This window comes from Muntiacus reevesi, chromosome 8 (assembly GCF_963930625.1).
Source record: "Muntiacus reevesi chromosome 8, mMunRee1.1, whole genome shotgun sequence".
NCBI lineage: Eukaryota > Metazoa > Chordata > Mammalia > Artiodactyla > Cervidae > Muntiacus > Muntiacus reevesi.
Genome location: NC_089256.1, coordinates 23,657,326 through 23,784,924, shown reverse-complemented (window position 1 = coordinate 23,784,924; position 127,599 = coordinate 23,657,326). Strand labels below are relative to the sequence as shown.

The 127,599-nt window shown below is 50.9% G+C and overlaps 1 protein-coding gene across 4 annotated transcripts; it reads right to left on the bottom strand.

Annotated features, from left to right (window-relative positions):
* Positions 1 to 9,316: 9,316 nt before the first annotated feature.
* On the bottom strand, positions 9,317 to 96,103 carry AGPAT3 (1-acylglycerol-3-phosphate O-acyltransferase 3). Of its 4 annotated transcripts, XM_065943640.1 has the most exons (11): positions 95,957 to 96,103; positions 73,364 to 73,425; positions 42,290 to 42,367; positions 28,754 to 28,980; positions 22,943 to 23,112; positions 22,198 to 22,359; positions 21,262 to 21,415; positions 20,681 to 20,783; positions 18,068 to 18,143; positions 12,182 to 12,380; positions 9,317 to 11,582 (listed from the first exon to the last, which is right to left on the bottom strand). In XM_065943640.1, the coding sequence occupies exons 4-11, from the start codon at positions 28,929 to 28,931 to the stop codon at positions 11,494 to 11,496; spliced, it is 1,131 nt and encodes a 376-aa protein (XP_065799712.1). In that variant the 5' UTR covers positions 28,932 to 28,980; positions 42,290 to 42,367; positions 73,364 to 73,425; positions 95,957 to 96,103; the 3' UTR covers positions 9,317 to 11,493. The 4 variants fall into 4 exon arrangements, with proteins under 4 accessions (XP_065799712.1, XP_065799711.1, XP_065799715.1 ...); XM_065943639.1 differs by lacking the exon at positions 42,290 to 42,367; XM_065943643.1 differs by lacking the exons at positions 42,290 to 42,367; positions 73,364 to 73,425 and having other exon boundaries at positions 95,957 to 96,100.
* Between the last annotated feature and the right edge of the window lie 31,496 nt (positions 96,104 to 127,599).

The window sequence follows — 127,599 nt, the reverse complement described above, 5'->3', positions numbered from 1 at the left end:
TGGCCAGGGTGGGTGGTTTCAGTTCCTAACAATCCCAATCCTTCCATCTCTTCATATCTAGAAAAGCACTAAATCACTTCTTGGTGTCATCAGCTCCTCGTGACTAGCAGAGAACCTTTTGTAAAGTAAGTGCTTGATTGCGCTGAACTCTCCCTTCACCAGAATCTTACATACTGACCTTCCCCCCTACCTCTTTATATTGACCTTCCCCACTGCTCTTTGAAGCAGTGTCTTAGAGCTCTCTGAGGTGCTGTCTCCCAGGCTGCAGTCCTCATTTTGCCCCAAGTAAAACTCCACTCTCAAGTCTCATGTGGTACATTTTCTGGATGACAGTTGCTTTGTTGGTGGTGCTCTGTTTTCACTTCAGCTTTTTTTCCCTCGGAGAGTTCATCTTGGGGCTTCCTTTCCAAACAGCCCCATCCCTCCCTCACCACCCATCCCCATTGCCTCCAGGTCTCAGAGAGAAGAACCCAGGGGTGAGTGACAGTTCTGATCAAGTGCTGCCTGGAGACTTCCAGTGTTACCACCGGACTCCCCTTGGAAATTCCCCGCCCCACCACCATTCGGCCTTGACCTTCCTAAGTTCCTTCCAGCAGTTTCTGTGCAGGTCAGCTTTCCTTTGCTCTCCAGTTCTCATGACCCCTGCTGCAGGAACTCCAGGCCCCTCCAGGCCACACCAGGGGAGAGCCAGCATAATGGCTAGGGGATGGGGGCAGGGAGGTTGGCCCTTGTCCCCCAGCTCCTTCTGCAGGGTGCTGAGAACCATCCAGACCTTTCACTGAGGCTGATCTGATTCTGGCAGCTGCTGACAGCTCAGGGCCCTGCCCTTAGACAAAGTTGAAAGTTGAAAGTGTTAGTCACTCAGTTATGTCTGACTCTATGTGACCCCATTGACTGTAGCCCGCCAGGCTCCACCATCCATGGGATTTTCCAGGCAAGAATACTGGAGTGGGTTGCCAGTTCCTTCTCCAGAGGCTCTTCCCGACTCAGGGATCTTCCTGACCCTGGGATCAAACCTGTGTCTCCCACATTACAGGCAGATGCTTTATCATCTGAGCTACCAAGGAAGAGCAATAACCCCACCTTAAAATGCTCAGCTCTGCTGGGAGAAAGACCCCTGCCAGTTCCAGCTCCACCTGGTGCTAGACAGGTGACCCCTGGAGCCCCCTCAGGGCAGTTTGCTTAGGCAAATCCTCCTCCACCCTTACACAGAAACCTCTCCTGCTCAAAAGACCAGGGAGCAAATGTTCAATGAGCCTCTCCATTCTCCCTACCCTGTACCCAGGGGAGGTCAGGGCCTACCACAGTGAAATGAAATATTTTCCTGCCATATCAGTAAACGAGGATGTCACAGCCATCAGTGAGTTCAGGTCTCCAAATGTGAATTTCTGAGCCCAGAGGGTGCCCAAATGGGAAGACAATGCCTGCGATCCAGCAGCTATCAGCTGCCGCCACTCCCTTCAGTGAACCGACTGGTGAACCAGAAATGAAGTTGTTGTTCCGTTAAGTTGTGTCTGATTTTTTGCAATCCCATGGACTGTATCCTGCCAGGCTTCTCTGTCCATGGGGTTCTTCAGCCAAGAATACTGGAGTGGGTTGCCATTTCCTCCTCCAAGGGATCTTCCTGGACCAGGGGTGGAAGCTGGATCTCCTGCATTACAGGCAGACTGTTAAGTCTGAGTCGCCAGGGAAGTAGGAACAAGGAGCTAAGGAAGTACTAAAATCAACAAACAGGATGCTGGTCCCAGATAGATGAGGTATATAAGAAACACATGATTTCAGTAAGCCCAAATGCTTGCAAAGATAGCCTCAATAAAGGACAGAAATGGTATGGACCTAACAGAAGCAGAAGATACTAAGAAGAGGTGGCAAGAATACACAGAAAAACTATACAAAAAAGATTTTCACGACCCAGATAGTCATGATAGTATGATCACTCACCTAGAGTCAGACATCCTGAAATGTGAAGTCAGGTGGGCCTTAGGAAGCAGCACTACAAACAAAGCTAGTGGAAATGATGGAATTCCAGTTGAGCTATTTCAAGTCCTAAAAGATGATGCTGTGAGAGTGCTGCAGCAAATCAATATGTCAGCAAATCTGGAAAACTCAGCAGTGGCCTCAGGACTGGAAAAGGTTAGATTTCAATCCAATCCCAAAGAAACATAATGCCAAAGAATGCTCAAACTACCACACAATTGCACTCATCTCACACACTAGTAAAGTAATGCTCAAAATTCTCCAAGCCAGGCTTCAGCAATACGTGAGCCGTGAACTTCCAGATGTTCAAGTTGGATTGAGAAAAGGCAAAGAAATCAGAGATCTAATTGCCAACATCTGTTGGATTATTTAAAAAGCAAGAGAACTTCAGAAAAACATCTATTTCTGCTTTATTGACTATGCCAAAACCTTTGACTGTGTGGATCACCACAAACTGTAGAAAATTCTTCAAGACATGGGAATACCAGACCACCTGACCTGCCTCTTGAGAAATCTGTACACAGGTCAGGAAGCAAGAGTTAGAACTGGACATGGAACAATAGACTGGTTCAAATCAGGAAAGGGGTACATCAAGGCAGTATACTGTCACCTGCTTATTTAACTTATATATAGAGTACATCATGAGAAATGGCAGGCTGGATGAAACATAAGCTGGAATTAAGACTGCAGGGAGAAATATCAATAACCTCAGATATTCAGATGACACCACCCTTATGGCAGAAAGTGAAGAACTAAAGAGCCTCTTGATGAATGTGAAAGAGGAGAGTGAAAAAGTTGGCCTAAAGCTCAGAAAACTAACATCATGGCATCCGTTCCCATCACTTCATGACAGATAGATGGGGAAATAGTGGAAACAGTGACAGACTTTATTTTTGGGGGCCCCAAAATCACTGCAGATATTGACTGCAGCTGTGAAATTAAAAGACACTTGTTCCTTGAAAGAAAAGTTATGACCAATTAGACAGCATATTAAAAAGCAGAGACTACTTTGCCAACAAAGGTCCACCTAGTCAAAGCTATGGTTTTTTCCAGTAGTCATGTATGGATGTGAGAGTTGGACTATAAAGAAAGCTGAGTGCTGAAGAATTGATGCTTTCGAACTGTGGTACTGGAGAAGACTCTTGAGAGTCCCTTGGACTGCAAGAAGATCCAAGGAAATCAGTCGTGGATATTCATTGGAAGGACTGATGTTGAAGCTGAAACTCCAATACTTTGGCCACCTGATGCGAAAAACTGACTCATTAGAAAAGCCCCTGATGCTGGGAAAGATTGAAGACAGGAGGAGAAGGGGATGACAGAGGATGAGATGGTTGGATGGCATCACCAGTTCAATGCACGAGTTTGAGCAAACTCCAGGAGCTGGTGATAGACAGGAAGGCCTGGCATGCTGCAGTCCACGGGGTCGCAAAGAGTCAGACACAACTGAGCTACTGAACTGAACTGAGCTGAGATGCTTGCATCTTCCAATACACAGAAAAGCTCTACTAAATTCCTTAACTTGACGTACCTGGTTTTCTTTAACTGAAATAGCCTCTTATGTTCAGATTACCTGCCTCCCTTTGTTGCAATCTTCTGTATAACCTGACTCTTTCCTCTGCCTCCTCGGAGCAGTTTCTTGGGACTACTTGACACCTGTCTCCCATGTTTGAAGCCCTAAACATCCCCATAAATAAAACATAACTCAAGTTTTCTGGCTGTGACTTTTTTAGTCGATACCTCTGGGCCCCTCGCTCCAATGTCCACACCACCTCCTGTCCTCGGGGGGCCTTGGCACGTCCAGTTAGCTCACCCGGGTGGCCCGGCCCATGGCCTGCACCCCTGCCCTGCGGCCTTCCTTCAGGGTACCCAGCCTTCCAGAGCCCCTGCCTTGGCATGGGGATTAGGGCTTAAACTTCCCTGGCTCTCTTCCCTCCTACAGCAGGAAAACCTGCCTTTGACTGGTGACCAGCCATTATTTACCCTTCCTAACTGGGTGTGCCAGCCTCTTTCTCTCCCTCTGGGAGGGAGCTTGGCAGGTGAGCCCAGTGCAAGGTCAGCTCTCTTGCTTCTCGGGGCACTGGTGGGCAAGGGGAGGGGTGGCCAGCTGAGTTCAGCAGACTGGGGGACCTGGAAACCATTTGTTGGCTGAGACCCCAGGTTCACCTTCCAGTTCCCCACCTCCCGTAACTCTGGAGACCTGGCTGTCCCAGCCGAGAAGCATCCGCTCTGCTGGCTGCTGTCCTGTGTTGAGGGATGGCATCCTTCGATCTTCAGACTGCCCACCTGGGTATTCTGGGTGCTCAGTCTGGGCTGAGCGACAAGCAGGAGGAAGGCCCAGTGATGCCTCATGGGTCACATATCTACTAGTGGGAGGAGTCTTCTGGGGGTCTCCTGAGGAGATTCTACATGCTGACCTGTTAACACGTGGTTGTCACAACAGACCCAGTGCTCAGGACTCTGAGCTCTGACAGCCGAGGGCCTGGGTTCAATCCAAGCTCGGGGAACTAAGATCCCACAGCCAAGCAGTGCGGGGGAAAAAAAATTCAAAGTGGAAACAGCATTCAGAATAGTAAAATGAGTTTCCCCTCATTGGGGACAGGACACGGGAATAATGCAAAGGGTGGCTCAGCTCCAGCAGCCACGCTGGGCTCTGCGGCCCGCCTGCCGCGTGGCCTGGCGGGAAGGTTGCACACGTGTGCCTTCACCTCCCACCCGCAGCAGCCCTGCGCTTATCAGATGCTGGGGTGTGTGCAGGAAACTGAGCTGCCAGGAAGAAACAGTTCTTGCCAGTGCGTAGCTCACAGCTGTCCTGAGTCAGCACAGTGAGCCCTCACCCTTGTGCCGAGGACACCACAGATGCGCCAGGCTGTCCCCAGGAGACAGGCCAGCGAGGCCGAGGAAGGGTGTCTGGACTACGTACCTCCCACACCGGGAGGTGGGGCCTCTCCAACCCCCTGACCTCAGGAGCGGCTCCATGCAGGGCACACTCCCCCAAACCTTGAGCCTCACCAGGGCGCACAGCACCCACCGCCCTCTGCACCAAGTCTCTCTCTGAAGAAGGGCAAAAGGCAGGTTGGGCTCCAGCCTCTGTTCTGGTTGGAAGCCACAGCAAAGGGGTTGAGCAGGAGGAGGGGCCGACAACTCCTACCTGCCCGGCTGCCTTTGGGCACTGAAGGGCCATCCTGAGACAGTTGCACAGCTCCATGAGGCATCCAGAAGGCAGGGGCCTGAGGTGGCAGCTCCCGCCCTGCCACTCATAGGGTTGACAGCACATCCACGGCTGTGGGTTGGCCCAGTGGGTCAGGTTTTCTTACACAGTCCTGGGCAGGAGGGACCGACTGTTCAATCAGAGATGTCACTGAAGTCCTTTACCAGTAAGTGCTAACATTTTAGCACAGTCTAAGGGGCCTATGATCCAGAGCTTCCTAGTCCCGAGTGGTGACCCAGATCCCAGGGAAGGTGGAGAGCCCTCAGTCCCGAGTGGTGACCCAGACCCCGGGGGAGGAGGAACGCCCTTGGTCCTGAGTGGTGACTCAGACCCCGGGGGAGATGGAGAGCCCTCAGTCCCGAGGGGTGACCCAGACCCCGGGGGAGGAGGAATGCCCTCAGTCCCGAGTGGTGACCCAGACCCCAGGGGAGATGGAGAGCCCTCAGTCCCGAGTGGTGACCCAGACCCCGGGGGAGATGGAGAGCCCTCAAGGGAGGTGTGCTGTGCCTTCGCAGACAGCGTTCCCCTGCCCAGGGCTCTCAGACCCCCATCTCCCAGAGTCCCTCCAAGTCTCCAAGCCCTGGATGCCTGGATCCTATGAGTGGACCACCCTCCCAGTTGGTGGAACTGGAGCCCAGAGACCGCCCGTCCTCGCCCCCTTCCTCCGAGCTACCACCAGACACTTCCAACACCCCACTGAGGTTTCAGCCTCCGGGGAGCACTTTCATACCCACTCCTGTGTGACTGCCTGGACCAGGCTGTGCTCAGGCTCCATGCAGGGAGGAGACAGGGGGCAGGGGACCCCCCAGGGCAGGCTTGGGGTTTCATCCCATTTCCTAACCGGGCTGTTCCTACATGAGCACCTCAAGCTCTCCCCTTGTTGTCTGGGGTATGTGCGTACCTGTGTGTGTGTGCGCGCACACCAGTACACATGTGTATGGGGGGCCTGCAGGCATGCGCTGGTCCACGCATGCTCTGAGTTCAGGATACACTTGCAAAGTCAAGTCATGGGTAGATACGTGTGGGTCAGGAGAGCCTATCGGAGCCTGGCTTTCCCAGGTCACGGGGCAGATGACCCACTGCTGGCACCAGCCCCAGAGCAGAGAGGCATGTCTTCAGGGCCCTTGCCCAGAGCATAAGTGACACCATGAGTCTTTTAGCTCGATTTATTTTCACCAGACAGACAAATCAGACCCTGGAATAGCTCTTGGTTCTGACAAGAGTTTTTTTCTTTATAAAGAAGGGTTCCTGGGTTTTCTCCACAGAGTGAATTTGCTTTTACAAAAAAATAGTTTTTGATATATACATGCCTACTTTGGAAACCCTTTTGTCCTAGATGGCTTTTCAGACTGGTTTTTAGGCAGAGGGGTCAGTGAGCATGCTTTAGGCACCAGCTGATCTTTCTGTCTTGCTTTCGCCTGACCATCGCTCTGCTTGAGTTCCCTTCCGAAAGCAACTTTCACAAGATGGGGAGGCTCAGAGAGTGTCATCACAGGACGGTCTCGAGAAACAGTCCAAGCCTCAGGGTGCCTGCAGGCGGGGAACCCAAGGGCCAGGAAGTGCCCAGGGAAAACCCTCCGCGGGCCAGCAGCACAGGGCCAGGAGGAGGCAGGCAGTCACTGTCTCATAGTGTGGATATTTTATCCCTCTCTTTCACAGCAGCAATTTTAATAAACAAGTATGATGCCCACAGCATTCTATCTAGAAAATACCGCCACTCAGGCAGGCTGGAGCACACCCGAGTACAAAGCGACCTTTCCAGCACACGGCAAGTGCAGCCAGTTTTCGCGGGATACAGGCGTTTAGAGTCCAAGTCAGCTCCCACCCCCACCCCCCACCCCCAACAGGCTCCCAGAGACCAAAAATACCGCTCTCCTCCACTACACAAAGCTGTAGCAAAATTGTAAAAACAAGTGTACAAAAGGAAGCATCCATATAATACATTTGCACCCTGTATACAATTTATCACCCTTTGAAGCTGGCCAGCGGTCAGGTACGGCAGAGGATCAATAATGGAAAAAAGAACGCCGACATCTGTCCCACACATTTCGGTCGATGGTTTGTGTTGTTTTCCAAAGAGAGAAATTTTCATTTACAGTTACAGTACTTGCTGACGATCCTGATGATTCAGAAGCCAGTTGAATTTCCTGGTATGTAGGCAAGGAACATTTGATTGTCACCACATACAATTCTGAGACAATAAATACAAGTAGATCAGATGCATTTCTTCATGGCATCAAGTAACTCCAGTTTAATACAATTTAGTGCATTTCAGTATCTCATTCACAGTTCAACTTCTGTCCAAAATAATTTGCAAACAAAAAGTTAAGAAACTGAAAAGTTTATAGGAAAAGAAAACTCCAAGTGAACCTGTCATCACAAAACTTCAAATTTTCAAGCAATTCAATTGTCTTTGAAAGGAGGGTGTGGCTGCCGCCAGCCTGACTGGAGTCAACTGCCCTGAGTTCCTGGGTTCCCCCGAGGGCTCTTATTTCCTCCCCAGGCGTTTGTGGGAATACCTCCATTGCACTGAGTCAGCTCGTGGCCAGTGCTGGGGGTGAACTCAATTCATGCATGTCCACCCCTGCATCAAGCAGAATGCAGTGTGACATCACCTACCCAAAAAAGATTCCAGCGTATTTGTGTCCTGGCCCTGACATGCAAGGATGCGGAACCCACAGAAAAGTCTGCCTGCCTGCAGCACCACTCACAGCCCAGGACATCTGGGGGTGTCAGGGGTGTGGCTGGCCCCAGTGGCACTGGGGAGAGGCTTGCCTTTGCCTGGGAGCTAACTTGCTAGAGAGGGGCAGGCACATGAAGGGGGGACATGCTGTCTTCAGAGGGAAGCAGGTGGGCACGTTGGGCTGACAGTTTTAACCCCTAAGCCTGGTTACACTGCCAGGGGTTGGAAACCGCAGCCACTGCCTGCCATGTTGCGTGCCAGGGTTGCATGCAGCTGTGGTGAGAAATTCACAGCACACGTCACACAAGGGTCAGTCAGCTCGGCTGAAAATTGGTCGGGCTCCGAAGATTTATGTGGCTTGTCTCTAGGTATCTCAGGCAGAGACAAAGCAACGTGCAGAGAGGGACTTGTTCTTCACTTCACATCTGACACGAATAGGGGTCACATGGGTGTGGACCGCTTGGAGACAGCTCCTGACCTGCACATAACTGCATGCACCACGCTTCTGGAGGTGGATGTCGGTGCTCAGCAACTGAGTTAGAGTGAGAAAGAGCTCGTGCCATGGCGCACACAGGGGTTGGGGGTGACCAGGCGAACAAGGCGGAGATTCCAAACGGCCCCGGCAGGCGGACATGCCTGCGTCACCTTTACAGGCATGTACTACTCATGTCGCTGATCCAAGTCATTACTGAGCAGTTCATACAGAGACCATCTCTTCAATCTGACTCTGCTTCTCGGGGTGGGGGTGGAGGGGGCTGTGGCTCAGACAGGGCTGTGCATCCAGCATGCTGTCACCAAGGAGCCGAGGACCAGGGTCACTTCTTTGGGGTTAAAAACCCTGTCAGTGGTCTCCCCTGAGCAGGTAAGCCTTTCCCTGGCATCTGCTCACCTGTTCCAGGGCTGTCACAGGGCCACACTGGCGCAGGCACCTAGAAGCCCCTGGAACCCCGCAGAGGGACTGCTGGACATGAAAGGAGGGCCCAGGACCCAGACTCTACTTGCCAGGTGGCACCAGCACACGTGTGTCAGCGACAGAACATACAGCACCGGGGCCTGAGCTGAGAAATACACTATCCAGCAGCCTGGACTCAGGACTCAGCCTTCATCCGGCACCCGTGGGAGGGACCCAAGGCCTGGAGCTGCTGCCTTTTGTATTTCCAGTGGGAGTGGGGCTGGCTCTGGAAGCTGCTGCAGCAACAAAGCTACATCCCCAGAGGCTTAGCAGACCCCTTCCCTGCAGAGAGGCTCAGCAAACCCCTCCCCTGGCAGAGTGGTCAGCCAACACCATGGATTCCTGGTCCCACCCAGCCCGACCTGGGGCCTAGTGTGTTGAATCTAGAGTGCACCCTCCCTGGTGGTGACCAGGAGGACTGTCGCAACACTCAGCCTGATTTTGGACAATGACAACATCAGTAACAAAGGGGGTAAAGGAAAAGAAATAAGAAAAGCACTGTTCTGAGATTTATTAATTTAAAAAAACTAAAGGAGCCTCTCCCTTTTCCCTCTGAAGTGGATGAAAAGCAGGATCCACCACTCCAAAAAAGGAAAAAAAAAAAAAGCAAACATTTATAGTGTAATTTTTATTGCTCTCAAAGGGCTTGGTATTCAAATGCACAAGCTAATCTTCATTAAATCAGAAAGAAGTCACTGAGATTTAAAATCTACATGTGGTCTCAATCTCCATTCACCCAGGAGTCTTCACAGCTGGTTACTGACTCAGTATGGAATTTACATATCGTGTATCAATTTCAAGAGGAGGGAACTTAGATGGGAAGCAAGAGTTATTAATTAAATGGTGAAAGATCTAAATTTGCACTTTCCAGGTAATGTACCTTCACAGTAGTGCCCTTCAACCTTCCTTTAAGCTCTTCAGGGATGAGTGGATTAGCAAATGACACACACACAAACACACACAGGTGAGCAGCATGTTGTGTGAAGAAAACAAGACGTAAGGGAGCCGCTCACCCCAGTGGAAGTGGCCCTACTGCGTGCCAGGCTCCACGCCTGCAGGGAAGTGGGAGGCGAGCTTTGTGGCAGAGGGCAGCTGGCCTCCACACAGACTCAGCGCCCAGCCTTGAGAGGACGTGCGTGCCTTTACAGTCACTGCAAACGAGCAGAGCTGCGGGTCCTGTCCCTGCGACCTTGGGGCCCTCACCAAGGTCACCAACGCAGAATTCAGTAGTGTCACTGTAAAGGCAATCTGTTTCCACAGGTCTCCCCAAAATTCAGACTTAGGGCCAATGCATAATTATTTTTTCCAATTTGGTTTATAATTTTGCCCATTCCTCTTTCATTTTTTCCCCCCTAGAAAATTCAACCTGCCTCTATTCTGAATGCTGGTTACAGGACAGCAGAGATAACACCCATTATTTTTCTTTCCTTTGCTAAAAAAGATGAGGGGAGTGTGACTTTAAAAAAGCAAGTTGAAAGTTTAAGAAGATAGTCGGATGCAGGCTTGTGGCCGAAATGACGTGGCTGAGCTGGAGCTGCGGCCCAGGCCCACCCTGCTGGGCAACCCCAAGGCTTCCAGCCCGGCCAGGCCAAAAGGCCTGAGAGTGCACGAAACACCTCCCCGTGGCTGCAGGCTGGAGGGGATGCTGCCCGGACACTAGGGACTCCGCTGCCTCCCCCAGAGGCCAGTATCCTCCAGGACGCACGCACTGCTTGGAAGGGAGGTGGCTGAGTGGGGAAGGCTCCCCACCTCTGGCTTCCATCAGGTCAACTGTGAAAACAAAACCTCTGAAAAGCTCCATATTAACAGCCTCCAACCACCTTTAAAAGACAGGGTGATGGTGACACCACCTTTTCAAAGCATCTGCCAGCCCTGCGGCGGAGGTCTCCCCAGCGCATAGCGCCCCTGGCGCACCGGCCCTGCTGGGACTGGGGGGCCGGCCCCCTGCAGCCCTGCCCCCGGCGGGATGAAAGGCCGCTGTCTGCCAGGAGCGAGGGGGACAGAGGAGCTAAGCTCCGGGCAAGGGCAGAATTCGACATCCCGCCGCGTTTTCCCTGGCTCCACTCGCTTTAAAACGGATTCGAGGTGTCAGCAGGCAGGCTTAGGGAGGCGCTCCGGGGGAGGGGGCGTGTCCCGCCGCAGCCCCGCCCAGTGTGCTTTTCGCCAGGCCACCTTCCCTCCCGCCCGGAGGCCGGGTGCGGGCTGGTAGCGGCCAGTAGGTGCGCTGGGGGGCTGGGAACCCAGGCACACAGTTCTCAGCGGGAGCAGGGTAGAGAGTCCGCAGGGGGTGCAGGGGACCTGGCGAGGGGCAGGGGAAATTCCCAAGAAAATTGATAAAAACCGAAAACGGGATCTAAGCGCGAGAAGAGAACGTTTCCAAAGCCGCCCTCGGGCCGGGTACGCCCCCATATTCCGGAGGCGGGAGCGGCCGCCCCCCAGGGCAGGCACCCAGCCCGGCTCTCCTGTGCAGGGGCGAGGCTGGCGTCTCCATCTGCAGGTCTGCTGACCGCTTTACTCTTGGCTCAAGTTTTATTGGTCAATATTAGTCACCAGTTAATAAGAAAAATAGTTTCTAAGTGTCTTTTTTCCCCCGCTCTAGGTGTGTTGTTCTGTTTTTAATTGAGTTAATTGGATACCACCGTCAGGTTATGTGTGTTCAATCACAGCCATTAATTATTCCTTTTTCTTAAATTCTTGGTTTCCATAGCTGGAGCCTTTTTCTATTTCAGTCACTCCTATTAGTCGGCGGACTCCAAAGGAAGCTTTAAAACAGGAAAAAGGCTAGGTTAGCTGATCGCCTTGCCATCAAGCCGGGAAAGTCATTATGGGGGGGCCTGCCTTTGACCTCAGACTTTCCTGGGGGCGAGGGGCGGGTCCTCTGAGCGTCTCCCACCCAGTCAGCCTGGGGGTTGGGTAGTGGGGAGCAGCGGGAGTGTGGGCCCATTGAGGGCTGCAGTTCTCAGCCAGGGCTGCGGGGCTGCAGTGCCCGACACTTAGTGTCCGTGCGTCTGCTACAGCGCGAGCAACGGCAGTGTCCTGGGGAACCTTGGCCCAGCATGCCAGCCCATGCCCCCAACCGCCCACGTGCAGACCCAGAGGCCAGGACCCTCCTCCCCACGCAGCTCTCCGCCCGAGATGCCAGGCAGGCGGCAGGCCGGCTGGCCAGCTTTCTGGAGAGATGGCCCTGGAATCTGGTGGACGTCGTCACGGCCCCGTGGCTCAGTGGTCAGTGCTGCTGTCTGAGGCTGGCAAAGCTCGGGCCTGATCCCGGCTGCTGGGTGACTGGCTCCAGGCCTGGGCGTGGCCACCAGCACACGGAAGGCTCCCACCCTTGAGTCGCGCCATCATTCCCCTTCATTACCTGCCCCGACAAACCCCAGGAACGTCAGGATCAGGAGGGGGGATCCACTGGCAAAGACGCCCAAGACAAAACTGAAGAGAGGAGACAAGAGGAGCGTGGCCCAGAAGAGGAAGTTGAGGAGCGTCCATGGCCGCCGGGTGGGTTTGAACTGCTGCCCCGGGAACACGCCCTTCTGGTTATATGTCTCCTGCAGCGCATCCTGAAAGAGTCAACCGGAACAGTGGCCTTCATGTGCTGTTGTCATAACCGTAAAGCAAGAAATGACTCGACCTATACATAAAGTGGATGGACCACATGACATGGGCCACGGGATGAAGCTGACATGACCTTCATCTGTGGTTGGCTTATATCAAAAACTTGAAAAACATAAACCCTTCGATCAGGCAAGTTTCCTCCTAGGGAAATGATCAGCCAGTGCCTGGCGCACAAAAGGCATCTCCAAGCCCCAGGATTACAGCATCTGCCGGGCCCCGCACCATCTCTGGCGACACCTCCAGAGCAAGGGTGGCAGCCACCGCTGCTAGGAGTCCATGGCCTGCCAGCTGGGTCACCCACAGCCTGCCAGCTGGTTAACCTCTCCTTCTGCCGTGTCCTGGTGGCTAATGATGGCAGGACAGAGGAGCAGGTGAGGATGTGAAAGCATCCTCAACAGGGAAACAGGGCCACACTAAACACCCAGAGTGGCAGCTGCCTGACTGAGCAGCCGAGATGCTGAGATAGACTTCTCTGTAGCTATGACAGGCCACGTACCAGCAAGGAGATACACTCACAATAGTCTGAGTTTTCTCAAGAACCTAAGTGCCATACAATTCCATATAAATAAAAATATGTATGACGAGGCGTGTGTCTGGGACCAAGTCTAGAAAGGCTTGGGTCTCACCTCTTCTCATCTTTTTCTGTTTTATTTTCTGCATTTAGCTTCTTTAGCTGTGTTTGGCATAACATGAAAAACACGGCAGGGGTCTTGACAAATATGCAGTGTCACAGCCTCTTCCAATGTGTCGTCAGATACCAGCTGCCCCTGCCAACCCAGGGGGCATGGGGCGGGTGCCAGAGGCCTGAGAGCTCAGGAGCAGCTGCGACCCTTACATCTATGAGGATACCTCAGGGTGCCCACACGTGCCCCCCCACCCCGAGGGCCCTTCCCCGTGGGGTTCTAGAACGTTTTCAAGGCCATTGGTTCAGCCCGCTTCACTCTGCCTGCCTGCCCCCTAAGCAGATGATGCAGACGGAGGCAGTCTGTGTCCCGACCTGTCAGCCATTCCTCACACACCCAAAGGCCAGTGTGGTCTCCTTCCCCAGGAGGTTTACGCCTACACCCCGTGCACGGGCACCTCTAGGACAATGTCTAGGACCACTCCTGCACTGTCTGCTTTTCTGTGAGTAGCATCACAACATACACCTACCACAGTCTGCTTTTCATACACCTACTTTCTTTTTTTTTAATTTATTTTTTTATGGACCTTTTTTATTTATTTTTCTTTCTTTCTTTATTTTTTTATTAGTTGGAGGCTAATTACTTCTCAACATTGCAGTGGGTTTTGTCATACATTGACATGAATCAGCCATAGAGTTACACGTATTCCCCATCCCGATCCCCCCTCCCACCTCCCTCTCCACTCGACTCCTCAGGGTCCTCCCAGTGCACCAGGCCCGAGCACTTGTCTCATGCATCCCACCTGGGCTGGTGATCTGTTTCACCCTAGATAATATACATGCTGTTCTTTTGAAACATCCCACCCTCCCCTTCTCCCACAGAGTTCAAAAGTCTGTTCTGTACTTCTGTGTCTCTTTTTCTGTTTTGCATATAGGGTTATCCTTACCATCTTTCTAAATTCCATATATATGTGTTAGTATACTGTAATGTTCTTTATCCTTCTGGCTTACTTCACTCTGTATAATGGGCTCCAGTTTCATCCATCTCATTAGAACTGATTCAAATGAATTCTTTTTAACGGCTGAGTAATATTCCATGGTGTATATGTACCACAGTTTCCTTATCCATTCATCTGCTGATGGGCATCTAGGTTGCTTCCATGTCCTGGCTATTATAAACAGTGCTTCGATGAACACTGGGGTGCACATGTCTCTTTCAGATCTGGTTTCCTCAGTGTGTATGCCCAGTAGTGGGATTGCTGGGTCATATGGCAGTTCTATTTCCAGTTTTTTAAGAAATCTCCACACTGTTTTCCATAGTGGCTGTACTAGTTTGCATTCCCACCAACAGTGTAAGAGGGTTCCCTTTTCTCCACACCCTCTGTAGCATTTATTGCTTGTAGACTTTTGGATAGCAGCCATCCTGACTGGCGCATACACCTACTTTCTTAAGATTCAGTGAGACCGAGAATATGCATGCAGTTCATTCAACTGAATTCCAGCAAATGGATAAATATACATCATGTATCTATTTTCTAATAATGCACTTTTAGGTTATTTCCCACTTCCTGCTAAATAAGCAAATAGTGTTGCTGGGAGATGTCACTCTTTGTAAGAGGTTCCAACTTTTAAAAACTAAACCTGATCCAGAGACACACTCTCCTTTGCATCCTCGTGCACACGTCTTTCTGCCCATCCACCACGGGATGCACACACACCATATTCCTTCTCTCTTTTAATTGGTCAGCCTTGCCCAAGGTTTTCCACTTTATTAATATGTTTAAAGAAAATCTTTTGGTGCACTAGATTCCTCTTTTGTAGCTTTGTTTTCTGCTTAAATAATTTATGCTGTTATTATTTTCTTTGTTCTCTGTTTATTCTATTTCGTGTATGTTTCTGTAATGTATGTTTGTGTGCATGTGTACACATATGTATGTACATACATTCTTTTTATCTAGCCCATCCCTGACTTGTGTTTCTTGAACCTGATGAAACCCGTGTTCTTCAACTCTGGAAGTTTTATGGTTATCCCTGACAACTGCTCTTCATCATTCTTCCCGCCTTATCCTCTGGATCGTCTAATTGCTACATTCTGGACATCTATTTAGCCTCTGGATCTTTTAACTTTCCTTTCATGTTTTCACTTCCTCTGTGCTACATACTGAGTAATTTCCTCAAAACCTTTGTTGTTGTTTAGTTGCTAGGTTGTATTCAACTCTTTGGGACCTCACGGACTGCAGCATACCAAGTTTCTCTGTCCTTCACTATCTCCTGGAGTTTCCTCTCATGTCCATTGAGTCGGTAGTACTATCTAGCCATCTCATCCTCTGCCACCCTCTTCTCCTTTTGTCTTCAGTCTTTCCCAGCATCAGGGTCTTTTCCAATGAGCTGGCTCTTCGCATCAGGTGGCCAAAGTATGGGAGTTTCAGCTTCAGCATCAGTCCTTCCAATGAATAGTCAGGATTGATTTCCTTTAGGATTGATTGGTTTGATCTCCTTGCAGTCCAAGGAATTCTTCAAGGGTCTTCTGCAGCACCACAACTCGAAAGTATCAATTCTTCAGTGCTCAGCCTTCTTTATGGTCCGAGTTTCACATCCTTGCATGACTACTGGAAAAACCGTAGCTTTGACTATATGGACCTTTGTCAGCCAAGTAATGTCTCTGAACTGTCTAGGTTTATCATAGCCTTCTTTTCAAGGAGCAAGCATCTTTTAATTTCATGGCTGCAGTCACCATCCACAGTGATTTGGGAGCCCAAGAAAATAAAATCTGTCACTGCTTCCACTTTTCCCCCTTCTATATGCTATGAACTGATGGGACCAAATGCCATGATCTTAATTTTTTGAAAGTTGAATTTCAAGCCATTTTCACTCTCCTCTTTCACTTTCATCAAGAGGCTCTTTAAGTCCCTTTTAACTTTCTGCCATGAGGGTGGTGTTATCTGCATATCTGGGTTGTTGATAATTCTCCTAGCAGTCTTGATTCCAGGTTCTAATTCTCTCTTCAGCTCTATCAAATCTTCTATCTAATCTGTTAACTAAGATTTTACTGTCAATTACTAGATTTGTCATGCCTGTATATCTTACTTGGTTTTTCTTCAAATCTGTTCCATTTTTAACAGGTCTCATTCTTTTGTTTTCAATGTCTTCTTCTTTAAAAAAAATATTTGTTAATTTTTATTTTTGACTGTGCTGGGTCTTTGCTGTTGGACATGGTCTTTCTCTAGTTGTGGTGAGTGGGGGCAACTCTCTGGTTGTGGTGTGCTGGCTTCTCATTGCGGTGGCTTCTCTCGTTGCAGAACACGGGCTCTAGGGTGCACAGGCTTCAGCAGTTGTGGCACATGAGCTCAGCAGTGGCACATGGGCATAGTGGCTCCAAGGCATGTGGAATCTTCTCGGGCCAGGGATTGAACTCATGACTCCTTCATTGGCAGGCAGATTCATACCCGCTGGACCCCCAGGGAAGTTGTCAATCCCCCTTTTTTTTTTTTTGCTTAGTCATTTCAAGCAAACAGCTTTGAGTCTCTGCCTAGTAGTAGTTCCACAGCTGAAGTTTCGGGAGGGTTTAATTTTCTGTCTGCTTGTCGTGCTCGCCCATGGCGGGTCTCGGTTACGAGCGCGTCTCCAGCTGAAGTCTCAGCAGCTGAGTCTGGAGTCATGCTCTTCTAGTTTTACATGTGCTTCTTTCAGGGACTCTACAGAGATTCACCTGGAACCACTTTTTTATGCTGATATTTTGATTTTGTTCTTGAACTATGTTGTTAGTATAACGTCAACCCCCCACCTGTTTAAGGACAGTGCTGTGATTATGAATCACCAGGGAGATGTTTCAAGACTCAGAGGGGAAAGGTAAGCTTCAAAGTCACTCCCTGTGCTGGCAGGTACATTTTCCAGTTTAGCCTCCATGAGGATGAAAGTCCAACAGGGTCCCAGCTTCATTAGGGTCTTCAGTTCTAACTTCCAGCCCCGAGTGAGGTCAAGTCCATGTCTTTAGTTTGCATGTAGGCACCAAAACTCAAGACCACAGGGTGGGACGACTAACAGACTCCACGAGCTTCCACTCACAGCCTTCCCAGCTGACTCCCAGTCCCACCTCCTCTTTTGCTCCTGAGAGAGGTCCCTTACTTTTTTTTTAGCACTTGTCAGTGTTTAAAAGGATATGCATTTTATTTCTTTAATTTTAGAAGTTTGCTTGAATTCCTCTTAAGATTTATACGCTACACATTACTTGGTTGTTGCTGCCCGTGTGCTCAGTCTGGTCTGACTCTTTGCGACACCATGAACCCACCAGGCTGCTCTGTCCATGGGATTCTCCAGGCAAGAATTCTCCAGAGTGGGCTGCATTTCTCCTACTCCAGGGGATCTTCCCGACCCAGGGATCGAACCTGTGTCCCTTGCATTGGCAGGTGGACTCTTTACACTTGCGCCACCTGGGAAGCTCCTGTCATTTGGTTAAAACCCTTGTAAAAGGGTATGTGTTTTATACTAGAAGGACTTTCTGATTATCTGAGCCTCTCTATTGCTGAAGATGAGACGCCAGTCCCCTGTATGTCTGTGTGTATAAAATAAACCGAAGAGCCAGGAGTGAGACATGTCAGCGGAACGGAGGAGGGACTGGGTGGGGTCACTGAGAAGACTGTCGTGTCATCTATTGTGTGTCTCTTACATATTAAATCATATGTATACACACACACACATATAATGTGTGTTGCATACCTACAATTTCTTTTACACACAAAAAATGAAACAAATGTGATAATATATTATCAGCAACGGTTATACAAGCATTGTGATACCCAGTACACTTTTCTCTAGCTTGTTAATTTCTTGAAAGGAAAAATGAAAGGCGCAGAAAAGAACTGGAAAGAAGAACCCGAGAGGGGCACAGCACTCTGTCTCTAGAGGCGGTCATCATGCTACCTGCCTGTCCTCGTAGCTGCCCCTTGGGGACCTCTGTGAGTCCCCAGGGGTAGGGGTGGAGTGGAGGTCGGGGGGGCTGGGTGCCTTTACCTTCTCCTGGTACAGTTTATGAAGCCACTGAGCTGCTCCCTTCTCATCCATCGGGATCTCTTCCAGAGGAAATCTCCTGTTTCATTAAGATTGAAAGCAAAGTGAATTACCAGATGACATCAAACTGAAACAGGGAAAAATAATTTCTTATGCATCAGGGTTACTTGTCAGTCCTGCCTTTTCTATTCAAGTCTGACTCTCAATTTCTAAGAACACACAAACATCAAAATAACTTTTCCTTGAGCAGTGTCCTGTGCCTCAGAATTATGCAGGGGATCACAGAGGGCCCCGGCAGGTGCTTCAAATGTCCAGGAGTGCTGAAGCATTGCACAGGGACACTTCAGGAGTGTCCCCATGGACAGGAGCAGTTAGCTCCACTGGGAAGGCTGACCGTTCATTAGTCTCAGCAGCAGGTTTGGTCTTTCAGTTCGTCTTTGGATGTGATCATCGCTGAGAGTGTTTTTCATGAAGCAAAAAAAAACTTCATCTTTCACAAATGAAATCTACTTGCCTGAAAAGCTGAAGAGATCTTGAAATTTAATGTCACCTAACAAACTGCTGACTTCAATTGGGACAGTGGCTTATGTATAAACCGTATCACCAGTTGAATTACCAGCCCCAGGACTGGAGGTGTCTACCTGGCAAGACACAGACCTCTTTCCAGGGCCCTGCAATACCTAAGGATCGCCAGCAGGGGCCGCCGAGCGCACGCAGGAGCAAGAGTAACTTAACCAGCCGACCGGGGTCACTGCCTATTTCGGAGAAATTCCCACAGCCAGAAGCAAATCTCCTCTGTTGAAGGAATATCAACCTTTTTTTTCCTCTAAAAGTTGAGAACTTTGGTTTTTGTGGGTTGTACCTATCCATTTTACCATATTCAAAATGAAAACAGGATTTTTACAAGCACACACAATCAGACATCTGACCACACGTCACACAGCCCCCGGGAGACTCTGCTGTGCACTCAGGAGGCCAAGACTGCTACCCCCCTAGTAAACAAAACAGTTTAGCTCTGTGGACCCGGAAGGTGCGGGGCACCTGCAGGAGTCCCCGACCACACGGAGAGGGGTACCACTTGAAGGACTCATCACAGGTACCATCTCGGGAAGGAAAGGAAGTCAGGAGAGGTTTGTCCACAGACAGATGGCTGCCCACAGTGTCAAACTCAAGTGACTGTTCTCCCCTAATTGCACAGACACCACATACAGGTTCTGTTGTATGTCTGCTGTATGAAGCATGAAATATATAGGAATTTTAAATGATGAGATAAATACAAATATGAATACTATCTCCTAGAGTCGACTCAAGCCACTTTGGGGATGCTGGCCCCAACGGCCAGCATGGACACAGGAGAGCCTCAAGCCACCATCCCCATGGCCCTGGCCCTGCCTAACCACAGGCCCCTGGGGCATCTTCTTCAGTAGGGGACAGGAAAGTGAAGGAAAACTCCAACGGGTCATGCGAACCTTGACTTGTTTGATTATAGGTATGTGCTTGAGTCACTGGAATATTGCTTTTGCCCAAAACACCCAAATGGTACATAATACAAAGCAGTAAGTTGAGAAACTTTCCAAAATTCTAAGAATATATCTATTAAGATACTGAATACAGCCCGTTTTCTGCAACAAAGGAGAAGAGCAGATTACAGCACCAATCCTCTCCCACTGCAGCTGAATGTCCACGCGGAGGGCGGTGCAGTCTGGGGGCAGGCGTGAGCACCAGCCTGGAGCTGGCCCAGGTAGGTGCCCCCTCCACCAACCACTTTACCACCTGCCGGCTCTGACCATGGGCATCTGGGACGCCTGGAGCCCCTTACTACCCAGGGGCTAGACCAAGATCTGCCTTGAGGGCTCCCTGAGGGGGACTGGGACCTGCCACGGCCCCAGAAAAATCACCAGCCCCTGGTGGCCACTACTGTGTCAACCACTGCCCCCCCGACCCCTGCCAGACTTTTTGGGTGGTTTATCTTCTCTTCCTGGGGCAGAGAAATGCGGAGGTCAGAGTGTGGCTGTGAGACAGGAATGACCTTGCAACACAACTCAAGTCCCCGACCTTGATCTTTTGTTACAGACATGGATCCCACCATCCCAAGGAGCCCTGTGTTACCCAGTTTGGTGTGCCTCGGTTGGGCTGCCTCTAAGCCAAGGGGGTTCAGAACGGCTAGGATAGAACCTGCCGACTCAGCCTGCGGTCGCCCGGAGAGGGAGGCGGAGGACATGGCCCTGACCCCACCATCACTCCCAGGTGGTCTAGATCTAGGCTGTACACCATGAAAAGGGGACCACATGGGCAGGCCGCTCAGGATGGGACAGCTTGTCCTTCTCTGCCAATGAAAAGCCTACTCACTGCCCAGGCTTTAGCTCTCTAAAGCCTCTTCCCCAACGCCTCTGCTCCCTCCAGCGGGAGGGGTCACGCCTCCCTTGGAGCTCCTGGAACCTTCTGCTGCACCTCTGGCCGCCGCCTCCTTTGCTCTGTACGGCCCCACCGTGTGCGGGTCCCGGAGGGTGGAATGCCCCAGCACCTCCACGTGGGGGCGTCCGGGAGAGCGGAGGAGCCGCGCAGAAGGAGCGCGCGGGCTCGGTCCCGGCCCCGCCCCCGTGGGCAGCAGCTCACCTGACGCACATGTCCGCCTCGTACTTCTTCCCGTAGAGGATCCCCAGCAAAGACGGGTTCTTGTTTCCTCGGAAATTCAGCGTGACGTCGTACACAGCTGCGACTGTAGGGAGGGCGCAGAGGGCGACAGGTGACACCCGGCAGCTTGGCCCGCCGTGGCTCTCCACCTGGTGCCCGTTGTGAGGGTTCCCATCTCTTATTGGGGCATTTAGTCGAGTCACTTGTGTTTAAAGCTACTGTCTGGCTGTTTCCTATCCATCCTGCGCTTTGTCCCTTTCTTTGATTTTGCCGTCCTTTTGGATTAATTGGATATATATTTTTTCCTTTATAAGGTTTTCAGTTATATACTTTTAAAAAATGATCACTTTAGTTGTTTTCCATTAACTAATATTTTATCACCTCAAAAAATGACACAAGAATCTTACAACATGTGAATCCACGAACTCAGATCTCCTTTTAATGCCACTGGCATTCTATATTTTACACAGAACTCAGTGATCTGGTCTCTGGCAAATCACTGATTTCACCTCCCACTTTGCTGGGAGTCTGGGGTGGTGGTGGTCGGGGCGGGCAGCTCTTACCTGTCCCTCGGAGGCACTGGACCGCGGTGGTGAAGCCCTTGGTCCGAGGCAGCAGGTGGTACTTGAGGACGGGCAGCCCCTTGGAGGCGGCCACCTCCATGCTGACGCGGTGCTTCTTCTCTGTGAAGCGTGTGCCCTCACAGTACAGGAGGAACTAGGATGCGGTGGGGGACAAAGGCCAGTTAGAGATGCTGCCGTCACATTCCACACATGACTCACAGATGGCGGCAGCACTGCGCCTATTCCCAGGGGGCGAAAAGACACTTCCTGGAGAGAAGTCAGACTCGGTGTCCTTGGGCGCCAGCCTCGGGACGGCTTGTGGAAAACAAAATCTTCCATCCCTCTGTCTCAACGTGAGTTACAGACACCAAATACATAAACAGCTGGTTCACAAAGAATTGCCGTCAGAGACCAGAAAGAAGAATCAGAAAGAACTGATTTCAAACCGATAGATACTGACATTTCAGATGGCTGTCCATCAAACTCCAACCAAGGGGCTCAGAAAGGACCCCAGGCCCTGCTCTGCCCTTGAAGGGTGGCTACTTTAAGTGCAGTGCAAACCTTCTGGGAATTGAAGTCCACGTTGACCCACAGAACTGTGGCTGACGAGGGCTTGTCCTGACACCTGACTCCACAGAACAGCCTGGGTGCCTGGGCAGACTCTCTGCTAACATTCCAGGGGTGCTCCCAACTCAGCCCAGCAGGATCTCCTCTGTGTGGGCCCAGGTGTGTGGGGCCCACCTGGGGCAGGTGGGAGCAGGTGGCCTAAGAGGGGTTCCCAAGCCTGCAGTTGCATGGGGCAGGCCCGTGGCCCTGCTCAAACAGCCTTCCTGGAGCTCAGAGGCTCTTGTTGGCTTTACAACTAATAATCTGGGCTGCGTTCCTGATGCCTAAGGTAACACAGCTTGTGTGGCCTCGCCCCACCGCCTCACTCACCCACATATATTCGGGGTAGTCGGCCAAGGACTTCAGGCCTTTGATGACGGTGTCCCGGTCTTCCTCCCACTTCCGTTTGCAGAACACAATCTCCAGGAAGTACCACGTCCAGCCGATGAGGGGCACGTAGAGCAGCTCCCTTTTCGCCAGGACTTTGGAACTCTGAAGGGAGGGGGAGCAGCTGGTGCTTCATGGCCATGAAGTCCCCACGGGCAGCACCCTGCAGGCAGCCCTCAGGACTAGCTGTCATTGGGAGACCCTGACACCGAGCATGATGCCACTGGGATGGGCAGGGCCCCAGAGCACGGGTGTCACTAGATGAGAATCCATGGGCAGATCTGGCCCATGCTGGTAGGCGGGCATGCGGGCAGAAGGGGAGCCTAGAGGGTGTACTGGGCCTTCAGGGCTGCTCTAGCTGCCAGGCTGGGGGCTTGCTGAGGATGATGCCAGGGCCACCACCCACTGGGCTTCCCTGCAGGGGACCCCTCAGCCTTTCTCATCTGAGGCAGCTGAGCCGACGGGGGAGGATTGCAAAGGAGGGAGCCCTGGAGCAGCCTGCAGTCCCAGAACCCATGTGGTTAGCCATGCTCACACGCCTAGCTCAGAGGGACCAAGGACTAAACACAGAGCAAATGAAAACCCAGAGCCCTTGGAGACTCCAGACCCTCCAGGGAGCCATGCCAGCCTCTCCTTGAGACCCCATGTCGCTCACCCCACACCCTCCTGGGACCCCTACGTTGCTCACCCCCAGCACGCCGAAGCGCTCACACATGGTCCACCCACAGAGGAAGTCGATTTCAAAGTTGTGGTTGAGGATGATGACTACATGCTCCTTCCCAAAGCTGTCCACCGTGGCCTGGTCGGTGAACAGGGTGCACTCCGTGCACGACCACCACTCCAGCAGCATCACCAGCTCTGCGGACACACGTGGGAATGTCGGCCAGGTGCAGACTGCCACACTCCGACCCGCCCTCCCTCCCTGCTCCCTGACGGGTACGGGGCTTGTACAGTATCAGCCAGATTGGGACTTTCTGCTGGAAATGAGTTGTGAAGGTTTGTGTGTAATACATTAAGTTTTCTAAACGTATAATTACCTCTCTAAGCAAAAGTCAGGGAAGAAGTCAAATGGAAGCAGAAAAAATGGAGGACTTCCCCAGTGGTCGAGTGGTTAAAAATCCACCTTGCAATGCAGAGGACACGGCCCTGGCACACAGCCAACTAGAGGAAGCCCGTGTGCCACAGTGAGGACCCAGTGCGGCCAAAAACAGAAGAAATGGAAGAGGAAACTCATTTTAGGTGAATTTTTTTTTTTTGTAATCAACATATCTAAAGGACTTAATTTAAAATATTTTTTCTTAAAAATCAGATCTTCACTTTTCTTAAAAATCAGATAACCCATCAGATGAGATGGTGAACAAGACATTCACTTATTAAGAGAATACAGCCTCATAATTATATTATTATTTCATTACAAGGTATTGAATATCAACGGTATACCAGGCACCCTGCTTGTAAATGACTCAGATCCTAGCAGACAGCTTGAGTTATTGTTATTATTATTCCCAAAGCTCAGAGAAAAAGTGGTGGAGTTCCAATCTCAGCCCCCCAAAACTAAGTCCAGGGCTCTGTGGAAAGTTTCAGAGGAAGCTCCAAAATATAGAAATAAGTGAATAAAACCAGGGTCCCCCCTCTGGGGGGGGGTCTTTGGTTGACATGTGTTAAGCACTGTTACTCTTATCCACACTACTCTTTACAAAGAGTTCAGGTGGACACCTGTATCGTCACGTAAGACTATGGTCTTCATGCGGGCTCTGGACCCATGGGGCAGCACACATTCTGTCCCCAGACGAGGAGGCTGGGGAGGCGGTGGGCACCCAGCCAAGCCGTGTCACACCCACCATGGCCAGGCGTCCTGAGAAGGGTGGCCTCAGGCCAGGAAGTGCAGCTCCCAGGCTCAGGATGGATTTCAGAGAGCCTGTCCTTTGCGTGCTGGACACCAACCCATCGGTTTTCGGAGGGGACCAGCCCTGGGAAGGCTGACGAGGCAGGACAGCCCAGCACTTAGACAGTGGGCTCCTGGCCTGCTTCCCTGTTGGCAGGAGACAGCTGTGGCTTCCTGAGAGGCTGCTGGGGGACCGGATGGGACTTGGCACAGGGTCTGGCTTCTCCTTCCCAATGAGGATCCCCCCTAGCCCAGACAGAAGTGGGGAGACACACAGCTCCCCCCACGTGCTGGGGTCTCAAATTCCTCTTTTACACAAGGTGTGACAGGATGGAAGGCCAGTTCTGAGACGACACCTGAACACTGTCAAACCATGGAGAGGAGGGGCCATAAAAGGGTCAGCTCCAGGACACACTAGCCACAAGCTCCATCATGGGACCAGGGCCCTGAGGAGATGGAGGCCCATCAACAGGGGCAAACTATGCCCCTGGGATAGCCTGGCCACTTCCATCCAACATTCAAGTTGTGAATAAAGGCCCAAGGAATGGAAAGACAAGAGGTCCTCAACAGACGTTGTTCAAGGATGATTTATAGATGGTCAACATGAGAAGATGCTTGGCATCTCTGGTCATCAGGAAAGTGCAGGCCAAAGCCACAGCCAGGCACTGCATCACACTCACAGGACGGCTGTCATCCAACAGATGGATGACAAATAGCATGTGCCAGTGAGGATCAGAGGGCCTGGGACGCCCAATGCTGCAGGTGGGGCTGTAAAAAGGGCAGTTGCAACTATGCTCCAAACAGAGTAACCAGATGACCCAGCAATTCTACCACCAGGGAGATGACCAGTAGAAATGAGAACAGATGTCGGTATAGAAACTTAAACATGGATGTTCGTGGCAGTGTTATTCACAAAGCCAGAGAGTGGAAACAGCCCAGAAGGGTGACAACTGATGAAGGAACGGGCAGTGGACATCCATACAGGGTAGCATCATTCAGCCAAAGTGGGAACGTGGGCCTGAAACACAGCAGGACACAGATGAACCTGGGAAACACGGAACTCTGAGTGTGGGGAGTCAGACAATGACCACGCAGTGCATGATTCCATCACGTGAACCACGCAGAACAGGCAAAGCCATGCAGACAAGAAGTAGATCAGTGACTGTGGGGCTCGGTAGGGGAGAGATGGCAGGGGGGAACATGGGAAGGACTACTCCACGCTCTAAGTGGGTGAATTTCACCTCCTTATAGCTTTTTAAGATAAAAGAGGCCCAAGGCTAGGCTGACCTGTCCATCTGAAAGCACGGGTGGCTGCTGGGGACTTGCCAACGCCCCCACCCACACCCCCACCCCAGGCGGCAGGGCCCCGGGGCTGGGACAGACCCATGACCACAGCCTGGTGACGGCCTGCTACTGCGTCTCCTCAGCTTCCTTCTGGGAAGCCTCCATGTGTCAGCTGGTCAAGTAAGAGCCGGTGGCTGAGGTTGCTGCCTCTAGAGCAGTTTGCTTGGGAACGAGGAGATATCCTTCCTTATCACGGTAAGGACATTCAACCTGAGGCCTCCTTCTGCACAAATGTCCAAGTGCACAGCGCGGTCCTGTTAACTGCGAGCTCCAGGCCCTAAGCGGGCTCTAGAACTCACTCCTCTTGGGTAACGGACACTGCACACCCATCTGACTGCAGCTTGCCACTTCTCCCCCCCAGCCCTGGCCACCACCGTTTTCTGCTCCGCTTCCCTGAGCTTGGTCATGTGCATCCCTCAGAGGAGGAATCAGGCAGCGTTGGTCCCTCTGTGACTGCCTGGTTTCCCTCCGTGTCAGGCCCTCCAGGTTCATCCATATTGTCACAAACAGCAGGATTTCCTTCCTCTTAAGTAGTACTCCGTTGTCCATGTGGACGGCATTTTGCTTGTCCGTTGGTCTGTTGATGGACATGGACGCCATCTCCACATCCCGGCTACTGTGAACAGAGCCACGGTGAGTGCACACCCTCAGCTGCAGCACTCAGGGCCCAGCACCAGAGGTCTGGCCCAGGTGGGGGCCTGCGAGGAGGAACCAGCTTCAGACAGACAGACACAGGCAGCCCTCTGCAGACGTTCCAAGCCCCCTGGAGAGTGGGTCTAGCAGAGCCACCTGTGGAAAGGCGGCATGTTGAGGATGCTCTGTCCCACCAGTGGCCAGCATGGCCTGAGGGTGGCTTGGACATTTCGAGATATATCGTCTCCCCGCGGATGGCAGATGGCTACATACGCAGACAGGACTGACGACATGATTCTGCTCATGGTCAGTTTGGACAATATTTTATTTTCAGCTGTGCTGTGGGGCTTGCAAAATCTATTTCCTTGACCAGGGATTGAACCTGGGGCACAGTAGTTAAAAGTGCTGAGTCCTTACCATTGAATTTTCCCTTCAGGAAAATTCTTAGCCACCATCTCCTCCAACCGTGCTTCTCCTTATTCACTCCTCAGGGACAGGAATCCAACACCCGTTTCATAGACCTGCATGCTCTCCTTACCTCCTTTAGCTCCTGTTTCATATTCTTCATCTTGTCACTCTACTGGCAGTCGGGGTGAGCTCTTCATATTATTGTCCAGTTCACCCATTTGCTCACTAGCTGTGTCTAATCTGATGTAAGATTCACTAAGTCTTTACTTAAAAAAATTATTATAACTACAATTTTTATGCACAGAAACGCTCCTTGGTTCTTCTTCAAATCTGGGTATTTTGGATAGTCTTTTGTCTAAATCTTCCGTTGTATATTTCTTGTTTTCTGAGTTCATATATGACTTGTTTCAATCTATGTGATTCTACTGAACTAGAGACTAGCTCAGGCCAAGAGCACATTTGTTTCCACATTGTCTGCTGACCCCGTGGGCCCTGCCAGTCTGCTCATTTCAGCAAACTTCCAAGGTCCTGGCTGAGACCCAGCCCGACTCCTGGAGCTGCCAAGGCGGGGCCCTGGGAAGCGGTGCTGATACTCCATCTTAGTGCCCTCTTCTGTGGAGAGGTGGGGGTGTGGCTGAAGGATTTCCTTTATTTACGGCCTTAAAAAGCCAGCTTTACTCAGAACCTAGCTGTGTGGAAGTGCTTTAACTTCAGAACACTACTGCCAGTGGAGGCTGTGATTTTCACAAGTCAGCATTTGCCCTTCAGGCATGCACTCATCTGCCCTGGTGACGTGCGTGAATAACTCACCTGCGTTCTCTACATGGTAGTATTTCTAATTCTCCTCACACACAGGAAGGTGGCCTTTTATTTAGGAAGAAAGCAGCTGGGAACTGAAATTTTTGCATGTGTATGGCTGGAAGCATGAGCGGGGCTGCTGTCCCCTCTTGGGGGCATGCACACCTGGGCTTGGACACCTCACTACCTGCTCAGTTGCCCTCCTACATTGGGGAGGGGGACATCTCGGGGACAGACTCATCACTTCCCATAGGACATAAAATGTGTACCACCTTCTCGTCATTGTTAAAGAAAGGTGTTCTTATGCTAAGTAAATTGCACACAGTATGGAAAAAGTAGCAAGAGTCCCTCCCACCCCCACTCCTGGGACAGCCATATTTTCTGTTCTGCCTTCCACATTTTCTAAGGAGGGACGGCCACACGCCAGTGCAGACACATCACACGTGTCTTTAAAAGTAAATCATAGTAGCACCTCTATACTTTGTTTTTTAGCTTCTGTTTTCACCTAAAAATGTATCTTGAACTTGGTTCTCTATACCAGGAAAGAGAGATCGCCTGCTGGTCTTAGTGGCCATGTGGGCCTCCATCCAGTGGACACACCACAGTTAGGGGGCATTTTGGCTGCTCATTTTTATGTGAGTTAATATAAAACTGGCAAAATGAATATATCTGTGCATATACGTACTTTTATAAATGTCTTTCTAGGTTACCTTCTTATTTGGTGGAATAATTAGGGTCAAAAAATAGAACTGTTTAAGTTGTTGATTGTTACCGGTCCAAAGAAGTGCCTGGGAACCCTAACCCGCACTGTGTTCCCCTGGCCAGCGGTGGGTGTTGTCACCAAGCTTCCTAGTCTCTGACAGGTGAGGGTGACTCTACACACACAAAGGCACGCACATCACAAGTGCACACAGGTAACACCTGTGCATGCCTAAACATTTAATTAAGAGACAGGTAGGTCCCTTTCCTTCAGAGACAGATGCTGAAGTATTTACATGTGATAACAGGCCACTCGAGGGGAGTGCCCAGTGCTGGGATCTGTAGGTCCATGACCGGCCACGTGCCGGCAGGCGTCAGGCCTAGTCACGGTGCACTGATAGTATGACTGCTTGTTTTCAGGTATCCAGAGTACCGTGTGAAACCACATGGAACCACCATCTCTGTGGGTCCAGAGGCTCGGGAATCGGGACACTGCGTGGTTCAGCCCAGTGAAGAGCTCAGGATGAGCACCCCATACATTCCTCACGGCCAGGAGAGGCCCCCAAGTTCCTGGCCGTGGAGCCCCCGGCCATCCTGGCTCATCGTCACAAGCGTTAACCCCCACGGGCCCCTGCGCCGGTTTGTTTGGGGCTGTCCAGCAGAAAGCTGGCTGACCTGATTGTCGCCAGACCCCTCCCCCACTATGCCATGCCCAGTGCACACAGTACTCACGGCTCCAGAGTGAGTAGGCAAGGCGGCAGTTCAGCCGGCGGTACAGCTGCTTGTTCACGGGCCAGAGGACCAGCGTGCAGAGCTGGATGGAGTTGATGACCAGCCCGCTCACCACGAAGACGAAGCCGATGAGGAGGTGCACGACGAACTGGGTCTTCAGGAAGGCGAGCAGGCCCATGGCCACAGCTCAGTAGCGAGTGCAGGGTCCTTCACTGAGAATGGCCGTCCTGCAAAGACAGGGCAGCGGTCAGGAGGGCGCAGGGACCCCAGGGTGAGGGGCGGCGAGTGGAGAAGGGGTCCACAGTGGTCCTGCCGGAGCCCAGATCTGCAGCTCCCACAGCACCCTCAGGCCCTTCCTTCCTGAGAGTGACGGATGGATGTGCGGGGTGGAGGGGGAGCTGATACATGGTTCACACAGGCATCACGCACGCCACATACACACACACCCCAACACCAGGTACGCACACCATGTACACACACACACCATGTACACACACACACCACACACACACCAGGCACATACCACATATACACACACCACATACACACACACCACCTACACACACACCATGTACACATGCACCAACATCAGGTACACACACCACGTACACACACACACACACACCATGCACATACCACATATACACACACCACGTACACACACACTCCAAGTACACACATACCATATACCCACACACCAACACCAGATACATATACCACGTACACACACATACACACCACGTACACACACACACCACACATACACCATGCACATACCACATATACACACATCACGTACACACACACATTCCACATACACACACACCATGTATACACACACACCACACACACACCATGCACATACCACATATACACACACCATGTACACACACATACCATGCACATACACACATACCATGTATACACACAAACACCACGTACACACACACCATGTACACACCCACACACCACACACACCATACACACTACACACACCATACACACTACACACACACACCACACACACACACATCATGTACACACACACACCATGCACATATACACACACCATGTACACACACAAACACCACACACACCATACACCCACACCACACACCACATACACACACACCACACATACCAAATACACACACACCATGTACACACACCAACACCAGGTACACACACCACATACACACACACACACCACGTACACATACACACCACATACACCATGCACATACCACATATACACAAACCATGTACACACACATACCATGTACATATAGACACACACCATGCACATACACACACCATATACACACACACACCACACACCACGTACACACACACCACACATACCAAATACACACACACCATGCACATACACACACCATATACACACACACACCACACATACCAAATACACACACACCATGCACATACACACACCATATACACACACACACCACACACCACGTACACACACACCACACATACCAAATACACACACACCATGCACATACACACACCATATACACACACACACCACACACCACGTACACACACACCACACATACCAAATACACACACACCATGTACACACACACACCATGTACACACCATGTATATACACACCACATACACAAACACCATGCACACAAATATCATGTACACACCACACACACACACCACACACACACACCAAATACACACACACCATCTACACACACACCACACAGATACTATGCACACAGCACACACACACACACACCTCACACACATACCATGCACACACCATATACACATACCACATACATACACGCTATGCACACACCCTCATATATACAAGAAAGAAAGAAAAGACTAGAAAAATGCATACAAATATCAATAGTGATTAGCTTCCCAGGTGGCACTAGTGGTAAGGAACCCGCCTGCCAACACAGGAGATGTAAGAGACATAGGTTCAATCCCTGGGTCAGCAACCCCTGGAGGAGGAAATGGCAACTCACTCCAGTTATTCTTGCCTGGAGAATTCCACGGACAGAGAAGCCTGGCAGGCTACAGTCCATGAGGTCACAAAGCGCTGGACATGGCTGAAACGGCTGAGCACAGCACAGCACGTTATCTCTAGGTAAAGGCATGACGGGTAATTTTTCTTCTCTTGTTTTAGCATCTTATTTAAAAAATCAAAACTACACATGAAATCACTATAAAAGATTCAACTAATGCCTTTTAACTCACAAGCTGCTGTGGCTTTTTTAGCTGAAAAGCTTTCGTTTTGGTCTAAGGTGGAAGGGGTGACCCCCCCAGGGACCCAGTCAGCTTCTCTCCTGCTTCCTGTCAACACCAGTTTGGTTTCTTGGTTTCAAATGTGAAGCCAGAAGCTCACATTTCATGGCTGCACTTGTTCTGTGAGCTGCCCTGAAATCCCCCTGTGGACAGAAACAGAGTTGGGCACATGACAGCCTGGCAGCCGCTGGCCGCCACTCCGGGTCCTCCAGAGAGGTGCCCACACTCCGGGTGAGGGTGGAGCAGGCTCAGGAGGCCTCCAGGGTGGGCCATGCCAGGCTCTCCAGGGCACAAGGGGCCCCACTGCTGTGTGGGAGACCCGGCCACATGACTCTAGAAGGTGCTCTCCGTCTGCCCTTGGGTCCCAAGTGGCTGCGGGGGGCGTGGGGGGGTGAAGTCTGCGGCCATGTGGCAGGACGTTAGGAAGACAAGGAAGGAGCTGAGGCCTGATGCCCCCTTCTCCATCAATGCCCCCTTCCCTGTCAACGCCCTGCCTCCCAGTCAATGCTTCCCCACCCCTGCCAGCACCTCTGGGCATTCAGGCACTGGATCAATCTTCCTTTTCTAAAGGTCCAAATAAAGAGGCTCACGTGGTATCCATCTGTGGGCCCAGCCCGGCTGCCGTCCAGCCTTTGATGGGAGCACCATCTCCAGTTTGTCCGCTCACCTGTGCACCTGTGGACGGCAGCAGGTGTGCAATCTCTGGCCCCACACTTCCCTACAAGCCTCTGTGTGGACACAGCCCTCCACTCAGGAATCCATTTAACACCTCCAGTCCCAGTCCAGCCCCTGAATCTCTGGTCAAGGATGTCCATCCACAGAGGCCCTATGAGCCACACCTTTCTCTTGGACTGGCTGCTGTAAGTGCGCACCCCCGCCTGGAATGGCTGCCCACCCCTGCCTGGGGCTCCTGGTTGCAGTTGACCATCCCCCACTGCGGCTGGCCACTGGCCTAGATTGTCAGTCTGTCCCCAGTGCCTGGATGTGGGCCAGAACCTGTTCTAAGGAGCATCCGCAATTGCAGTTCAGGACCCCCACCTACCCACCCGCCATGAGAGCACACAGTGGTCACAATCTGTTTAGGCATCCCTGCCTCTCGCCCACCACCTCTGGGCCACCCGGGCCTGAATGCTTTAATAACACATCAGTCACACATGCTAACTTAGGGGGCCCTTCGATGACAGTGGGCTTACCAGCCCCGCCCCCTGCAGAAAAAACCCTGCTGTCCATTCAGCTCACACCCTCCCCAGCTCCCCACAAGGCCTGCAGACTTGCAGGGGGGAAAGCATCAACTCAGCAGCCCCCAAGAGCACCAGCTTGTGCCTACCCCTTGAAAATATTTTCACAACGATATATATCACAAGACTTCCCTGGTGATCCGGTGGTTAAGACTTCACCTTCCAATGAAGGGGGTGCAGGTTCAATCCCTGATCAAGGAATTAAGATCCCACATGACTCACGGTTGAAAAACCAAAACATAAGCCAGAAACAATGTTGTAACAAATTCAATAAAGACTTTAAAAATGCTCCACATCAAAAATATCAAACAAAACAAAAAAAATCATGTATCACCAGACCAATTATAAGTTGATTTCTACATTTTTCAACCCAAGTTTAAATATGCAAGTGGTATAAATTCTGGTATATTGTGAAGTTTCACTTTTTAAATATACAGATTTGAACTTCTCTGGTGGTCCAGTGGTTAACAATCCTCCTGCCAGTGCAGGGGACTCAGGCTCGATCCCTGGTCCAGGAAGAGCCTACAAGGCACAGGGCAACTAAGCCCATAGGCCACAACTACTGAAGCCTGTGGGCCTAGAGCCTGTGCTCCACAACAAGAGAAGCCACCACAAAGAGAAGCCTGTGCATCGTAACTAGTGCGGAGGCCCTGCTCGCCACAACTAGAGAAAACCTACAACACAGCAACAAAGACCCAGCTCAGTCAAATGAATAAAGAAGTAAATACACTTAAAGGAAAGCCTAAATATATAGATCTTCCTTAACTTACAACAGGATTACATTTCAGTAAACCCACTATAAGTTGAAAATGTCATTAAGTTGAAATGTGTTTAATACATTGAACTTCCCAAACATCACTGCTGAGCCCCACCCACCTTAACTGTGCTTGGAATACTCACGTTCACCTATAGTGGGCAAAATCACCTATTTTATAATAGACACAAGGCCTATTTTATAACAAAGTGCTGAATATTTCTTGTGATTTACTGAATACTGTACTAAAAGTAAAAAATAGGATGGCCATCTGGGTCCAGCATGGGTTGTTCACCCTCATGATGGTGGGGCTGCTGACAGGGCTGTGGCCACCACTGTCCAGCATCAGAGAAAGGACTTGACTGCATGCCACCAGCCTCAGTTCAGTTCAGTTCAGTCGCTCAGTCATGTCCGATTCTTTGCGACCCCATGAATCGCAGCACGCCAGGCCTCCCTGTCCATCACAAACTCCCAGAGTTTACTCAAACTCATGCCCATCGAGTCAGTGATGCCATCCAGCCATCTCCTCCTCTGTCGTCCCCTTCTCCTCCTGCCCCCAATCCCTCCCAGCATCAGGGTGTTTTCCAATGAGACAACTCTTCGCATGAGGTGGCCAAAGTACTGGAGTTTCAGCTTTAGCATCAGTCCTTCCAATGAATGAACACCCAGATGGTGACTGCAGCCATGAAATTAAAAGACGCTTACTCCTTGGAAGGAAAGTTATAACCAACCTAGATAGCATATTAAAAAGCAGAGACATTACTTTACCAACAAAGGTCCATCTGGTCAAGGCTATGGGTTTTCCAGTGGTCATGTATGGATGTGAGAGTTGGACTGTAAAGAAAGCCAAGCACCGAAAAACGGATGCTTTTGAACTGTGGTGTTGGAGAAGACTCTTGAGAGTCCCTTGGACTGCAAGGAGATCCAACCAGTCCATCCTGAAGGAGATAAGTCCTGAGTGTTCATTGGAAGGATTGATGCTGAAGCTGAAACTCCCTAGGAGAAGGTTAAAATTCACAATTTAAGGTATGGTTTTCACCGAATGTGTATTGGAAAGTTCAAAAATCATGATCTGAATCACCATAAGTCAGGGACTTTTTTGTTTTAAGTGTAGACAGTGGGATCTAAATGCCACCATGACTTGATAGCCACCACCACCATCCTTTTTCAAAATACAAAAAAAGCAAGCTTTTCTTTAAAAGTCAAGAAATGCATTCCATTTTCTCCTTGATTTTGTATTTCCACTATACCTCCTCTACAGAAGCTTATTAGAATATAATTTATTATGATTGAAAGTCTTTTACCAATCACATTAACCTAACATTATATAACAAAAATACATATGAATATTTAAATTTAATTTTTACATTTCATGTTTATGGGCTAAATTTAAAATTTTCTTCTAGAATATTTGATGAAAATGCATTCTGAAACAGTTCAGCCTATGTCTTCTCAGAATCTGGGCATTTGACTGACCATAAAATACCATGATCATATCTGAGAAATTTAACCCCGACATAAGCATATTGTCTAATATCCCATCTGTAGTCCAGTTTCACCCACTGTCCCCAAACCACCTATACCTCTTCTTTCCATCCAGGCCCTGGTTGAGGGGCGGCGTGACATTCGACCACAGGTCCACCCTCGACCCCCTCCACCCCCCCGTTCTCTGACCTAACACCCTTGCCCACCCACTTGAGAGCCCAGGCCAGCTGTCCTGATGTCTACGGGACATCCCTCTACAGGATGTCTGGCTGTTCTCTTATGACCAATTCAGGTTCAGAGTGTCGTTGGGGGCTTCTGGCTGCACCCACTGGGGCAACTGCACCTTGTTCTGCTCCTGCCGCCACCTAGTAAAGGTAGGGCCACTAGGAGTCTGCAGGTGGAAGTACAGCTTGCTGGGCTGAGCCCACCATCTGACGGGAGATGCTGAGTTAATATCCATCTCCAACCGCCTCTGACCCCACAGTTTCAGTCAACGCCTCCTCCTGCCTAGCTCTCACGTCATGGACCAAACTTGTTCTGATCCAGAACCACCCCTCTGTAATGGATGCTGTAGGGACCATGCCTGCCTATGTGATGTGGTTTAGCCTAATGACACAAACGAGATGCTTCAAAACCACAGCAATGCACAGCTCTTTCACTGAGGCTGGTACATGCTTTTAGAAAACACACAGTATGTCCCGGAATAAAAGAATGCATGTAAGGTAGAGATCATGAGGCATAATAGGTATCCATTCATCCCCTACTGCCCCCAGAAAGAAAGAAAGTAAAGTTGCTCAGTTGTGTCTGACTCTTTTTGACCCTATAGACTGTAGCCTACCAGGCTCTCCATGCATGGGATTTTCCAGGGGAGTACTGGAGTGGGTTGCCATTTCCTCCTCCAGGGGATCTTCCTGACCAAGGTAACCACTATTATTTCATAAAGTTTTAAGATAAACTATAGTGGGAGGGAGGTTCAAGAGAGAGGGGACATATGTATACCTATGTATACATCATACACGTTGATGTATGGCAGAGACAAACACAACATTGTAAAGCAATTATCCTCCAATTAAAAATAAAATATACTGGCACCTTTTCATTAATTCTCAGATGCTGTTGCTGAGCTGGAGAAGAAACCTGAGCCTAAGTCCTTCACTGGATAAGGGTTTAGGTTGCTCCAGAAGCCTGGCACCTGCACAGCCCAGTCCTGAGGGGTGTGTCGTCCCGGACAAGCTTCTCAAGGCAGGAGAAGGGCTGCATTCACTCTCCTCAATGGGGAGACACAGGGTGGGACTGCCCCTCACTTCGGGAGAAGAGGCACAGAGCTGAGGTAGCCAGGTGGGGAGGGGGCGGGGCCAGGGGCTCGGCAGGGCTGCACTCACATGGTTCCCGGCAGGTGGATCCCAGAGAGACCCTGACCCCGGCCTCCCAGGAGACGCCGGAGTTCTGATACAGCAGGAAGGGCTGGGAGCCAAACCAGACACTCCTCCCAGCCCCTGCCCCGCCCCAGGCCCCTGGCACACAAGCAGGCCCCTCATGGTTCTGACACCACCCCTCCAGGGTTGTCCCGCTATTTCTGAGCCTGGGGTTCCTCAGGGCTCAGGGTGGTAAGGGTGAGAGTCAGAGCCAGGAGCACCGGGACCAGCTCACCTCCATGCCCAGAAGGGTCCGGCCCGCTGACCACTGCCAGTTCTGACCTTGGCACTCTGTTACAAGTGAACTACATCCCCTCACAAGGGTGTGTTGGGGTCCTAACCGCCCCCAAGCACCCTGGTGAGTGGCTGCGTTTGGAAATATGGTCTCAACAAAGGCAATCAAGTTAAGTGAGGTCACTAGGGTGGGCCCTAATCCAATCTGACCGGCATCCTTATAAGAAGGATGACCACGAGAGGACATGGGGGAGGCGGCCTCCACACGCAGTTTCTCCCTTCATGGTCTCCAACACCCTGGCCTTGGCCTTCCAGCCTCCAGGACGGGAGAGCTGACGATTGCCGTTTAAGCCCCCGGCCTGTGGTGTATGTCACGGCCCTCCAGCAGAGGAACACACCCGTAACAAACATTCAGGCCTCATACTCAGATCCTGCAATGCCCATGCTCTGCTGCCCAAGAGGCCCAGCCTCACCCTGCTCACATCCCCCGCACCGGCCTCAGGCACCACCAGATGCTCATCAGACTGGTATTGGTCCCTTTGTCTCTCTTCCTCACGAACTAACCAGTCAGACAGCGCGGCCTTTCAGATTTCCCTCCCAGGCACCTCCCCCCCACCACCATCTTTCCAACAAACCCTTCCCACAGAAACTGATGTTGAAGTCCAGGGCCTGCTCTCTCCCACACCACCCAGAGAGCTGCTCTGCTCCATGCAGGGAGGTGAATGCCTCTCCGCATGTGGATGACCACTTTTCTACTCACACACAGGGCCCACGCCAGCCCTCCAGCCTCTGCCAATGCAGTCTACTCAGGCAATTGGAAGAGCGGTGCCTGATAGGAAACTGCACCCCCAGCCTCAAACATCCGGTGCCGCCCCACAGGCAGGCGTCTGGCTCTGTGTGGGGGCAGGAACTGGCCACAGCACTGGGGGCACTACTTCAGCTGCCCTGCCGCCCCGTTCCTGATAACAACCCTGGACCAACTACCGCTCAGAGCTGCGGTCAAAGGCTGGCAGCCTCATCCTGCCCTGCTGGGGCAGTCTCTCCTGAGCAGGGCTGACCCTGAGCACAGTGGTCAGTAAAGGGAAAAGACATTAAGCACGCCAAAAGTGCCTCATTTTTGTGGTTCTAGATAGGAAGTCTGGATTACAGGATTAAAAAGAGCTGTTTAGTTATATGCAATCCAAATTCAAAGCCCACGATGAAAGGGAACTAAGGCTATTACCTTCCCTTCTTCCTTCTTTCTCTTCCTCTGTCCCATTCACTCACTTACCATCTACCCACTCACTCACCCATCTATCCATTATCCATCCATTCATTCATCCCTTCATCCATCCATCCACCCATCCATCCACCCACCCAGTCATCCACCCATCCACCTATCCATCTCTCCACCATCCATCCACCCACCCAGCCATTCATCCATCATCCATCTACCCACCCAGCCATCCACCCAGCCACCCACCCATCCATCCACGTATTCATCCATCTACCAATCCATCCACCTACCCACTCATCCACCCATCCATCCATCCACCCACCCACCCACCTATCCATCCATCCATCCATCCACCCACCCACGCATCCACCAATCCATCCACCTACCCACTCACCCACCCATCCATCCATCCACCCACCCACCTATCCATCCATCCATCCATCCACCCACCCATCTACCAATCCATCCACCTACCCACTCATCCACCCATCCATCCACCTACCCACCCACCCACTTATCCATCCATCCATCCATCCACCCACCCACCTATCCATCCATCCATCCATCCATCCACCCATCTACCAATCCATCCACCTACCCACTCATCCACCCATCCATCCATCCACCCACCCACCCACCCACTTATCCATCCATCCATCCATCCACCCACCCACCCACCCACCCATCTATCCATCCATCCATCCATCCATCCATCCACCCACCCATCTACCAATCCATCCACCCACCCACCCATCCACCAATCCATCCACCTACCCACTCATCCACCCATCCATCCATCCACCCACCCACCCACCCACCTATCCATCCATCCATCCACCCACTCATCCATCCACCCACCCATCTACCAATCCATCCACCTACCCACCCATCCACCAATCCATCCACCTACCCACTCATCCACCCATCCATCCATCCACCTACCCACCCATCTATCCATCCATCTATCCATCCACCCACCCATCTACCAATCCATCCACCCACCCACCCATACACCAATCCATCCACCTACCCACTCATCCACCCATCCATCCATCCACCCACCCACCCACCCACCTATCCATCCATCCATCCACCCACTCATCCATCCACCCACCCATCTACCAATCCATCCACCTACCCACTCATCCATCCACCCACCCATCCACCCATTCATCCATCAATCCATCCACTTACCCAGCTATCCACCTACCCACTCATCCATCCATCATCCATCCACCCATCCACCCACCCACTCACCCATCCATTCACCTATCCATTGGTCCTGCATTTGAGTGCCTATATGCACAGCAAGCAGAGCAGACCTGGTCTGCTATGAGGCTGCAGGACAGAAAGGCCGTGCTGGCTGACTGCATGGGGGGTGGGTTATGCTGGGGCAAGCCTTACATTTTTGTTTTGCATGTCAATAGTTCTGTTGTTTCCAGTCAGGAAATACTGAAGGAAAAAGTCTATGAACCAGACCGACTATTCGAAACAGGACAGTAGAGAGACATCATCTCAGGTATTTTTAAGTTATCTTAAGATAATTTAGGTGGCAAATTTGCCAACTAATTTTATATTAATTTGGCAAATAATCTCAATTATTTACTGTTCTGAACACAACCAAAATCAAGAATAAACCCCATTTCTTTCTTTGCAGCTGGCCAGGGTACCAGGGAGGCAGAACCCTCACTCACAACAGATGCCTTAGCTCCTGGATGGGCTCCTCCTCACTCTCGCTTTTAACAAAGCTCGGACACGCAGGACTGGGTGGTCTCCTGGCCCACAGCCAAGCCGAAGTGCCAGATGAGAAAAGGAAGGGCAGGGGGCACTGTGGGCAGGCATCCTGCTGACGGCAGCAAGAGGGCAGAGGCAAGCCCGTGACCTGAGACGGCACACCTCGGAGGGTGTCCGGTGCTGGGCCAGCTCGCAGACCCAGCGGACCCATGGTGACATCATGGATGAGAACATAATGTAGCAACTGTTGTCCACGGTGACCTCGCCCTGGCACCGGGGGCTATGTCACGGTCACCGTGGCACTGAAGGCAGGTGGGGATCAGAGAAGGCATTTTCAGAAGTCCAACAAAAATTTTAGATTAATCCTAGTTTTGAGATTTAATGGGGCTGGTTTCAGTTCTTGGGCAAATCCACTTACAGGGACCACCTTATGTTTCAATAAGGCTGAGAAATTCGACGTATTTCTTTGCCAATAATCGCCTGTTGCTGGTCCAACCCCCATCAGGATATGAAATCACCAAGACACCTAGGAACTGAAAAGGAGGAGTGAAACCAGCAGTGTCTGCAGGTGGAAGGTGTGTGCCGTGTAGACTCGAGAGAAACCACCGTAACCAAAGTGCCGCTGGAACCAATAAGTGTAACAGTCACAATGAAAGGAATAAAACCAATACAATGCCAGAAGTCAATGTGTGACTTAAGAGATTCAGGCCACTGGTCCCAGATGGTCATTTGGGACAATGGAGCAACCTAGGAAGCCATGCACGGAAGATGCAGCCCGACAGCTCCTCCCCCAAGGTCATCTGGGGCCCAGGCAGCCTGGCAGCTCCACCCCTGCAAGGTCATCTGGGGCCCAGGCAGCCTGGCAGCTCCTCCCCCCAAGGTCATCTGGGGCCCAGGCAGCCTGGCAGCTCCACCCCTGCAAGGTCATCTGGGGCCCAGGCAGCCCGACAGCTCCACCCCTGCAAGGTCATCTGGGGCCCAGGCAGCCTGGCAGCTCCACCCCTGCAAGGTCATCTGGGACCAAGGCAGCCTGGCAGCTCCTCCCCCCAAGGTCATCTGGGGCCCAGTGAGCATGGCAGCTCCTCCCCCCAAGGTCATCTGGGGCCCAGGCAGCCTGGCAGCTCCTCCCCTGCAAGGTCATCTGGAGCCCAGGCAGCCTGGCAGCTCCACCCACTGTGGTCATCCAGGGCCCAGGTAGCATGGCAGCTCCACCCAGTGGTCATCTAGGGCTCAGGGAGCCTGGCAGCTCCACCCACTGTGGTCATCTGTGGCCCAGGCTGTTGGGAGCTCTGCCATCTTCAATGCATGTCTCTCTGGGCTGCTCTGTGGTTCCTCTCTAGCAGAAAGGAATAAAATTGGAATTCCAGTACCAGGGATTCCCTCTAAAGCAAGACGGGTGGCAACAAGTGCTCAGTGACCAGAAAGACACAGAGCCCTGTTGTATGTCCAGGCTGCCAGAGAGCACAGCCCAGCGGGCACGCCTCCAGGTGAACACACGAAAGATAGAAGACACAGTGGAGAAGGCCCTGGGTACCTTTGTCATGAAAAAAGATGAAAAAAAAAAAAAAAGATGAAAATACCTACTCGCAAACTTCAGAAGAAATCAACAGAGCTCATACCAGTAAATCTTAGGACCAGAAGGAGACGAAAGCAAAACTAAGCAAATGGGAAGACGCGTGCTGTAGGGGTGACAGTGCCCCCTGTGCTCACACCCCAGTAAACCAGCACTGCTTCCCCATCAAGATGTGGGGGTCTGCTCCCCGGCCCCTGGAGCCTGGGCTGGCTGCAAAGCTCACCCCTAAACAGAATGGGGTGACACCCCAGGGCTCCTGAGCCTGGGCCTTCAGAGGCCCTGCAGCTTCCCCTGCACCCTCCAGGCACCAGGGGAAGAGACTTCATCTAGCCAGCTGGAAGGTGGGCCCACAGGGAGCAAAGATGGACCCATGGCCCCAGGCAGGCTGCCAGCTGACTGCAGCCATATGAGACCCCAGGTGAGACCAGCAGAAAACCGCCCTGCTGAGCATACCCCAAAGCGCTGGCCCACAGAATTGTGAGATAAGAAAATGGTGGTTGTTTTCAATCATGACCTTTTGGGGTGGCTTGTTAGATAGTAACACATAAATACATGTGTAAGCCATGCTTTCTAAGTTAATTTAATAGATGTAGTCGAACCCTAAATAAAATACCAAGAGGTCCTCTGTCCCTCACCCCTGGAACTGGAAATGCTGACTCTATGGCCCACATGGGAAAAGAAACAGGAAAGAAAACCAAACAACCATGAAAAAGAACCTGGAACAGTCGCAAGATACCATCACATATGACGAAGCCTCTGCTGTTAAGGGTGTGTTCCTGGCCTGTGACGAGACATGCAGGCCAATGACACAGACCAACAGTCTGTGGTGGACAGTCGGCTGACAAGGAGGGGGCCTCCTGGAGTCCCTAGGCAGCTGGACCAGGTGACCCTGCAGTTGCCAGGGAGAGACCAGACAGCCGAGTGTCCTGAGTGTTGCTATGACTAAGCAGATGACACAGGACATGTCTCACATGACGCCTCACATGGCAGACTTTCCTTTGCACTTGCCTTTAGGCAAACTTGTATTTCTACTGCGTGCACAATAAAGAGGATGCAAAGTTAACCTAAAACCATCACTGGGCTCATGAGACTCTTGGAATTCTGTATCTCTCAACCAAAAGGGTAAGAAAAGTACCATGAAAGGATATACTGCATGGCTCCTTCAGGGCTCCGTAACAATCCTCCCCCATCCGGGAGAGCTCCGCTGTGGCAGCAGTGCCCATCCTTGGGTCCAGGAGGGGACCCCCAGCCCCAGATCTAAGCCCTAAAGGTAACCTCACCCCCAGTTCGAGCGACTGCTCCAGGGATGGGCATGAGGCTATCTCAGGAGCATGAAGGGATCCATGTGAGAAGGAAGGACCTATGCTGTGGGCAGTGGTTTTTGTGAGCAGCTGAGACTCTGCCAGCAGCCACCATTCCAAGAGGCAGAGGGGACACGAGTCACAAGCATTTCAGTGGGCATTCCTGTTTCCTGTGACCCAAACCCCTGAGGATGCACCCTCACCACGTCCGTTCCTGCTATGCACGCAGGTCTGGCGTACAACACACGGCGCTCCAGCAAGGCTGACTAAGGGACGCCTGTGTTTATTACGTACATGTGTGATGTGTGGCAGCATGACTCCTGAAGCTTGCACCACTCGCATGTCATTACAAGCCGCCTCAGGGAAAGCTTCCTGAAAGAATAACGTTACAGGACAGCCGATGAAGCCCTTCACCAGGCAGTCTCATCGGAGACTTTCCACACCCTGTCACTGGTGAGGGGCTGTGCAGGCTGGAGGGCGAGGGCTTGGGATGGGGAACAAGGGAACTGTCATGTTTGCAGCCCCTGTGGGAGATGTCTGGGGCACCACTGCAGCCGGTGAAGGCTGGACAGACAACTCTGGCTGCCCAGGATGGAGGCAGGTGCCCTGCACAGCCAGCATCCCTCCTGACCACAGGCTGGAGGAGCTACATGGATTAAAGGGTCCCTGTGCCCCTGGGCCACCAGTGAAGGAGGCCAGAAGCTCCCACCAGGCCCTAGAAGAAGGGCCTGCAAACTGCACCCCAAGGACAAGGCGGGGGGTGGGGGGAAGTGCTGTCATGTCCCCAGGGGGCTTCCACTGTGAAAACAGTGCCCCCAGGCAGGAAGCGGGGTGGCTGGCCAAGGAGAGGGGAGGGGCTGGGACAGATACCCAGGGACAGAGGCCTGAGAGGGCCCCCTGGGCCCCCCTACACCCCGCCTACCACACTCTTTGAGCTCCAGAATTGATCGTCTTTCCTAGGGTGTCCTGATGGTCTTACTGGTCTGGGCAGTGGTGACTTTTGGGGCAGGAGGTGGGAGGGAGGTGAAGGGCTCCCAGTTTGATGACTGCACAATAGGCCTGTGACAAACCTCTGGGCCTGAGGACACTGCAGGCATCCCGCGCACCAAGGCAGCTGCCCACCTGCATGCACACACACACACACACACACACACACACACGTGCGTGCGCACGCGCATGTGCACACACGCACATGCACACATGCACACGCACACACAAAACAGGCGAGGCCACCTTGGATGTCACTTTGTGACAATGATTTGCCCTTTATAGTGATGACATTTTACTCTTAGAGAAACAGGTGTTTGCTTTATAATTATTGTGACCCCATGCACTATACAGTCCATGGAATTCTCCAGGCCAGAATACTGGAGTGAATAGCCTTTCCCTTCTTCAGGGGATCTTCCCAACCCAGGGATCAAACCCAGGTCTCCCGTATTGCAGGTGGATTCTTTAGCAGCTGAGCCACAAAGGAAGCCCATTATTCAATGAATTGTTTGTTAAGTCACTTTTCTACATGGACAATATATTTCGTAATTTAAAAAGTTATATGGAGTCTTGGTGTTCCCTTAGGAATGCAGAGAGCTCATCACTCCCACCCTGCCACAAAATAACGCCAGACAAACTGCAAATTCTTGACTTTTCTTGACCCCATCAGAAATGTGAGGTTATAGGACAATCAATTAACAAAACACGTGGAGCAAGGTGGGTGCCTGCCAGGGGCAGGACTGAGACCCAGCCCCCAGAGCAGACATGGGAGGAGTTGGTCAGCAAAGGCTGCTCAGCTGGGAAGTGTGGGAAGGTCTCCCCTCCTGCAGACTTTTTCTCCATGACCCCCAGGGAACACCATGCAGCAAGCCTGGGAAAGCTTCTCCTATACACTCTAGAGTCTGCAGGTCATTAACAAGAGATTTTTTAGTAAGCAGAACACAAACCTCAAAGGATGAACAAGGTCATTTACAAAGATATAAAATCCTGTCACACTTCCCATTAAAGACACATCATGACTCCAACAAGGGGTAAACTCAAGGGTTTCAAATGTCCATCTGGGCCTCTGTCCAGGGCGGTGGAAGAGCCCACTCCCGGGTTCCCGGGCAGCCCAGATCCAGGGTGGCCTTTGGAAAAGGCCAGACTCACCCCAAGTCAGGGGAGGAGGGCCACCTGTCACTCAGCAGCTGCCTCTTACTTGAGTTTCCTGCCTGAACACCAGCTCAGAGCATCTCAGATACACACAAGCTTCGAAGGACATAATCAGAGAAACGTTAGGTGGAAAGTGAAACAAAGACTGCCACGAACACTGCATACCTACTCCCTGTGGGGGCTGGCGCCCTGAGGTGCCTCCTGGTCTGGGGCAGAGCCAAGGTGCCACCCTGGGACGTTAGGACCCCAGAGGGCAAGCCGTACACTGCTCCTCTCTTTCCTACCAGTAGCCCAACTGGAAGATGGTAAGAGAGGTGTGGGTGGGGGTGGACACGCTGCCCTCAAGGCCGTGGCACACTCCCCACCCCCAGGGCAGCTCCGTCCCACTGCATCACTGGGGTTGGGGTCTCAAGGACAGCAGCCCCACTGGGAAGATCCGCTGATGAGTGGCTGTCCAGGGGAGGGCTAGGGGCGCTGGATGCTGGGGAGACCTCTCCTGTGTGTGCGTGTTGGGGGGGCAGGTGCTGAGAACCAATGGCCCTCCCCTCCTTGCTGCACCCCTACAATGAGCTTCTCACCCTGAAGTCAGCTTTTCCAGTAAGATGTGAAATGCTTATGGAGTCTGATGAGATTTTATTGGGGGGGGGGTCCCACCTCTGCTGGCTGTGTCTTCCTCGTTTTCCTCAAATCCACCTAGGTTTACACCACACCCCTTTGGTCTCCAGTTTACCCCTAAGGATGCCTCTCTGTAGCCTGCAAGATCAACAGCAGTGTCCAAGGATGGGTCCACGGCACTGGTGCCCATGACAGGCGCATCCTTGGGGGGAAAGAGACTCCGAGACTTTGGACAAGATGCCATCAGAGGCTTTCTGGGCGCTCCAGAAAGAGCAGGGCTGTGTCTGAGGAACAGGCCTTGCTTTCTGTTCTTTTGGAGGAACCAAGCTCTTTCTGTGATCCCTTTCAGATCACCCTGCTTAGGGAGGACAGGTCAGGGGTTGCGGGAGGCGCTGCCTCCAGGGCAGACCTTGTTCCACAACATCCTTCCCTAAACGTCAGGGGAAACCAGAGATAGCAGCCTGACCGCCCCGTCCCCACCCAGCACCCAGCACTCAATGGAAATGGCACAGGAACTGACAACAAATCCAGTAGGTGAAGGTACCAGCCCCACCTGGTACCAGAGAGACTGGTGGGCAGTACAGATCTGTCCAGCAGTGACACAGTTAACACTGATGCCTGAACAAAAGGGCATGTGATGACCTCTCTAGCTCTTTCTAGCGCTGGACTTTTCTCCTTTTTTAATAGATGCTTACGAAGCACCTGCTGTGGATGGTCACTGCTTCTGTATCCTAAGAGACGATGTCACAGACCACCTACGTTCAGGACACGATGCTCTACTTGACACAAAAACCAAGTATCAAAACAGAAAAATGAACTGAGTGGAAGAAAAGAAAATTAAATTCATGAAATGGCAAAGATTCACTAAGGATTAATTTAATCTATTAAGTGATCTCTATTGCCGTGGCAATGATTTTGCAACATTTAATATTCAAATTGCTTACGAAGTTTCAGCCTCTTCTGGTCAGCATAGGAACTCCAAGCCCTCTACATTTGGCATTGCCGATGGAAAGTCCTGATGGGGTTGGAACGCTCCCCACCTCTTATGAATGGCCCCACACTCTGTCCTGTTCCCTTTGGGAAAAGAACCAGGAATGATTATCCTCTCTGAGTTGCTCTTTCTTCTTTCCTGCATGACTCTCTCACTCCTAGTCTACGGATTTTTCTAAATTGTAACATATAGACCAATGATGGGTCTATTGACTAAACCGAGAAATAATAATACGTTCGTACTACAGACACTTTATTTTCATATTAAACATGCTGAAATGGTCACCTCACTGCCAGTAGCATTCTCTTCCAGAGTGCTTTCAGGTTGAAACCTTTATTTAGGTCAATAACAATGGAACACAACAGGCTTTTCCTCTAGGATTTGAAGCTTAAGCACAATCCAAAATGTGGTCACTACAAATTTCACAGAATTTGAACCCTGGGACCAAGAACAGCAAAATTTAATTCCATGATTCTCCTCTTATTGTCCCCTGGACCATTTACTCCCCCTCACCCCCTGCACTCACACAGAAAAGGCTGAAGAAAGTCACACTATTTGCAAGAACTTGTTAACTCAAGTTATTTTTAACCTCCTTATTGCTTTCCTTAATCTCTGCCTACACTTCTGTAAACAGCCCCTTTACTAATCCTGGCTTCACACATTTGTTTTCTAGTGGTATGCTGACTCGTACAAAGAATGAAGACAAAGATTATGATAACCTCATGATAGGCAAGGTTTCAGAAAACTTAACTTCCACTCATCCTTTGTGAAAAGATTACTTGAGGATGTAGTCCAGCAAAACAAGAAGGAACCTAATGAAGATTCCTTTTTTTAAGAAAAAGGAAAAACAGACCAGTTATGCAGTGAAAAGAATTGCCAGGATAACACCTTTATAGATGGCCTGGAAAGAAATTGGTCAAAATTAACAGAGAACATCTTTCAAGAAGAAAATAGAACTTGTTCAACAAAGAATATAATTAAGGAGCTGGAAGTTTTGAGTATTGAAGAAGGAATGCTTCTTTTCTCAAAAAAAAAAAAAATACAATTAAGATTTTCAAGTAATAAAAAATGCTGTGCAAGGTAACTGTGATCCAAACGTAAATCAAATTAACACGGGCACGATTTCCCACAATTGCTTCACAAGGTACCTAAAACTTCCTTCTCCAAGCAGCAAAGACTTAATGGCTTAGATTTCTAGTTTCTCCTTTGTGGCACTTACAGGAACAAAAAACTTTTTTAAATTTTACTGTGAATTCTATTTCTGGACCTTTAATATTTATAATCAACTTATAAAAGAAACATGGAGAATTTAATTGCAATTATACCACAGAATATGAACACCCTAAACCCAAATTTTTTACATAATGGAGGTCAAGAGATTTCTAAGTTGATCCAACAAAAAGTGGTAAGTTGAGAATATTAAGGTTTTAAGGCAACAGTAAAATAACTAAAAATAACAGTGTAACTAACAAAACTTAGTGACAGCAATGGACAGAAGACAGGAGGTGTGTAAGCTGACTAAATCCCTCGTCACTCGCTGCGAGGACTGGACAGGTCCCGCTGCTAAGAGTGGGGCGTGATCTGTCTTACACATTGAGAACCAGAAATCTCAAACAGTGCCTGGGACACTGTGGGTGGGTACTCAGAGGAAATCTGCCGGAGAACTGAATGAAATTTAAGTGAAGAAACAGAGGCACATGCAAACTCTGGAACGAGCCCCAGGATTCAGTCTTGGGGTTCCTCCTCCGAGCAGCAGAGCTACCAGGAGGCAGCTGGAGAACCACCTGTCTTTTCAGTCATTTCTGCTGCTTGATTTCTTTTAAACCAGTGTACGTTGCTATTCCTACCATCATAAAAAAGTAAAGAAATCTCAGTGCACAAATTAACATTGACTATTGGGGTCAAAAAGAGTCGGATACGACTGAATGACTGAACAATAATGAAATGATAACATCTTTAAAGATGAATAACAGATCCTCTTGGCACTTTGTCAGGCACAAAGGACCTGAAGAAAGTTTCAATCCCACCAGTGTCTCAGTGTCCCCCCTCAGCGCCCAGGACCCCACACTCCTGCAGAGGTTTTTCCACCAAAAAGGAGGAGCCTGTGCTGGTGGCCAGTGTGCTGGGCCCGGGGCTCCTGACACTGGACTCTTGCCCCCCGTCTCCCCTGCCCGTGGCCTCGGCACATGACGTGGTCATTTTGAATGTCAGTTTCTGGTCTGAAGATGAGAATAAGGCAACCTTTAGCCCAGTAGCATATGGTGGCTCTGAGGGTTGAGAAGGGTCCCTCTCATGCTTATAAATAGCTGAGATCTAAAAGATCCTTTGTAAGGCAAGTTTTAAAGTGTATTCAGGTTCCCAGGTGAGCAAACAAAGGTGCTATTTTCCCTACAAACAGCAGATATTTGAATCATTTTGAGCATTTGTAAAACCACATACTTCAACTGCTAATCCCAAGAAATAGCTTGTACAACAGGGTCTCACTGTCACATTACTTTGGGAAAGTCTGTGTGCCCCACTTTTTCTGGAAGGTAACTGATATGCGCTCTGAGACTGGGCAGGGAAGAACAGGAAGTAACTGGTCTGTCTAGTTAGTGTCCCAAACTGTGAGCTCATGAGACCTTTTAGAGCCTCTTGCTTGCAAGTTTAACTAATTCAGACTCACTTTCCCTCCTCACTCTACATTTGTTGTTCTTGTTCAGTGGCTAAGTCGTGTCTCTTCGCAACCCCATGGACTGCAGCACACCAGGCTCCTCTGACCTCTACCATCTCCCAGAGTTTGCTCAGATTCATGTCCATTGAGCTGGTGATGCCATCCAACCATTCCATCCTCTGCTGCCCCCTTCTTTTGCTTTCAATCTTTTCTAGTAGCAGGGTCTTTTCACTCTATATTAGTGGGGTTTTAATTATTATGTACACATTTCATTTCAAAGAGTATGGTTGAAATCTGATTATTTGACATGGTTATAAATCACCAACATGAAAAACAATTTCTGTTATAAGTTCAAACAAGGTTTTTGGTGCTAGAGTTTTTCCTCCCTGAAACACCCCAAAACCCCAGAGCGATAACCACACTTCAGTTAAGACGACAAGGAGGGAAACTTACCACCAAGCCAGGCTTGGGAGGCTTCCAACCACACCTGTCCAGACAGGACCAGTGGGATTGTGGGGCTGAGCACAAAAAGTAAGATTTCCGCCAGGGCAACCACTGTGAGTCCGCATATGCTATACACAAGATGCTAAAATGTCTTTCTCCTCTCAGGGTATTTCTCAGTGGCAGGAACTTTTTTCTTTAAAAATGAGGAAAATTCCTGAGCTGATGGCTCAAACAGCTTTCGCAGTAAGGTCAGGAACTCACGAAATATTTTCAATACGAGAGAAGGGCAACACAGCCTTCCTATTTTCCTCTGAAGACAAGGTTGCTCCCGCCTCTGCCTCCACCAGAGCCTCCCTGTTCCCGTGGCGTCCCCTGCATGACCCGCTCCTGGGTGGTGGGACACTGTCTAAATGGATTCATTGGGCCCACCCAGCATTTTCTTATGCATTGTAGTGGGGTCCTGGGGATCCGTCACCTGGGTCTGAAGCAAGGCTTCCTGAGAAAAGCAGGCTCCATCCTGGCCACAGAGCCCAGATGTGGTGACTGTCCCCCACCTCACTCCCCAGTCAGAGGTTCCATGTGGCATTTCCCATGACCGTACTGCACTACCAGACTCCCCTCATAAAGGGGCCCCCTCATGGGGTGGGGGTCCCTCTCCCCCAGACCATGCTGGCCACATCCAGCGCCCTTGTCAGTGATAGGTTCACACCCGGCTCGAGTCAGAGCCTGCTACGAGCAGAATCCCAGCCCACGGAGAGGATGAGACGAAGCAAGGCCCCTGTCCTGGGTGCTGGGATGCGGCAGGGCCTGCTGAGACTGCACCACCACGGTCCTGCCAGGGGAAGGGCCTCCCGCTGGACCCCCTGTGCTGTCCCCGGGAGGGGTCCAACACGAGCATGGAGGCTGCCACCCTGCCCTTGGAGAGCACACCTACCATGAAGATGCAGTGCCCTCGCAGTGAGCGGGACCCCCCAACACCCTCTGACAGGGAGCTGAGCTGTGGCTGTCTGAGCAGTGAGCTGTGGGCCCCAGTCCCCCGTCTGCAGGGGGCCTGAGCCAGGGCCTGCCTGGAGCAGGACACAGGGTCACTGGGGAGAACTGCCGAGGAAAAGGCGGTGCTCACGTCCAGTGCTGACCAGGGAGGACAGTTCCGTAGACTCGGAGAAGGAAAACCTTGCCATCTCCCACAGTTCTGAGCCTCAAGGACTCGTTGGGAGCTGCTGGCCTATCTGGTCGGATCATGGCTGCTTCAGGAATGTTCCTGGAACAGTGTCTCTGCCTGTTTATGGATCAAGTGACCTTTTGGTGGCTGGGAGAAGCACCAGAGGAGGGCAGGTGGGAGGACAAACCAGACTAGAAGGCAGCCAGCTCCTCCCCTGCCTATGCAGCCTCTGACCGGGGTGGCCACCAACCACCACCCCCAGCCCAGTCCCATGCCCAGCAGGCCGGCGGTCTCGGGACCCGCACTGGCTGCCCCGTCCCTACCTGGACTCACCACTGACCGCCACAGGGTGACAGACACACCCACCCCCACCCCGGGGCACGTGGACGGCCCACGCAGAGGCTCCCTGGGCAGTGGTATGGCACACCTGTGCGTGGTTCTTCACCCTCGAGTGTCCCGGAGTCTGTGATAAAGGAAGTGGCCGCTGCTCCTACGGGGCCACTCCAGACCAGCAACTGCTGCTACTCACCCTCAGAGAGGCCAGAAACCCATTTAATAAGGGACACAAGTCTAATGAGGAATTAGGGCTAATTCCTCCCCGCACTAATGTGTTTATCTTTTGGTTCCGTGTAATCCTCACCGTAAACAGCACCAGTCCTGTCTGCAGAAGCTCTGAGTGCAAACGCCTCCATGCACGAACTCACCCTAAGTTTGGGAGGGGAGGGCGGTGGCCTGGACGGCTGGGGTCAGGCCTACCTGGCCCCAGGCCCGGCCCCTTCTCCTCAGAAACAGAAGCAGCACTAATCGAATCTACAGGAAAGAGACCTTCCAGACCAGGAAACCCAATTCCAAACCAGACTAAGGGTGTTCTGAGGAAACCAACCGGGATGGAACCTTCAGAGGGGCAACGTCTCTCCATGGGGTGTTACCCCATTCTCAGATCTAGCACGTAAATAGCTCTGGATCTGGGGTCTGGCCTTGTGCACGGCCACCCTGACAGCTCCCACCACCAGGCGAGTGCTGTCTTGTGTGGGTCGCTCCCGCCCCGAGGTGCCATTACCATCAGCCCTGTGCACTATGAGGCCGTCGCCCACAGGGACAGGACATCAGCGTGTCCCGTCTCTACAGACGGAAACAGGGCTCGGAGCTCCCAGGCCCCAGCCTTGTGAGGGGCCAGACTGGAAGGGGGCACCCAGACCCTCCCTGTGTTCACTGTAAGAACTGGTGGGCACACCCGTTGCAGCTGTGCCCAGGGTGCAGGTGACCTGCCACAAACCAGCTCAACATTTACGGCTGCAACAAGTGGCGTCCCTTTGATGGAAACCACGGTTGTCCCACTTAATTTACAGACCATGTGTGCAGAGCTCCCACCTCAGGGAGACCACCTTTGCCGACTTGCTTCCTTTTGTCTGCTGCGAGGGACCGCTGGTCAGCGTCGAGAACACAGCGTGGAGAGCCGCAGCAAAAGCACAAGTAAGTGTGGCCCCCCGTTCCCCACCCTGAGAGCCCGGCCCAGGCACCAGCCACGCTCACCAGTAGAAGTAGTAGGCCAGAGCCACGGCCAGCAGGGTGGTGCAGACGCCCCAGAACAGGCAGGCCGAGTAGCTGGCCAGCATCTTCAGGTCCTTCTTGAGTTGGTGAGAGGAGCCTGGCGGCCGGGGTGGGTCAGCCTCTGACCCAAGGATAACTGGAGGGATCACGGCCAGGACCGCTCTGTTGGGGTCTGTCGGGCTGCGGCCACTGGGACCATCTGCCCAGTAAAGAGGGCACACGGCTTCTGGGTCCCACTGCCCACAACAGCCTGCAGGTCTCAGGGGCCAACTCAGAGACAAACTTGGGCCTCTCCTCGGCCACCGCAGGAGCTTTGTGGGTGCCCACTAATCCAGTAAGCGGCTTGCAACCTGGAGCTGCGGTAAGCAGGTGGTGTCACGGGGCTCGGCCAGGAGACAGGTCAGTGAGCCCCATCCAGCCCCCCACCTGGACTGTGGATGGAGGACACACGCAGAAACCCCAATGGCACAACAGCCCCAACCCCACTCAGCCTGGGGCGGGTTGTGCGGTGAGCTAGCCGGTCGGGCTTGGCCCTCGGGCTGACGTCCTCTGTGTGGGGCCGAGTCCTGAACACCAGGCAGGGCCCAGAGACCACACGCGCTGCCCAGTGTCAAGCGTGGGTACTGGGTGGGCGTGGCTGCTCCAGCACTGCTGTGGGCACGGGTCCTTGTAAAGAACCATGGGGGAAGATGCCCCACTTATCCTTGGGGGGGATGCAGAATGAACCTGACCCCTGAACAAGCAAATGTGGGGGCCTGTCTTCTGACGCTGATGCCTCCCCAGCCTGAGACATCTGAACCTGCTGTGAGCGGCCAAGGTGAGATGGGGTGACCCAGGGACAGAGGCGGCCCTGCAACACAGGGCCTGCACAGACACAGGCGCATGAGGTGCGGAAGAGGGGTTTCCAGAGGGCTCTTCACGCTGTGTTGGGATGGAAGGACAGTCATCGCTTTCCACATCTTTGTGGTACTCAGCATAAAAGACCGTCTCCTGAACCGGCCGTTGTTCCAGCCACTCTGGCCGCCTGCCTGGCCCCCTCACAGCCCTGTGTCCTGCTTGGTAAACACACAGCTAGAGAAGCCTGATCAGTCCGAGCTCCACCGTGAGGCCTCAGGGTGTGGACGGCCCCATGTGAACCGAGGCGGCTGTCCTGGGCCTCTGGACAGGCTACTGTAGGGCTCCTTCTAGACGCATCGCTCTGCCAGTCTAGCCTCTCCAGGCCCAAGGAGCTTCAGGGGAGAAAGCGGTCATCACTTGTCCGCTGAGTGCACAGGCGGGACTGCAAGCACCGCCCAGCACCATCCCACTGGCTAAGGCTTTCCAGCCCTTAATCCCCAAGGCAGAGGAACTGCTGACCTGGGAGGCTGGCTCCTCGGGAGACACTCAGAGACCCAGCAGAGGACACAGTATCTGCCCTCTTGATGAAGAACGACCCAGCCCCTCCCCCAGAGCGGTGCACTGACCTATGGCCACAGAGCAAGCCCCCAGCGTCTGGCAGGGCCCCCGGTGCATCTGCTCGTGTGATTGTGACCCGTCACTGAGCTGAGGCCTCCCTCAGGCCTCCAGGAAGGGCACAGGCAGCCCTGCCTTGACCCTTGATCAGCAGCACCTGGATTTGACCTTTGCCCTAAAGCCTGTTCTCATTTAAATAGCTATTTGTGAGGACCTTTTGAGCCTCAATTGGTTCTGCCCTGCTCCAGAAAGGCTCCCTAGGCCTCTCCATGTGCAGCCAGAACTAACCACACATCTGAAGCACAAATCAGGCCATGGCCCCCCAGATCACCACTGCCAGCATCCCAATGTGCCCCTTCGATTCCAGGCCTTGGAGATACTCCCAAGTCCTGTCCTGTCCCCAGCCTCCTGCTGCAGTCACAGGGCTGGAGCCAAGCTCGGAGGGTGGGTGGAGGGTGGTGTCCCTGAACACCCGGGGTCTGGCAGCGGCCCCTGAGGATGGCTACATGGCCCGCGAGGCAGAAGGTGAGACAGAGCCCTCGCGAGAGTTAGGCCCCTTCCCCGGCATCCACAAGCCCACAAGCTCCCACCCTGGAAACTAGGAGCCAGGTGTCAAGTGGAAAGTGGACAAGCGGAGACATGCAGTGGCGAGGGGCGGGAGGGTCATGTTAAGTGCTGGGCCCTGTACAGGCATTACTTACTGAAGGACCAGCATGCTGCTGCTGACTCCACTGTCCCAGGGCTCCACGTTACTGGCAGAGCCAGGACTGGAAATCAGTTTGGCTAACGTGGCCTCTGAGCCAGTCGCTGCCCCCAGCTGCTGGCTGTACTCCAGATGCCCAGGGAGGAGCTGAGCATGTCCTGTCCAGCAGTCCCCAGGGGCTGGGTGTCCTGGAGCTGGTCCACACAGCGCCTCGCCTCAGACGCTTATGAAATCTCAGCCCACCACCCTTTACCCTACCCTAGTTCCCCAAAGACAATGTCAACCCTGGTGCCCTGGGCTTAGGGCAGTGGGCAGCAACAGGCGTTGGTCTTGGAGGAGAGGCGCTCCAGGTTCTCTGCCCTGCCTCCAGTTCTCGGCTGGCCGGACACCTCTGCCCCAGGAGGGCCTCTCACTCACTGAGTGGCTGCATTTATTGGGTTAACAAGCTGCCCGCCTGCTGGGGAGGCCTGGCTCTTTATAAACAGCAGCCTGTTTATCCAGCGAGCTCAGCACCAGAGCTGGGGGAGCACCCTCAACAGGGGATGCGTTGCCAGAAGTGCTCACCCACGATTCCCCGGCCCCAAAGGCCTCTCTGGGATCCCCTCCACACAGAGCGCCCCAACCCGCACCTCATTCCCCGCCCAGGGCGACCTCCCTGCTGACCGCTTAGACACGGAGCTCCTGGTGTCTTCCTGCAGCACGAAACTGGAAAGGGCCTGAGTTTCTGGGGCCTTCTCCATGGGTCCCGGAGGAAGCAGGGAGGGGTGGCGTCTGCAGCCCCAGCATCCCCAGAGAGGATGCTCTCACCAGCTCTGGTCTGCGCGCCCGGAGGGCCCAGGGCCACGTTCTGCTGGGAACTGGCCTCAGACACACACGGTGGCGCCTGTGGCAGGCCACCTCCCACCCGCACACCTGGAGGTTTTGTGTTTCACTCTTCAACCTGATCCGCCCTCCCACAGCTTTAAATACGTGAATAAATAACGTAAATAACAAAAATAACCCCCACACGTGAAAAGCTCCCGGGTAAATGAGCCGGCGGTGGCGGAGGCCCCAGGACAGAGGCCAGTGCTCTTGGGGACCAGCTGACACAACGTCCTTCCAAACCACGTGGGGACCTTGGAGAACACGGGTTACTATGCAAAGCAAACACAAGTAAACAGTTGGAGGCGCGAGCCCAGGAAAACCCATGGCCAAGTCTCCAGGGCCTAGGAGGAGCCCAGGACCTCTACCTCTCGCCTCCCGGGACCTCCACCAGCGCCGTCCACACAGTGGCGGTGACCCAGCGGTGTCTGTACAGGCTGATCAGGCAAACACGGGCAGAGGGGCAAGTGCCGTAGGTGGCCCAGGATAACATGGGATCCACCTGCAGAGCCTTCCAAAGACTTGGGACCAGGCCCTCTGGCAGCCCCTGGCCACCTCGGGCATTCAGACGAAGAGAACACACTTATTTTTCGGGGGCACTATTTGTCAGGCTTCAAGAGACACTTGAGAGTCCAGTGCTTGGAAGCACCTGTAAAACTACCTGCTGGTCCTTGAAGCAAGATGACAGCACAGGAAGAAAGGAAACCAGCATGTGGACAACTTCAGTTCATTAGGAGATAACTTTAAGTAGCCCAGTATTCTGCATGGAGTTGAAACACACCGCTCTTAGTAAATCTCCTGGTTTCTAGGAATTAGTACCACCCACTGGACACTCACCCAGAAAGAAAACTAGGATGAAGGCAATTTTTAAACAAAATATAGTTTCAATCATGAAATCTTTTTGAACAATTATTGTGATTTTTAAAAACTCATATGAATCAGCTTGCTTTGTTCCTAAGCATTTCAACTAAAATCTGCTGTTAACATTTCTAACTTTCAGCTCAGTGACTGCCACATGTACACCGCAGCCATCCCCAGGCTGGCTTGCACACGACCCTCACTCTGGTCTTCATGGTCTCCTGATGCAAGACAACAGACATGGGAGGCTGTGAAAGCCATGACACCATGAGCCTCAAGGCTCTTCCTATGATACTTACAGATGTCAGAGCACAGGAACAAGCCAGGTGTCTACACCAAGGACCTGCCCAAGTGACCAAATAGTTTGCATCCATTCAAATGACAAGGAGAGACAGGGCAGCAGCTGGGCAGGCTTGCTCACCCCTGGGTGTGCTGAGAGAACAGAGTAAGCATGCGACAGCATTGCACAGATGCACTGCTCCTCGTGGCAGGATGCCTGCCCTGGGGCAGGGCAGCGTCTCAGATGAAGAGGAGGAGGGTGCCAGGCTGGACCTGGACCTCGCACCTCCCCGGGCAGCACCAGGGGCTGGAAACCCAGAAGGGAGGGAACCAGGAAGAGGGTTCTCACCAGACACCGAACCTGCTGGCACCTTGATCTTGAACTTCCAGCCTCTGGAACTGTGAGAAATGAAGGCCTGCTTGTGTCCACCCCCAGGCTAGGGGAGTCTGTGACAGCAGCCTGAGTGGCCAGAGCATGGTGGCAGGAGACTCTTAGGCCAGTACAAACCTCTCCTCTTCTTCAAAAGCAGTGGAGACCGTGGACAGAACCACCTGGGTTCAAACCTGGTCTTGTCACCACTACACTGCGTGCCCCTGAGGAGTACATGTGCCTCCCTGGGCCTCTGTGTCCTCATCTATACAGTGGGGATGGCAGTTCCTATGTCACCAGGTTTCGAGGGCAAAATGAGCGACTCATGCAAAGCACTTCGACTAGGGAGGTGGCGGGGGTGAGGTGGGGGTGAGGAGCCCAGGGCCCAGTACTGCTGGCATCAGCGTCACCGTGTTCAGCCTGGTAAAGTCAGCTGCAGGGTATTTCATCATATGGGTGCAGTAACCACGTCACCCTTCTCCTACTGAGGAAGGACACTTGGGTCACCTCCGACATCTCTCTTTTACAAGCGATGCTACATTGAGCCTCCTTACAAGGATCCTGGAGCCCTTGTTGAATATTTCGGTTAGATAGAGTTCCCAGAAAAAAAGGTTGGTCAAAGCATAAACAGAGTTCATATTTTAAAAGGTACTGCTATCTTAGTCCTCAAAAAAGCCGCAGCAGTTCCCTCTCAGACCAGTTGCGGACAGTCCTTTAATCACTTGACACGTGCCTTCCGAGGGGGTGTCTAACGGGACAAGAGAAACCGCCTTCGAATAAACTTCTGTGCACTCACAACCTGGTCTCTGCGAGATGTGGGCCCTCGGTGGGACTGGGTGTTCCCACGGGCTGTGGTCACACTGGCCACACAGCCCGGCCCGTGTTCGCTCAGGTGCCAATGTGCCCAGGATGTCCGTGCACTCCCGTGACTCTCAGTTCTCTTCCCACCCCTGGGGGATGGAGAGCCTGAGGCACCCCACTGCTGGGGCGCCTGCCTGTCTCTGGCCTGAATCCACTCCTGTTTAAGCCCTGCAGACTGTCCCAGGCTCGGCTTACTGCCCTCGTCCCGGAGTCCTGCGGGTGACGGTGTGACGGCGAGCTGGTCCTGCATCCCCCCTGCTGGCCTGACTCTCACCGGCCGACCGAGCGTGGCAACAGTGGAGCATCCTTCACCGGGGGTGTGTGAACATCACGCCACCCGTTAGAATCACAGCCAGACTGGCCCGGCTCCTCCTGGGAAAGGACAGGCTTTCACAGTTCCAAGGGTGTGACCCCACCTCCTGCACCCCACCATGTGTTAGCCTCCAGGCTGTCCCTGCCGCCACCTAGGGCCACAGCGGGTAGAGGGACACCGATGAGCAGGCTTGTCCCTGCCTGCTTCCTAGGATGCCAGACTACTAGGAGTCTTCTCTCGGGGACCTTCCTGCCCATCTGTGATCAAAAGATGTCTTCTCTGATGGGCACACACATGCTATCAAGTAGGAGCCCTCCGGTTCCCACCTAGGCGCCCCTAACTGCGGGGCCACCCTGGTGTCTGCTGATCTAATGGTCAGGCTCTGGGAACCTGTGTGGGTGAACTTGCATTTTCTGACCACTAGGAGAAACTGCCAGGCCCTCCGGCCACTCCCACCCCACTGTCCTCTGAGCACGAGTGGTCTGGTGTCAGCCTCTCCTTCCCGCCCTGACCTGCAGACTGCCTGTCCTCAGGCCCGCCCAGCCCGAGTGTCCTGGGGTGGCCCTGCCCTACAATAGGGGGCTGCAGTCGCCCACGGCTGGCGGGCAGGCCTGGGGCTTAGAATCAGGAAGTCCGGCTTTGTAGGACACCTAAGTCACATTCAACAGATCAGTGACACGCTGTCACTTTGACCTCCCCTGGTTCCGCACCAGACGGGAAAACGGGCTGCCATTCGTAAGCCCCTAATGAACAACTGCTCTCACTTCAGTGTCTTGTCTCGTCGTGATGGGAGCTACAGTCTCATCCTGCCCTGAGCACCCAGACACAGTGCATGTTTTCTAGACTTTGCAAGCTGGCTCACAGAACCAGCTCTGTCAGGAGAAAGATCTGACTCCAAATGCACACTTCACATGCTTGGTGTCAGACTTCTCAAGTGACCCTGACCTCCACGGGACTCATGCTGTTTGTGTGTCTGGGAGTGTAGGCCTCCAGGGCACCTCCACAGCCCAGGCCTTGGCCTTCCCCAAGGCTGGCACCAAGAGAGGCTGGGTACCTGGAAGAGCTCACCACTCCTTGAAACAATCAGACCAGGAAGTCATGGGCGCTGAGGCCAGGGGGAGTTCACGTGAGTGGATGACAAGATGCCCTGTCCAACACTCATCTCTACCCGGCCCACCCGACCAATTTCAGCTCCAGGGAAACTCAGCCACCAGCGAGACCACACAGATTGCTTCTCTCAACTGTTTCTGTGCTTTTTTTGTAGCACAAAACCCATCACACCTAAGTACTTACTGGCTCAGGTTTATCCTCTCCACACCAGAGCCCCTGGGCAGGGACCCACCCTCTGGCATCTGCCTGCTTCACACCCCTGATTCTGCCACGGGCATGAACACACCTCACCCTTCAGAACTGCTTCCTCCAGCCCTTGCATGTTAAGTTAACATAATCCCCAAGAAATGGCTGTGGAGAAAGCAAAGGCAGAAGTGACAGCCAATCACCGCCCCCCAACTCCAACACCCCCCCCTTGCCTGCAGACTCAGAGTCCGTTCCGGGCAAATCGGGGAGGTGGCACCCCAGCGGGCTGGCCCAGGGTGATACTATGAGCCTGGGGGGATCTTAAACTGCATTTAAAAAGTGAAAGGTAAAATTCACTTTAGTGATGTGTTTTATTTAACCCAATACAGTCAAAATGTCATCATTTTAACAGGCAATCAATATTAAGAAGGCAATAATGAGATGTTCTGTATTATCCCTTCATCCAAGTCTTTGAAGTCTGTGTGTTTTTAGCTCTCATGGCTACTTAGTTTTCAAGGTCTGAGGCATCACACGTTGGCTCGTCAGCTCTGCCATTAGGTTACTCATGTAATGTTTGTGGCAGATGAAAGCTTCTGATTACCCTGACTGGGAGACGCTACAGACCAGGAATCACTCAGCCGTGACAGCCTGATGGAAGCAGGGTCAAGTGTGGTGCGCTGGAGGCGGGCAGAGGATGCGTGATCACAAGACCTCTGGGTCCCTGGTCCTTGCCTGTCTTTTGAAGCTCAGGATGAGGACAGACAAACCACAAAAAATTTCCACACATTAAAGAGGAGCAAGTTCTCAAAATTGGAGGCCAGCAGAGGCAGGGAGGGCCCCTGGATAGACCACTAACCCAGCCCCTTCTCCTGCAGCCAGAGCTCAGAGAGAGGTGAGCCCACAGAGGGTGCAGACTTGGAGACCTGAGATGCCTGGCCCTGACCTCCCGTCCCCTCTCCCCAGGAGAACTTGGAGCCTCTTCCAGAGGGAAGGAGGGAGGCCCTGTGGGGAGCAGCTCCTAGCCATCCTTACCTGGGGTCTGGGTGCCAGCCTGCAGGACAAGTCCCAAAGGCCCTGGAGTCCCGCGAGGTGGCTTTTATCCTGCCCTCAGCCCCGCCCCGTTGGCGAGGCAGGAGCTCCTAGGAGGATGGGAAAAAGGATCCTGCCTCCTGCCTGTGCCCGGAGATGGGGGCTTTTCACCCATGACTCAGACTCTCTGCGAGCCAGGGAGGCAGAAGCAGCCAGGAGAGTGGCCTGGAGGGCTGCTGCAGGGCCCAGGGGAGAGTGCGCTGCTGCCCACGGCTGCTGGCCTGGCTCCAAATGCGGTGAGGAGCCAGAGACTGTGGCTGCCGCCTTCTTTTTCTTATTTTCAGAGACTGGAAGCTGGGACTTGACCAGCCCCCACACTGAAAGTACAAGTCCATGGTGAAGAGCCACCCACGCAGAAAGCAGTGAGGAGCGAAGACAAAGAATCCAAATTCAGGCCAAGGGTCAAGGACACACACAGTTCCTGGAAAATGACTACTCTGCCAAGTGGCAGAAGGAGCTGCTTCTGTACCAACTGGACAGACATCCTGTCCACGGGCTCGGTCCCAGCCAGGAAGGAGAGGGGACCATTGGGAACCCTGCGTCTAGCCAGGAAGAGGGAGGCGGAGGCCACTGAGGGGAACTTGGGGAGGGCCCTTTAAAAGGAAACGGCCCAGATATGCACTCTTCCTTCCTACCCGGAATGAAGATGAAATGGCAAGGAGGGGAGCAGCCTTCTTGAGACCAGCAGGTCACAATTGGGAGGACAGAAGCTATAGACTAAGGAGTCAGAGTCCTGCGTCCCTGTGGCTCCATGGAGCTACCACCCCTGCCGTGAACTGTCTTACTGTTAACAGGAGAAACACTGACCTGTGCTGATTTCTTAGAGCACCTGCGCAGGGGCTGAACCTGCTTGCAGCAGATGTGGAAGTCTGGGGCAAAGGTGATTAAAGGGTAGACCTTGAAACTGCTACAAATTAACCTGAGCGGTTTACAACTCTCCAGGTTCATAAATGTGGCTCTGGCTTCTGTACTACCATTTCAATCCTGTTTACACTGGAACAGGGAGCTGTGGAGGCCATGCCCAGCATGCACCGGGTTCTCAACCCTACCCTTCCAAGCACACACACCCGTGTTCTCTTGGCCTCACTTGTCCTTTCGCAGCATAAATGCCCAATGACAGCTGGTCCTCTCAGGGACAGTTGCATCATGGGTCCTGATGTCCCCACAGTGTTGGGAGGAGAGCAGAGGCTTGTGGTCGGAGCAGACAAGCCCACCCACCACGGCCCAGCTGGGCACATGGCACCCTGGTCCCAATCATGCCGACCAGGCCTGGGATCCATGCACAGTTGGAGGCTGGTCACCCAAGAAACTGCCACCCCATCCCCTCACTGGAGCCCCAGGGCCACCCTAACCCAGCCTCCAGCTCCTCATCTGCAGAAGGATGGCTGGTGCAGGTACCCCCGAGTCCCTGACCCCAGAGCCTGTGACCCCCTCAGCAGGGTCACAGGTGGTGTCTGAAGACAGGGTTGAGAGAAGAGGCCCCCAGACCCTCATTCCCACACAGGCTCCTGCCAGGCCAAACCCAATCCTGGTGAAACACAACCACCCTGGGCCACCCTCCCGGCACCAGGCATGTTCCCACACATTCCAGCTTGGAGCACAAGGCAGGATCAGCACAGTGCGCTCCCCACATCTCCCGTGGCACTCGGCTGGGGGTGGGGGCTGAGGCACCGCATACCTGCCTCCCGCCCTCCCTCCTCCCCCACACACTCATGTGTACCACACGCATGCTTACAGATACATCCCACACGTGTGTGTACCACACACATCTCACGCCCACATGTATACCAAACACATCCCCCACACATGTGCATACCACACATGTGTGAACCACACCCACACCCACACATGCACACACTCACCCCCCTGCAAACCAAGCTGCTCTCCACCCAATGCTGCCACCCAGCCCACCCCTCTCCCGACCTTCACTCGAGTCCCCCACCAGCCTGAGTCAGCTGGGGCCTCCCTGTCCAGCGAAGGCCGTGACCATGCCGGGCATCTGCTGGGGGCCCCGCTGAACCGAGAACTAATCCCCCGCCCCCTGGCTGCTGGGCCTGCCATCCATACACCCCCCGCTCTCCACTGGATGCAATGTGTCCGCCCAGCTGCCCCTCCGTCCATCTGACCTTCCTCCAGCCCACTCCTGCTGGGGTCCACCGTCCCCTGCTCCCCCCTGGGAGGGGCTGCCTGTTCTCCCACAGCATCCACCCCACCTGCCACTCTGTCATCCCCCAGTCAGGCTCCTGTCGGCACCTGTCACCTGGCATGTTGGTGTTCATCTGTTTATTACTGTTGCCTCAGCCCCCATCCCACCCCTGCCCACTGGAATGCAGCCCTGGAAGCCAGGAGGGGCCCCCAGAAATTGACAAAGGACAGAGGGTCTGGATGTGGGTCTTTAGCATGATTCATGTTTCTCTGTGTCACCTCCCCCAGGAGCCCCTGACCCCCTAGGAGCCCCTGATCGCCCAGGAGCCCCTGACCGCCCAGGAGCCTCTGCCCTCACCAAACACTGAGGTCTGCGGGCCGCTTGCCCACCCCTGACCCCAAATAGCACATGGGACGTGGCTGGCGCTTCACTGAGTTAGCGATTGTTGAATAAGATCTCAGCCGGACCTGTTCCCAGGCTTCACCCTCCCCACTGGGCGCCTGACCTCCGACTATGGCGGTCTGTCCTGGGGGGCCTGGGCAGGTCCTCGGTCATGGTGGCCAGGTCCCCTCCAAGCCGACAAACCCCAGTGGACACTGAGGGCCCATACCCACAGAGCAGCAGCCCCTCCCAGCAGCCACGGGAGCCCGGACCAGGGCCTGTTCCACAACCACTGAGAGGCAGGTTCTTTACAAGCAACCTGACCTCTAAGACAGACAACACGTGTCGCTGGTTACAGCATTTTTCTAGTGCGTATGACACGAAGTACCTAAAGCAGAGAGAAAACATGCAAATGGTCCTTCCTGGCCCCCAGCTCACTGGCCACCAATGCTCCCTCCTTCTTCAGGCTTCAGCTCCTCACACCCAGATCCTAGGGGAAGGATTCTCATTTCACCCCAAACAAAGAAGCCTACTTTCTCACAACAGCCCAGCAAGTGTTTGTTAAACCTTCACGAGAGCGGCATCAAGACACAGAGGTATCCTCACACCTGCACCTTCTGCTGACCTCCCAAGATGTCTCCACACCCCACCCCGCACTCCTGGGACGTTCCCCACCACATCCACCCAGCACTGTGGCTGTGGGACATGCTCACCTCCCCTGACACCCACTGGCCCATCCTGAGGCTCCAGAGGCCAGGCAACAACAGGCAAGATCCCTGGAGACTCACTCGGAGAACCAATCGCCTGGGGCCGGTTACTGATAAACAGAAGCACAACCAACAACTGAAAACAAGCTGCCAAACAGTGGAGCTGCTCCAAGGTCCTTCTCTGCCCTGATAAAGCCAAGTTCCTGGTGTCCCCGGCATCCCTGAGCCCCACCCTCATAGAGGAAGACACACACACGCATGGACACATGCACGGACACACACATGCACGCGCGCACACACACACACACACACACACACACACACACACACACACATAAGCCAGTGCAGGAGCTGCCCTAAGAAGGGCCCTGTGCTCGGGGGTGCGGGAGGCAGGAGTGTAGTGGCTGAGGCTGGTGACCAGCATGGACTTAAGCACCTGCTGGGCTGCTGCGATATGAACTGTCAGCATCTGTGGCAGAGAAGGAAGGGGATAAAAAGGCCAGTTGATGGTCCTGGGAGGGCAGGGGTAGGGAGTGAGGAGCAGGTGGGGAGTGACACAGCTGGGGCCCACGCATCCTGCTGCCCATGCCCGTGTCATCCTCGGGGCTCCCTGTCCCTCATTTGCAGATGATTCCCAGAGCCTGTCTGGTCACAGCAGGGACTCTCAGAGAGCACAGGGGCAAACACCCGGCATAGTACCGCACGTGCCCAGAGAGCAGGGCATGAAAACACTGTGTGCCCAAATCCTTGTCCTCAGGTTTTCACATTATTTGAGGCGTGAATACTTTGTCTCCATCTCAGGCATCCCAGAGTCAGAAGGGTGGGTACCATAGGGAGGAGGGAGTGAACAGGTTCAACACGCAAAATTCAAGAGCAGACGGGAAAGCAAAGGAGAAGGCGGATGGTAACGAGATGATTAAGAGCAGGAGGTCCAAGCTCGTCAGTGATCGCGACAAGCATACAGGGCCGTCTATAAGTTCAGTCGCGTGCTAGACCACAGGAGATGAGCAAAGCTAAGACACAGTACCACAGAAAGACAGAAGCTGAAGGCCAAGGAGAGACATGCAAACACCCACAGGAAGAAGGCTGGCCTGACGGAGCAAGAGCGACACACAGGCTTGGAGCCGAGAGGAGGGTTGGCCCGTGGCGACAGGTGGCTCTGTGCCCAGACCTGTGCCTGTGACAGGACTGGAGGACACGCCCGGGCCACCAGGAGGCCCAGTGAGGAGCTCTGATGTGCTGCAGGGGATGGAGGAGTCCAAGCACCGGGGGCTGACCCGGCAAGACATGCTGTGCGCTCAACAGCCGGGCAGGGCAGGGGAGGCTGTGGAGGCGGGCTGGTGGAAGCAGGGGGACCCCGTCACTCCACGAGCAGCAGGTACACCGAGGGGGGCCCCGGTGTGCAGGGCGGTCGGGAGCAGGTGCCAGGGAGGGAACGGCGCGGGGAGGGAGGCCACAGGGCACCTTACTGTTGCCCTTAGGAGAAAAACAATAGACATTATCTGAAAGGAGGGGACTCGGGATCTGACATGAATCTACTCATACGAGGTAACCACTAAGGCCAAGCACACTGTCCTGACTGTTGGGTCAGCATCACCAAACACAAAACAAGATACCAGAAAGGCCAGGAACAGACACCACAAAGAGAACAAGTGAGTGTGTCTGTGTATGGGTACCATTCTATCTGTATTCACGCCCCAAATACACAGAGTACTGACAGCATTAATCCAAACACATGGATCAGGTCAGTACAAATGGATGAAGATCAGTTACACAAAGGGAAGCATTTTCTTTCTTTTTTTTTTTTAGGGAAGCATTTTCATACTGGCTTGTGAGTTTCACTGAATCATACACATTACCATATGTAAAATAGGTAGCCAGTGGAAATTTGCTGTATGGAGCAGGGGACCCAAATCTGGCTCTCTGTGACAATTTAGAGGAGTGGGATGGGGAGGGGGGCTCAAGAGGGAGGAGGAGGCACACGTATACCTATGGCTGACTCATGTTGATGTATGGCAGAAACTAACACAGTATTGAAATTATTCACCAATTAAAAATGAAATAAAATTTTTCAAAAATTCAGCTCTGCTAGGTATAAGAGAAGAGCTCAACCAAAACAGTTCAGCAGGATTGAAAACAATGAACAAATATACATGAAGAATGCTCAAAAAATAGGGTGCAAAATCTTGGTAACAGAGAAGAAAGTGTCAGGCAAGTGAAATTAAATGACACAAAGCAGGACTACTTATAATGCTAGAAACTAAAATTCTCAAGGAAGATGTAAGTTTAGATCTACAGACCAAACAATGCAGCTTCACGTTTCAGGAAGCAGAAATCACGGGGACACCACAGAAACGAATCAAAGCATCTCCTAGTAATAGGATATGTCAGTACGTTGCTCTGAATCCAGGAAAGAACAGTGGTCCAGAACTAAGAGAGACCTCGGATGATGCAGCCTGTGGAAGTGCAGCTGGAGGACAAGCAGCCAGGCCTGTACTGGATAAGACAGGACGCACTTTCTCTCAGCTGCTCACAGAAGCATTCAGAAACAGTGCCCGTGAATTAAGCAGCAAACAAATTTTCAACAAATCCTAAACAGGAAGTAAGATGCAAACAATATTGCCTAGAAATGAATTACAAAATCAGGAAACAGAAAAGGCTGCTCCCTTGCCCCAAAACGTCAGTGTCCTCCCCTGACATGCTACTCTCCAGGGAAAGTAGAGACACAAACTGCAAAATTCCTAGAAAACACACAATGAAAACAAAAGCAGTGCTTAGAGGAAAATTTATCACATCAAAAACTTTAAATCTTTAGGAATGAGAACATGAAAATAAGAGAGTTAAGCCTCCAACTCAGAAAGTTAGAAGGAAATTAAAAAGTAACTGAAGGAATTAATAAAAGTAAAAGCAAAAATGAGTTAGGAAAAAAGTACTCTAATTAATGACTAAAGCTTAAAAGCTGGTTTTGGGAAAAAAAAAATCAATAAAACAGGTAAGTTCCCTATGAAAGTGAAAAGTGAAAGTGAAGTCACTCAGTCGTATCTGACTCTTTGTGACCCCATGGGCTGTAGTCCACCAGGCTCCTCCGTCCATGTGATTCTCCAGGCAAGAATACTGGAGTGGGTTGCCATTTCCTTCTGTAGGGGATCTTCCCAACCCAGGGATCGAACCCAGGTCTCCTGCATGGCAGGCAGACACTTTAACCTCTGAGCCACCATCTAGATGGTAAGTTCCCTATAGCAAGAAAAATAAACTAAGGAAAGGCAGAATAAAAATACACAAAGTATGAGAGAATAACTGTCAAAAGAAAACAAAGTTTTTTTAAAAATCATGGAAATAACTGTACATCTCTATGCAAATAAACTTGAAAGCTTGGGTGAAATAGAGAATTTTCTAAGACAAAAATTTTTTTTTTCTAAAAACAGTGACCACAGAAAAGATAGAAAGTCTGAGCAGACCTAATTTTATAGAATTAAAAATTAATGAAAGATACCAAACCCAGATGACTCACAAGAGAATTCTACCAACCCTATAAGATCAGATTGTCTTAATATAATTTAACCTTCTCCAGAACAGAGAGAAGGAAGGAAATTTCCAAGTGCCTTTTTATGAAGGAAGTGTGACCCTGAATTCACAATGTGAAGATGAACACAGAAAAAGGGAATCTGTCTAAACCAACGGTTCTCAGGAGTGATCTGGGAAGCCCAGGGGACCCTAAGACCCTGTCGTGGGGTCAGACTCGTCTGTTTTCCAAGCACATCCTTGGTAAAGCGGAGTTTTCATCACTAGCTCCACCAAGCCGCCCAGTAAAGCAAACTGAACGCAGAGGCAGGTAGTCCGGTTGCTCAGTCCTGTCTGACTCTCTGCGACTCCATGGAGAGCAGCACGCCAGGTCTCCCTGTCCTTCAACATCTGCAGACACTTCAGGGGTCTCCTATTGGGTCATATGTTTGAGAGATTTATTACATTGTAGGAATATAAATTTACAAATAGCTGAGGAAAGAAGAGAAGCAAAAGGCAAAGGAGAAAGAGAAAGGTATACCCAACTGAACGTAGAGTTCCAGAGAATAGCAAGGAGAGATAAAAAGGCCATCTTCAAAGAACAATGCCGAAAAGAAGAAAACAATAGCATTGGGAAAGACTAGAGATCTCTTCAAGAAAACTGGAGGTAACAAGGGAACATTTCATGCAAGGACAGGCCTACTAAAGGACAGGAACGGTAAGGACACAGAAGCAGAAGAGGTTAAGAAGAGGTGGCAAAAAATACACAGAAGAACTATAAAAAAAGGTCTTAATGACCCAAATAACCACAATGGTGTGATCACGCACCTAGAGCCAGACATCCTGAAGTGCGAAGTCAAGTGGGCCTTAGGAACCAACACTATGAACAAAGCTAGTGGAGGTGATAGAATTTCGGCTGAGCTATTTTAAATCCTAAAAGATGATGCTGTGAAAGTGTTGCACTCAATATGCCAGCAAATTTGGAAAACTCAGCAGTAGCTACAGGACTGGAAAAGGTCAGTTTTCATTCTAGTCTTAAAGAAGGGCAATGCCAAAGAATGTTCAAGTTACCATATAATTGTACTCATTTCACATGCTAGCAAAGTAATACTCAAAATTCTCCATGCCAGGCTTCAATAGAATGAGAAACAAGAACTTTCAGATGTTCAAGCTGGATTTAGAAAAGGCAGAGAAACCAGAGATCAAATTGCCAACATCTGTTGGATCATCAAAAAAGCAAGAGAATTCCAGAAAAACCATCTACTTCTGCTTCATTAATTGTGCTAAAGCCTCTGATTGTGTGGATCATAACAACTGTAGAAAAATTTTAAAGGAAAGGGGCTTTCCTGGTGGCTCAGACTGTAAAGAGTCTGTCTGCAATGTGGGTAACTTGGGTTTGATCCCTGGGTACAGAAGATCCCCTGGAGAAGGAAATGGCAACCCACTCTAGTATTCTTGTCTGGAAAATCCCATGGGAGGAGACTGGCAGGCTACAGTCCATGGGGTCATATACACAACTGAACAACTTCCCTTTACTTGTCTCCTGAGAAACCTGTATGCAGGTCAAGAAGCAACACTTAGAACCAGACATGTTACAATGGACTGGTTCAAAATTGGGAAAGGAGTACATCAAGGCTGTATGTTGTCACCCTGCTTATCTAACTTCTATGCAGAGTACATCATGTGAAATGCCAGGCTGGATGAATCCCAAGCTAGAATCAAGATTGCTGGGGGAAATATCAACTTAAGATATGTAGATAATACCACTCTAATGGCAGAAACTGAAGAGGGACTAAAGAGCCTCTTGATGAAAGTGAAAGAAGAGAGTGAAGAAAACTGGCTTTAAATGCAATATTCAAAAAACAAAGATCATGGCATCCAGTCCCATCACTTCATGGCAAAGAGAAGGGGAAAAAGTGGAAGCAGTGACAAGATTTTATTTTATTGCGCTCCAAAATCACTGTGAACAGTCACTGCAGCCATGAAATTAGAAGACCCTTGCTCCTTGGAAGGAAAACTATGACAAACCTAGACAGCATATTAGAAAGCAGAGATATTGCTTTGCCAACAAAAGTCCATATAGTCAAAGTTATGGTTTTCCAGTAGTCACGTATGGATGTGAGAGTTGGATCATAAAGATGGCTGAGTGCTGAAGAATTGATGCATTCAAATTGTGGTGCTGGAGAAAACTCATGAGAGTTCCCTGTACTGCAAGGAGATCAAACCAGTCAATCCTAAAGGAAATCAACCCTAAATATTCATTAGAAGGATTGACGCAGAAGCTCCAATACTTTGGCCACCTGATGCAAAGAGCTGACTCACTGGAAAGACCCTGATGCTGGGAAAGATTGAGGGCAGGAGGAGAAAGGGCCAACAGAGGACAAGATGGCTGGATTGCATCACCAACTCAATGGACATGAGTTTGAGCAAACTCCAGGAGATAGTAGAGGACACAGGAGCCTGGCGTGTTGCAGTCCACGGGGTTACAAAGAGTCAGATACAACTTAGTGACTGAACAACACCAACAACAAGGAATACATAAAACAATATCTCTCTCATATTTTTTTTCAGTTTTGGAAAATGTTGTTGCTGTTTTTCAGTGTCCAACTCTTTGCGACTCCACAGACCAGGTTTCTTTGTCCTTCACTATCTCCTGGAGTTTGCTCAAATATAGTTTTTTGTTAAAAACTATTCTTTATGTTAACATGTAAGGGGTTTATTGCTGCTCTTTTAAGTGAATCATTAAATAAAGTTTTTAAATGTTCTGTGCTACTGTGGCATGTTGACATTTGGGACCTCTGTCATGGGGCTGCTGTGGGGCTGTTCTATGCATCACAGGACATCTGCCCTCTACCCACTAGACACCCATAGAAACACCCAACACATCAGCTGTGTCAACCAAAAACCTCTCCTGACATCACCAAATGTACCCCTGTGTAGAGGAAGGACCACCCTCAGCTGAGAACAATGGAAGTTATAACTCACAAAAGCAAAAGCTTTATACAGTTCTCAAGAGTTTTTTAAGAGTGTAAAGAGACCAAAGCTTTGAGAACCATTACTCTTTACTTATGAAAATAAATACAAAACTTCCTTTAAAAATTAGCAAACAGACTCTAACAGCACACTAAAAAGACAATACGGCAGGACCAAGTGGGGTCTGCTCCACGAATGCAAGGATGGTTTGATGGTTTGCTGTTGTTGTTGCTAAGCTGTGTCAGACTCTGCAACCTCATGGACTGTAGCCTACCAGGCTCCTCCATCCATGGCCTGTTACTTAACAGATCAATCAGATGTGTGAACACAGACTGGACATATGCAATAAATATATCTTAGCAAACTGATTTCATCACATAGTTAATGAAAACAAAACATCATGACCAAATTTGGTTTAAGGTAGGACACAGGAATGATCTACCATAGAAATTCAATTGATCTAATAATTGTCGATAGAGACTAAAAAAGAAGAAAACATGATTATGTCATGAGATTCAGGAAAAGCAGCTGATGACACTCAGCGCCATCCATGACTGTTCAGGGACATCCACCCTTGAGGCCCCTAATCCCCAGAGAGCTCACTGCAGCCTCTGTGATGAGACAAGGAAAGAAATAACAGAAATCAGGGTGAAAAAGAAGGAAACCAGCTCTCCTTCTTTTTAGACAATCATAACCCATATGTGATATGATTGTCTACAAAATCCAAGAAGCTCTGAAGGCAAGTTATCAGTGATAGCGAGGGTGCAGGTGGGCAGCTGGGCAGGGCCTCCCTCCTCCCGGGTCCCCTCCCAGCCAGTGGTTCCCTTGAGAGAAGCCCACCTTTCCAGGGGGCCAGGAGGGCAGCAAACGGGCGCTGAAGCCGAGAAGGGGCCACACACGGACGACGCGACGGGCACGCACAGACCAGCCTCTTTCTAGCATCCACCTGCCTCGGCCCTGGGGTCCCTGTGCTTCCACGGACATGCTTATGGATGTAAATTAACGTGCAAGCCTGCAGGAGACCACTTCAGGCAGGCCGGAACCGATGTGGGAAGGCGGCTCCAGACCAGACACCTGTCCCTGGGGTAGCCAGACCCCTTGGAGCAGAGTGAGCCACGCGGGTGCTCAGGCTCCGTGACGGCTCCAGAGACTCTCCAGCCTCGGCCCTGTTCACCAGGAGACAAGGGGCCGTCAGGGAGACGACGCCTTGGGGACACGGGCCTCGTGGCCGAGCAGAGCCAGATCGAGGCCCCCGCCTGCTCGCGCCTCTGCTGTGCTTGCTCTTTTTGTGCTTGAAGGACACGGCTCTGTTACTGAACTCTGGTGACCAGGCGATAAGATGAACGTAACCACATGTGCACATACCTACGTGTGTCCCAACGAGAGGAACACAGTGTGGAATGTTCCAGAAAACAGACGCTCCTGGGTAGAAAGGGAATCCGGCCTAGGCCACTGTTCTTGTGTAGCCTACCCCCACCCCCACCCTACAACCAGCACCAGCCAGAGGCTCTACACGGGCAGGGGGCAAAGTCTACCTCCCAGCAGGGGGGCGGCCTGGGCCCGGCAGGGCCGCTCACGCTGACACGGTGTCTGAGAGGCTGAGCCTTGCTCTCTGCCAATCGTCTCCACTGCGCTCACCCGACCCCCTCCACCCAGCCCCCAAACAGGAGGATGAGCATGCCAGTCACACTTTCTGAGAAGACACCCATATCTCAAGTCTTGAAAGCACACTCTGTTTCTAAGAAACTGAAAATCAGAACCAGGTACTGTGCTCTGGAATTATCAGCCAGACTTCTTACAAAGCTTGTGTGTGCGTGTATGCATGTGTGTACATGTTTGTACATATACATATGTCCAATCATGCTCTTTAGAACATACATAAAAGAGGAAGCTACGTCTTTTTAAACGAGGTAGGTCTGTGTGTGCTAAAAGATCCCAAGCAGGTTAAAATCAAGTTCCACAGACAGACGTCATGACACATAAACATTTTCAGAAACTGCATGAATGTTCTCATGTGTATTCTGACAAGTTCTGGAAGGATAAACCACAAACCACTTATAGTGGCAGTTCCCTCCAGAAAAAGAGTGTGGGATTTGGGATGGAGGAAAGAATGAAATTTTGATTACTTATTAGGTTTGGTTCTGTGTTTAATTTTCACAAGCATACATCACTTCCTTAATTAAAATGTAAATATTAACAAAAAATTACCTGCTGGCTTACAAAGCTCCAATCTTCTGTCTTTGCAACCATTACGCCCTAATCAATTTGGCTGAACCCGGATAAGATTGTGTTTAAGGGAAAAAGCTTGCCCTGCAGGACACCAGCCTCCTCCAGACACAACTTGGCTGGTCAAAGTCTGAGCCCTTTGCGAGTCCCCTCGTGTCACCTTTAGAACAAAGAGGACCCGTCCCCAAACATGGCCGAGTGGGGGGGCCTCCCAACTTATCTGCCCTCGCAGCCCCTCCCTCTGCACCCCAAGCTCCCCACCCCCATCCCAGACTGAGTTCTGAGTCCATGTGGGCCATGGGAGTGGGCAGGGAACGGCATTGTTTCAGCATCAGTACCTAAGAAAGACTACAGAAAACCTTCTAATCACCATAAACCTTCTAGGAAAAGCTAATGGAAAACTTGTATGAGCTAAAATTGCAGTGAGCTACGTAGGAGAGATGCTTTGTCTGTTTTACCATTCATCGGTGGGAGAGTGGGGCGCAGAGCCAGTGACCATCATTGTGCCTGGGGCCGTGTGGCAGCAGGAGTGCTTCTCAGGAGCACTCAGGCCCCAGGGCCCGAGAACCCACGCAGCCAAGGTCTGAGCGTGCTCCTGGTCTCCTGCAGGGCTGGGGCAGGATGGCATGGCCAGCACCAGAGTCCACCAGGGCATGGGGGTAGGAGCAGCAGGGACAGGACCACACACACCTGCCCTCAGGGCAAAGGGATCATCATGAGCCTGTGTCCTCCTCAGAAAAACACAGGTAAGACTCGCTGTCCACAGATGGGAAGAGAATTGAATGATGAGGGGTTAAGTGCTCAGCTAGGAGCTGACTTGCAGAAAAACAGAGGTAAGAGTGACTGATGAGCCCCTTGCTACTACCCTTGTCCACCTGCCTCCTCTCTCCACTCATCATGCCAGCACACTGTGGTCTGTAACTTCCATTTCTCTGATGACTAAGTCGCACATCTTTTCAGATGTTTATTATTATTAGACATTTAGGCATCCTTTGAGAGGTGCCAGTTCAAGTCATAAACAAACAATTTTGCTTTAACTTTCAATACTGATGACTACTAGCTTATTTTGGGTTGGGGGGTGGGGGGGTTGCTATATCTTTCGTGTCTCTAAAAACTGATAAGTTGTATACAGATAACTGAAAGTCGTTTCTTTTTGTAAACGTTGAGTTAATCTTGTTGAGTGCTTGGCTCTCAGTCTGACCTGGGAATTGTCCAGTAGCTGAAGAGCACAGAGTCTCTGACTAGCTGCTCCTCTTCAGACTCCTGTTCCCAGCCCTCAGTGGCTACAGAACTTGAGGCCCCGTACCCAGAAAGAGGGAGACCAAACTGACTTCCATCTCTGACCTCCCCAGCTCTGTCCTTCTGGGAAAGGCCTGACTGATGACCGGTGCCTTTGGCCACTCTCCTCCAGAAACAAAGCAGCGCTGACAACACACGGCTGCCGAACACAGAGCAAAGTGCTTCACGGATCGGAAGGCTCGAGGTGCCCCCACAGCCCTGCGGGACCCCTTTAGGAAAGTCAACCAGCGATGCGTTAAGGCCCAACTGTGCCCACTCAATCCCTTCAGTGTCACTGAGGCTGAGCCCACGAGCCTGGCTCTCCAAGAGAGGAACTTCTGTGTCTGCCAACGGAGCCAGGTCCAGAGGACTGGGGTGGGTCCCTGCCTGGTTGGGACTGCTCCAGGGGCGAGAAATGAACACACACACACACACACACACACACACACACACACTCACAACCGCACATGTGCACACACACACGGCTAAAGCATCAGGCACCTCCCTCTCCGGACTCACCGGGGCCCAGGGTCAGCAGGGTCAGCGCGAGAATCGTCCTCGGAGGTTTCTAACTTCCAGGCCTGAGAGTGAAAGACACAACATGGTGCAGTTAGGCAGGACTGGAAAAATACCCAGTGAGAGAACTACATGCCGTTACCTTGAAATAAAAAAAGTCTACGTGTCAGGGAGGCGGACGGTTATGAATGAACCTGATTTCCTGATGAACTGAACAGTCCGCTAACTGAGACAAACACCAGGGACACAGCCTCGCGGGGCCTTTCCGAGAGCTGCTACCGCCCTCTGCCTTCTAAGGAGGCCTGACAGATGGCCTGTAAATGAACATACCCAGAGAGACAGAGAGGGCACACCCCAGGAAGGGCTGCAGAGCAATTTCAACCTCCCTGGAGGGCTGGCAGGAGCAGCCGAAGGTGGGCTGTCTCCTGCCTCGGAAGAGGATCAGAGCAGCCTGCAGGTCTCTGGCCTCTGGGCAATGAGGCTCCGGCTCCTAGGACAATGATCGTGCTGACCTCAGCAGCTCTCACCTGCCTCCAAACCCACTAACCCTGCAGGGCTCATCTCTAGGTCAGCCGAGCCCTCCTATAGTACGGTTTAACTTCTGATCAAGGAAGCTGAAACCAGGCCTACTGGCTAAGCTTAGTCCTTATTTTCGTGTGTTTGTTTTAAACTTTTAAACTACAGGTAAGAGTCACCATTTAAATCATTTTGCCGTGTCCAGCTTGGTGGCCTTAAGAGCATTCACACCGTTGAGCTGCCGTCATCACCATCCATTCACAGACCTTGTCCATCTTTCCACACTGAACCTCTGCCCCATCACTCACTCACTCCCCTCCCCCTCCCTGCCTCTGTCTCTGGGACTTGACTCCTCTAGGGACCTCACATAAGTGGATCACTCAAGTGTTGATCTTTTGTGTCTGATTTATGTCATGGAGCATCCTGTCCTCAAGGTTCATTCATGTCGTAGCACGTGTCAGAATTTTGTTTTATGCTAAGTCACTTCATGGGAAATAGATGGGGAGACAGTGGGAACAGTGGCTGACTTTATTTTTGGGGGCTCCAAAATCACTGCAAGTGGTGACTGCAGGCATGAAATTAAAAGATGCTTGCTCCTTGGAAGGAAAGTTATGACCAATCTAGATAGCATATTAAAAAGCAGAGACATTACTTTGCCAACAAAGGTCCGTCTGGTCAAGGCTATGGTTTTTCCAGTGGTCATATATGGATGTGAGAGCTGGACTGTGAAGAAAGCTGAGCGCCGAAAAATGGATGCTTTTGAACTGTGGTGTTGGAGAAGACTCTTGAAAGTCCCTTGGACTGCAAGGAGATCCAACCAATCCATCCTGACGGAGATTAGTCTTGGGTGTTCATTGGAAGGACTGATGCTGAAGCTGAAACTCCAGTACTTTGGCCACCTCATGTGAAGAGTTGACTCATTGGACAAGAACCTGATGCTGGGAGGGATTGGGGTCAGGAGGAGAAGGGGACGACAGAGGATGAGATGGCTGGATGGCATCACCAACACGATACGCATGAGTTTGAGTAAACTCTGGGAGTTGGTGATGGACAGGGAGGCCTGGCATGCTGCGATTCATGGGGTAGCAAAGAGTCGGACACGACTGAGCGACTGAACTGACTGATTGACTGACTGAAGTTGCTTCAGTCATGTCCAACTCTTTGCGGCCCCAAGGACAGTAGCCTGCCAGGCTCCTCTGTCCATCAGATTCTCCAGGCAAGAATACTGGAGTGCATAGTTTTCCTCTGCTTGGGATTTATTGATCTTCTTGAAAATCAGTTTTCACCAAATTTGCAAAATTTTAGCCATTTTTTTTCAAATATTTTCCATCACATATCCATTTCAATTTCCTATTTATTATCCCTCTTTATGGTTACACTGATGATGTTGCTTTTTTTCTGCCTCTTTCCTGTGTTTCATTTTAGAAACTTTCTGGTGCTACGTCTTCAAGAATACTGATCTTGTGTCTGCAGCGTTTGACCCACTGTGAACCCATCCAGTGCGGGGCTTTCCTTTCTGGAAGACTTGGTTCTTTTTTTACACCATTCATTTTCTCCTCACCTTGTGCATAGTTTCTCTGTGTCATTGAACACATGGGCCATATTTATAACAGACATTTTTAACATCCTTCTATCCTAATTCTACCATCTGGATAGTGTGGATCCACCTGGATCTGTTTCTAATTGATTTTTCTCAACTTCTGGGTTACATTTTCCCACCTGTTTGCATGATGAATAATTTCTGCCTGGTTCCTGGACACTGTGAACATGGCATGTTGGGGGGTGAGGTTGTTGTTGTCCCTCAAATACTGTCAGGCCTCATTAGTGGATGTCATTAACTTACTCAAGAGTTGTTCAACTCTCTCCAGGCTCCCTTCAAGCTTTGTATCTATGGGTCCTGAGCAGGCTCACTTCTGGGGAGGAGACTATGGCCTTTGAGGACCCTGCTCAATGCCCTCTGAACTGTGAGGTCTTTCTACTTGGCTGCTGAGGATGCAACTTCACTCACAGCGCATGTGAACTGAGGAAACAGTGATACCCATGCTCTTCTAGGTTCCCTGACCTTGGGGGCATCTCCCACATGTGCGATGGTCAACACGGTCTAAGTGCGGGTGGGGGTTCTGTGCTCAGCTCCCTAGAGCTCCTGGTTCATGCACTCCTATCCTCTCCGGCATCTCCCCCAGAGTCCAGCCTGCCTGGAGCCCTGGTCGCCAGGCTCCACCTCCACCGCCCTCCCTGTGCTCAGCTGGCAGCTGCAGGGGAAGAGCTGAAGGGGCGCCCCTCCTGTGGGGTCACTGTCCAGCACTCCTGCCATGCAGAGTTTGGTTTTTCCTGCTTCTGCTTGGTTTTCCATGGTTTTTCCGTGCTTCTGTTTGGGTTTTCCTGCTGTTTAACCCAGGATGTGAGATCTGGTCCAGGTCACCCCATCATGGCTAGAAGTGGATGTTGGGATCCTGCATTTTCATTTCATTTCTCACTCATCCAAGTGGGCACCACTGCCCTTAGCTGAGAGGCACTGATCATATCGGAGGCAGAGGCTGCAGCTGTATAGAATGGTGATGCTCATGACATCTGGAGAGATGACCAGTGATTCTCCTGCACACAGGCGGATGGAGGGGTGGTCCAGGTGGGGTGACAGCACAGGCAGGAGGATGCGGTCAGAACCAGCAGCAGGTGGCAGGACCTCCCCACTCACTGTCCCTTCTCGAGAGCATCACTGGCACTCAGGTACTGGCCAAACAGCCTCGTCAGATCTCTTTCTATCTTCTAGTACAAGCCCCTAGTCAGATAAGTTATTTGCATATTTTTTCTCATCATGTCTTTTCACTTTCTTGATGGCATCCTTTGAAGCACAAAGACTTTTCATTTTGATGTTAAAAGCCAGAGAAGAAAATCAGATTACCTGCAAAGGAGAGATAGTCTGACAATGGTTTGCTAGCAAACAAAGGACAGTCAGAGGCCAGCACACAATGTCATACTGAAAGGACCCAACAGCCAACCCGGATTCCACAACAGGCAAGCCCATCTCCAGAGCAGCAGGGAAACCCAAACAAAAGTGGGGAAAGCTTGCCACCTCAGAGCCTAATGAAAGGAATTTCTAATGCATGTACACTTGAGCAGGAAGAAGTGAGCTCAGATGGAACGTGAGAGATGCAAAAAGAATAAAGAGCAAAGAAAGACGCAGGTACGTCTGCAAATCTGAACAAGACTAATACTGAGGATACAGCAGCAAAGTCTAGTGGGTTAAAAAAGTTAAATATACAATAACATTCGGAAGGGGTAGTGGGGTGATCTCAGGTCCTTGGGTCCCTCCCAAGAGTAAAGTACAAGTTAGTTTTAGATGTTTGATAAGTAAGAATGTTGTAATTTCTGGAAAACTGTCAAAGGTGCAGAAAAAGTCTGTAACTTCCTAGTGGTAGAGGTTAAAAAAAAAAAAAAAGAAAGGATCAATAATCAACTCAAAAAAGAAAAGAGGAGGAAAGAAAACAGGAACATAGCACAGATAAAAGAGTAAAATATAAGATGATAGATTTAAACTCAAATCTATCTGTACTTCCATTTACAAAGGCTCTGGTTAAAAAATTCTTAATTGTCAAAATTTTTAAAAAAGAATATCAAACTTCAATTTAAAATACCATGTTAAAAAAAAAACCACTTTAATTATATTGGGTTGGCCAGAAAGTTGAAAACCCAAATGAACTTTCTGGCTGACCCAAATATATATGTTTACAAGGTACATCTAAGACTTAAAAATGAAAAAGAGTTAAAAATAAAAGAACAGAAGGAGTACACAAGGCAAATATTACCCAGAGGTTCAGCTACACAAATCTCAGACAAAGCTGACTTACAGGCAAGACACACTAGTGAAGACAGACGATTACTTCATATGACAGACATGTCATGCATGAAGAAGATACCACAAGTTTAAACTGTGTCACTAATAACACAGCTCCAAACATATAAAACAAAAACTGACAGAAATACAAGAATTCATAGGCAAATCCACAGTGATAACTGAAGATTCTAACAGACCATCTCTCTGTATTTGATAAAAAAGATAAAATAAGTGACTGAAGCTATAAGAGTTGGCAAACATTTTCTGGAAAGGGCCAAAGAGTAAATATTTTAGATTTTTCAGGGCAAATGGTCTCTATTGAAGCTACTCAACCAAGTCATAGTGCAAAATAGCCACAGCAATACATAAACCAATGGGTGTGGATGTGATCCCATATGAATTTATCTCTAGGGACTGCCCTGTAAATCCAGTAGTTGAGACTCTGTGCTTCCATTGCAGAGGCCGCAGGTTTGATTCCTGGTAATTAGGGAACCAGGTCATGTGGCATGACCAAAAAATAAAAGTTAAAAGAAAAAAAGAATTTACTTCTAGAAACAGGCAAGCCAGATTAAGCCTACGGGCTATACTTTTGCCAAGACCTAATATAGAAGGTTTAAAACTAATCTCACCAACCACAGAATACAGTCTTTTCAAAGATGCACAGAGCATTTCTAAAATGTGACCATAATGCTAGCCATAAAACAGGTCTTAACAGATTTCAAAAGACAGGCATCAATCAGGGTATATTCTTCGACCAAAATTTACTGATGCAAAAGAAAAAGGCAACAAAAAAGACACTGGGAAAAATTCTCACACACTTAAAACAGTCCATCAACAGAAGAATGGATGAAGCAGATGTGGTGCGATACATGATGGGATCTTAGCCACAAAAAGGAACAGAACTGTACAACCTGCAGAGACGTGGGTGGACCTAGGGACTGTCAGAGTGAAGGAAGTCAGAAAGAGAAAAACATTGTATCATAGCGCTTTTGGAATTTAGAAAAATGATACTGATGATCTTTTTTGCAAAGCAGAAATAGAGATGCAGATGTAGAGAATGGTTGCACACGGATGTATAGATACCAAGGAGGGAGAGAGGGGGTGGGATGAATTGGGAGATTGGGGTTGATGTACATACACTATTGATATTATGTATAAAACAGATAACTAAGAGAACCTGCTGTTCGGTGCTGGGAACTCTCCTCAGTGCTCTGTGGGAACCTGAATGGGAAGGAAACCCAGAAGAGGGGATGTATGTGTATGAATAACTGGTTCACTTGGCTGTATAGCAGAAACTAATACAAACATTGTAAAGCAACTGACCTCCAACAAAAATTAATTTAAAAAAGTTATTAACAACCAAAAAGTCAATTACGATACTATACTAGAAAAATCTGTTGAATGAAATAGTGGCAAAAACATGTCATTTTGCAAATTTAGGCTGCAGTTAAAAGTTCTTAAAGGGGTCAAAGGTTATACTTTAGTGTGGGGGAGAAATTTTCAGAATGCTGAAAATAAATGACATAAAACATGTTAGAAAAACCAAGTAAATTAAGAGAAAAGAAGGAAATAACTTAGAAAGCGGAAATTAACAAAATCAAAAATAGGCAGAAACCCACAAAAGTGGGTCTTTGAAAGATTTTACTTTTCATGGGTAAAATTGGCCGTGTTTTGGCAGGAGAATCAGGACACAGTGAGAGACGGTGTGGATAGCGTCAGGAGGGAGGGGGAGGCACAAGCAGATGCTGCAGGGTTTTTCCAGAGGGAATCAGGAGCAGATTCGGAGCAACAGATGTGCAAACACAGCTAATGGGACAGATTCCTAGGAACAACAACTGACCACCAAATACTGAAGGAGCTACAGAAAACCGAAAGCGCACTATAATCTGTAAACCCCTGAAGCATCAGTCTCGAGCCACCCCGGGAACCCTGGACACCAGGGCCCCTGCCCGTGCCCTCACCTGGGGGGACCACCACCCTCGCAGAGGCCCGGCAGCCCCAGGCGGGTCTGGTTGGAGCCTTCTCAAATTGGCTTGTGTGAGAAACTGGCCACTGCAAGTGGAAGAGACATTTAACTGAGAGCGTTCACTCGAGAACCAAGTGTGAACTCCAAGTTCACACTTGGAACCTGAGCGCAGCGGAGAGTGAGAGCGGCTGCGTGTCAGCGTGCTGTCCGGACACTGGAAGCTCCTGCCCGGGTCTGAGCCCCACCCCGTGCGGGCCCCGCGGCGGGGGCGCCGAGGGACACTGTCCAGACCCCAGTCCTGCTTCCACGCCCAGAACTGGGTCAGGACAAATCCTTGATCTGGAGACCAGAGCTCCCATTCCAACAAGGTCTCTGGGGCTGAAGGTTATGTTTGTGAAGGAAACACAGCATCACTGTTAGCCAATTGTTGAGGGGCACAGGGGAGGCGGGGGAGGGACCAGAGAGTCAAAATGTACAAGCAGCCACTGCAGATCCAGGCCAGGCCAGCACTCAGGTCAGCCCTGGATGCCCCAGAGCTCAGCCCGGCCACAGGTGTGTGTGTCTCACACACAGACAGACACACACACACACACAGCAATAAATGAAACTGCTGAGACAGGGAGATGATCCCTTCTGAGCCCACTAGAGTCCCTGAGAACAAAGCGGGACAGGCCCAGTTCACCCAAAACCAAAAACTGAGCCCATGGCATAGATAACTCAGTTGGTAAAGAACCCACCTGCAATGCAGGTGACCCCGGGTCAGGAAGATCCACCGGAGAAGGGATAGGCTACCCACTCCAGTGTTCTTGGGCTTCCCTTGGGGCTCAGAGACTGAACTCGTGGCTTAAACAGTTGGGGGTCCCTGCAAAGCCCCTGCTTGGTCTTCTCCCCAAGACTCACAAACACAGCTTCGCACCCTGAGGAGCAGCCTCGGAGCTGCACAAGGACAGATGGACGGGGCGCCCTGTCCGCTCTGGGTGCACAGCTGGCAGATGCCTCCCTGGGGCAGGTTGCCAGCACCTCTGATGCCCTCAGGGGTGCTTTAGATGGAAACAGAGCTCCTTGCGATGTGCTGAGCCCTGAAAAGATCCAGCACCAGGGTGAGGGGGGTTGTCAAGCTGGCACGGAAGCCACTTTTGAGATGGACAGATCAGCACCCGGGCTGGCCACAGGCTGGTGGGCAGCAGCCTCTCCCATGTTCCAGAAAAGGGCCGAACACAGCAGGATGTGGCTTCTGCAGAAACAAGACCCACCAGCCTCTTGCTTGGCACCTGAGGGGCAGAGGGGACAAGCGTCGGGTGAGAGGTGGTTGAGACCCTTGTCAGCCACCCAAGGGTGCGTGCGCTGGTCTGGGGATGAGCTGGCGTGGAGCTCAGCTGTGTCCATCTCTGTACTCCCCACACAGCTCACGGCCCTGGGTCTCTTGGCCACGTGCTGTCATCCCCGGCAGCCCCACCGGGACTCACCATCACCCCCTCATGAGGCATCGCTGCTCTGACACACATGTGGTGCTCATGTGTGACACCACTTTACAAACTGTCTTCACACGTGGTGTTTTCTAACCCTCATGATTCCCAGGGCAGCAATGAGGAGCAGAGGGCCACTCCTGAGAAGTGTGAAGTCACCAGCTGAGGCCACTTAAGCCTGTGGTCCATCCCACACCTCCACGGGGAAAATCAGTCTACCTGCCCCCAACTTGCATTGTGTGTGTGTGCGTGTTTGTGTGTGTGTTAGCTGCTCAGTCATGTCCAACTCTGCGGCCCCATGAACTGCTCCCTCCAGGCTTCTCTGCCCACGGGATTCTCCAGGCAAGAATACTGGAGTAGGCTGCTATTCCCTTCTCCAGGGGATCTTCCTGACCCAGGGACTGAACCTGGGTCTCCTGCAGTGCAGGCAGATTCTTTATTGAGCCACCAGGGAAGCCCCGACTTGCACTGTGGACGTTAACAAACAGGGGACAGTATGGGTTATGATGCCACCAAGGTTCATGGCAGAGCAGGGACAAAGATTCTGCTTGCTGGATTTCAAAACTAGAAATAAAGTGGAAACAAAAGACTATCAGGCACCCGCAATGGTGTTATTCTCTCCATCATTACTGGTGTGAGTGGAGACAGGCGTGGTCTCTTCCCGGTAAAGTCTGCCATGTGGCTCTGCAGTGTCGGGATAGGCAGGACGTCCTCCTCGAGCCACCCAGAGGAGCGTGGTGCCCGCAGGACTCACCGCAGAGAACAGAAAAAGCTCCAGGGCTGGCTGCTGACCTCACTGTCCACACCACGAAGTGCAGTCCTGTGGTCTCTACCCAGGGATGAGGCAGGCAGATGGTAAAGGTCAGCAGTGGAACGTGAAGTGAGGAAAGCAGCCCATGAAGAGAGCCTGCACAATGTGGTGTGTGTGCTTGTGTGTGTGTGTGTGTGTGCGCACGTGTGTGTGAGCATCTGTGTGCATGCGTGTGCATCCCTGCTGGGTCTCAGGCTGGGGAAGGTGTCCTGGCAAACTGGCAGCTGGAGGATGAGCAAGGATCCACCAGGCAAAGGTCCGGGGCGCAGCCTCAGGGGAGAAGCTGAGACCGGGCGTGGGGGGGACAGTGAGGACCAGGCAGAGAAGAGGGCATCCTCCGAGCATCACCACCATCAGGAGGGGGTGGAGTGGGCGAGGGACAGGAACAGAACTGGGGTCACTGAGACGAACCTCTGTGGCCACAGGGAAGGAATCTGATGGGAGCAGGACTGGAGGTGGTCTTAGGTGGGGCAGGGGGTGATGAGCAACATGGAGGAGGGGATTGTGGGTGGGGCAGGGCCTGGCCTGGACACATCACCATAGGAGGCATGTTCACGGTATGGGAGGGATGGACAGGAGAGGACAGCTGAGGTCGGGGTGCCTGGTCTGGGGACACACAGGCTGCAGAGGACCCTGTGGGCTCAGGGTTTAGGAAGCAGAGCTGAGAGGACAGTGAGCTGGGGTCACAGCCTCACAGGTAATTAAAACACAAGGGAGTCTTAGAGGCCCACAGCAGACATGAACTCAGGCAGACCCCGCCCCCCCAATAAGACAACAACATTCCAAGTGCCTGACAGTCTTTCCATTCACATTTAATTTCTATTAACAGCTTTGAAATCTGACATGTGAGATGTACTAAACCCCTTTAAAAAATCACGCTCTTTTACCTCTACTGATATATACCACGCACGGCAGAGGTATGGCAGTTTTCAGCTACCAAAAACGTTGTCTGGATGGTCTGCCTGTTCTAAAAAAACAGACACCACCTCCGTTGCATGGACAACAGAGAAGTCAATGGGAAGTTAAGTTTATTGAGGACAAAATCAGAGTCACGTTTTGCAACTGTATCCCAAACTGAATAAAGTGCTTAATGGAGATGTGCAGGGAGGGAGGGCCTCCGAGTTTCCGCATCCTGGACACTGCTCTTGTCCCTGATGAGGCAGTCCTAGGCCAGGACAAAACTCCCCCCAGGTTAGCTGAGTCACTCAGGGCTACTTGCACCATAGTCTTCTTTAACTTCCACAATTGCTTTATTCACCAGGATTTGTGTAGGTTCACCTTGGCAATCTCTTCAAGCTGAGTTTTGTTTGGGGGATCAAGTTCCTTCTTTGTCAATGACACCTGCAGAAGTCCCCTCTTATGAGTCCAGGAAATAAGCCTGTAATGGTTTATTTCCAGATCAGCCCTACTGGGAGAAGCAGAGCCCCTCCAGGGAGACTAAGTCTCCTGAACACAAGATCACAGCCCAGGGTACAAAGCACATGAGAACTGGGCTTCAGGGAGTGAGAGGCAGCAAAGCAAATGCTCAAGAAATTTAGACTTCAGTATTATTTTGGGTGTTTTTATTATGCTGGCATTATTCTTTGCAGTGTATAAAATAAGTAGGGCTTCCCAGGTGGCACTAGTCAAAAAGAATTTGCCTGCAATGCAGAAGACCTGGGTTTGATCCCTGGGTTGGGAAGGTTCCCTGAAGGAGGAAATGGCAACCTACTCCAGTATTCTTTGGGAAATCCCATGGACAGAGAAGCCTGGTGGGCCTGCAAAGGGTTGGATGAAACTGAGTGCACATATAAAATAAGTATGCTTAGAAATAAAAGACGAACTTGGAATAAGTGCAAAGAAAAGAGCACCAAGCAAGAGAAGACACAGGTTTGGAAAAAACTACCGAGGACATTTAAGAATGAGAAACAGGGACTTCCCTGGTGGTCCAGTGGTTAAGACACTGTGCTCCCAATGCAAGGGGCCCAGATTCGATCCTTGGTCAGGGAACTATATACTGCTTGCTGCAACTGAAGATCCCACATGTGGCAACAAAGAGCCGGTGCAACCAAATAAATCAATTAATAAAAATAAGATATTTTTTTTTAAAAAGGAATGAAAAACAGAATCACTGAAATGAAGAGCTTAATGTGCAGGTTAAGTAGCAGATTAGACAGAGATGAAGATGCAGCTGGAAAACTAGAGGGGAAAGTGGAGGAATTCACCCAGAACATGGTGATAAAAAAAAAAAGACTAAAAGACAAACATGAGCAAGAGTATGAGACTTGGAAAACGGTGTGAGAAAGTCAAGCATAAGGTAAATTGAAGCAAAAGTCAACAGAAGAATGGCTGAAATTTTTCCAGAATTCCCGAGAGACATAAAACTTTATCCTCAGGAAGCACGTTGACTCCAAAGCAGGATAAATAAGAAGAAACCCACGCTAGAGATGCCACCATGAGAACAGAGAACACTGGATGTAAAAGGGGCCACAAACACAGTGGAGAGGGAACATCACTCACACAGGAAGGGCAGAGGGACCACCAGATGTCCCCTGGAGACAGTAGGAGGTGACACGGTATAATCCTCGTCTGTGCCCTCTGCCCACAAGCCTTCTGAGCTTGTATACAATAACAATTGTATATAATTATTGTATATAATTGTATATACAATAATATATTATTATATATAATATATTTATAATATATTATATATAATATACATATATATGTATATTATATATATACAATAATAATTGTATATAATAATTATATACAATAATAAACATATAACCTAAAATCCCCATGCCCTTAGAAAATAAAAGTACCTTCCCTATAGTTCATGGGTCACAGAAGAGTAATAACAAATATTTAAATGCTCAAAAGAAGAGAAGAGGGTGGCAGGGGATGAGATGGTTGATAGCATTACCAATTCAATGGACATGAACTTGGGCAAACTCCAGGAGATAGTGAGGAACAGGGAGGCCTTGCATGCTGCAGTCCATGGGGTCACAAAGAGTCAGACATGACTTAGCAACTGAACAACAGAAATGCTCCAGAACTGAACAACGATACTAAAGTGAAGTTGCTCAGTTGTGTCCGACTCTTTGCAACCCCATGGACTGTAGCCCACCAGGCTCCTCTGTCCATGGAATTTTCCAGGCAAGAGTACTGGAGTGGGTTGCCATTTCCTTCTCCAGGGGATCTTCCAGACCCAGGGATTGAACCCGGGTCTCCTGCACTGCAGGCAGATGCTTTACCATCTGAGCCACCAGGGAAGTTGAACAATCATACTGCTACGCTCCAAAATATACCAGACACAGGGCTACAGAACCAGGAAGAAACGTTTAACTTTAAATTCTTATGATAGAAATAAAGCTTGAAAATTAAGAAACTATGCTTACAAAAATAATAAGAAGTTAAGCTTTCAACTCAATAACCTGTAAAGAGATCACCAGGAAAAAAAAACCCAGAAAGAGTAGAAAGAAATGATGACAATGGAAGGATAAATTAATGACAGGAGAACCAAAAATGTGATGGACATGAGAGTTGGCTGAGAGTCAGCTCTCTGTGGGCAGCAAGGAAACAGATAAACCTCTGCTGAGATAAATTGAGAAAAAAGAAAAATGAAAACAATTCTAGGAATGAAAGGTGGAGCTTAATGTCAGATACCATGGAGATTAAAAAATTAAGAAAATATTAAGATGTTTTTTACCAAGAAATTGACAGTGTTATTGATGTGGACCCTGGTGTAGAGAGGTCTAAGATGACTCCAAGGTTCACACCCTTGAGTGTGGGCTGGATCTACTGACTGGCTTTCAACAAAAAGAATACGAGAAAAGTAGTGGATGGTGGCTTTCGAGATGGGGTTTACAGCACTGAGTCTTCGACTAGCTGGCTCACACTCTCTGCCCCTCTTGCTCTGATGGCAAACTGCCAGGTTGGACAGAACAACTGCCAAAGACCTGAATCCTGTTGACAGCGTGAATGAGCTTGAAGAAGGACCCTTGCCCTGTCTCACCTTTAGATAAGACTGCAGCCTCGGTGACACCTAGTCACAGCCCATGAGAGACGTGGGCCTGAGGAGCCAGCTAAGCTGAGCCTGGATTCCTGGGCCACGGAAACAGTGAGATGGAAAGTGTTGAGAGCCAGGAAGTGTTGGGGTCACTTGTTACATAGCAACAATGCAGGTCACTCCTTAGAAAAATAACACCAAATCTTATTTTAAAAAGACTAGGAAAGCTGAACAGATCAGTAGCTAGTAAAGGAATCAATCAAAATATAAAAATCTGTCTACACAAAAGCTAGGACCAGGCCAAGAAACGACATAAGAAACACACCACCTCAGTCTCACATGGGAGGTAATACTGCCCCACTTGGATGATGAGATGTGTGTAACCCGGCCCCAAGCCCACTGGGACAGTACAACAGAGGACAGTTATAAGTCCTGCACACTTCTAAACAAAGAATTCTAAACAAAATCTCAACACACCAAGTATGGTAATGCAGTAAAATATATCATGGTCGAGATGGGGTATTTCCTGAAAAGTAGGAAAATCTACTCAAGTACTTTTACCACATTAACTGATAAAAGGAGAACATTTTATATGATCAGCTCAACACACACGGAAAAAGTCTTTGATAAAGCAACATCTTCAGTCAAATATTCACGACATATATCTGGAGAAAACCATAATTCAAAAAGATACAAGCACCTCAGTGTTCACAGCACCACTATTCACAATAGCCAGGACACGGAAGCAACCTAAATATTCATCAACAGAGGAACAGATGGAGAAGATGTGGTAGATGTATACAGTGGAATAGTACTCAGCCATAAAAAGAATGAAATAAGGCCATCTGCAGCCACATGGATGGGCCTAGAGACTGTCATACTTAGTGAAGTAAGTCAGAGAGAGACAAATACCCTATGATATCACCTGCATGTGGAATTTTTAAAAATGCTACAAATGAACTTGCTTACAAAACAGAAATAGAGTTACAGATGTAGAAAACATATGGTTATCAGGGGGTAAAGGGATAAATTGGAAGATTGGAATTTACATATATGAACTATTATATATATTAATAAAATAGATAACTAATAACACCTGCTATATAGCACAGGGAACTCTACTCAATATTCTGTAATGGCCTATATGGGAAAAGAATCTAAAAAAGTGTGGAACTATGTGTATGTGTAACTGATTCACTTTGGTGTAGACCTGAAACTAATACAACACTGTATATCAACTACACTCCAAAAGAAATTTTAAGAAGAAAGTAGGGGCATAAAGTATATGTGGTTTCTATTTTTCAGAAAAAAGTCAAATATTTGTATAAACAAGACAAATCTTTTAACTGGAAAGGGGAGTCTACAGAAAAAGAAGCATTCTCTCTTTTATTTTTTGTAACTTGTTTTAAATGGGTAAGGTAATCTGAGGAGATACAGTAATACATTGTAACTCCTCCCAGCTACACTGTCCCACCCCTTGTAAGAAGTAACCACTTACCCCTTGAGTCTCTTCCCAGTATGTCCTCATTCCAACACTACAAGAGATCTGGGAAGAGGTTCTTACCCCGTCATTCCATGAGTTGCCCTAAACCCCGCGCTCTCCCCAGCAGCGTCCCTGGGACCCAGAGAGCGCGCAATGCTGCCGCGGCCATCCTGCCCGTGTGGGAGCACACACCAAGTGTGCCGAGATGTGGAAGCCGCTCTGCAGACGTGGCCGTGCCTCTCTAACACCCCCAGCTCACACTCACACCAGCGCACCTTGGCTCACATCTGTGCCCACACCTGGCCCAGGCACTCTCTTTATATTTTGGCCATCCCGGTGGAGCAGGCCGGCATCTCACCAAGCTGTTATTTTTGCATCTCCCTGATAACCAGTGAAGGTGAGTCTTGAATCTCTTCATCTCTTTATTTCCTTCCATCTGTTAGCTACTCTGTTCCCAGGAGGAGCAACAGGAAGATTCGGAACTAAGCAGCCTCCATGTTTGTACCAAGACCAAACAGGAAAACTGAGCAGATTCCCTGATAACTAGGAATTATGACCAAAATGCCCCATCACACCTGCATGCAGTACAGTCCTGACGGCCCTGGCCCAGGCAGCAAAACAGGATGGGACAATGCTAAAGGTGTAAGGAAGAAATGAACACTTCCTGTCAATGCAGAAAATCCCCCAACTCTGCAAATAATTTATAAGAAAAAGAGACTGGCAAGGTGCCTGGGTAGCAATCAATATCCAAAATCAACTCCCTTTCTGCTCAACACCAACAAGAGTTAGAATTTTTTTAAGTAAAAAAATAAACAAAATGTGAAAACACCACTTATAAAAGTAACAAAAATAAGGACACCTGGGAATAAATTTAACCACAAAGTATATGGTAGTGTGCAGAATAATATGTAGAGAGCTCTAGTAAAAGCCATGTAAGAAGACTGACATTAATGGAGACACACTACCTCCACGACAGGAAGACTTCATACCACAGAGATGGAATCCAACCCCCAGCTGATCTACAGATTTGGTGCAGTTTTGATCTAAATCCTTGACAAAGCCTTTCAGGAACTCGACACACCCGGCGGAGGCTGGGATCAGGACAACTGTACTCTGCATGGGGACAGAGCCCCTACCTGTCACCACCCAGAAGCCACTCCCGAGGGACGGAGGGCTTCAGTGTGGAAACAAATATTCCAACTTCTATAAGACAACACGGGAGAACACACAAGTGATCCCAGGACTTCTCAAATGCATTTGAAAAGCCGAAAAGGTGGATAAACTCTACATTACATTGAGAATTTCTATTCATCAGAACAAAGTAAAAAGACCAGACCCAGCTAAGCAAGATGCCTGAAGCACACATTAGGACAAAAGATTATTATCCTCAATACACAAGGAAATACCTCATACAGAACCATATGCAAGGAATACAGAAGGAAAACCTATCGCCCAACAGGAAAACAGGTGAAGGAATTCACAGAGAAGGAAACGCATCTAGCAGTAAGTGCAGGGAGATGCTTAACTCCACCTACCAGGAAACAAATCCAGGCCACCACGAGCCACATTCTGTATCCAACCTACTGGCAAAACTTAAAAAAAATACTTACTTGGCATATGGGATCTTTAGTCGGGGCATGCAGGATCTAGTTCCCTGACCAGGGATGGAAATCGGTTCCCTACATTGGGAGCACCAAGTCTTAGCCACTGGACCACCAGGGAAGTCCCTCCACTTGCAAAACTTATGACAACACCAGGAGGTGAAGAGCAGGTGGGTCCACTGAACACCCTGTGGGTGGCTTTGCAGTCAGAGTCTCTCCTATCTTTCTGCAAACAGCCCAGTGTAGGCATCACTGCCTGGACTTTCTCGCCCAGTGGTCCCCTTCAGAGAACACTAGAGGGCTGCACGGCTCCACGTGTGTAACCAAGACGTGTGGACACGTCAAAATATAGAGCAAGATTATACTTGGGGGATCATAGCTCAGTTGGTAAAGAATCTGCCTGCAAAGCAGAGGACCCCAGTTCGATTCCTGGGTTGGGAAGATCTGCTGGAGAAGGGATAGGCTACCCACTCCAGTATTCTTGGGCTGCCCTTGTGGCTCAGCTGGTAAAGAATCCACCTACAACATGGGAGACCTGGATTCCATTCCTAAGTTGGGAAGATCCCTTGGAGAAGGCAAAGGCTACCCACTCCAGTATTCTGGCTAGAAGAATTCCATGGACTGTACAGTCCATGGGGTTGCAAAGAGTTGGACACAACTGAGCGACTTTCACTTTCAACACTTTCATGGAGCAAGACAAGGAGTGCCTTCCACTAAATGCATTTGGTATCAGTAAACATTACGTTTTGCAGACTTCATCTTTACATGGACCTTGGGAGGGCCTCCTACAGGCACCTGGAGACACACAGAGTTCCTTTGATCCCTGACTGACACCTCTCTGGGTACCAGCTTCTCCTTCCCTCCACCCATCCTCACAGAACCCCACCCTGTTTCCAGCAGCCATGCTTGAGATAGGAAAGACAATTCTTTTGGTTTTCATCTGGACATGACATCCTGGGGTTTTGTTATTCATCTTTTTGTTTGTTTGTTTCTCTTGCATGCATTTTGTCCTCATTTAATTGGCTCACTGACTTTACTTTGAAAATTACACAAATATTTTAGACAAGAGGTTGTAAAAATAGTGGCCCACAGTCTAAATTCAGGCAGGCACTTTTTCCATTTGCCTGCACAGCTTGTTAAAAATAAATAACTGCATATAAAGATCTAGGTTTCTGGCTGGTTTCAGGAGCCAAAGAGCTAGTGACTTGGGTCTCATAGCTGCATGGCATGTCTGCTGGGGGTCCGTGGCTGAGGGTCAGAGGCTAGGGGTCACTGGCTGGAGGTCAATGGGGTCAGTGGATGGGGGTCAGGCAAGACATATCTGAGAGAAGAAGCGTATAGTCACCATTCATGTCTGCATGGCCACCCTATCCTAGCACTTGTCCAGTCTGTGTTTAGAATTTTCACATATAGCTTTGTTCACCAAAATAGAAACATTTATACCTGATAACAGGCTTCCCTGGTGGCTCAGATGGTAAAGAATTAGCCTTCAATGCAGGAGACTTGGGTTCGATCTCTGGGTTGGGAAGATGCCCTGGAGGAGGGCATGACAACCCACTCCAGTATTCTCTCCTGGAGATTCCCCATGGACAGAAGAGCCTGGCGGGCTACAGTCCACGGGGTTGCAAAGAGTCGGACACGACTAAGTGACTAAGCACAGCACATACCCAATAACTCATTAAAATTTAAAGAAGAGAAATGCCAGGTACAGAGCACTTGGGGCTCCAGGAACATACCCTGCTGCCTTGGAGCTCGGAACCGAACCACAGGCCACTGATGCACTTTCTACCAAACGTTCTAGAACTTGAGTAACAGTAGTAAGTGCCCAATTTAGGAAACTGAACACAGCTGCCCCATGCTCACACATGTGTGCTCTGACCTTTGTTATCTATATGCAAGCATCTGCTTCCTCTCATCGCTGGACACCCTTTTTGTACCAGTTCACCACAGCACTCATGTATGGATGAGAGAGCTGGACCATAAAGAAGGCTGAGGATCGAAGAATTGATGCTTTTGAACTGTGGTGCTGGAGAAGACTCTGTAGAGTCCCTTGGACTGCAAGGAGATCCAACCAGATCAAACTAAAGGAAATCAGTCCTGAATATTCATTAGAAGGACTGATGCTGAAGCTGAAGGCTCCAATACTTTGGCCACCTGATTCCAAGAGCCAACTCAATGGAAAAGACCCTGATGATGGGAAAGATCAAAGGCAGGAGGAGAAAGGGACGACAGAGGATAAGATGGTTGAATGGCATTACTGACTCAACAGACATGAGTTTGAGCAAACTCCTAGAGATAGTGTAGGACGGGGGGCCTGGTGTGCTACAGTTTATGGGGTCATAAAGAGTTGGACACAATTTAGTTGTTGAACAACAGCAACACTACTTATTGTAAAGGAGCCAAAATAAAAGTCCAAGGGAACCTACCAGACTATAGGGCTTTCCCTAAAACTAAACCAAAACTTTGCACGGGCCAAGGGATCATTTTTACTGTCCTTCTACTTCTGTGGAGTCCAAGTCACTAAACTTTGTCTCTGAGGCTGTGACAGCGCTTTGACAGACAAATGGCCCTCAAGAGAGAACCTGCTGCCCGGGGGTACAGGGGAGGGGTGCCTGCCATTGGTGGCTGCATGATGCAGGGTGGGGCTGAGGACCCCAGGCTGACCTTCTCAGAGCTGCGTCTGAGGCCCATCCTCCCAGACCTCTGACCTGTCCCCCACCCCACCCCACACAGGCCAGGTGCAGGATCACCCATCTTCCCCTCCATACAGCTTCCACAGCAGCCCCCTGCAAACCTCCTGCACTTCCCATCTTGGTATCCTCCTCTCATGGAACCCGGACAGGTGCAGTCTTCATCCGACAATCTAATTTCTCTTAGTTTGGCGAAAATCGCTGCTAGTGAATTGTATTTTGCAAGGTATACCAATCGATTACTGTCTCTCTGAACCTAAGGACTAGATTACGTGTATCTTCCTAAGAAAAGGTGCATTCATTCATTCACTCACTCAACCAATCACTCCAGTTAGCCTGGGATGACAGTCTAATTATAAATCAAAGCATGAAAAGCATTAACACAATCATCGACACATTCTCCACATTGAGGGTTGACACCCATGGGCTCACAGGCCACTCCCTAACCCTGGAGGTGCACCCATGGGGCTCACAGGTCTCAGGAGAGCAGAACTGGTAAAGGTATTCCTGCTGTAGCTTTTACTGCTGCTCCCAGTAGAACTCACTACTAACCTTCTTGTTGCTGGTTTCATTCCCCGCCCACTTTCAGAAAGGAATGGAGGAGCTATATCAATGATTCATGGCCTCCCTGGGCCACCTGGGGACAGGCCTCTCGGTTGCTGGCGGGCAGCTCCTACCATGAGCGCCCAGCTTCAGTTTTTAGTCCTATGTGATGCCAAGTTCTGCTGCCTGGGAGAAGACTTCTGCCTGTCACAGCATCAAAGGACACATTTCTTTCAGTGTGCTAACACCAGCATCTACAATGTATCCTATCCATGACCTTCTAGCTGTGCTTGGGAAAAGACGTGGCCAATTAAAGCACAGTGTCCAGGGCCAAAGGCTGCAGCCCTGCAGCGGGAACTTGGGCCAACTTTCCCCGGGCATCTGTTCCTCCACCTCCAAAGAGAAACACAGGCACTGCCACGAGATTATCTGTGTTTCAGTTTCTGGCACTTTGCTCGACACAGATAATCAGGGCATGGTGAATTCTTCTAAATAACTAAATAAGATTCTGTACAAGGCTGAACCAGTATTGTGTTTGCCTAAAATCCAGCATTTTGAAATGAGCAATTTAGGGTTTCTTAAGTGGCTCAGAGGTGAAGAATCCACTGGCAATGCAAGAGACATGGGTTCAGTCCCTGGGTCAGAAAGATCCCCTGGAGAAGGAAATGTCACCCCACTCCAGCATTCTTGCCTGGAAAATCCCGTAGACAGAGGAGACTGGTGGGCTATAGTCCATGGGGTCACAAACAGTCAGCATGACAGAATGACTAAACAACAACGGCAACAATTTAGGATTACTTTTAAGATTATTAGGACGTGGTTTCAGAAACAACAGACTAAGTCCAAGTCATTTCACTTTACAACATGAAGCAACTTATTTAAAACCTCAAGCATTCTTTGGTTAACCAAAAGTAAAATCTATGAAACTTCCAAGCAATTGTTTTACGAAATTGAGTCCAATCTTCCTGTAACCGTACATTTCTCGATGAGAGGACTGAGTAAAGATTCCACGTCATACAGTACAAATCATTAAGAAAGAAACAGATAAAAATGCAGCCAACTGCATCCAGTGATTTGCTCTATAAATATTAATCAGCCGCAACTTGTAACAGTGAAATATTAGAGTTTTTGATGAGGCCCAAGAGAGGAGAGAAAAAGACAGAAGCAGAAGCCACTGCTTTTGCCCCAGGTGGACTCTGACGGAGTCAGGGCCTCACTGGTGACAGCAGTGGTTGGAGTACTAACCTCCGCTGAAGCTGATCTCTGAGTCTGCTCTGCTGGGTCAGGCCGAAGGCGGGTGGAAGGTATGTGGTTTGGAGTCAAATGTGATTGGACATGTCGACAACACCCTCCCTACTCCAGAAAACCCAGTAAATCCAGCTCTTCTCAGACGCAGTTTCTGATTTTCATTTTCCCTGTTGATAGGGTTTTCAAAATTTCCCTCCCATCTCTGATTTGACTAGAGATAAAAGTGTTCACAGATGTTTAGCAGACTGATAGGGCTGAGAAGACAGGCGTCCAAGGATCTCAGTTTAGATTCTGGTCATGCCGATCTGTGACCTACTCTTCAAGAGGTCACAGAAAAGCCACGAAACCTCTGGCTTTTCCCAGACCACTCTTCTCCAAGGCTGAAGTGCAATTTAGGGGTGTCACGTGTAAAGGCCTGATCCTGTATATCAGGAGCCACGCTAGCAAACGTGGGAAGCAGAAGTAAAAACGGACAGACCAGGGTCTTCCCTGCTGGTCTGGTGGTCAAGTCTGCCTTGCAACACAGGGGACTGCTTCGATGGCTGGTCAGGGCGCTAAGATCCCACATGCTGTGGAGCAAGGAGTCCATGTGTTGCAACTAAGATCTGATGCAGTCGAATCTTATATAAATGAATAAATAGTTTTTAAAAATCACTTTGGTGGATACACTTTTTCTAACTTCCAAAATAAACTACGTTCAGTTTGCTTCCCTGGCCCTGGCACCCAGACTCGTGACAGACACACGGACAGTCAGCTGGCCCACCCAGGCAGGGCACAGTCCTTGCCAGAGGCGGCTCCTAGAACCCACACCCTGGCAACTCAAGTGTCCCCTGGGCCTCTTCCTTCACCTCCTGCCACTTTACCTGCTCCCGTACTTTCTCCAGGCCACACTGCTCAGCCTCAAACCTCTGGACAGAGATGCCTGGGCAGGGCCCAACACAGCCAGTCTGCATGCACATGGAACATTTGTCCCTCTCCAAGGCCACAAGGGCCACGAGGCCCTGTGCATGCTGAATCTCAGTCACACTTGCGTGCACTGTGGACGTCAGCCACATGGTGTGTATGAACCTCAATCACATGTCCTCTTTTTTTATACAGTGTAATCAAGAAGGTTCCCTCCTGGCTGAGAAAAGGATACAGAAGTGAGTTGTAACAGGCCAACTCTGAAACTTTGAGGGAGAGGAAGAGTGGAGTCAGGATGGTCTAGAAAAGGGGAAATGATCCAATTAGAGAAAGTTCAGAGTCTCCCTGAGACCCCCCCAGGAAGCTTTTCAACAGCAGAGGAAGCTGATTACCAGCCTGGGGGCGACTACAACCAGCCTGCAGAGCTGTCATTTAGAGCCCCAGGGGTCCCTTGGCCTCTCCCATGCACACAGCCACCACACACCACTCAGGATCTGGGGTCTCCGGGTGATTCCACCCTTAATATGGGTGTCAGTTCTCATTCTAGTCAGCCACAAGGCCAGCACCCCCTTGTCATTTTTCCTTCTCGTAAGATCGAATTTCCTACAGAAAGGAACCTAACTGCTCCAGTATTCTCTGAGAGGAGGTTTTATATTGTGCCTAAAAAAAGTCTGGGGAACCATTTATAAAATCTTTTCCCCTATTTCACCCAACTTCTTTCAAAGTTTAAAGAAAGGAAGAAAGAAGAGAGAAGAAGGAGAGACAGAGAGGACCTGCACATTTTTTGCAGGCAGCTTCATCTGCTAGTCATCCTCCCTTCCTCAGACCCCGGGAGGGCAACATCAGGCGTCCCTGGGCCCTCTGGCCGGCCCTGGGGGTGAAGGTGGCTTTCCTCCCAAAGGGCTCTTGGATCATTGACCGGCCCCATCACCTGACTGGAACCGTGGAAATTCACAGTCGGCCTTTGGTCCAAACGCCAAAGTCAAATCTGAACACTCAGCCCCACCACTACCGCGCGGTCCCACCTGCAGCCCTCCCTCCGGGCCGAGCAAAAAGTGAAACTAACCCGTGGCCGCAGCGCGCAGGGTCGGGGGCGCGCGCGGGGTCCCAGTTGCCAGCTCCCCGAAACCCGGCGGGGGCGCGTGGCGTCCATCCGGAGCAGAGGGGCCCAAGGAAGTCCGCGGGGCGAGGGGCAGGGGTGTCGTTCCCTCGCCCAGCCCGGCCGCCCGCCCCTCCTAGGACGCCCCGGCCCGGGCCGCGCGCCGCCCACCCCGGCCCAGCTCGCCGGCTGCAGCGCCCCAGGCCGGCCGGCGAGGACGGGGACAGGCTTGGGCCTGGCCGGCCGAGGCCCCGGAGGCTGGGAGGGAACCCACGGCCCGCAGTCACCAGTTTCGGTCCTCCAGCCCTCCCGCAGGCCCCGCGCCCGGCGGAGCGCAGCCTGCCTGCTGCGCCGCGGGGCCCGGGTGGGGGCGACCTGGGGAGGCAAGGGGGGCCGATCTCGAGCGGCGGGGAGGGGGCCGACCTCGGGGGCCGCGCCGCTCACCTGCAGCCGCCGCCACCTGCTCCTCGGCGCGCGTGGCCGCGGCGTCGCCTCCGTTCCGGGCCGCTCGGTCGCTGCGCTCCGGCCCTGGGCGCGCCCGGCCCTGCGTCGGGCCTCAGCGAGTGCGGCGCCCGCCGCCCCCGGCCCCCATCCCGCCCCGCCCGGCCCGCCGCCCTCCGCCCTCGGCCGCGCCGCCCCGCCACTTCCTGTGCGCGGCGATCCCACAGTTCCGCCGGCGCGCGGGGCGCGGGGACACGCGGGGGGGACACGCGGGGAGGGGACATGGGGCCCGCGGGGGACGCAGGGCGGAGACCGGCCGGGGGGCGCGGGAGCACGGGGGGCGGCGGGGAGGGAATACGAGGGGGGGAGCGGAGCGGGAACACGTTGGGGGACGCGGGGGGTAAGCCACGGGGACAGCGGGGGAACACGGGACGCAGGGAGACAGGGGGACACGGGGGTGGCGGCCTGGCCGGGCGCCGGCTGTGAAGGGCCGGCCGGGGTCCAGTAACGGCCGCGGCTGGAGGACCCGGCGGTCTTGGGGCGGCGGAGCACGTGGGTGCGGAACCAGCGAGGCGGGTGGAGGGCGGGATTGGGGTGGAGGGAGGGGACCCGTGGGGGGCACGCAGGGCATGCGTGCGGGGTGGGCCTCGGGTCAGGGGGGCCGCACGGTGGGGGCGGGGCACACGGGGTGGGGGGGACAGTACCACGGACAGTGCTGACCGCGTGGACGCTCCCTCCCCCTAGGGGCCCGGCGCGGGTACGGGGGGGGGGGGGGGAGGTTACCAAGAATGAAACCCCCCCGCCCCCCCTCCCCGGTCCACGGTTGCCGCCGCGGGGGGGTCACGGGGGCTGCGGTGGGGACCGTCCTGGGAGCCACCGTTCCCACTGGTTTCAGACCCGACTGGAGCCCCTTTGACTCATTTACAGTTGGCTCCCGGCTGGCAACCTTGTATCCTTGCTTCGCTGAATGGGGGTGGGGTTTGTCAGGGGGGCCTCGGACCCGGCCTTGCTAGCCCAACCCCTCCCTGGTGATCACTGACACTGTCCTCCCCTGGGAGGAGAACCACCGGAGCAGTTGGACTGGGCTGCCTGCGTCCCCTCAGGCACCTGGCCCAAGGGAGCGGCCAGGCTGCACAGAGGCAGAGGGTCGTCATCATCACTGTGTCCTCCCAGTCCATGCCTCCATGTGGCCTGCCCTCTGCTTGAGTCCCCACGTCCAAGGTGGACCTCCTGAGCATGGAGGAGCTTCATTTGAAAACTGCTTACAGTACCAGGTGCTGTTGCTGTCTGCTGTGCCTTATTTTAAGCCTCCTCAAATTATTTCAGAAAACACCAACTAAAATAAAATAAACAGACCTGCACCTGTTCTACTCACAGTCCCTTATCCTTGAAAAAGGAGATATGTTTGCAGTGTTCATGCGAATTTAATACCTGTGAAGCCTGGGTCCTTGCACTGCCACCTGGATGCTACAGTTGAAGCTCCACAGGCACCTACAGATGTGTGTCCAGGGGGCTGTGACACAGCATGTATTTACAAAAAAAATTAAAAATAAACCTGAAACAACGAGACACCTCACTTAAAAAAAAAAAAAACAACTCTGAAGTGTTCATTTAGCTAAATTTTTCCTTTAAAACATTAAAATTGTAACTGATTCTATACGTGCTGATAGTACATAATCTCTGAGATTTAGACAAGATGCAGAGCATTAAGTATCTGACCATCCCCTTTCTGTATCAGAAGCAATGGATGAATATACACATTCAGAAAACTCCTGGAAGGAGAAACAAACTGTCGTTGGCTGTGCTGCAGTGAACTAGTAGTAAAGTTTAAATATATCATACCTACACACTTTATAATTACTTTTTAAAAACTGAATAAAATGTACCTCATCATTTGGACATTTGTGCATATATGTGCTAAGTTGCTTCAGTTGCATGCAACCTTATGGACCGTAGCCCGCCAGGCTCTGCTCTTCATGGAATTCTCCAGGCAAGACTACTGGAGTGGGTTGCCATGCCCTCCTCCAGGGGCTCTTCCCGACCCAGGGATCAAAGCCGCATCTCTTATGTCTCCTGCATTGGCAGGTGGGTTCTTTACCACGAGGGTCACCTGAGAAGCCCTTAGACATTTAATGCCCCCTTAATAGTCACTCTGAGATTTTAGATCAACTCAAAACACCATATTTGTCTCAACAGCATAAATTGTCAGCAATCTAATCTATATTCAATGGGAATCTATGATCACTCAGACCCCAGCTGAGCAGAAATTTGCCTCTGGGAAAGCTCGGCTGAACACGTGAACAGGGTAAACATATAAAAGGAACTTGAAAGTGAGCGGAGCAGACCTGAGCTCCTGCTTGTGTTACCAGGAGATGTGGTCACCACTAGGGTTTACTGAGAGCCGTTATTTCACCTCCTTATCACAACAAGGCCACTGCTCTCATCCCATTTTACAATTGCAAAACTGAGGCCCAGCAAAGCTGCACAACTTTTCCAGAGGTGCACAGCTGGCAGCAGAGCCAGTAGCCTGGCTCCAGGCCCCAAACCACCCACAGGGACGGAGCTTCTCAAGAGTGCAGTAAGGGTGCTATCTTGCTAGGAAAGAAACTCAGGTCCCTGGCCTACTGAATTAAAATGGGGAAAGGCTGAGTCTCACCTAGAATATTATGTATTATTATGCTTTATAATTATTATGTATTATTATGCTACATAAGGTATGTAGGGAGTGGGGGATTTTTGCCATAAATAAGCCAAAAGAAAGTAGGGGCTGAGCACTGAAAATGGGTATGAGCCAGGTTCTGGGAGAAGGACTGTCCCGGTCGTTATCTGCTCTAATTCTTAGAACGAACTTGCTGGCATACCATGTCACAGAAAAGGAAACTGGAGCCTGAGAGGTGATCCCAAATCAAATGGCAGACAGCTGCTCACCCCAGGCCCAGAAGGGATCTTTCCAGCTCTGAGACAGTCTCACTGGGACCCTTCCTGTCAAGCCCAGCTCAGGAGCCAGGAGCAAAGGTGAGGGGCCAGGCGGGTCTGGAGATGGGCCATACCGCCTGACAGGTGTCTCCTAAAGTAGCTGGACAAACCGCCGGGGAACTGAGAGCTGAGGTCTGGACTCTTAGTATTCTTTTTCTGTAAAACCAGGAGCTCCACACCAGGACTTCCATGATCCCAAGAGTGTGCCAGGAGAGCCACAAGCCCTGGGGCTAATTCAAGCACTTTTGAAAGTCTGTAAGGCAAAGGACTTCCCTGGTGGTTCAGTGGCTAAGACTCTGAGCTCTCAACGCAGGGGGCCTGGGTTCAATTCCTGGTTGGGGAACTAGATCCCACATGCCGCAACTCAGATCCAGTGCAGCTGAATAAATAAAGAAAATTAAACATAAATATTAAAAAAAAAAGAGTGTTTGGGCTTCCCTGGTGGCTCAGTGGTAAAGAATCTGCCTTCCAGTGCAGAAGGCGCAGGTTTGATCCCTGGTGTAGGATCTCACCTGCCACAGAGCAACTAAGCCCATGTGCCACAACCACTGAACTTGTGCTCAAGAGGCCATGTGCACCAACTGTGGAGCCCATGTGCCATAACCACTGAAATCTGCACGCCCTACAGGCCATACTCTGCAACGAGAAACCACCACAGTGAGTATCCTGAGCATTGCAACGAAGAGCAGCCCCTGCTCGCTGCAACTAGAGAAACATCTGTGAAGCAACGAAGACCCAGCACAGTCAAAAATAATAAAAAGTTTTCAAAATAAAGAGTGTTGACAAGTGGGGAACACAGTGCAAAGGGGCTCCAGGGAGAAACCTGGCCTGATCAGCCTGCAAGTCAAAGTCGAGGTCATAAGAGCGGTGAAGCCAGTGCCCAACCCAGGACAGACCTCAGGCAAACCTCCAGCATACGGGGAAGCCGGCTGCAGTGGTGAAGCCCCAGGGTTGAATCTGGTCCCACCTTGTACTAGCCGCTCAGCCAAGCGGGGCCAACTGGCTGCTGTGTGTGGTCATTCTGTCCTGGAGACTGAGGCTCTGTGACTTGAGCACAGGGCCTGCTGAGCTGCCTGCCATGGACTGTCATGGGCATCCTTGTAGCGAGACCCACGGGAGAGTCAGGGCACCAGATAGAGGGCAGCTGGACCAGAGAGTCAGTGGGAGCAGAGAGTCAGGTCTGCCGGTGGCCAGCCACCCCTAACAGGCCGTCCAAGCCTCAGTCATCTGTTCTGAAGTCTGAGGCTCCATCCCCTTTTCACAGGTATTACAACGGCCCCCAAGCCCCTTGCACCCTAACCCTACTCTGTGTTCTGCTTGGAGGCCCCACCTGTTATGTAGACCTTGCCTGCACATTTTGCTTAGAAGTGCTTCTTACCTGGGGCACCCCTGGGGCCTGCACTCCACGAGGGATCGAACCCGTGTCTCCTGCATTGGCAGGCAGATTCTTTACCACTCAGCCATCCCTGTTGTGTTTGATGTGTGTTCTCTGTTCTTACAAAATCTAATGCTGCTAAAGACCATGCTTTTATATATATACGTATATGTATTTATTTTGGCACACAGTATCTCTTAGTTGCAGTATATGGCATCTAGTTCCCTGACCAGGGATTGAACCCAGGACCCTTGTGTTGGGAGCACAGAATCTTAGCCACTGGACCACCAGGAAGTCCTGAAGCTGTGCTTCCTTCCCTGGTGGAGGTTACACTCCCAGGCTAGAATTCTTGACTTGAATAAAACTCTCTTCCATTCTTATTATAGACTGCTTATTTTTGTGTAGCTATCATTTATTCTTATTATGTTTTAATTTTATTGAACTATAGTTGATTTACAATATTATGTTTGTTTCAGGTGTGACAGCAAAGTAATTCAGATATTCACACACACAATAAGAATATCTATATGCTTTTCAAAATTCTTTTCCATTATAGCTTATTACAAGATATTGAGCAGAGTTCCCTGTGCTATACAGGAAATCCTGATTGCTTATCCATTTTATATATTTAGTGTATTTGTGTTAATTCCATGCTCCTAATTTATCTCTCCCCAACTTTTCCCCTTCAGTAATAAGTTTGTTTTCCACGCCTGTGAGTCTGTTTCTGTTTTGTATACAGATTCATTTATATTATTTTTAGATTTTACATAAAAGTGATATATATTTGTCTTATTCTGTCTGACTTTGCTTAGTATGATAATCCATAGATCCATCCAACTTGCTGGAAATGACATTACTTCATTCTTTTTTATGGCTGAGTAATATTCCATTGTGTATATACACTACATTTTCTTTATCCATTCATCTGTTGATGGACACTTAGGTTGCTTCTGTGTCTTGGCTATTGTAAATAGTGCTTCTATGAACGTCCGGTTGCATATATATTTTCAAATTTTTGTTTTCTCTGGATATATGCCCAAGAGTGGGATTGTAGGATCAAATGGTAGGTCTGTTTTTAGTTTTTTAAGGAACCTCTACACGGATCTCCACAGTGGCTGCACCAACTTACATTCCCACCAACAGTTCAGGGGGGTTGCATTTTCTCCACACCCTCTCCAGCGTGTGTTGTTTGTAAGACATTTTAATGATGGCCATTCTGACCTGTGTGAGGTGGTACCTCACTGCAGTTTTGATTTGCATTTCTCTAGTAATTAGTGATACAGATGTGCCTATTGGCCACACAGATTATTGATTTTTTTTTTGAGACCAAGACAAAGGGGACGTCCTGTGCACACTCACGTCCTCCTAATGCAGCCACAGGCCTTCAGATACACACAGAGCAGGGGGCTCCTTGTGAAGGTGGGAGCTGCTGCCTTGGGCAGGCTTGTCCACACGGTGGGTGGGCAAGGTCAGTCTGCCCCTCACACCCACCCTTACCCAGATACACACCCTCAATCAAAAACTCTTTTTTTTCTTTGCATCATATTGTTTTCCAATTTGTTCTCTGAGGTTTTGTTTTGTGTGTTTTTTTTTTTTTTTTTTTTTTTTTTTTTATTAATGCTGTTTCTAAAAACTCACCTGTTCAGATTAGGTGTTTCTAACATACACAGGAAAACCAACTCATCTCACAGGCCCAGTATGCTGCCTGAATCCTGAGAAGTGGGGGAACGGGCCACTTGAGTAATGTTTGAGTGGGTTCAAGGAAATACTTCCAGAAAAAGCCATCCACTGTCTTAGTATAAGGGGAGGAGAACCTGGGTGGGTTTGGGGGGGTGGAATGCCTTCTGCCTAGAGGTTTAGGCACAGAAGTAAGATCATGGCATGACTTGACTGGGAACAAAACATTCTAAAAACCCAGATATTCAGAATAACAAAGGAGTTGTTTCTGGAAATAAGAAGAGAAGTGTGGATAGTGCCCTGGGCCCCAGGAAAGGAGCTTGTCTCTGCAGCACCCAGTGAGTGCATTGAGGACAAGCTCAGGGTCGCTTCCTGGCAATGCATGGGAGGAAGTGCCCTTTTGACTGACTTGCTAACATCATCGGTCATGACATCTCAGTGAAAAGTAAGTGCAGGGACTTCCCTGGAGTCCAGTGGTAAGACTTCACCTTCCAACGCAGGGGGTGTGGGTTAGATCCCTGAGGAAGAAGTTAAGATCTACATACTTCCAGGCCAAAAAAAACGAAACAGGAAACAAAAGCAATATTGTAACAAATTCAATAAATAATTTGAAAATGGTTCACATCCACTCCCCTTCCCCCCCAAAAAAAAACTTAAAAAAAGAAAATAAGCCCACTCTTTGCATCAGGATGGTTGTAGCCTGGGAAATGAGTAGTTGAAAATCCATCAGTTTATGTTCTTTGGCCTCAGGGATGGGAGGCTTTAGGTGGCGGGGGCGGGGAGAGGGGCACAGAGTCCTCGGGTGCCCTGCCCTGTAAAATGGAGCAGCCTCTGTCAGAACCGGTGGGGAGGGGGCGAGGTGTCCCGGGAGGACCTTGAGTCCGCTGTCACAGGGATGGCTCAGCTGGGGGACAGGGCCCAGCTGCAGCCACCGTCTGGGTCTGGTCTGCGTGAATAGCTGCAAACCTGCTTCACGCTTGGGCGGCTGCGCAGCAGGCCCTCTCCGGAGACCTCAAGACGGGGTCCATGGGGACAAGCGCTCTGTTCACTTCACAGCTCGCCTGGGTTTGTTGGCGCTGCAGCGACACAGCACAGCCTCGGCGGCGCAGATGACAGAGATGCGTCTTCTCAGGATTCCGTAAATGAGAGGCTGGAGGTCAGGTGTGGGCAGGCCAGTTCCTCCTGAGGCCTTCCTTGGCCTGTGGATGGCTGTTTCCACCCCGTGTCCCCACGTGGTCATCCTTCCACGCATGTCTGCATCCTCCTCTCCCGTCCTCATGGGACCCCTGTCATACTGGAGAAGGCCCACCCTCGTGACCTCTTTGTGCCTGAATCACCCCTTCAGAGACCCCAGACTGTCACATCCAGCATGTGCTGAATACATGCCTTCAATGTATGAATTTGGGGGTGACATAGCCCCCTCAAACACTCAGCCCCAAATATAAATGTCCTCTCTCACTTTATTTTTATTTTCTGCAATAAACATGTATCACTTATATAACGCTGAAAGGCATTTAAAAGTAACCCACATCTTACCTGATCAGAGATGCCGGGGAGGAGATAAGCTGGACCTTGAGCTGGTGATGTGAAAGCAGCAGAAGCGGCTCTCCAAGAGAAACAGAGATGCTTGCAGCCGGGTCAGGTCTTGCCTCCGCTCCATCACGGCCTCCCCACGGTCCACTGCAGCCAGACTCTGCTGGGGCCGCCACCCTCTGGGGAACAGAATCCGGAGGGAGTTCAGAATCTGGAAGGAAAGTGAAGACAGGAACATGAGTAAAGGTGGTTTGAGTCCAAGGGCATTACTCCAGCACTCTCCAGGGATCACCCTCAACAGGAGGAGCCCTGGCCCCTCCCACCCAGCTAGTCAGAGTCGGGGCCGAGAGCAAGCAGAACTGTGTCATTATACCAACGGTGATGCTGATGGCAGGCCTCGCACGCATCCCTGTGCTGCGTGCTCTCCCTTAGGCCCCAACATCGCTACGAGGCAGGGACTATTGTCCTTCTCTGTTTTCATGTGAGGAAAGTGAGGCACAGAGTGGCTGAGTAACTTGCCTGAGGTCACACAGCTGCTAGTGTTGAAACCAGGTCCCTTGGCTGGAGAGCTTGTTCGCTCAACCCCTGGTGGATAATTTGAATGAAAGGAGAAGGGACAGAGCCTCCAACCCTTGACAGAAAAACGTCCCCCAGTTAGAGTTGGCCGGCCACTCGCTGATCACGGAGACTTTAGGCAGAGAAGCAGAGGGGACAGGAATAGAAGCCCCAGTCGTTGGGGGCAGTGGGGGAGGCTCAGCCTGAATGTCTCCACAGCCCTCTCAGCCCCACAGCTCCAGACAGAGCTGGTTCCTGGTCGGCAAGCAGGATGACAGCGGGGATAGGGTGCGGCTCTGTCACCCCCGTTTCTCCCGGGCACAGGTCTCTGCTCCCTCCGCAGCTCCACCCCCTGTGCCAGGACCCCCGTTTCACAGCTGGGCATGTTTGACCTCTGGGGGAATGCAGGCTCAGAGTGGTCATGAGGGTGAAAAACACTGGAAGCATCCTGTGCTATCATTGCCCAGAAACCCCAACAAATAGCAGCCCTACGCCACCCGGGCTGTCTGCAGAGGCAGACCCTCAGCAGCAGCTCCCAGGTGTGGATGACTGTCTCTGCTGTCACTGTGAGCACCAACCCAGCCAGGGCCACATCGATATCACCAAATGCCTGTGCATCTGCCGGCTCCCCCAGACCAGGGAACACAGAGCCTGCCCACGGGGTAGGACTCCTGCCCCCAGGGCGGATACCCTCATCCCACACTCTGACCCTGCCTGGGCGCCCTGGTGGGTCTCTGCCTGGTGGCTGCCTCTGCCCCTTCCCTTCCCATCCACTCCAGCACGTGTCGGCTTTGCCCTGCTCTGTGGCTGGTGGTCACCAAGTGCCTATGAAGCCACTCCTCACAGCCAGGCTGGAGTACCCTGCCAGTGTCAGGCCAGCCAGTGACACCCAGACCACCTGCCTCGCTAGGCCTATTCCCCGGGACACTGGGCCAGGGTCCATGCCTCCAACCACTGGCTGAAGCCCCTATATCCAAGCACCTGCCATCTACTACCACTCCCCAGGGTCCCTGTCGCCTTGTCTCTATCAGACACAAGAGCCACGCTGAGCCACCTTTCCTCAAAAGCGACCCTCAGCTCCCTGGCCCACCCACCCTCTTGGGAACTGGCTGCACTGCCCCGCTTAGCACTGCCCTGGCCCCACTATGATCCTTGGCATCAATAGCCCCTGGAAGCTTCAGCTCCTCCATGACCTCACGACCTTAAACCTGGTCTGCTCTTGAGATCTGCTTTGGCAGCAGGACTACAGCAAAGGCATGCAAGGTCTCTAAATGATGCCACTGAACTAAAACTTAAAGAGGCTAAAATAAAATTAATGTTATGTGTGTTTTACCACAACTGAAAATGAATAAAATTTTTTAAAGAAGTGGCTCTAAGAGGACCTGCACATGGGGCTGGCTATCTTGCTTCTCTTGGCAACTCTGTGGTCTCATCACATGAATGGTTGACCTGTGGGTGCTCAGACGCATGCAGCCAAGTCACTCCCATCTCCCCAGGTGACCACCAGCCAACCACCAGTCAAAAGGCCACTGACCATCAGCTGACTTCAGATGCTGGTGACACTCAGCCAAAACCATCAGGAGAACCGCCCAGCTGAGCCTAGACTAACTTCCAACCCACAGAATCATGGGCTAAGTAAATGGTTAAGTGGTAAAATTCTGTGGCGGTTTGTTACACGGCTGTAACATATCGATAACCAGCTTATCACCCTGTTTCTACTAGGTCACACCAGAGAGGTCTCAGCACACTCTCCTTTCAAAATCAATGGAGAAGGTATAACTACTGTTTATGTTTCCTTGTTACTTTACAGCTGTGATAAGCTGATGTATTTCAAAGAGTTCTAAGCATCTGAGCTCCCATGATGTTGATCTAAAAGGACATGAAAACCAGTGGTGTTCATTTATCTTAACTCCACCGGGAGGCTGCCTGAATCCTCACTTTGAGGATTGCAATTTTACAGAATATAATGCAAGAAACACCCAACTGGGCTAGATTTTCAGAACTCATGGAAATAAATTACCATACAAATAGTTGTGAAAAGAAGAGAAGCAAAAAGCAAAGGAGTAAAGGAAAGATAAACTCATTTGAATCCAGAATTCCAAAGAATAGCAAGGAGAGATAAGAAAGCCTTCCTCAGCAATCAATGCAAAGAAATAAAGGAAAACAATAGAATGGGAAAGACTAGAGATCTCTTCAAGAAAATTAGAGATACCAAGGGAACATTTCATGCAAAGATGGGCACAATAATGGACAGAAATGGTATGGGCCTAACAGAAGCAGAAGATATTAAGAAGTGGCAAGAATACACAGAAGAATTGCACAAAAAAGATCTTCACGATCCAGATAATCACGATGGTGTGATCACTCACACTCACCTAGAACCAGACATCCTAGAATGTGAAGTCAAGTAGGCCTTAGGAAGCATCACTACAAACAAAGCTAGTGTAGGTGATGGAATTCCAGTTGATCTATTTCAAATCCTAAAAGATGATGCTGTGAAAGTGCTGCACTCAACATGTCAGCAAATTTGGCAAACTCAGCAGTGGTCATAGGACTGGAAAAAGTCAGTTTTCATTCCAATCCTAAAGTAAGGCAATGCAAAAGAATGTTCAAACTACCACACAATTGCACTCATCTCACATGCTAGCAAAGTAATGCTAAAAATTCTCCAAGCCAGGCTTCAGCAATACATGAACTGTGAACTTCCAAATGTTCAAGATGGTTTTAGAAAAGCCAGAGGAACCAGAGATCAAATTGCCAACATCTGCTGGATCATCAAAAACGCAAGAGAGTTCCAGAAAAACGTCTATTTCTGCTTTATTGACTACGCCAAAGGCTTTGACTGTGTGGATCACAATAAACTGTGGAAAATTCGGGAGGACATGGGAATACCAGACCACCTGACCTGCCTCTTGAGAAACCTGTATGCAGGTCAGGAAGCAACAGTTAGAGCTGGACATGGAACAACAGACTGGTTCCAAATAAGAAAAAGAGTACGTCAAGGCTTTATATTGTCACCCTGCTTATTTAACTTATATGCAGAGTACATCATGAGAAATGCTGGGCTGGAGGAAGCACAAGCTGGAACCAAGATTGTTGGGAGAAATATCAATAACCTCAGATATGTAGATGACACCACCCTTATGGCAGAAAGTGAAGAAGAACTGAAGAGCCTCTTGATGAAAGTGAAAGAGGGGAGTAAAAAAGTTGGCTTAAAGCTCAACAATCAGAAAACTAAGATCATGTCATCCAGTCCCATCACTTCATGGCAAATAGATGGGGAAACAGTGGAAACAGTGGCTGACTTTATTTTGGGGGGCTCCAAGATCACTGCAGATGGTGATTGCAGCCATGAAATTAAAAGACGTTTACTCCTTGGAATAAAAGTTATGACCAACCTAGATAGCATATTAAAAAGCAGAGACATTACTTTGTCAACAGAGGTCCATCTAGTCAAAGCTATGGTTTTTCCAGTGGTCATGTATGGATGTGAGAGTTGGACCATAAAGAAAGCTGAGCACCGAAGAATTGATGCTTTTGAACTGTGGTGTTGGAGAAAACTCTTGAGAGTCTCTTGGACTGCAAGGAGATCCAACCAGTCCATCCTAAAGGAACAGTCCTGGGTGTTCATTGGAAGGACTGATGTTGAAGATGAAACTCCAATCCTTTGGCCCCCTTATGCAAAGAACTGACTCATTTGGAAAGACCCTGATGCTGGGAAAGATTGAGGGCAGGAGGAGAAGGGGACAATAGAGGATGAGATGGTTGGATGGCATCACCGACTCAATGGACATGGGTTTGGGTAAACTCTGGGAGTTGGTCGTGGACAGGGAGGTCTGGCGTGCTGTGGTTCATGGGGTCGCAAAGAGTCGGATATGACTGAACGACTGAACTGACGGACTGAAATGACCATAACTCCCTTACAGCAGTGTACCAGCGAGAACAACATGGGGAATCAGGGTGGGGTTTCTAGTTCCTATAAAAGTAGCTGGGCCCCAGACTTCCTGCCAGCCCACACTGCCTCCGCCCCCACCAGCGGGGGGCAGAATCCTGCCTGCACAGTCCCCGCTCAGTGAGATGGATGGAGCACCTCCTCAGTGGTCGTGTGCTGGCTACCCAGCACTGAGCCAGGAATTGTAAGAGGCAAACTCAATGTGCTTTCTGCCCATGGTGGGTGCCATCCCATCCAGGGCACCTGCACCCTCCATCCATACAGGAAGTGTGGAGAAGGGGGCACAGAGGAGTGGCAGAGCAGGGCAGGGAGAGTGGACACCATCCACAGGGCAGAGAAGGTCTTGTCTTGTTGGGAAGGTGGCCTGTAAGAGGGCCGCGAAGGATGGCTGGAAATAAGCCAGGAGCAAAGGGTGGCCAACTCAGGGCCTCTCCATCACCCCAGCCCCAGCTGTCTGGCCTTCCTTACCCATGTACGCCCCCTCTCCTTGCACACACACACGCCAGGGACATCCAAGGAACCAGAGCCCCAGACCCCGTCCAGGTGGGATCCTCCCACCACACTGATGCTCATGCCGCCAGCAACAGCCGCTATTCCTGGAGCTTCTGAGAATGTGCTGGGTCCTGGGAGCCAGGCCAGCCCTGCCCTGCCTGCATCATGTCCATCCTCACGAGACTATGAGGACTGTATCACTAATCCCATTTCCCAGGTGAGGAAAGTAAGATCAGCAGAGGCTGACAGGCAGGCTCCTGTCCTCACAGCTAAAGAACCGGGTTTGAAGTGTCATGTGGAGTCAACACGCAGATGAAGAAGGAAGTAGAGGAAACACTGTCCCCCTGAGTCTAGCCCCTTTGACTGGGAGTTTGGAACTGAAACCTGTAGCCTCTTTTTTGTTGCCTGATTTTTTTAATATTGGAGGATAATTGTTTTACAATATTATGATGGTTTCTGCCATACATCAACCTGAACCAGCCACAGGTGTACATGTGTCCCCCACATCCTGAACCCCCCTCCCATCTTCCCGCATCCCACCCCTCTAGATTGTCACAGGGCCATAATTAAAAAAGACTCCTGTACCCCAGTGCTCACTGCAGCACTTTTTACAACAGTTGGGACATGGAAACAACCTATATGTCCACTGACAGATGAATAGATACAGAAATCATGGTACATACATACAATGGAATATTACTCAGCTATAAAAAAGAGCACATTTGAGTGAGTCCTAATGAAGTGAATGAACCTAGAACTGATTATACAGTGAAGTAAGTCAGAAAGAGACAGACAGTATTATATATTAACATATATATGGAATCTACAAAGACGGCACTGATGAGCCTCATTTTAAAAATTATTTATAATTTTATTAAAATTATAAATTTAAAACATATGTTATGTATCATACAATTTCCCCCATTTCAAATACATAACTCAGTGGTTTTTTTAATAAATCTCCCGAGATGGGCGATCTTCACAAGCGAGGTGTGTAACTGTGTGTGCCCCTCACCCCAGGAGCGTCCCCTTCATTCCTGGGAAAGGGGAATGTCTGCAGGAGGGCACTTGCCCCCACCTGCTGGGCCAACCCCATAGGAATGAAAGAGAGCCGGGACTGCCACCTGCTTCCCATGTGGCTCATTTGATCCTCTCAGGCTTCAGGAGCTCGGCCTGAGTCCCACAGCCATCATGGCCTGAACCAGCCTCCCCTGGCAGGCAGGGCTCCATGCCTAGACCACACAGCACTCAACCCCTGGAGCCTGGGATGGAGGAGGCCATCCCAGGCTGTATGTGCCTCCCCTGAGAAGGACCCACGATGGAGTGTGGCTCCAGGAACCACCCACAGACCACAGAGCCGCCCTACATCTCCCACCACATGGGCACTTCAGTCAAAGCCAGGTTCAAACGTAAAGCTGCTGCTGACAAGGAGGGGCGTCGTGAGCACTTTGATCTGCTTGAACTTTATCCACAGATAAGCTCTCACTGGGCTAATCACTTCTCCCCAAGACATAACGAATGTGTTTTCTGCCACAGAGGACATGGGCAGATAGGGCATGGTCCACGAGGACGGCCAGGCAGCCCAGCAGGAAGAGGGTCTGAGTTAAATGCACCCCTTGGGTCTGCTTCAGATCCATCACAGGACACTTCCCTCCAGAGTGTCGTCCCCCGTTTCCCCCTGTCCCCTCTTGCTGCTGTCGCTCCTGCCTGGTCCTGTAATGGTCATGGGGCCTCCTGTAGCTTCCATTTCAGCAAGCTAGTTTCCACTGCTGCTGGGTTCATCTTCAAAAGGTGAAGGTTGGTTCCCTCCATGCACAAAAGCCCTCAGTGGCTCCTGGCCTATGGGATTAGGGGTGAGCATGGCCAGCCTGGCCCAGATTGGGGACAAGAGGAAATGGGGACACAGACATACAGAGGGATGACCCTGCCAGACACAGAGAGGGGATGGCCATTCATGCAGCCAGGAGAGTGGCTTCAAGGGGACCAACCCTGCAACCCCTGGATCTCACATTTCCAGCCTCCAGACCATGACAGAATAAGTGTTGACTGTCTCAGACGCCAGCCTGTGGTCCTTGGCCAGGCAGCCCCCTTCCCCACCCTCCCTGCCCCCAGCCTGGCAGGCAGCCTGCTGCCCCTCACTGTGGTCAGTGGGCAATGCCCTCGGCCTGCCCCCTCATTTCTCTGCTGAGCACCCATAGTGGGCTGAACCCTGTGCAGGGGCTGAGCAGGTAAGGCCAGAACCCCAGTACAGGGTAGGCAGAGGGACAGGCCCAGGCCTGCCCTCCCTGATCCTCGTTCTGTGACCTAAATGCTATATGCTTAGTTGCTCGTTTGTGTCTGACTCTGCGATGTTTTGGACTGTAGTCCACCAGGCTTCTCTATCCATGGGATTTCCCAGGCAAGAACACTGGAGTGGGTTCCCATTTCCTTCTCCAGGGGATCTTCCTGACCCAGGTATCAAGCCAGAGTCTCCTGTGTCTCCTGCATCGCAGGCGCACTGCTTACCCACTGACCCATGGGTCAACCCCAAATGCCCCCAGCAGCTGAGCTCAGCCCTTTCCTGTTCATGTTACAGCCCAGTGCCATCGGTCCAGGCTGAAGACTGGGGGTCTTGTCATCATTCACTGGGGTACGGGGCTGATTGCTTCTACTTTATACACACTTTTATGTACTTGTTGCAGAGTACTGCAAGTTAATAGATTAACAGCAAATAAAACTGCTGAGGGAATGTTTAAAATATTCGAGGACTACTTTCAAGCAATTTAGAAGCCTGGTGGCTCAGAGGTTAAAGCATCTGCCTGCAATGTGGGAGACCTGGGTTCGATCCCTGGGTGGGGAAGATCCCCTGGAGAAGGAAATGGCAACCCACTCCAGTATTCTTGCCTGGGAAATCCCATGGACAGAGGAGACTGGTGGGCTATACTCCACAGGGTAGCAAAGAGTCGGACACGACTGAGCGACTTTACTCACTTCTCACAGAAATTTAAATGCTAGTTATAAATAATTATGATCTATTTACTAAGATAATCAACACTATTATACTGGTCTGAGCTTCTCTTGGCATCTGGAAAAAGAACATGGCACTCACTCTCCAGCCACCCAGCCAAGGGGTGAGCCTGCCTCAAACTCAGACAGGCGTCTTCCCGCCCCTCCCAGCTACCTCTGCCCTCTGTCCTCTCCTCCCTCCTGACTCCAGGGAGGATTAACTTGCACCATCTCTGAAATGTGCTCCCAAGAGCTTGAACAACCTGCTTCTGCCCTATCTGGACCAGTTTCTTGGGTTTGCGTCCTGACTTGGTAACTCACAGCTGTGTAACCTTAGGCGGGTTTCTTAAACTCTCTGTGCCTTAGTGTCCTCATTTCAGATGGGGATAATAAAAGTACCAGCCTTGTAGGAATGTTGTGAAGATTAGAAGACATTAGACAAGAGGGCCTTGCACAGTGCCTGGCATGGGGTAAGCGCTGCACAAAATTAGCTGTGTGGACCAGGCTCTGGGTGGGGCTGATGACCATATCTGCCCTTCCCACCTCCATTCATTATGGAAAGTCATTGGTCATTTTTAAAATATTTATTTATTTCTGACCGCACTGGGTCTTTGTTGCTATGTGACAAGCGAGGGGCGAATCTTTGGTTGCGGTGCTTGGGATTCTCACTGCAGTGGCTTCTCTTGTTGTGGAGCACAGACTCTAGGTACAGGGGCTTCAGTAATTTCAGCACATAGACTCAGTAGTTGAGGCTTGCAGGCTCTAGAGCATGGGTTCAGAAGTTGTGGTGCACAGGCTTGGTTGCTCTGTAGCATGTGGGACTGGCCCAGAACCGGGATCAAACCCATGTGCCCTGCATTGGCAGATTCTTAACCCCTGAGCCACCAGGGAAGTCTCAGAGATTATTTTTATGATTTGAATAATTTGTGCATTGATAATTCTGAAAAAGTGGACCCCGGGCCCCAGCCCCGACAGCTAGACTGGGGCACTAAGCAAGTCTCTGACGTTGTCCCAGCCCCACTGAAGCAGAGACTCGGGTGGGGCCTCGCCATCTGTGTTTGTTGGAACAAGCCTTCCAGGGAATCCGGTGCAAGCCTAGGTTCTGAGAGCTGCTGCTATTAAGTCTCTATATTCAAAAGTAAATAGAAATGAATTCAGTAACCTAGGCCACACAAGAAAACAGGAATGTCTGTCCTTTCTCTTCCTACACTAAACATGACGATTTCTATATTATCACAGACACCCACACTCTGCCTCGCTCTGCACCCAAGCCCCCAGCCCAGGGCACATGTCCTGCGGTGGCCCTATCTGAGTTCCCCAGACAGGGCTCAGAGACAGCAGGCTACTCTCACAGTCTGCACGCTGGAGTCCCAGGTCAAGGTGTCAGCAGGGTTGGCTCCCTCTGGAGTTTCTGGGGAAGGACCTGTCCCAGGCTCTCTTAGCTTCCGGAGGTTGCTGGCAATGCTTGGGGTTCCTTGGCTTGTCTGTGTGTGCACTCCTGTCTCTGTCCAAATTCCCCTCTTTTATAAAGACGCCAATCATGTTGGATCAGAGTCACCTACCCCGGCCTGACCTCACATTAACTCCTTACGTCTGCAATGACCCTATTTCCAAAGGTCCCCTTGTGAGGTACTGAGAGTCAGAACTTTAGCATGTGAGTTGTCAGAGGACACAGTTCAGCCAATAACTCCCAGTAGAACCCACCCTTCAGACTGGTGTTGAGATGGAGGCCACGCACAGTTGCCTATTATTTTACAAGCGAGTTTCCAGGATTCTGATTTGCAGGAGGGATCGGAGGCTGATCGTTTAGACTTTCTGCCCCTGGAGCTGAGCATGAGGAGCTGCCTGCTGAGAAAGGGTTTCACTCCTGGGCCTGGGGGGCCCGAGCTGGGCTTAACGCCCCCTTGGCCCTGCACAGGTACATCACCTGAGGGCAACCTGAGCTCCGTGCGCACCTGGTTCTCCTGTGAGCAGGGAACAGCTCGCCCACCCACTTGCACTGCAGGCTGTTCCCCGAGTCAGCACTGATCTGCCCCAGCTTCTTGCCCCAAAACTTCACGTGGGTGTTGCCTTTGGAGGTGTGTGTCTCGTTTTATTACAGAATCCACTGTGGAAATGGTGTTTGTTTTACAGAACTTACAACACAAACGACTTACAAATGGCTTTTAACTAAATAAAATGACAGATCTCTGCTAGATACCTACTCTCACAAACAGCCTTGTGTTTAAAGTAATTAACGCCGCTTGTGAAACCAGAGAAAGACTAGATACAGAGAGGTTGTGATGCAAACTTTCTCTACAGCTGCACCCCATTCAGGCTGGATGAAGAGAAGAGGCCAGGCTCTCACCTGTGTGTGTGTGTGTGTGTGTGTGTGTGTGTGTGTGTGTGTGTGTGTGTGTGTGTGTGTGTGTGCATGTGGGGGGGCATGCGTGTGCGTGTATGTGTGTGTGTGCATGCATATGTGTGCGTGTGTGCACCAGGGCATCCTTGGACATGAGCTTCTGCAAGGACGGTGTCTGGAGGGAGTAAGGGCTTATGTCCTAGGGTGACTGGCCTGATGCCCCTTCAAGGTCAGAGCGGCTTAGATATCCCGGGACCATGTTGGGGTCATGGTGCTCTGGTCCCACCTAAGCCCCGAGGGGAGTTGAGTTATGTGTTGCATGTGTGGTCTGTGTCAGGAAGGAAGAGGCCAGGGTTCCAGGCTCTCAGGGGGAGACAGCAAGTAAACCCCTTCCCCCGTCCAGGGCCAGGGTGCCCCCTCAACTAGGATGCAGCTCCTGGCAGAGGCCCTCTTGTCTTAGCTCCAAGTGGATGCTGCCTCCCCTCCCCCACTGGCAGTCCACTTGTGCCCTCAGACCCCCCATCTCTGCAGTCCCCAGCCAACTTGGGGTGACATGGGCCCAAAGCATGCTCCCCTCAAGGCCGAGGAGGGTTTCCTGACAAAACACCTGTGACCTAGCTTGGTGCTGGGGGTCAGGACCCATCCACCCCATGTAGACAAAGGGCTTGTCCCCTCCACTAGACTCAGCCATACAGCACCAGCCTGCGAGGCAGCGGAAGTGGGGACCTGAGTCTGCAGGGCCCAGGCCCGCTGAGGATGGAGAAGGTCGCCAACCAGGAGCCCAGTGGAGCCTAGCTGGCAAGGCAGGAAGGAGGCCTCTGCAGGCGGGTTCTTTTGGACATGAGTCCAAGTCTACACCGCCAGCTGCCTGTTTACTTGGCTGGCTCCAGTTCAGCTTCTTCCGACTCTGGTGTCCTTGAGGTAATAGGACAGGCTTGCAGGATAAGCCCATCAGGTGCTTCAACATTCCCAGGAATGTTCAGGGCCCAGGGACAGCTCAGGAAATGCCAGAAAAGCCTTTCCCATGAGGCTGATCACCTGAGGTCTGAATCCCCTGGGGTGTCTGCAGCAAACACCAGTAGCTGGGGCTTAGGGTCATTCTGCCCAGTCCCGGGACCAAAGTCTGGAGCCACCGTGTCACAGGACTGAAATCCACCAGTGGCCCTCCAAGTGCTGGGGCTCCGGGCATCCCATGGCTCATGGCTGCATCGCCCCAGGCTCGTCATATGGCCTCCTCCTGGGCCCACGTCTTTTCACGACCCTGTAAGGAGGCCCATCTTGGATCAGGGCCCACCCTGCCCCCCCCCCCCCCCCATCTTAGCTAACATGCCTGCAATGACCCAGTTTCCAAATAAGGCCACAGGCACAGGGACAGGGGTCAGAACCCACCTTCTCAGGCACACAGTTCAACCTTTAGCACCTGGCAAGTGACGGATGCCTCACCACGTGAGCCTCACCCCAGGCCTAGGCTTCCAGGGCCTCCAGGGCACATCTTTGCTCATAGGTGGCAACAAGTGCACATGGCACCCAGGGCCCCAGGGTGACAGCCTGCGAGATCATTAGCCAGCAGTGCCTCTGGCCCAGATGTCTGGCCAAGTACCTGAAGCAATCCTCGGCTGGAGGCAGGGCTGGCTGTGACCCAGAGATTCAGACCTTTCTCCAAGTGTCCCAGCACGGGGATGCAGAGTAAAGACACACAGGCTGCTGGCTCCCAGGACAGGGTATGCTGAGCGTCCCTGGAGAGAGTGGCTCTTACATCCAGTCCCCATCTCTTCCTCTTATCCCCGCTGACCTCCCCCAGCACTGCTCCCCTGGGGTGAGAGGCTCCCCCCTGCCCTCTCCTGGTCCAGCCCCCTCACCTGCGTCCTACACTCTTGGAGGGCTCCTCAGCCATCGGGTCTCTGACTTCAGCCCCTAGGTCCCCTCCGGGGTGAGTGGCAATCCCTGGGTACCGCCTGTCTGCTCGCAGTCCCCAGAGTCAGGGCCTCTGGGTCGCCCTGAGACACGGGTGAGGTGCACAGAGCCAGCCAGCAGGGGCTCGCCTGGCAGCACCTGACTTGGGGCCCCAGGAGGGATCCTTGCAGCTGGATGGGGACATGTGTTCACTCCTCGGGAACCACAGAGACCCTCAAGTTCAGCTTAAATTTCACTGAGCACGTCGCCCTCCTCCCGATGCCTGTTTCCCTCGAAAGTCTCTTTTAGGTTCAAGGAAAGCTGTTGCATTTAGGGACAGTGCTGGCCCTCAGAGTACGATCCCACAGGAATGCACACAAGGCAACAGACAAAATAGAAACCCTGACTGGGTGACGTCACCCTAGAAATGCATCCGTGCATGTGCGCAGGGACAGGGCGGCAGGAAGTCAGAAGGGAGCTCGACTCTGGGCTGAATCTATTGGCATCACTTCAGATATCATTTGGTATTTGACAATTCAAGAGATCTCTAAGCTCGGAGTTAAATAGAAAAAAAAAACAAGTATGCAAATGATAGGTGTTATACAAAGCCATTTATGGGTGAAAAAAATCAGCCTGCAGAATACTGTATGTACTCTATGTATCCATTTTTATATCAACTCTGAGAGAAAGACCTGGAAACACACACCCAAGCTCTCAAATAATGGAGTGGAGAGATGATAGAAGAACTAGAACTCTGCTTTGTAACTGTTGGGGTTTTTCCATCTTTGTAACTTTATTGTTGTTGCTGTTCAGTTGCTAAGTTGTGTCTGACTCTTTGTGAGCCCATGGACTGCAGCACGCCAGGCTCCTCTATCCCTCACCATCTCCTGGAGTTTGCTCAAACTCATGTCCATCGAGTCGGTGATGCCATCCAACCATCTAATCCTCTGCTGCCCCCTTCTCCTCCTTCCCTCAATCTTTCCCAGCATCAGAGTCTTCTCTAATGAGCCGGCTCTTCGCATCAGGTGGCCAAAATATTGGAGCCTTCAGCTTCATCAGTCCTTCCAATGAATATTCAGGGTTGATTTCCTTTAGGATGGACTGGTTTGATCTCCTTGCTATCCAAGGGACTCTCAAGAGTCTTCTCCAGCACCACAGCTCAAACCATCAATTCTTCGGCGCTCAGCCTTCATTGTAACCTTATTACAAAGGGCACAACGGAACAGCTGGATGAAAAGGCACAGAGAACGAGGTCTGAGCGCCCTGAGCGTGGAGTTCTGTGCCCAAAGAGACAACCCAGTCTCTCCCTGATCTGCCATTGTTCACTTGTAAACTTTTACAAGGAGAACAAATTTCTGTACCACTTGGGTAATAAAAGAATTACTTTTTTTGAAAAAGTCACATCATTTCCAACAGTGAAAATGCTCCAACAACTGTAAAAACAAAAACAAAAAGTGATAGAAAAAAGCATGTAAAGGAAGTGTTTCTAGTAAAGAAAGCCTAGGAGACCTGAGCTGAAGTAATTGGGCATTTTCCTTGGCTGGTCCTTTCCTGGCAGCTAAGACAGAAAGAGAAACACCAACAGCTGTATGGATTCTGCTTCCTAATTTCATAAGGGAAACACGTACATCTAATGAGAAAAAATTCTCTCCTGGGATTGAATCAGCAGGAATTTATCTTGAGGGTCCTTGGAGGAAAGATGGATGTGACGCCGGGGGACCAGTCCCGCCTGTACTACACACCGAGGACTCCCCTCCACCGGTGCCTGTAACAACCTGCTCCCTGGGCCCCACGTGCTCTAACCTGTGACAGCAGGAGGCTGGGGAGGGGGCACTGGGGTCCCTTTCACAGCTCAGGGCCTGCCACATGTGAGGACAGGACCGTAGATCCAGACATACCAAGCAGGGTGGACGTGAGCACACGCCCATCACAGAAGCTCTGCAAGTAGATATTACTCAGTTATTACTCTCATACTTCCATCTGACAGCTGAGGAAACTGAGGCCAAAGCACGGACATAACTTGCCTAACCTCTTGAAGCTAGTGAGTGCCAACATGGGGATCCTTTGAATCCAGGCCTCTGAGGCCAGGGCTCTGTGCTCTTCCCAGAGTACATTTTCCACAAGTACACACACATACATGCCTCTCTCCAAGTGCCTTGGGGCACTTGTAAACACGCAGCCCCTGGGGGTCAACCTCCCCCCATGGCCACCCCACCTCCATCATACTGAAGAATCAGGAAGGCGGGTCTTCACGGCTGTGTCTAGACCAGGGCCAGTTCACGGGAGGGGTCCACACCAGTGACCAGCATCCCACAGGTGAAGGAAGAAGACCTTCTGCGCTCCAGGGAGAGCCCCAGGGGCAGCCGCAGGCAGAGCCCTCCAGGAGTGAGTCCACACCCACAGGGAAGGCTCTCAGGTGCAAAGGCTGGGTGAGGTCCCTGGGGTGGCTTTTTCTTAGGAAGAAAGAAATGCAGGGACCCCACAAGCTTTCATGAAAGCCAAGCTGTTTCAGGGGTTACGGGGGCGCGGGGCAGCAGTCCTGGACATGGCCATAAGCAGGGGCGAGGGCTCTTAACACCCGGTTTAAGTAGATGGCTCTTGCCAAGAGTTCTTACCACTCTCAGCTCTAGGAAGGTAGGATTTTGTAAAATAACACGAGTCACCCCAAAATCAGCCCCCAAATATGACCAATATAAAATACAATCATGATACTGAGCCCACAGACCTTTTAAGTGAAGTTTTGCATGAGCTATTGTGTCCTGGAACCACCAGGATTTGTGTGTAGGCTTGACAATACCCTGTGGATTTTCCATAGCAATGCCTGTGGCCAGCAAGGAATATTCCTGTCTGAATAACCCCTGATACGGACCAAGTCTTGGGAATGGAGACTCGCTGGTTTGCTGTGGTTCTGTCCATGTGGCTGAACATTTTACAGAGAAAAATCAGCCATTCTCTGGAAGGTGGAGCCAGGCATCCCCTCTCGGGGAGAAGGCCTTCCCGGCCTGCAAGAGGACAGAGGAGAGCCTGGGCCCAGGGGCAGCTGAGCCTGTCCAGGGACTGAGCTGGAAGGTTCCTCGCTCCCGGGTCACAGAGGCAGCGGCAGGGCAGAGTCTGGGTCAAACCCTGTGCCCTTTGGTTCCCCTCGGGGGTCCCTGCTGCTAAGCTGATCTGATGCCTGTGTGGTCCTGGCGAGGCTGCTGGCTGGGAGCACACAGGGCACGTGGCCCCTGGGCTGAGGTCCGGATGTCTGCAGAGAGCTCACCCAAGACGCCGGTGCTGACACCAGCGCCGAGGGGCTCTGTGGGGCAGACACCCAGAGTCCATGTGAGATCTTGTCTGACCACATGTGTCATGATGAGGTTGGGGACAGGACTGACCTCCGGGCTGACGAAGCCCCAGGATCTTGGGCGTGTCCAGCGGAGGGTTGGTGACAACGCGGGAAAGGTCCACCTTCCTTCTGATGGGGACAGCCAGCAGCCACGCCCATCCGTGTCTCTCAACACTTGCTTTGTGGCTCCCAACACCATCAAGGCTGCTAGAATTTTCAGGTCAAAGGATAAAGGCATTTAAAGCTTGATTCTGGTGCCTCCCTGGTGGTCCAGCGGCTAAGACTTTATATTCTCAGTGCAGGGGACATGGGTTCCATCCCTGGTCTAGGAACTAAGATCCCATATGCAGAAACTGAAGATCCCGCATGGCACAACTAAGACCTGGCACAACAAATAAATAAATATTTTAAAAAATAAATAAGCAAAAATAAACCTGATTCCACAGCCCCACAGAAGCCCCGCAGTAACCTCCCCCTGCTCTGAGTTATCGAGGCCCAATGACTGCCTCCCTGAGTCCAGTCATTTTCAGGAGTCCCTGGCCCAGGCGCTGCACATCTCAGACCCCTGTCTAAGCTGGGGAGGCAGCGTCTCACAGACCCAGTCCTCATGGAAAGCCCCCAGCGGGCCAGAGCACTGAGACCAGCCACCTCTCCCCCACTCTCCTCTCCCGGGCAGATCTGCAGGCGGGAGGTCTGTGCTCCCCCAGATTCACAGGCTAACCCCGAGGCCCAGGGTGGTGGTGTCACAGTGGGGCCTCTGGGGGTAACCAGGTCAGGAGGGTGGAGCCCTCAGGAACGGGGTCAAGGCCCTTAAAAGAGACCCCGAGAAGCCCCTGCCCCTTCCTCCAGTGAGAACACAGAAGTCGGTCACCCACCAGGCAGAGCCTTGATCTTGGCCTCTGGGACTGAGAAATAAGCGTCCACTGTTAGAGCTGCCTGGCTGTGTGCTCTGCTGTAGCAGCCAGGGCCAGATGATGTGTTCACCTGCCTGTTACATGCCCACGGTCCTCAATGCCAGCATGGCTCTCTGGGCCCCTGAGGATTTCCTGGGTATCAATACCCGGGTCCTACCTCAAACCAGCTGCATCTGAATGCACTGGGACTCCTGGTGCCAGGAGCCAAGAAGCCCCAGCCTGAGGCCTCAGCCACCTCATATCCGGGGACCCCAGCTCTGCCCACTTGACATCCTGGGATATAAGGTGGGAGACAGCTTATCCACCCAGTGGGCCTGACCTGATCTTGAGAACCTTTGAATCTGGATGCAGAGGCCAGAGCAGAGGGGTAGAGGTGGACAGGTGAGAGGGGTTTGAGGAGGGCCAGATGTTCTGGGTCTGTCTTTGAAGATAGAGGACCACTCAGCAGAGAACTCGATGGACAGCCGGAGAGGAGCTGACTTCCTCATCAGCCGTGTGAGCTGGGAAGAAGGCCAGGCTCTGGGTGACAAGGCAGCCAGTGGCCCCCCTTCCTCCTGCCCAAAACTTCAGGGGCTGCGTGTCACTCATGCCCAGGAAGTTGCGAGCACAGGGGGCTGTGTCCTCAGGGCCTGGGGACAGGAAAGAAGGGCTGGTGCCGGGCAGGAAAGCACCTTCTGAACCTTAAGTTAGACGATGGAGTGGAGGCACGGCTGTGAGAAATCATAAGTTCTACTATCAGGACTTTCCTGGTGGTCCAGTTAAGACTGCGCTTGCACTGCAAGGGATGCAGATTCGATCCCTGGTCTGGGAACTAAGATCCCACGTGAGTCGAGGTGTATCTCCCTCCCCTCCAAAATTATGGCAGGACAACAGGAATAAAATGATATTTTTTAAAAAGGAGTTCTATTTTCTCTGCCACTGTTTAGGCAAGAGTCAGTCCTTGTACCTCGGTTGTAATCCAAATGGGACTCAGATTGATTCCACCCCAGGAAGCCAGTTCCAGGTGGTCCCAGAGTCAATTCCATCCAAAGGACACCACGGTACTGCTGGCAGGGCCAGGGTCCAAGTCCACACCTTGACCTCTTCTTCCTCAGACAGCCTGCATCTGAGGCCTGGCATCATCTCCTTGGCTAGTGTGACGGAGAGCAGGAGCCGGGGCTCCCAGGCCTCCCCCACGTGGGGGGCGGGGATGGTAACAAACCCTACAGCCCTGAAAGTCTGTAACCCTTCCCCACACCTGCTGTTTGGGTTTCTTTCTCCTTTATTATTGTGGTAAAACAACCTAACGACTTTTACCATTCTATCTGCTCAGAGGTGTGTGTCCAGGCCAACGGCATTAAGTCCATTGCCGTGTGACCATCACCACTGTCCACCTCTTCCCCAACAGACACTCTGCCCCCATGAAACAATGACTCCCCATCCCACCCCCCAGCCCCTGGCACCCACCGTCCTGCTTCCTGTCTCTATGAATCTGCCTCCTCCAGGGATCTCAGGTAAGTGGATCACACAGTATTTGTCCTTTTGTGTCTGGCCTATGTCACTGAGCATTGTGTCCTCAAGGCTCAGCCTTGTCATAGCAGATGTCAGAACCTCCTTCCTTTTTACAGTGGAGACTATTCCCTTGTGAAGGTGGACCACATCTCTCTGTCCATCTGTCCCTTGATGGACGCTGGGCTGTGTCCCCTGCTTGGCTGCTGAGAGTAGGGCTGCTGTGAACACGAGTGTACAAATATCTGTTTGAGGCTCCGCTCTCACTTCTCCTGGGTTCTGCCCAGAAGTGGGATTGCTGATCATATGGTATTTCTATGTTTAATTTTTTGAGGAACTGCCATACTGTTTCCCACAGGAGCTGTGATTCATTTCTGCTAACATGTTTCGAAAGATCTTTAAAAAGGAAGTGAGACAGCAGGAAGTGAATTGTTTGGCCTGAAACACATAAGGGAAATCAGTTCTTCAGATCGTACAGGGCCAAGCCACAGTCCCTGGGCTCTGGTTGCGGCTGGTGTCCACACCTACTCTGCCCTGGAGGCCCCACGTCTGGGCAAGCAGGGGCTCTCTCCCTATAGGCAGGAGGTGGAAATCATGCAAGCCCCTGTCCACACACAAGCAGGACCTCCGCCAGCCCCACCCTCACCTGCAGTAAACCCCAGTCAGCGCCTTCCTGGCTCTGAGCTGTGTTCCTACCAGCTAAGGAGCCTGCTCTGTTCTGCTTGGAAAACCTGGTCCTGAGAGGAATGAAACCCGGACATGTGAGGAACGAAAATTCCCCCACCTCAGATGCAGCTGTGGCATCTTTAGTCTCCACCTCAGAACTGAATTTGGGGTGCAGGTCCATCCAGCCTCTAGGGATGACTGCCCAGCGCTTTTGCAGCAGGCCGGCTGGGCCCCTCAAGCTGGGGCCTTGGTGCTGGAGCACCTGGGTCCTTGTGTCCACAGGATGCTACGAGTCTGGGCTGTGCAGAGCCATGCAGGGTGGTCTGAGTCATAGGCCTCGAATCCTCCACTTGCTTCTTTTACACCCGAGGTGGCTTCCCGCATCATGTGTCCTAACTCCAGCTCATAAGAAGTGACAAGGAGGGGGACAGATCTGGCCAGCCCCTATGTCCCCACCCCAGCCCTGAGTCCATGGTACCTGCCCCTCCCAGCCCTTGGCAGCAGCAGACAGAGGTCAGCTGGAGGTCTACTGAGACCCCACCAGGGGCAGATAACAAGCTCCTCAGATGCACTGTGACATTCTGTCTCTCCCTCAACTGCGGTCCTGACTGACGGCCAGAGTCCAGGCCAGGCCCTTCCCAAGGCGCCTGGCTCAGGACAAACCATAAGGCCCTGGGCACTGCTCTCTGTTCTGGGAGATCCCACAGGGGAACTTCACTGCTATAGTGGCTGGGGGTCTGTAGGCTCTCCTGAGGTTCAAGTGACATTGGGATGATCCTGGTGGATAGAAGAGATTTGGTGGATTCTTTAACCCGGATTTTCCATTTTTATTCCATCTCCCATAATAGGGCACCTATTTGGAAGATCAGATGTCAGAAACACGGGGGGTGCTTCTAAGCTATTCCCCCAAATTCCTGTGCAGCTCAGAGAAGTTTAACTAGTTTGTTAATTCCATGTGATGCTCCTTCAAGTGAAGCTTGGAAGGTGCTATTTAAATCCAAGCTTTAATTTTTATCCTGATCTGAAAAAGCAGCTGTGAACAGTACCTGCTCCTGCAAGCTGCCATTAAATTTAATTGTCTCTTAGCTTGTAAGTTTTCCTGTAGTGAGGTTTGGTGCTTGTGCCTGGGATGTAAGTAAATGGGTAAGCCCACCAGGATGTCAGGGGAAGGCAGAAGACTCCAATTATCCTTTCTTGGGGCCAGAACATCAGATGTGGCTTCTGTTTGTCCTGTCCAGGCCTGACCCTAGGGCAGTCCTACTGCGGACTCCACTCTACGCTCCCCTTTGGTGGCCTGGAGCCCTGACTTCAGCACCACGGCCAGCTCTGGACTCTCCCCTTTGGGGAGACAGTTCCAGCTCCTCTCAGCTCAGATCTTTTGTTCTCTTCCCACATCTTCCAGACTCTCACAATTAGACAGGAGGTCAAATACCCCACAGTGTGAGGGGCTTTGGGACTAGGTTTGGTTAGGTGGTGCAGTGACTAGATCAGTCCCTGGGCCTCCACCATCCCTCTGGCCCCTGGTCCTCAAGGAGCTCGTGTAGCTTCTCCCTGGACATCACTCTGGCATGCCCTCTCTCTCTCTAAATCACGAACCCCACTCTCACTGTCTGAGACATTTATTCACTTTGCAGATTTGCTGAGCAAGCTTTGTTCTCACCACGGACGAGTTCAGGGGCCATGGATGAGCAAGACAATCCCAGTAGATGCTGGAGTCTGGGGGCAAGGCTGGCACCAATGGGGAAGTCCCGAGCCTCAGGCCACCCACAGCTGTGACCAAATGGGCAAGAGGGACAGAGAGGCAGAAGATACTCCCAGGAGGGAGCTCATCGTTCAGGTACCACAGTAGCAAGGGGACTCAGGTCTAACAGCTGGAATGCTGCAGGCAGGATGGCAGCAGCAGACCATGGAGCTCTAGCATCAGGCCCAGGGCCCAGGGTTGGCAGACAAGCTCCTGGAGGGGACGTCAGGAGCAGGCCAGGTAGCCAAAGCCGGCCCGTCTGAGCAAATCCATCTGCAATTCAACCTGGAGGTAATTATCAGCATCTCCAAAAAAAATTTATACACAAAGATGTTCATCAGAGAATTTAAATTGTAAACAGAACACATCAAAAAGGAATAGTTTCATCGATTTAATAAAATATATAGTCATTAGAATTATTAATATTGATGTGCTTACCATAAAATCTCAAATGATAAAAGAAGGCCAAAATTTGTAAACATACTTGCTTATGTTGTTGTTATTCAGTCGCTCAGTTGTATCCAACTCCTTGTGACCCCATGGACTGCAGCATGCCAGGCTTCCCTGTCCTTCACTGTTTCCCAGAGTTTGTTTTCAAACTCATGTCCATTGAGTCAGTGATGCCACCCAACCATCTAATCCTCTGTTGTCCCCATCTCCTCCTGCCTTCAGTCTTTCCCAGCATCAGGGTCTTTTCCAGTGAGTCAGCTCTACACATCAGGTAGCCAAGGTATTGGAGCTTTAGTTTCAGCATCAGTCTTTTTAATGAATATTCAGGGTTGATTTCCTTTAGGATTGACTGGTTTGATCTCCTTGATGTCCAAGGGACTCTCAAGAGTCTTCTCCAGTACCACAATAATTTCTTACAATCATACAAAACAAGTTCTACATATTTGGGGGAAAGATTGAAAGAGTATCAGCCAAAATACTCAGAATTATTGTCTTCATGTGGTCAGACTGATCTACTTTTTTTTTTTTTAGTTTTCTGAATGTCTCCAATTTTATTCAATTAAAATTTTATTTTTTAATCTAAAAATACGTTTCTGTGGCAGTTACCCTGTTTCTGAGAGGCAGCTCCTAACACATGATGAAATTAGTTTCCATCCACAATTCCAGTGATGTGCATGGGTGGTTCTGCGTCCACAATGAAAGGATGATAATTATGTACCATTAAATAGGAAATGCAGTTATTAATATAGCCTCAGTGATTAATCCTCCATCCACCTCACAGTTGTGTTGGTAAAAATCAAACGGAAGGTAGACAGGAAGGTACCCAGGAGGAAATTAAAGCCCAGCTCGAATGCCAGGAGCTCACGCTCTGCAGCAAAGCCTGATGCCCACTTGCTAAATCCTAAACAGGACAAGGAGGCTGCAGTTTATACTTAACTAGACCAGATTTGCCGCTAATCCTGGAGAGCAGCTCTACCATGGTGAGAAGTGACAGATGTAAAGCAGGGCTGTTCGAACCTCCCCTGGAGCCTGTGAATGTCCACTGTGAGGACCTGAGGTGGGTCCTTCAGCATCCTTCAGCGAGGACAGAGGTCTGCAGTGGAGGAACCCCTGGTTTCAGGGACCTCTGTGTCACCTAGGACCTGCAGTCACTGTGTTCACCATCCCCTCCCTCATCAGCTGTGCTTCCGTGGAGTATGATTCCTGCAGCAGTGGAGACTCTGCTTCCAGCTCATTCCATCCCCTAGTGCCCGGCACAACAAACACTGGGCATTGTGCTCGGACATTTGTGGTAAACCGCTGCCTTTGTTTGAATGCGATTCAGGATTTGTTTTAATGAGGTGTGTTAAGACACAAAGACACAGAAATGATGCCAGGAAGGAAGAGGTTTATACACACAGCTCCCTGGAATCAGGAAACATGTCAGAGCAGGCAGGGCCCCAGGCATAGGCACCAAGGTTATCAGGAGATAGAAGGAGTAAGAGGAGAATGTGGGCAAGAGCTAGTTACATGGTGTTTTCCACAGGAAGGAGCTGGCAAGGCAGGATCAGCAGGCTTGGGACTAGCTGGCCTGAGTCATTCCAGCAGGCTCTGGGCCCAGTGGCTGTTCCCAGGTATTGGGTACCTGCCCTGGGTGATGAGGGACAGTGGCCCAGAGTGACGGTCTTGTAGAGGAGGGGGTGGAGTGTGAGCTCTCTGATTGGTTGATCTACGTACGAAAGAAGCACTCGAAGTTGCGTGGTTCACTGTCTCTAGGAATTAGTTAACCTGGGCAGGGCCATCCTTCCAGGGTCAGCAAGGCCCCGATGTGACAAAGCATCAGACACAGAAAATAAACAGATGGGGTGATGCAGTCTCCATAGATGTGTATCTTATGCTCAGGGAGTCTGAGCTGTGGTTTGCTGTACATTTACTGGTTACATGCCTGTCTTGTGACTCCTGGGCCTTGGTGTTGGCTCCAATCCTTAAGACGTTTTCCAAATACTCCTTCTTTTCTGTGGGAGTCTTTGGTGCTACCTACCAAGCATCTGCATTTTCCCACTGGGAGGGAACATGAAGTAGGATTGTACTTCTGGCTTCCTGTAACAGGGAGGGGAAAGGGACTGTTGTAGGACTCTTACAATACATGTGAAGCAGAATAAAAACATTGGAAGGTGGAATGTGTGCGTTAAAGGGATACAAAGTATACACATAGCAGCTTGGAGGATATTAGGGTGGGGGTCCAGGAAGAGTGAAACAGGAGGGAGAGGGGACCCCAGAGCATGGCCTGACTCTCTGCACTTCTGTGGCTTCCCTCCAACACCAACCATAGCTCCACCCCACAAGCCATGGCAGAGCCAGAGGTCCCCTAACAAGCAGCTTTAGTTCATAATTGCTTCTGAAAAAACAAAATTCTTTAGTGCTAGTGAGTAAACTTGAGTCCAGACTCAAGTCTTACATGACTGTAGGAAGGAAAAAACACCCCATGAAAAATTCATCTTGGATTAATTGATCTGAACATAAAATGAATGGCAGGTCCTTTGGGACACATTCCACATAAGAAGAAAGTGCTGAAAACACCACTGCTTTGCTCCAGCTTTTAGCCCATTCTGAATAAGACGGAAATCTACTGGCTTCCTTAATGAAATGATGGTCCCTCACTCCCAGGTTGGTGATGGGTTTCCCTCATTGTCATCAATTAAAAAAAAAAACAACAAAAAACCAAAGCTAGAAGCTGCCTTTGCTCTGCTTGTTGTGGGCTAAGTTTTGAGACATCCTTCTCCCAAAGGACCAGGTGCATCTGGGGCACAAGAGATGGACCTCCTGGGGATATGTTCCTTCCCAAGCAGCCTTGAGCACCAGGGTTTGATTTCATTAAAGGAGTCAGAAAAGGGTACCTTACAGACAGACCTTCACACCATCACCAAACAGGCAGCATGATGGCCCAGCTACACTCTCAGGGGCTCCCAACACGACCATCATTCACCAGGGAGAAGACAGCATGGCCAGCAGGTGCTAAAAAGACTTACAACCTCTAGACACACAGCCATGGACCATTGCCTTCCCCAGGTCCCTTCCCCCAGCTCCATAAGACCAACCACCATTAATTGAGCTAAGAGCTAGCACCCAACAGCAGTTTTGGACTATTGACAGGGAGAGCCACCACGCATCAAAATTAGAGAGAGGGAATATTTTAGCAGGAATAGCTGCTTTCAGAATGGCTGAGTAAGGACTTCCAAAAAACTGTTCCTCCATAAAAGCAGTGAGAACACTGGCCAAAAAAATTATGAAAATGAACTTT

Excerpts from the sequence above, each read along its gene's own strand:
- AGPAT3 (XM_065943640.1), bottom strand. The coding sequence starts at position 28,931 with ATGGGCCTGCTCGCCTTCCTGAAGACCCAGTTCGTCGTGCACCTCCTC. Across the intron at positions 22,360-22,942 it reads AGCGCTTCGGCGTGCTGGGG|AGTTCCAAAGTCCTGGCGAA; the intron begins GTGAGCAACGTA and ends CCCTCCCTTCAG. Across the intron at positions 20,784-21,261 it reads CCAGTGCCTCCGAGGGACAG|TCGCAGCTGTGTACGACGTC; the intron begins GTAAGAGCTGCC and ends CCCTCCCTACAG.